General features: G+C 46.0%; 5 protein-coding genes across 13 annotated transcripts; 4 read left to right on the top strand and 1 right to left on the bottom strand.

The window, feature by feature from the left end:
* Window positions 1-16,514: 16,514 nt before the first annotated feature.
* Window positions 16,515-46,774, top strand: LOC108918117 (forkhead box protein N2-like). Of its 5 annotated transcripts, none has more exons than XM_029254457.1 (6): window positions 16,515-16,534; window positions 39,491-40,092; window positions 43,567-43,691; window positions 43,903-43,958; window positions 44,872-44,940; window positions 46,183-46,774. In XM_029254457.1, the coding sequence occupies exons 2-6, from the start codon at window positions 39,505-39,507 to the stop codon at window positions 46,635-46,637; spliced, it is 1,293 nt and encodes a 430-aa protein (XP_029110290.1). In that variant the 5' UTR covers window positions 16,515-16,534; window positions 39,491-39,504; the 3' UTR covers window positions 46,638-46,774. The 5 variants fall into 5 exon arrangements, with proteins under 5 accessions (XP_029110290.1, XP_029110291.1, XP_029110288.1 ...); XM_029254455.1 differs by lacking the exon at window positions 16,515-16,534 and adding an exon at window positions 21,838-21,975; XM_029254459.1 differs by lacking the exon at window positions 16,515-16,534 and adding an exon at window positions 29,602-29,763.
* Window positions 46,775-52,330: 5,556 nt separating this feature from the next.
* Window positions 52,331-72,415, top strand: ppp1r21 (protein phosphatase 1, regulatory subunit 21). The gene is made up of 22 exons (XM_018725156.2): window positions 52,331-53,141; window positions 55,430-55,498; window positions 55,632-55,781; window positions 55,987-56,088; window positions 56,336-56,500; window positions 59,429-59,487; window positions 59,639-59,733; window positions 61,182-61,234; window positions 61,585-61,734; window positions 61,928-62,029; window positions 62,808-62,896; window positions 63,227-63,363; window positions 64,140-64,232; window positions 65,449-65,576; window positions 65,780-65,932; window positions 66,626-66,718; window positions 67,017-67,277; window positions 67,911-67,946; window positions 68,462-68,578; window positions 69,608-69,706; window positions 69,809-69,937; window positions 70,837-72,415. The coding sequence occupies exons 1-22, from the start codon at window positions 53,088-53,090 to the stop codon at window positions 70,864-70,866; spliced, it is 2,364 nt and encodes a 787-aa protein (XP_018580672.2). The 5' UTR covers window positions 52,331-53,087; the 3' UTR covers window positions 70,867-72,415.
* A 4,852-nt stretch (window positions 72,416-77,267) lies between these two features.
* Window positions 77,268-90,620, top strand: ston1 (stonin 1). Of its 2 annotated transcripts, none has more exons than XM_029254412.1 (4): window positions 77,268-77,378; window positions 85,536-87,471; window positions 87,725-87,927; window positions 89,119-90,620. In XM_029254412.1, the coding sequence occupies exons 2-4, from the start codon at window positions 85,578-85,580 to the stop codon at window positions 89,182-89,184; spliced, it is 2,163 nt and encodes a 720-aa protein (XP_029110245.1). In that variant the 5' UTR covers window positions 77,268-77,378; window positions 85,536-85,577; the 3' UTR covers window positions 89,185-90,620. The 2 variants fall into 2 exon arrangements, with proteins under 2 accessions (XP_029110245.1, XP_029110246.1); XM_029254413.1 differs by lacking the exon at window positions 77,268-77,378 and adding an exon at window positions 77,385-77,514.
* A 66-nt stretch (window positions 90,621-90,686) lies between these two features.
* Window positions 90,687-104,472, top strand: gtf2a1l (general transcription factor IIA, 1-like). 4 transcript variants are annotated; one of them, XM_029254416.1, is made up of 9 exons: window positions 90,687-91,046; window positions 92,278-92,379; window positions 93,963-94,086; window positions 94,653-94,705; window positions 98,882-98,975; window positions 99,789-100,375; window positions 100,631-100,867; window positions 103,599-103,688; window positions 104,117-104,472. In XM_029254416.1, exons 1-9 carry the CDS (start codon window positions 91,023-91,025, stop codon window positions 104,222-104,224), a joined length of 1,419 nt encoding a protein of 472 aa, XP_029110249.1. In that variant the 5' UTR covers window positions 90,687-91,022; the 3' UTR covers window positions 104,225-104,472. The 4 variants fall into 4 exon arrangements, with proteins under 4 accessions (XP_029110249.1, XP_029110250.1, XP_029110248.1 ...); XM_029254417.1 differs by having other exon boundaries at window positions 90,687-91,070; window positions 94,047-94,086; XM_029254415.1 differs by having other exon boundaries at window positions 90,687-91,070.
* A 1,135-nt stretch (window positions 104,473-105,607) lies between these two features.
* LOC108918035 (lutropin-choriogonadotropic hormone receptor-like) lies at window positions 105,608-120,948 on the bottom strand. The gene is made up of 11 exons (XM_029254414.1): window positions 120,745-120,948; window positions 120,169-120,240; window positions 114,376-114,450; window positions 114,071-114,145; window positions 113,344-113,418; window positions 112,681-112,758; window positions 111,914-111,982; window positions 111,185-111,259; window positions 107,328-107,516; window positions 107,174-107,242; window positions 105,608-106,882 (listed from the first exon to the last, which is right to left on the bottom strand). The coding sequence occupies exons 1-11, from the start codon at window positions 120,936-120,938 to the stop codon at window positions 105,730-105,732; spliced, it is 2,124 nt and encodes a 707-aa protein (XP_029110247.1). The 5' UTR covers window positions 120,939-120,948; the 3' UTR covers window positions 105,608-105,729.
* Window positions 120,949-142,117: the final 21,169 nt, after the last annotated feature.

Here is a 142,117-nt window from a genome sequence, read left to right as displayed (position 1 = left end):
ATGATAGATAACGAATGAAAGCCGTTTCCTTTCCCGACAACCTGCAGGCACACGGGTCCTTGCGGAGTGAAAACGTTTCCTAACCCGCTCCTCTTGAATCTTCCTCGAGAACATAAGAAGTTTACAGCGCTCGCTGGTATCTATGGCAACTATTCATCCATTGCTTTGAAACAAGCTTGTTGTTCATGCAGCGATTGTTTATGTGCCCACACTGGTAAAGCCCTTCCTCACTGGTGTGTCTGAGGTCAAGCTGCTCTGGACTTGATTAATTACTGACTGAAAATAGCTTCTTGTGTAATTTCATGTAATTTCGAGACCCCGTATGAGACGCAGAAATGTAATAACAGAAAGTCGGAGTTGCCGAAGCCGGTACACGATAATCTCTTGAGTGTTTCTTAGTCATTGTAAGAGGAAGAGTGTTTTATACAGTTAGCTGGCACTTTTATCCAAAGCGACCTACAATGTTAAGGTTACAATTATTTATCCATTTATACAGCTGGGTAATTTCACTGGAGCAATTTAGGGTGAGTACCTTGCTCAAGGGTACTACAGCCGGAGGTGGGGATCAAGCCTGTGGTTATACACTTTTCGTGTTATTTAAGGGGCATACAAACAGCGAATAACAAGTGAGATAAAAAAAAACTCATGTCCCTTAACAGCATTCCGTGACAATTAATCCATAAACAGACTGGTTGATTTGTGATCATCAGCAGTGGTCAGAAAAATGTGTCGGATCTGACCGTAGTCCAACCACTACCCTATGCGGCACCCTCTTTGCCTTCACTTTGAGCCTTATTCCATCCCTTATCTTGTCTCTAAATGCTGGAACAACTGTGCGAAACGACCTGAACTGCAAAACCGTCTATAAATCGAAAAAAGAAATGAAACCTTTGGAAAGTTCCTTAGGCCCCCAATACTTTTGCTTTAGGACCTAAAGGAAGACTGTATTAGTCAACTGATGTCCTGGTTGTGAGCCTCTTTTCTTTGATTTAACAGTAATTGTAAAAAACATAAATAGTACATTTAGTTTTTTTTTCTTTTTTTTTTTTACAAGCTGTTACTGTAGAAGTGTTTTCTGAAAGGTAATCAGCAGAACAAAAAACATAGAAATCAGTTTTGAGATTTGGGGAAAAAGCTGAAGTGACTCCCTGGTGACTGAGTATTTCTCTTCGAGAAAATTGCAATTGAAGTGTATTTATTGATTGACATTGAGTGTCAATAGACTAGGGAGGCATGGGGGCACAGCAGGTTTGGTCAGGGCCTGCTCTGTGGTGGGTCTGGGGTTCAAGTCCTGCTTGGGGTGTCTTGTGGTGGTGGACTGGCATCCTACTCTGAGTGTGTATCCCACCCCCCAGCTTTGCGTCCTGCATTGCTGGGTTAGGCTCCGATTTGCCGTGACTCCACTCAGGAGAAGTGTGTGTGTTAATGGAATAAAGTCTGAGATTCTGTTGAGAAAAGATAGCAACGGCTGACTCTGTGCCCCAGGGCTGCAAGATCTGCTTGTAGGTGACAGACAACCGAAATATATTTGGAAAAGACTGAGGGCATGCATTCTGTCTCCATGTTACTGTGTACTATGGCATAAAGTGTTTTAAATCAAATAACTCCTTATCCACCTTACTGATGGTTCATTTCCTTCCACCTCGTACAGGTACACGTAAAGATAGAACTTCTCCATGTCAACGATGAGTTGCACTGGAATACTGACAAAATGATTAGGGTGGCACAGCGAGTAGCGCTGCTGTCTTACAGCACCTGGATGGTGCAAGAGGATGTGGGTTCGATCCCTGCTCAGTCTATGTGGAGTTTGCATGTTCTCCTCGTATCTGCGTGGGTTTCCGCCGGGTGCTCTGGTTTCCTCCCACAGTCCAAAGACATGCTGTTCAGGTTAATCCATAGTGTGTGAGTGACAGCGAGAGAGAGTGTGTTCCACTGATGTGTGGATGAGTGACCCAGTGTAAGTAGTGTATTTAGCAGTGTAAGTTACCCTGGTGAATAAGGTGTGTGGGCTGATAACACTGCATAGAGTTCATTGAAAGTCGCTTTGGAGAAAAGTGTCTGCTAAATATGTAAATGATGAAACAAATATCTTTTATTTTACAGAGCAGTCTGACACCCGAACTTATTATATAGTTATCTACTGAGGAGCGCAGTACTTGCCTCTGATGATTTCTTTTGTTACATATCCATTGTAACAGGTATTTTTTTGCATTCTTCTCTTATAGGTGTGCAACTGTGTCGCACCATTCTGCCACCATGTGGACAATCTATGAACTGCAGCACGAATTCTCTTCGTCAGCTACTGCCATCATTTATATTTATTCATGCTTTTCTCCGAAGTGGCTAACAATACTAAGCTACCTACAATTATTTACCCATTTATACAGCTGGGCAATTTTCACTCTGCTAAAAGGTACTACAGCTGGAGGGGGGGATTCAACACAAACCTGCAACCTTTGGGTTTAAAGGCAAAAGCTCTAACCACTACAATACCAGCTGCCCCACCTCTAGCTACGACAAGTTTCTGCTAAATGGTTATGGGTCCCTATTTGCCTTTTGCAAATAACTTTCCAAGCAACAGAAAACGGCTGTTTCCAGCTGACTATACACACACATTGACAGAAACCGCTTGTCCCAAAAGAAGGGCGTGGTGGTGCGGCGGGTTTGACCGGGCCCTGCTCTCCGGTGGGTCTGGGGTTTGAGTCCCACTTGGGGTGCCTTGTGATGGACTGGCATCCCGTCCTGGGTGTGTCCCCTCCCCCTTCAGCCTTGCGCCCTGTGCTGCCGGGTTAGGCTCCGGCTCCCTGCGACCCCGCATGGGATAGGTGGTTTCAGATGATGTGTGTGTGTGTGTGTGTGTGTGTGTGTGTGTGTGTGTGTGTGTGTGCTTGTCCCAAGTGGGGTCGTGGCAAACCAGAGCCTAACCTAGCAACACAGGGCATAAGGCTGGTGGGGACGCACCCAGGATGGAACACCAGTCCGTCACAAGGCACCCCAAGTGGGACTCAAACCCCAGACCCACCTGAGAGCAGGACCCATTCAAACCTGCTGCACCCCCACACCCCCATCTCCAGCTGACCAGTGTAACGTAAAAGAGAACTAGGAAGTCAATAGTAAAGCGATAACTTCAGAAAGCGTATAACATTGAACAGTTTGGAAATGTGTTTTAGTTTAAGTTTTCTGGGATGAGGAACAGGGTTATATAAAGGATATAATAATGTAGTTTATGGATTTTTTTTTTTTTTTTTTACCATAAACGGTTTACATTAAGCTGATGCTTTTCTCCAAAGCAACTTACAATTATTTATGTTGCTGAGTAATTTTGCTGGAACAGTTTAGGGTAAGTACCTTGCTCATCAGTATCAATCCTGGGACCTTTAGATCCAAAGAGAGGAGCTCTAACCACTACACTACCAGCTGTCCCTGACTTATGATGGTGAGTAAATAAGAAACTGATGACAAAAGGTTCTGGTTTGTTCTTAATCATTTTCTTAATTCAACTTCGAGTCTTTTGTCTCTTTTGTCTTACTGGAAAAAAAACCTGTTTTTTTTCTGATTAACTGTAAGTGGGGCTTTAATAAAAGAATAAAGGAATATTGATTGAATTAATCGAACAAATAGCAGTAATTCATTTATTCAGTGAGGATTAAATAATTAGTCTGCCTCCCTCCTAACCGACAGTCAGTACTTTTCTTTCCCTAAGGGCGTCAGTGTGATATGAAATTACGTTTTCAAGAATTCTACTACCTCGAATACATGAATAAAAGTGGAAAAAATAGCTCCGAGCACAGCGGAACAGAACGTTGGCAGGTGAGTATTTCTCTGCGAGTGTGTATTTTACATTTTCAAAGTACATCTGGAAGTACGTGTGCACTTTCAATGTAACGAATAAATGCAAATATAATGGATTTTGCACGATGTGAGGGATAAGAGTCGAGTTGGTGTTGACCATGATTGTATGCGTGTCTAAGAGGTTCTGTAGATCTTCATCCCTTAGCCTGATGGGGGTAATTTCTACTCATGCTCTCGTAGCCCTCTTCACGGTTACCCTCCACACACACCACCCTTTCTCATTCACGCTTTATAGAGAGGCTCTATTGAGCTGATCTGTTGGGGAACAAGATTCCAGGGCTTTAAACGTGCACAGCGTTGGGTAACGGGAGGAAAATTTCCGGCTCAGCTCTTTTCAAGCAGAAAAACTTGACCTGAATTTCTTAAGCAAAAATACTTTCCAGCTGCACAAATGAGGACAGTACAAAAAAAAAAAAAACACTGAATCATTGCAAGTTACGGCATAGCATGGTGGTGCAGGTGCCTCACTGTAACTGGGCTGTGCAGCTGGGCGTACCTTCAATCCCCATCCAGCCTGTGTGCAGTTTGCATGTTTTCTGTGTATCCTCATTCACTTCCTCTGGGTGCTATATAACAATACAGCAGAAATTAATGATCACTTTAACATTTTCAGTAATAGCAGTAAAAGCATTTACACTGTATGTATAAAGTAGTATAATGTAATAAATTAATCAGTTCAACAAAATTGTTTATCTGATTCCTTTCAAATAACATTAAGTAGTGGGTACTGCTGCTTAAAATAACAGCGGCTGTATTTTTGGTCGCTTTACACACTTTGAATATAATTCTCTGTTCAGCTAGGATAATTGCCAGGGTGAGCCTGCAAGATTGACGGCAGGTTCCTCTGAAATCTTTCGAAATATTCACGGACGCTGTAACTGTGGGATAATATATATATATTTTCTTCTTTTCAGGCTGAGAGAGCTCTTGCCGCTCAGTCCGCAGACTGCGGCGTGGAGAAAGGTGCCAGGACCTGCCGAAAGATCAACAGTGCCACTTCAAACGCCTGTTTGAGTGCAATTCTTTAGTGAGTAATGACTGCCAGAGTTACTAGAATTTTACTGAATATTTCCATATAATTTGCTTTTAGGCTGAAGAGCTGAACTAAACCCTTAAATCTCTGTTTTCAATGGCGGGAAATCCTTGCAACACATTTTGGCACAATTTGCACATGTTCTTTCTATTTCTTTTGACACAAGATGATTAGACCACTTTTTATCATCTTTAGTCTTAATTGTATTATTGTAAAATTTTTTGGGGGCAACTGGCAGCGTAGTGGTTAGAGCTGCTGCTTTTATCTGACGGTTGCAGGTTTGAGCCCCACCTCTGGCTGTAGTGCCTTTGACCAACATACTTACCCTGAATTGCTCTAGTAAAATTACCCAACTGTGTAAATGGGTAAATAATCGTAACCTGAACATTGTAAGTGGCTTTGGAAGAAAGTGTCAGCTAAATGAATAAATATAAATCAAACTAATAATTCAAGATCATAAGATAGGTCTATGGGCAGTTTAAAAAATTTTGAAGCCTTTACGATAGACTTGTGCCTAATGCAGAGTGTTCGCTGAGCACCCTAGCGCCCTGTAATTCCTGGATAGGCTCCGGACCACCGCGACCCTCACTTGGATAAGCAGTTAAGAAGAGTTTGAGTCGGTTTGGAAAGCTGTCATGCGCCAGTGGAGGACATTAGCGCCACCTGTCGCTAGGTGGGGCTGTTTCCCAACAAGTAGGCTGCACAACAGCCATGCACTGGACTAAGTTTGGTTTTATTGCTGTGTGATTGAACACACACACACACACACACACATTTTCAGAACCGCTTGTCCCATACGGGGTCACGGGGGAACCGGAGCCTACCCGGCAACACAGGGCGTAAGGCCAGAGGGGGAGGGGACACACCCAGGACAGGACGCCAGTCTGCCACAAGGCACCCCAAGCGGGACTCGAACCCCAGACCCACCGGAGAGCAGGACTGCGCCCCAACCCACTGCGCCACCGCGCCCCCGCGCCCCCCCGTCCCCCCGTGATTGAACACTTGATCCAAAAACAGGCTTCATGGGTCTTTACGTACCTAAAATGTGCATTTTTGTTTATAAGAGTCAAAATGTCCTGTGCTGAGACACGTCTTCGAAGTGAGGCATCAAATCAGAACGTTGTGTCATGTTACACCTTTACGCAATTGCTGCCATGGACAGTAGCTGCTCCAAAGAATGTGACACTTGTTTAAAATAGTCACAATATGGAGAAACATTTATTCATTTAGCTGATTTTTTTTTTTTCCCAAGCAGCCTACAATTATTTGTGCATTTATACTGCTGGGTAATTTCAGTGGAGCAATTTAGGGTAAATACCTTAGGCAAGGGTACTACAGCCAGAGGTGGGATTCAAACCTGTGACCTTTAGGTCTAAAGGCAGCAGTTCTAACAACTACACTACCAGCTCTCCCTAGCAATGAAAGACCCACACAAGGGGTGAGGGTTTGATGCCGCAGGTATTGCAGGGTGGGGAGGGGTATTACAGTTTACCAGCTGGGCTAGCAGCAGGTCAGGAGGGGAGGAGACCTCTGTGTGTGTGTGTGTGTGTGTGTGTGTGTGTGTGTGTGTGTGTGTGTGTGTGTGTGTGTGTGTGTGTGTGTGCTGTGGAAGGTGGTGCTGGAGAAGGATGTAGCTGAGAGGCGTTTTGCACGACAATGTCAACATCTCGACTGATGCCCCAGAAGAGCGGGAGCATGAGGGGACAAAAAAGCGTGGAGCATCACGCAAAGCGTAAGCAGGAGCTGCACCGTCTCAGCGTCCGACCAGCCGCACGTCAGTGACGGCCGGCGTTTCTCCGCGCTTCTGCCGTAAACGTATCCTTAAACACGTTACGAGATTCCCCCTGCGAGAAATGTGTTAACGAACGCGTCGCTTCGTTACGGAATTGTCCGGTGCGTCACGTTTTTGTAAAGCAGCCAAAATAGCTCTCTCAGCCGCTCTGCGGGCAACCAGCATTACTGGGCGTTATTATTCATAAAGAACAAGCAGCAAGAGCAATTTCTCAGTGTCAGCGAAAAGGCCAAGACGTAGGTTGGGAGATGTCAGTCATTTGGCTGTTAAAAGATTATTTTGCGTTTGACATGAATAGATGAGGTGGTGCTGGAACAGCCCCTAATACACACATGGCTATAGAAGTATAAACCAGGTCACGAAATGTTTTGCTTTGACTGGCCGTCGGGCAAAAATTTCGACGAACGACGATTTGCGTTCATTGTCGAGCATTTAGGAAGACGAATCCGCTGGATCGAACGCGACAAACCTTTCGAGTTCTATCATTAAGAGCTTATTTTTAAGAAACGGCATACGGTAAGATGCCGCAGGGTAGCGAGATTTTGTTAATAATGCATTCTGTTTCATTCATGTTGTTCACTGTTACGCAGACCGTGTCAGGGTTCGAGAACGGAAACATGACCTTGAACGATGTCTCCCCCCCCAACCCCACGTGCCTTTCCAGTTGTGGCCATGCTGTGCTCCTTTCGACTCCCCGTTAAACTCATGACCCTCCAAAGTCGACGTTTGGGCTGTTGTTGTTTTTGCCTCTCTGACCTGCCTCTTCCTCCCAGCGCCGATAGAGAAATGCCCCTTGAAACCCCCCCCCCCAACCCCGCACAGGCCCGATATGCAGACCCCGAGCCTTCCTCTCGCACACCGCAATCCCTGACCCGTGACTGATGCTGCTGCCATGACAACGGCATCATGCGACAGACGACGTGCGCTCTCTCGGGGCTGTGTGCGGACATACAGACAAAACATTCACACGCGCACGCAACGACAGCGAGACGCACGGATTCTGCAGCCATTTGTTCGTCTCACGTAGCCGCTGAGCTGCAGTCGCTCGTTCGAATTTGGGTGCAGACACAAGCGACGGTTTGTGGATACGAATGCAGCTTGTGCGGCTTGATGGTCGCGTGTGTACAGCGCACGTCGCTTCCCTCCCGTTCCCACGATGACCATGTCTTCATGGCTGATTCTTTGCCTTTTACCTGTAGAGACTTTTCGTTCCGGGTATTGTCTGTAGGCGTTTCAGGTTTTTTTTTTTTTGTCTCTATATTTTCTTGTCTTGTGATCAAGAAGGAGATGGAGCAGGACAGAGATCCATATTATGGATCATATTATGACCTCTATGCATGAAGACCAGAACATGAGCCAACATTTGATGTTCGCGGAGAGGGTTCCTTCTGTAAGGATGGGTGGGGGTGTCACTCTGACCCAATATCTCACGCTGTTCCTTATGAGCGTACGCCCCTCCCAGGCTTGGAACTTCTCAACTGCTCCGGTCTCCCAGGGCAACCAGGGTCTGCTGGGGACCAGTGACTGTCTGTATTTGTTGTACTGATTTTTACACTGTCAGACAGTCACTCTCATTCTTACCGGTGGGTGAAGCCTTTACGTATATACTTTTATTTATTATTTTTATCCAGCATATTCAGCTGGACATTTGGAACATATTTTATTCTATTAAACTCAGATTGACCCAAAATGGCTTTCCCTTCAGGATGCGAACCAGTAATACTCAACGGTACTGCCCTCGGACATGGTTGCGCTACCCAGGGACTCTGGTTATGTGCGTGAGAAGACGGGATGGGCATGCATGTGTATACGCAGCTGTCCCATTCTCAGTCTACAGTTTGACTTAATTCGAGACTGTCGCCTGTTTGCGATGGTCCCTAAAGATCATCGGAACCTACAACTGCGTCTTCATATTTACAAGCGACCACGTATGAAACCTGCCAGAGTTCCGAAAGTCAGGGCCACCTAAGCTTCCGCTTCGTCCAACCTTGTCCTTTTGACTTATAGATTCCCAGGCTGCCAGTGAGACCCACGCGAGCAGACTGTTCGTTCCCGGTCCCACCCGCTGCGTGAGACGACAGGTTTGGAAGCGTACCGGTGACACGCCTCTCGTTTCTCCTTGCCCGCACCCGGACCCTCGTCCTCAGAGTCATAAATCCGCAGGGAAAAAAAAAAGGAAACGGCGTACGGCACCCTTCGGTCCTTGCGCCGCCACCCCGGACCCCCGCCCTTTCGTGCGGGCGGGTGGCAGGCCTGCTCCAGATGGCTAATTACCATAAACAGGGCAGAGGGGAGAAGCGAGCCATGCAGAACTGAGCCAGGGGACCCCAGCACTGTAAGCGAGGAAGTAGAACACGGTCGCTGGGTGAAGGAGGAGTGCACTTCCAATTGGACCAGCCCCCTCTCTCACATAATACCCCTTCCTCCCCCACCCTTTTCCTAATGCCAACACCCGGCCTGGCTGATCGGGGACAGATGGCTCGCGATCCCCACAGGCCCGGCAGCTGGACCCGAAGCGGCCGACGCGGTGGGGCCTGGCAGGGTGATTTAACACTGTAGTCCCATCCCTGGGCATGGCGGGATCCCACAACCTTCTAAGAATAGAACGCCACTTGTTGCCTGTTTGTTTTTGCCTAGGCGCCCGTTGGATGGCGAGCTGACACGCAGCCCCGCGCTCAGGCACGAAGGCACACGAACACACAGTCACACAAAGAGCTTCCCCAGCGGTCAGATTATCCAGCCCGTGATGACAGTTTCCAAACACGGAAGACAACGATTAGAGGAACGTTAATGGTCACCCTGCAGGTAGCGACCCAGGTGAATTTCAGCGGATTTCACTGCGCTTGTACACAAAAATGTACATCACAGCTGCCTATGACATTTCTACTTTCTCTTAATGCTGACTTTGTAAATGAAATTTGATTCTTCCTTTTCGATCAAGAAAAACATCAATCGAGCCCACATTCCGCTGGCTTTTATTGAGCTGACTCCTTTTTTGTAATTACATTTACATTAATTATATTTACATTAGGGGGTGCGGTGGCGCAGTGGGTTGGACCGCAGTCCTACTCTCCGGTGGGTCTGGGGTTCGAGTCCCGCTTGGGGTGCCTTGTGACGGACTGGCGTCCCGTCCTGGGTGTGTCCCTGTCCCCTCCGGCCTTATGCCCTGTGTTGCCGGGTAGGCTCCGGTTCCCCGTGACCCCGTAAGGGACAAGCGGTTCTGAAAATGTGTGTGTGTGTGTGTGTATATTTACATTTAGCAGATGCTTTTTGTCCCAAACAGAGTATAAAGATTATACTTACAGCAATTTACCTGTATATACCTGGGGCTACGGGTATCATAGTAATAAGAGCTGCCTCCTTTACACCTGAAAGATGCAAATTTCATTCTCACCTGCCGCTCTAGTCCTCCTGGGCAAGGTACATACTCAAAAATGCTTCAGTAAAAATTACCCTGCTCTACAAATGGGTAAATCATTGGAAGTAACTTAACATAATAGGCTGCTTTGGAGAAACTGAATAACGGTACACAGTGGCATAATTTTTTGGAGCAATTTAGGGTGAGTACTACACTCAAGGGTACTACAGCAGGGGGCGGAATTCAGGTGCAAGTCAGCAGCTACTACACTGCACACTGATGTCCCGATAAATAAAGGGATTTCACTGAAAAATTAAGGATAAATGCATATTTTTATTATTATTATGCGTGCTCAAATCTTCTCTTCTTCATAGTATTCCTAGATCTTCGAAATGACTCTCTGACTTGTCTCTGCCTCTGTATGGGTGTCGTATTTAATGACAGCGAAACCTGTAAATCGCTTGTAATGCCAATTTTTGCCATGCTCATGCATGTTCGGCATGTTAACAAACCGACATACCGAAAATTAAGTGTGATTGGTACTAGCATAATTCTGAGCATACAGGTGGTCCCCGATTTACGATGGGGTTACGTTCCGCGAAACCCATCGTAAGTCGAAAATATCGTAAGTCGAAAATGCATTTAATACATCCGATACACACCTCTGCGTGACAGACCGGGAGATGGGGATCGCCTCCGCTGCCCGGCATCGCAAGAGAGTATCGCTCCGCATTTCATTCGGGAAAAAATTAAAATTCAAACTTCAAAATACGGTTTCTACCGAATGTGTATCCCCAGCTCACCATCGTAAAGTCGGAAAAAATCACAAGTCGAACCATCGTAAATCGGGGAACACCTGTATTGGCAGCAATTGGAAAGAGACGGCCTCGCTGCTAATCAATATTCATGAGCAGCCATCACTGCCAGAATCACTTAGGTTCAGTAACGCAATAAGCTGTGTATTTACTGATCAAGACATTTTGACGATCTTGTCTTTTATGATATGGCGTCCTTAAGGGACGTGTATTTCACAGTCTGCAGTCACATCGGCCTTTATTACCGGTGGCAATTTACATTTTAATTTGAACGGGGCTTCTGATTCAATTTCATCCAGTACCGAGAAGTTGCTTTTAATTAGTCGGAGCACTTACTGACCCTGCCGCCGCAGCTCGGACGTTGTGCAAGGTTACGGGCCCCAGAGAGTCCCTCTCAGGTTCCACCGTCAGCCAATCGGGAGTGGCAGGTTAATCTCTGCGTCCATCCCAGGAATGCGTCTGGCCATTCGGCTAACAATGGCACATCTGCTGAGGCCAGAGGTGCGGGGAACTGAGCTTCCAAGACGGGGGGGGGGGGGGGTGGAAGGAGCAGAAAGAGGAACAGATTGTCCGTAATGGCAATGCTAGGAGAACGGGACAAGGTACGGCAAGGACGGTTGTAATACGATGAAAATGGAGGGAAAAGTGGAGGAGCAAATGCAGCGTCCGCTCGAAACTCTTACCCAAGACTGGAAAAGAAAAAAAAAAAAAACATACATAATGTTGTCAAAAGAAGCTGGGAAAGACCCCCAACAGCTTCGGGAACGTGTCGTGCTGCTTGAATATCTGCTTCAGGAGGAATGTGTTGAGCTGGTAGTGTAGCGGTTAGCACTGCTGCCTTTATGTCTAAGGGTTGCAGGTTTGAATCCCACTTCTGGCTGTTGTACCTCTGAGAAATGTACCCTAGTAAAATTAGGCAGCTGTGTAAATTGTAAGTCACTTTGGGGAAAATGTCATGTAAATTTACAGGTGATTTACGATGGTTCGACTTTACGATGATGAGCTGGCAAGAGACATTCGATAGAAACTGTACTTTCAATTTAGATTTTTTCCCAGGCAAACGACATGCAGCGCGATATTCTCTCGCGACGCTGGGCAACGCCAGCGATCCGCATCTCCCAGTTTGTCAGGCAGGGGTGTGTATCGGGTGTATTAAATGCATTTTCGACTTACGATATTTTCGACCTGCGATGGGTTTCGCGGAACGTAACCCCACCGTGAATCGAGGACCACCTATACTTATGTTGCCGCCTTCGTATCTAAGAATTCGGTGTCCCAGAAATGTACCTACAGGGTCCCCCGCTGCACACAAATAACAGCTTGGAAGAAGAGGAGGGATAGAAAAAGAGCGAGGATTGAGGGGAGGACAGGTGGAAGGTGGAGAGAAAGTTGTGGGAGCGCATGGGGAGTAAGGAGAGCGCTGTAGGGGGGACCAAACGGCAGAAGGACAACGCATCCAGAAGGTACGGCGAGGTTGATGGAGGAGCTGGGGTGAGTATCGAATGCCGTGCCGAGGTTCGGCGGGCCACCAGGTCCCCAGTCACTCCCCTGTGGTTCACCACTCTGTTGGCCAGTAGTTTGGGGAGGAAGGTAAGAGCTTCCAGAGCTGCTGCAGTTCTCCCACACATCCTCGCATTGTGTCCCCCCCATACAGAGCGAAGCACTTATGTGGCCTGAGCCATCTTAACGTCTTAACTCCGAGGCTACGGAATGTGTACGTGCATTATTAATCGGCAGAACTTTTTCTCCAAAGCGAAGTGGCTCTCGGTTTCACCCTTTAACTCTTTGCGTAGTGGAATGTTTTCGCCGAAACTATTGCACACGCTACAACCTCGGTTAAGGGTTAAGGACATCAGCTGGCACTCTCGCGTCCGAAGTTCCAAGTCCGACACCACGGAGCTGTGAGCTGGGTGTTGAATCTGGACTCTGTAAACTCACATCTTTCACCGACTCTGCGGTCGCTGAATCCATGTCATTCTGCCGCTACAGGCACCACACACAGACGCCCGCTCTGTAGAGTCACAGTTTGTTCACAATCGTTGCTGTATACCCCGGGACGCCACAGCTGCTCCCTAAGAACTCTAAAGACAATGGCTCCAGTCTGCATCTCGCAGCACAACTGGTGCCGCAGATCTACAAGCCCTTGGATGAGTGAGTTGCAGAGATGCACATAGGGTCTTGGCTCATATTTACCTACCGCTGTCTCTCTAGCAACCCCCCCGACACCCCATTCCAGTTCATACATGACCCCGATATGGATGCAGGCTATTATGCTGGAACAATAGCCCAAGCCTGCATGTGCTGCTGCCTGTGACGGAGAGCCTAGTGCCAGACGACACCGGCGGGCACAACGCCCCGATTGTCGCTCGCAACAAGGGCGCACTTGTGGCCCCCGGGGGAGGGGTGCCGCACTCACAAAGTGCTCAGTGTTGATGTCGTAGAGTGTTCCGGCATTTTCCTGGCACTGTGGCCCAAGACACCTCCTGCATCCCCATGGAGATTCTTCTTATTTCCTTCTTATTTCCTTCCAAGGCGAGTTATCTACTGCCGCCGAGCAGTACTAGCGCCTACGAAAGGCTCAGGTATAATAACTCGCCGCCGGCTTTCTTCGGCTCCAAACTTCACAGCTGATCTGTCCGAGTTCCGTCACGACTTGTTGATAAAGATTTAGTTGTTTATTCATCTGAAGGGGTTTTCAAGTTAAAATGGTACATTCCCGTTGTATTCGGCTTCTAGGGCATCTTTGTATTGCCTGGCCAGTGCTAATATTCCCTTTCAGAAGCATTTCGGTGTTTCTTATTAGTTTCGTTGCCACTGCTAAACTTTATTCTTTTATATCTCGAGTCATTGACTTCCATTTGTGTTCATTTGCCTGACTTGAGGAGTCATTAGGAGACAAAACCATTCTTTTCTGGGGTAATAGATAGCAGAGGATCAATAAGATAGGTAATTGCTCCGTATGCAGTATAGTGTTTTACAGTGCTGTTTGTGGGCTATTTTATTCGACACTTTCCAACCCATTTTCTGAAAGTGATTTAAGCAGCTGGCAGGTTTAGTGCCGAAATGCAGTCTGGTGGTTTTCTCCTCTGCAACAAGTGCGAATAACTGGCCGGTTTTCTGTGATTATGCTCCTCGTCGGCTATTATGCCATAAAATTACCGAAGTTCAACTTTGCACCTGTCAGTAAAATAACTGATACTGTACAAAATGGGACTAAATACTCCATTCAAAGATTTCCTAATCCACGTTTAAACGACAAAAAATAAAGAAAAATTTTATACCGGAGCGGTGTGGCACCTTTGCAATGGTTTCATGCCGTTCCGCGAAGGAAGTACATTTTTAGATTGAAGCAGCTGGCTGACAGACATTGCTTAATTCTTAGCTTCGCTAGAGTAAATGGCACTTGGATCCACCTTATGGTTGCCTCGACCCATTTCAGAACCTTAACCATGAATCCCTGCGCACTGTCCCCCCGGGCGTTGTGTGAAGTGTGACCAAAATAGCCGTAAATCTGGACCTTCGAGGCCCCAGCGCGGACCTACTAGGCCCAGGCTTAGGAACAAAGATAAGGTCTCGCTGCTTTGTCATTGCTAGAGACAAGCCCAATGGGGCAGAGGCTGGGGGCACGGCGAGGTGCCTTGGGAGAAAACAGGAGGAACTAGGAGCGGGCAAAGCTTGGATTTAGCTGGTGGGGGGCGACGCATTTAAATACGCCACAAACAATCTGGAGGACTTCAGCTGTTGTCTCCTCTGAGTGGGATGATCAGGAAGGTCCTTTCTCACCGGCGGTGGTCTGTGCGCCACTTTTGTTGTCACCTTCTCTTGTTGGAATACCCCCCCCCGCCCATCGATGCATGTGCCCCCGTTCCTGAATAGTCCCATTGACCAGTGTCACGCCCCGTTGCCCCTTGCGATTTTTGGCTCGCTCCACGCACCCTGTCAAAGGAGGACCCCTCTGCAAACGGGCCCCTCGCCCCCCCCACCAACCCAACCCCCAGTGGCAACGCGGCCGGGACACCTTCGGATTGTTCCGCCGACCGTGGACGTACGGACCGTCGCTATGTGCCCGCCCATATCCAGCCTCCCCATTCACGGCCTCGCTATCCTCCCGCTTCCCAGCTCAAGCCTGCAGAGACCGGCGCAGAGAAAGCGAGCATTAACGGGCCCTCTTCGGCTGCGGAGGAAAGAAATTGGATTTCAGAATCCGGTGTTTCCAAGTATCATTGAAAGGATTTATTCCTCCGCCTCCCAGGAGAACGAGAAGGAAGGAGCTTCCACAGGCCATTGCTGAAAACTTGTTTTACTGAAGGCGTCAAGCCTCCGCTTTTACAGTCTGGTCATAAGAGCCTGTTAAACACTGTTGATCAAAGCCTGTTAAATCACTCCGATTAACATTTGAATGAGTCGTGGGTTCTTCTTCCCCAGGAACAAGTCAACAGCTCATAAAGACGAGTGTAGGTATATTTAACCAGGATAAATAGCTGCCGAATCAATACAGGCCGACCCCTCTAATCGCTTGGCTCCCTCTCAAGTCCCTACCCTTTTCTCTGCCGTTTGCTTATTTCAGCAGCCCCACACTGAAGGGGGCCTTTATCAGCTGACAGATAAGAGACAACTGGGGCCTGTTGACTCAATTCATAAGACCTCACCGCGCACAATGGCCTCGTCAACACAGAGCGCCCATGTGCAAATACACTCGACAAGGGTGCTTAATAACACCTTGCGGGCCGCCGAGGTGAAGGCGAGCGCTTGGCGCTTGGCGCGTGGAGCGGACCGCTTGCGCGAAATCTGCCGACGTCGCACCGCGGGAGGCTTCATTCAGACGTGGCTCAGAGCGGACTTTCGTTGCTCTTGCTGAGTTACGAAGGTGCCAAGATTTCAACTTTGACAGCTCGTGCCATTAAAGTTTATGTCTTTCTAAAGACCGGGAAGCAAAAAAAAAAAAAAAAAAAAAAATTAAGAACCCCATCTATGCTACATCCATTTGGTACATCCGAAACTTCGGGGTTAATTTTCTGTATAACCGAGTCCCTCTGGAGAGCACTTTAACAGTACTCAAAGGTTACACTGATGTTTTAAACTACGATAGTAAAGGCTAGGTCATTTCCAGGGAGTGTTTTCTTGCAATACAGTGAGGGTTGCTTGTGTTTTCTCCTCTCTTTAGTCCCTTTATACTGAGTAAACTTTGATCTTTCATAAAGGTGTCATGTAATAAATCCATAAACTGGGCCGTGGTGGCCAAGTTATTGTACTGCACACTACCCTGCTGTAAGAAAAGCACATTTTATCAGACCCTGGGGCCAATGGCTGTTGCGCAAACACAGAGCAATCACCTTAGGGCAAAAGCAAATAAGCCTTGTTTACATTGTCAGCTGGCCTTGAGCAGTTCATCAGCAGAAGTACAAGGCAGCAAAATTGGGGGAGGGCATGTTGGTTGAAGAATTGCTCTGAGCGGGCAGAAATTTGCACCGGATCTTTCGGGATAGCTGTTCGTCTCGGTCTCATGAATGATTTGGGAAAATGACTTGAAAAGTGACCATCAGTGACAAAACTGAAGCTGACTGTATTATGATTCTCGTGCAGGAGGATCTCTGTAGATCTTCGCTCAGCGAGATTCTTCCCTGCTCTGGAATCTTTGGTTTTCCAAACAAGTCCACCTGGGCAGGTGCAACCGAAAGACACAGGTACCACGGAAGCAGTTTGTTGCTGTCCTTGTAGCGTCCTACCTTTGGAGTTTGATATGATAAATATGTGTGGGGCGCACAGGTTGCAGTGGCATGGTGGTGCAGCGAGTAGTGCTGCTGCCTCATAGCACTTGGGTGGTGCAGGAGAATGTGGGTTCGATTCCTTCTCACTCTATGTGGCATTAGCATGTTCTCCCAGTCTCTTCATGGGATTCCTTGCACAGTCCAAAGGTTTAGGTGAACTGGTGTCTCTAAATTGCTCTCAGCGCGTGGCTACCATGCAATGGACTGGCGGGTACAACCGTTGTGTCCAGTGATTCTGGGATAGGCTTTGGATCACTGTGACCCTCGTTATTGAAAACGGATGGCTTGATGTTTAGGGTGAGGTTCTCGCCTTTCCGGAAGATGGATTTGAAACGCAACCTGGAAATAGAAGCTAAGAATCGAGACAACTGTAGCGTTAGGGGAGCATAATACTGGAAAAAAGCATACACATACATACTAAATGAAATACACACTTTAACTCACATACACATTTGGGTAAAAAGAAACACAGGAATGACTCTTTCGTTGTTAAACTGACTTGGAATTTTACCCATTTACACGATCACATATTTTACAGAAGTCATTAGGTTAAACTCCTTGCCCAGGAGCATCACAGCAAAGCCCTGGAACCGCAATGCAATGCCCTTAACCACCATGCCGCCTTGGCCCTTACATATTGAATCATAACCTGAATACTTTGTTGATGTGATATAGGAAGGTCGATGGGTAAGCCCCCGAAAGAGCCCAACTTGCTCCAAAGGCGCCAACTGCAAGAAACCCACCTTGACAACCATCTCTCCTCATCCGTCTTTAAGTGCCAACAACAGACACTAATGATGTCGCGAAATCACTCCTCACAATAAACAGAGATACTCGAAGAGAGAGAAAAAAACAAAGTGGTGCGCGTGCCGGCGCCTGTGTGCGTTCATGAGTGTGTGTTTGAGTGTGTGCGGATGAAATTACTAGGGCGGCATCAGCGATAATGCAATCTCGAGGCCTGCAGAGTTGCATTTACAGGCAAGACTACATTAAGAGCTGATTTAATTCAATAATTCCAGCACAAAGAGAGGTGGCAGTCAGCTTGGACTCAAATATAGAGCTGTGTGCGTCCACATGCGCCTGTGCGTCTGCACATGTATTTGCATGTGCGTGGATTTACTGACTGAAATGGACACAACATTTTGGTGGACCGAGGCAGACTGATAAAGTAAATGAAGGACTGAGAAAAGGAGAGGTGGACGGCTGAGAGGAGGGTGGGACATGGAGGACAATCGACGCCTGGTGAACAAACAAACGTGGCCGTTGATGGAGCGCTTTACAGGCCCCGAGGCCTCGACAGGGAGAGTTCCTGCGTGTGCCTATGCCCTTATCAGCCAGCGGGTGAGTCGGAGGGGCTGATACCAACAGTGTTCGCAGTCTCTCAAACAAAAACGACCTGATTCATTTTCTGCATGAGGGGTTCCCAGCGGGACGGCGTCAGCCTAGCCGGGCCACGCAGATTTATGGGCCATTAAACCGGTGGGGGGGTGGCGGCACTACCCCTTTCCTGCAACTCACCCCCTGGTTGGTCTCCCTTCCACCCTGCCCGAGTTCCTCATCCTCATGTGCTCCCATTCTTCACGTCTTATACATCAACCACGGATGTAGCATCTTCGTTCTGACTTTCAGCTGCCCCACCTCGTGTCTCTCCTCCCGGATTCAAGCGCCAGTTTGTCTCACCAAATGAGACCCAGAAGCAAAAGGAAAAGCACGCAGAAGCAGACAGGTGGGCTTCATAAACAAGCGGTCGTGCGCACAAAAAAAAAAAATGACAGGCAGCAAAAATACAAGCTTCCTGGATTTCTCACTTTTTGTACAGCCAGTAATCAATCGTTCAGTGCTCTGGCATGTTCTGTCTAATTTACAAAGGGTGTTGGTGTTCACTGCCATCACCTTGTTTATACCTGTCGTAGGCACAAGCAATGTGGGAGCCAATGGCTATGGCCTTGACAAAGGCAGATGCTCCCATCAACTTCCATTCTCCGGGCTCGTTCTCACTCATTCCCCTTCTCCCTGAATCCTGCCGGCTCAGCGACAACAGGGCACCGAGAAATGAAATTCAGGGGAAAAAATACAGCTTCATTTATGCTGGATCAAGCCTATGAATTGCTCAGAGTATGCTAAGAAGGAGCTCACCCATCTTGAATGAACATGACAGAAGCAAGTTATTGCCTTGGACTCAAGGATCCTCTGACATAGGTCGTAAATCACCTTCCTCATTCTGCCTACCTGGGGAAGCAGAATTCACTTATAGTACTGAACATATCTATCTCAGGAGTCAGTGCATCATCACAGGGATGGGCAGATGCAGCATTCATAGTTTTTTACTATTATTGCTGTGAATCTACTGAGCTAATGACTTACTGTAACCTGTTTGTACAAAAGTAGCTGAAAATTGTACATTGTTGGTTTAAATACCACACACACATCATCTGAAACCACTTGTCCCGTACGGGGTCACGGAGCCTAACCCGACAACACAGGGCGAAAGGCTGGAGGAGGAGGGGACACACCCAGGACGGGACACCAGTCCGTTGCAAGACACCCCCGGTGGGACTCGAATCCCAGACCCACCAGAGAGCAGGACCTGATCCAACCCACTGTACTACTGTGCCCCCCATGGTTTAACTACTGTGTTTACGGAAAGTTTACACAACACAGAAAGTAACCCGTTCCCAGTAACTGTGGCGATAAAGCAACCACAGGAACGAGACTGGATTTGTCTGGCACATCACATCTTTTGTCACGAATGCAGAATATTCACACCTTACATGATCTCTTAAGTTCATGCAAGGCGTGAATGTTCATGCTCTATAACTTTAAGATCATTCCGAGATAAGCCTTTAAGCAGCTACTTCTGTAATGTAACATTAATGTTTAGATATATCTCAACAAAAATAAATTTCCAAGGAAGGCGATCAGGAATCGTGTATATTCTAACAAAAGTTTTATGCAGCTACTCGTGCGATGAACATTGGTTCATATGGTGGAAAGAAACTAACTGTACTTAAGAACCACACGTCTGCAACTATTTCTCTCTTTCGTCTAATGTAATGAACACATTGTATTTTCTATGAGATGTACGTCGCTTTGGAGAAAAGCGTCTGCTAAATGAGTAAATTTAAATATGTAAATGAATGCGACTCTTAAGAAACTAGGAGTTGTACGGTTAAGCAATACTGCAGGCAGAAACATATTGCAGTCAATAATGACCCAATATGGACTCTCTGCCGTTCTCTGTGTATCAGCTGTTCTCTTGGGCCATAAGCGTGAGCTACCTGTGCAGTCTACCCGATCCTCAGTGTTTGACTAAATTAATCATTACCTTATGTGGACTAATTCACCTTCACTGCCAGATTTTAAGTTGCTGGTGGTTTACAGAGAGCTGAAAAATGTGCATGTGCAGCAATCTCACCAGGACCAGAATTAAGAACCATAGATCTAAAGTGATGTGCTGGAAGACAGACCACCATAGAAAAATAGAAAGAGAGCGGACACAGATTCTGAATTCCCCGAACAGTGTTTTTGTGAAGAACTTAATCTCTAAAATGCTGGCCGGACTAAGGCGATGACCTTTAACCTCACAACCCTAATAAACCCAGCCGATGAAGAAAGAGACCTGGAAGAACTGATGTATCAGCTCGGTGTGGTGATGCTCAGCGCTGAAAAGTCCTCCAAGCTTTACAATAGTCTCCTTTTCCTTTGAAACGGTAAACTCACAAGTATGCATTTGAAGTTGGAGGAACTGGAGTGCAAAATTCCCTCTGGGAGAATCCCTGGATGGTGTTCTGCCAGAGCGGTTTGTAGCAAATAGCTTAACTGACGCGGATGCTGTGCGGTCGCACGTTTCGCCCAATACTGCGCTGAAATGTCCTACCCCCCCCCAGATACCCAGGGAGGCAAATTCAAAAGAACAGATGAGGCTGGGGGTGCCCTATTGACTTGCCGGGCTCACATAAATATAATTCAAAACAGCGCAGAGAGTCAGAGCACCACGGACGCACCTCAAAGCCCGGGGCGCTAAGCCCCTTCGCCGCAAGGACAAAAATGTGCTTTACGTCTTCCGTGGATTCAGCGATGTAGAACAGCTGTAAAGGGCAGGCATGAATTTGGGTCATGTGGCAGAGGAAAAGGAGCAAGCGTAAAACAGCTGGTGCTATCTTGAGGGAAAGGAAGGGAGGGGGCACCATCCAACCCCCCAATTCCATAACAAGGGGGTGAAAAACGGTACGAAAACAGCACCTCCCCGGAGAGGCGGCGGTGACGCAGCGAGACGTACAGGTATCACTCTGCCTCAAGAGAGGCGGTTTGGTGTGAACGCGCAGACGCTTTGGACTGATAAGCGATGTGTCATGTGCCTGGCAGAGGGAGGGGAATGGAAGTTCTTCTTTAGTTTCTAAGAGGTCTACCAAATCCCAATAGGACTAATAGCGGTGAAGAACGCATCTGCTTACAGATTCTGGATAGCTGTGGTTTTGACTCAATTTCCAAAGGTATCGAGCATCTTTTAGAAACGTGCAGGCCCTCTAGCTTAGGACACCCCGTTTTTGACAGGGAGAAGATGTCCTGCACCGGCGAAATGTTTAAAAATAAGCGCAGTTCAAAGAACAGGGCCGGGCAGACCGAGGGGGTCACGTGAGTTCAGCAGAGCAAGAGCGCCGTCTGCGTGGTTCTGATAAACAGCTTTCTATCACCGAGCACCACGCCGGCAGGGCTCCCCCCCGCCAAAATGACGCACGAGCTCCCCGGTCCCAAAGTTTTGACTGGCTGACTTTGTGCCACGCGCGACCAGTACAAGCTCCGCACGAACCCCCTCCGAGCAAACCACGTTACCACGGTTGTAACTCAAGTTACTTCACCGCCCTGCAACATACTGAACAGTGACACGTTCCCACATAACTACACGCATATAATCTGAAACTCATCACTCTATCCGTGCTCGCGGTCCCAAAATGAAGATATAATACTGCTTATTTCTTCAGGATTTCTGCAAAGGGAGCATAAGTGGGATGAGAGGCTACTGTGTTCTTGAACTAGGCTGCCCAACTCTTATGGAAACAAGAGCATAATCGAGCCCGAATGGCGTGCAGAGGACTATCTGCTAAAAGTGCTACTGCGCTGCGGCAGTTGCCAGGGGATATCGGAGGGAGCGGAGCCTGATTGGTCGAAAGGGGGCTTGTTGCCTTGGCGACGGCAGGGGGTTTGGTAGCGTTACCGTGCGGCGTGATCTCTGCGCTGCGTGGATGGAGGAAGCAGCTGCTGATCTCTGACACAGTGCGAGAGAGACAGGCATCTATATGAGCGTACTGTACACAGAACCTCAGCCATATTGCTTAATAGGAACAGCGTGCATGACTGTAAGTACTTAACTGTGTGCATTTTAGTCTTTCTTATGAGTGGCCCGCGCTCCGGCATTTATTATCGCGTTCAGCTGGTGTGTTTTTTGTTCCGAACTGGGGGGAGAGTTGTATCACGAGGCGGTTAACGCGCATTCCCGTGTTATTTTAGGCAGCCGCACGAGGACATATATATAGTACGTACGCTGTTATTTCGAAGCTCGCCGTGGGCTTTGCTCTTACTAGCGTGCCCCGTGCCAAACGACATGCTGAGTTGTATGTTATGTTTCTTTTATTTATTTATTTTTTCTTTTCTCCACCTAGTAAGTGCTTCTCGTCAGCTTTTTTTTTTTTCCCCACAAAGAGAGACGCGTGCGAGCCAGGCGGCGTTTCTGGGAACTTGTGTGTTGTGTACAAGCGCGAAGTTGAGCTCCGGACACGTTGGCGCTGCGCTCTTCCACGAAGGACACGGGTGGTGTTTCGTTTTTTTTTTTTTTTTTTTCTCTCTCTCTCCCCCCCCCCCCGACGCGCCGCACCGCACCGCACCGTCGTGAATGTCACGCGCGCACAGCGGCGGCGCGCGGTGACGGAGTGCGGGGCGAGCCCGCTTCCCGTTTGCGTCCCACGGTACTTCACGCGGTTCTTTGTTACGTTATGCGCCTGGCGGAGCGCGCCGCGCGAGCCACCGCCGGGGGGTCACGGGGGCGCCCGCTCCGCGCGTGCGGGGACGTGGCCGCGCGCTAGCTCGAGCAGCGCTTGGACCGAGGCGGATTCACTTAGTTTCCCACGCCGCCGGTGTGAAACTGAGTTGAAATCTGACAGGAAGGCGAGGGTGTTCTACGCAAATGAGTGTGCGTCGAGCTCCTTAGTTCAGTTGAATGTCCGTCGCGAGCGTGGGGCAACTTTCGAGCGCGGGGGCTGCAGGCGTGGGGTTCCTCCCCCCCCTCCCGTTCGTTAAGCTTCCATTTCCCATCTGTGTGAGTTCCGACCGCTCCAAACGACCGGCTCTGTTCGCTCGGGGGGGCGGGGCGCCTCGCTCGCGTCCCCGTGCGCTCGCGAGCCCGTGCTGCGCGCTGCTTCCGGCGGCTCGGTGTCGCGGTGACCACGTGGTCGCGGAGGCCGAGAGCGAGAGGCTTCGGACGGGAGGGGCGCCTGCGATCAGTCAGATACCAGTCTAGTGGATCGGTGATCAGATCGGTGAACCGAGCAACCGGTCAGTGCTGTTGGCCGGGCTGCGACCCAATGCGAGCGGGTTGTAGGACAATGAATGGAGCGACACGCGCCGGGAGGAGAGCTGGCGATGCCATCGATGGCCACGGCGACGTGCTGTCCTTCACTAGTGGACGTGTCATTGAAACCAGCGGCATGGGAACCTCTTAGATGGTGGGTGGGCCAGATGTTAGCAGTACTGCTCAGTGGGGTTACAGGCAAATGTTCAGCTTTGCTTGAACTTTGAAGAGACACGCCCCCCCCCCCCCCCCCCCCCCAACACACACGCACACACACCTGTGAGTCAGAGGCTGAGGGAAACCCCATGGACATCTCACTGATGAAGCTTTTTTACCACCCATGTTGGCCCGCAAGCCGCCGATCTCCACGCGGTACCGCTCAGTCCTCGGACCCCCCGTTCGATCCCGTGACCTTTTGAAGTTACGCAGCGGCCTCTTGCGTGTGGAGGGGCGATTGGATGGGGTTAAGTGCACTGGGGTGACAGATCGCTGCCACATTCCTTCACGCTTGGCTCGCAAAGTGGTGCTAAGTGGTACCTGCAGTGGCAGATGTACCAAAAAATTGAAGGAGGTCACGAAGATAAAGCAGTAAATTAATTGTATTTTGCTACATTTTTGCTTTGTGCGATACGGCGCAAAGGTTGATACCGGATAAGAGCGCCGTGCTCGCTAAGTGCATGATGTAATAGATTATTGCGTGCCCCAGATCCGTAATGCATTCCGAATACCCATAATACACTCCTTTCTCTCTGTGTCTACATAAGGTGCTGAGTAGGGGGCTGTAGGTGTTCTAGTTGTGCGGAACAGATACGCAACGCGCGCATGACTGTTGGCAGGGAATTCGGGCTGCCCTCGTATTGCGACTTGGAAGACGAAGTTGACGTTCGGTGGCTTTCCGTGTTTTCCCGGGCTTTGTTCCTGTTCTGTGTTTTGTCGCGCAAAGCCACGCGTTGCAGAAACATCTTTGAAATGGACTGGATTGTCAAGAAACGGTTGCTTCTGCTTCCCTTCCCCCCTTGACCCGGGGGCGGGGGTGTGGCGGCGGCGGACAAGGTCCCGCTTCGTTCAGCAGATGTTGTTCGTGAGTGTGTGTGTGCTGCAGATAAACGGCGCCCGAAACAAGTTGGCGATCGGAAAAATGGAAAATCAACTTGTCTTTTTTTTTTTTTTTTTTTTTTATTTAAACGGCGGCAGGAGCGACCGCCGGCATAAGGAGTAGGCCGTACATCTGGACGGCGCACGGAAGAGGCGCGGGTCACCTGGAGCCGGCCACCTCGTTGCTCGTTGTGCACGTTGTGAAAACCGTGAAGTTCTCACGGCACGCGTGACTCCGGTGACGTAGGTGTGCACGTATGCAGGGCCTTCAGAAAGCCAGGGAGTTTGAATTGTTGCCAGAATTAGAAAGTCACGTGTCCTGCAGGCCAAATTGCCTAGCGATCGTCACTAAAAATAAGACTTGCCAGATAAATTATGCACCGGCGATTCTGCTGACGCTGGCAAGAAAGGGCTCGAGCCGGGCACATTGCGACGGCACGCTCGTCTCGCGCCGGCCGGATGCGACAGGCAAAGGGCGCCCGCTTCATGCCTTCTTGGCAAATCAAGGTTAATTAGCCTGTCAGTGGCAGATCCTAATTGGGCTTGATTATGGTGTCATTTTTATCAGTCCCTCAACTCATCTCCAAAATCATGTCCTTCGCTCCACTTTGCCTCGGAGAGAACAGAGGCGTGGAAACGAAAGCGAGGTGCGGTGCCCTGATGTTGCGCGGACCGACCGTTTCCGCTGGTTGCCGACGACGCTTTGGCAAGCCGTTCGCCTGCTGGAGGTGAGGAATATCGAGGAACCTAAGAAGCGCCCCCGCTTGAGCTTCTCGTCTGATGTTTCGCAATGCACTGGAGCGCTTCCCCGCACTTACGCCAGTCCCTTACCGGCAGGCAGGCGCTTGTAGATTACGGAAGGAAACCCAGTGGTTAAACAACTGGTTGAGCATTTCATCAACTGGTAGCGAAGGTCCTTCGCTCGTCTTTGGAATGGTCCAGCAGAACGGTGGGGCTCGGCTTGAGGACACGTTGAGGGGTTTCACCGTCATTGGATCTTAGTGGAAAACCCAAGCAGCTATTTCACATGTATTCGTTTAGCTGATGCTTTTCTCCAAAGCGACTTGCAGTGTTAAGGTTACGAGCAGCTATCCGTTTATACATCTGGGTAGTTCTACTGGAGCGAATTAGGGTAAGGACCTTGCTCAACGCTACTACAACTGGAGGTGGACATCGAACCTGTAACCTTGGGCTCCAAAGGCAATAGCTCTAACAACTACGCTTACCAGCTGTCCCCGATTTGGTGCGAGTTGTCCTGCAGACTGGGAATAGGGATCCCTCCCTCCCGATTCTCCAAGGAAGGTAGACCTTACCCTGCCACTCGGGCATTGTGGAAGCGGACCTTCTCTCGTTCATGTTGGCGAAGACAATGCCAGCGTTGGCCTGATGGAGGAGGTGCGGGGAAGTGCGAATGCTTTGGTTTTGATTTTCTAGACGCACTCTTGCGGCCTGGTGGGGAGGATGTTCGCACACCAAGACGAACGGAAGGAGAGCAAACGCTCAAGTTCTCAAGAAAAACGCGGCGGCTGATTCACGGGAGCGTTTTTGCCTCGTGCAATTTTAATATCCGCAAAGTACGTTCCGCCGTGGCGGGACGCATATGGGTCCGTCCAGCTCATGACCATCTCAGCTGCACAAAACAGACTTGCACTCAACTGCCTCTCACGTTTACATAATTGATTATTTTTAATGCATGCTTTGCACAGCCCTACTTAGCGGGAACCGACGCGCAGCCTGGGAGAGGCTGGTGGAGAGACTTGGGAAACGTGCTCTCCCGGTATTGTTGCTCTGTGTTTACCTGGAGCTCTTCTAACAGCCTTGAAACCTTTAACCGTGCTTTCCGAGGACGGGGAAAAAAAACGCTGCCTCGCACCATCGCCGTCCTTTTGGCAAGAGCCGAAATTCTATGAAGGATTTATGAATAATGCTATCTTTCCATCTTTCTGGTCCAAGGGGATGGGTGGAGATTTATGGTGCTGCGTGGCACCATATGTTGGGTGGTTTGGCTGCAAACCGTATTGTCCCGGTCATGCCAATGGTTTCATCTTTGCATCCCACCATGGCTCCCCAGACCCCATCTGCGGTGACATCTCGTCTTTGTTTAGCAGCGACTCCTTTTCGTAATGACTCCAGCTGCACACGTTGCCCCCCCCCCCCCATCTCTTGCAAGCCCCCTTTTTTTTCCGCTCTCGCCCTGAGCTATAGACCAGGAGGCGGGACATCCCCAGGAGACCGTAATGCTTTAGTTGTCTTGGTTACGTGACATCAGAGCGTGGTAATCAAATATAGGTGGCTGCTCTGAATTTGGGTTGCAAATGTGCACTCCTCTCTGGAGGGGAGGAGGCGACCCCCTTACCCCCCGTCAAAACACTGTCCCCACAAGTGTAAACCCCCCACCCCTTCCGCATCACCCGATCCCACACGCCCCCACACATTCACGCACGCCCGGGAGGCTGGGGTGTGTTGAGCGGCGGTTGGGTGTGCGTCAAACAGTTTCTGAGCGTGTGCATTTGAGCATGAAGGCAACGTGCTGCTTTTGTGAGAAAGGAAGAGTCCAGAGACCGCCTCTCTGTGCCATCAACCGTACGGTCAAGCCTCGCATCAGTTGTCGGGCAGCCGGTCTCGGAGCCCCATTATCGCCATACGCTTCTTTTTACTGTCCATTTCAAGGAGGGGGTTTTACGACGCGCGCCACTGGGACACCCCCTTCCTCTGTTGAAAGTGATGCTAATGGTACCGTTGTCCCATTTGAGCAAGTGGGTCTAGCCTGTGGCTTGTGTGTCAAGCAACAATGGCTCTTTGTGCCGGTCACTCCTGGCTGAATAAACAGGGTTTGTTTAATTGAGATGGCGGTGTGACAGAGACGCGAGCTTCGGGCTTCGCTGTCGAGAGCAGACCAGGGTCAGGTCAGCTTGTTTGGGGTTGGAGTTGGGGGGGGGGGGGGGGGCATGCCATTTGAGCTGGGACGTAGTCACCTCACAATCATGCATGGGGTTGAGGGACAGCAATAATCTGAGATGCCATGGGCAGTGGTAACCTGACCCGCTGCTTAATAGTCTGGATCAGGGATGTTTAACGTTGAGTAACTAGACCCTGACTTTCTGCTTTTACTTATACCGTTGACCCTTGAACAGCACAGGGTTGAACTGCTCGGGTCCACATATACGTGGATTTTTTTTTTTGCTTCAATAAATGTATTGGAAAAAAATTTTTTTTTTTTTTTTTTCTTTTGGAGATTTGCGACAATTTGAAAACAGTTGCGGACGAACCGCGTAGCCTAGAAATATTGGAAAAATCAAGAAAAAGTTACCTATGTTATGGATGCATAAAATATGTCTGTTTTATCATTTACTACCGTAAAATATGCACGTAATACGTATAATATCTACAGTGTTTCGCATCACGTAAGACAATAGACGATTCATCTTGTAAACAGACAACGTAAACTTCCGGTATAGATAATTACAGTACTTTAAATGTATTTTCTCTTCCTTATGATTTTCTTTAGCTTACTTTATTGTAAGAATGCAGTATATATTACATATAACATACAAAATATGTGTTAATTGACTTCATCAGTAAGGTTTCCAGTCAACAGTAGACTATTAGTAGTTAAGCTTTTGGGGGGTCAAAAGTTATACGCGGGTTTTTGACTGCGCCGGGGGTCGGCGCCCCAACCCCCCCCCCTGCGTTGTTCAAGGGTCAACTTCGCCGTGGAACGATTGGCTGTAACGAAAAGACTGAGCGTGGTGGACAAAATTGATTATCTTTATGCGGAATGCATGCGTACGACTTAAAATAATTCCACTCGAAAGAGAAATAACTTGATTGGATCCTTTTGTTACGAACATATCGATGGTGCTCAAAACCTGTTGCTATATGTACTATAAACCTAAACTATATATAAACTCTATATATGGTGCCTGTTTTGGTTCAGTTGGTGCTCAGAAATGTTTTTCTTCCAATTTCTCATGCAAATTTGCTGCTGTGGTATGTAGCACGTGTTTTACGCTCGTTTCTTTTTTTTTCTTCTCCACTGGCGCTCGGTTAGGTGCTCAAAAGTGCCGTGTGGCTTCGGAGGAAAGCATCTAAATGAATGAAAGCGGATGTATTTATGAGGGGAAGGCCTGCATCCCATGATGTGTTTGCATTCTGATTCCATGGGTTGACGTGGGGGGGGGGATTTCTCAGCCTGTTTGCTCTGTAGCAACAGCCAAACGTGAAGATACGGGATAATTATTCCAGGCAAACTGTGCTTTCAAACAGTAAATAATGTTGCGATCGACTCGGCTGTTGAGCTGAAGCTTCTCATCTACGTGTGTGATCTCCTTTTTTTTTTTTTTTTTTTTTTTTTGCCGCCATGCAGAGAATGTGGTTTGTGTAACGAATTGTTGGAGTACGTTGCCTGTGCAGATAAAAAGTAACTTTTAGAGATAAGGCTGTTGCACGTCGAAGGGTTTTCTTTCCCCGTGACGGTCCTTTCGCTTTGTTTTTGCTGCTGTGCGAGAGGTGAAGCTGGTTTTTTTTTTTTTTTTTGTCATCGCTGCTGTTGCACCGGCGAACTCAAGTGCAGAGTTTGAGAGGCGTTGAGTGATATTTATTTTCAGTTTTTCATCAGCCCAACTGGCCCCCTTTAACAGGAGCCTGGGTGTGCGTGTGTGTGTGTGTGTGTGTGTGTGTGTGTGTGTGTGAGCGAGCGAGAGAGAGAGAGAGAGAGAGAGAGAGAGAGAGAGAGAGAGAGAGCCGGTAGCGTTGTGGTTAGAGCAACTGTCTCTGGATCCTCCAGCTGTAGTCCTCTTGAGCAAGGTACTTTACCCTAAATTATAGTTGAATTAAATTCCAGAAAAAAAAAAATTACCCAACTGTATAAATGGGTAAAATAGTTGCAAGTTTCCAACTGTAACAGTAATTGTAACCTTAACACTGTAAGTTGCTTTGGAGAAAAGTGTCAGCTAAATGAATAAGTGTGTGTGTGTGTGTGTGTGTGTGTGTGTGTGTGTGTGTGTGTGAGAGAGAAAGAGAAAAGCCCAGGGGGTTTGGGAGGGGAACTCGATCGACCCTCGCTGGATCATGGCTAAGGGTTTCGTCTGCATGGGCTTATGGGTTTTAGAGACCTTCATTCATCTTCATGTTCATCGATTTCTGATTTGGTTATCTGAGGATTTTATGAAGGGAGGCACTTGCGCGCCAGCTTCTTCTCTCACCACGTGTGTGCGTGCGCGCACACAAATAACAGAAGAGAGCCTGCAGCAACAAGAGGCATGTCTGAAAGGACGCTGTGTGCTCTGGGGCGTTCGGTGAGGGCGTTGCCCGCTCTCGCTACGCGACACCTGCCTGTCTGTCGTACACCTGTCCGTCGGGCGCCCGCAGACCAGAGAATGCGTGTGGGTGGTCGCTCGGGTGCCTTTTAATGAAAAATCCTTCCTGGCCCGTGCCCCCCGAGGACACGCCGGTGGCTGCCCCGTACCCCGTCGCCGTGCGAAGGGTGAGCGACGCTCGGCCTCCCGCCCTCTCTTGTGCGTATCGGCTTTAAGCGCCGCGGCTAGAGCTGTCGTCCCGCGGTCGCTCTTTTTCGTTCCTGTTCGGAGAGCTTCCGTTCAGTTTTAGTCTAGTCTAGTCTTTTTTTTATTTTTTATTTTAACTATTAGACGCGCGCTCTGATTGGCTGAGATGCGGACTGTACGTTGGAACACCGATGTCGCAGGATGGAACCGGAGTCTTTTATTCTAACGGCGTCTTTGATTTACAAACTACTGTGGTTTCTGATGTTTTGCATCCCAGGTACAGTACGTGACAAAAGTGTGAGTACACCCAGGCAAGCCAGACAATGCAGTAACCCCCCCTTATTTGTGGGGGATATGTTCCGAGACCCCCAGCGGGTGCCTGAAACCGCGGATGGTACCGAACCATGTTACATACCGAACCAATGATACATACCATGTTTTTTCCTATACAGAAGGGAGAAGAAATAAAACTAATGACCAAGGCCCAGGTCCACATAAGTATGGATTTCTTTTTTTTATTAAATAGAGTATTTTTATTTATAAATAAAGGGGGGGGTTCTACTTGAATACAAGCACTGCAATTCCCCGACAGTCGATCTGATAACCGAGACGCTACTGAGTGACCGACGGGCAGGCAGCATGTACAACGTGGATGCGCTGGACAAAGGGATGATTCACGTCCCGAGCGGGACGGCGCGAGATTTCCACGCGCCACTCTGAGCAGCGCGCAATTTAAAATTTATGAATTGTTAATTTCTGGAATTTTCTTCCATGTAATATTTTCGGACTGCGGGTAAAGGAAACCACGGAAAGCGAAGGCGCGGATAAGGGGGACTACAGTATCGGTATGGGAAGAAACGGAAAAGAAGAGGTAAAGCAGATGAGCCTCCAAGCGCCGCACGTCCAGGAGCTGCTGTAGAAGAACCGGCGAGATGTAAACTGATCCTGATCAAACTTGTGGTCCAAATGCTTTCCAATAAAGAAAATAGTTTCCATTGGGGGTGTGGTGGCGCAGCGGGTTTGACCAGACCCTGCTCTCCAGTGGGTCTGGGGTTCGAGTCCCGCTTGGGGCGTCTTTTGACGGACCGGCGTCCCGTCCTGGGTGTGTCCCCTCCCCCTTCGGCCTTGCGTCCCGTGCTGCCGGGTTAGGCTCCGGCTCACCGCGACCCCGCTTGGGACAAGCGGCTTCAGTCTGTGTGCGTGTGTGTTTCCGTTGGGTGTACTCAAACTTTTGACCGGTGCTTTATGAGCGGCAGTGGAGAACCGCTTGCGGCGCGTACCATCTTGTACTTCTACAGGTGCGACGAGCTGCTTTCGCTTCTTCTGTCCACTTTTTGTTTCAACGCTCCAAACAGTCACGTGGGAACACTTTTCGTACGATTGCTTTCACTTTCTCAAATTCTCCCCCCATGGAGAAAACCCACTTCCTACGGAGACCCAAAGATTATTTCTAAGTCAAGTCTGATCTCCCCTAAGCGTGTTTAATAAACACTTTTGGTTATGAAACCTCATTTTAAGCGTGAACAACAAGAGCCCGCTTTGTGTGACGGGACGCGTCGCGGAACTGGGGCTGCGCTCGGGTTCGAGCGCCGCTCCGAATGTCGTGGCACTATGGCACCGTGTGCCCCTCGGTGTCTCTCGGGTTGCCTTTGCCCCGTTTCCTTTCCCTTTCAGAGCTGACATTTTCGCATGACCTGTAGGTAGCATGTTGTCAATAAAAGGAAGGTTTTAAGCCCCCCCCCCCGCAAAATATGTTTGTCCCCCGGTGTTTCATAATGATATCATGTGACCTTCCTGTCATGTCGCCAGATCAGCTTCTCCTGCAATCCCTCATCCCAAGAAACGGTCCAGTTGTCTGATCTGATCCCGACGCCCAAGAACACGAGAACTGCGGTCCTCCCGAACCCGGTTCTTCAGTGGACCCTCCGGTACATCCGAGCCCCAGCCACGTGTTTGTCAGGTGTTGTCAAAAGGGACAGAGTGGCGCTCGCGGAATGAAGTCCGGTCTGTATCCAGTATGGGTCAGCAGGCCGCTTTTCTTCGCGGGGTCACGTTCTCAGAGCCTCCTGCGGACTGCCTCTGCAAAACGGTTCGCGATCTCCTCCGGGCGATTACAACGGGCCAGTCCTGGAAGCTGAATTTCTACGAAATTTGAAGATTTTTTTTTTTTTTTTTTTTTTTTTTTTGGAAAGAAAGAAAGGACAGACAGCCTCCTCCACCAGGGCCTTGCTGAGGGCACCACAAGTCAATTGACTGAACACAATTGGCAAACACACACAGACATACGCACTGACTGAAACCACTTCTCCCAAGAGGGATTGCAGAGAACCGGAGCCTAAGCCGGCAACACGGGGCGCAGGGCTGGAGGGGGAAGGGACACCCCCAGGATGGGACACCAGTTCGTCGCAAGGCGCTCCAACTGGGACTCGAACCCCAGGCCCACCGGAGAGCAGGATTCGGCCAAACCCGCTGCACCATCGCACCCCCCGATTGGCAACAGGGGCCGTGTTTTCGCCCATAAAATACACGTCCTCTCAGTGTCCTTGCCTATTTAATCCTCCATCAATCCTTCATCAACCGCCTATTACAGTGGCGGTGTTTCCTTCCCCCCCCACACCTTTGGTAGGTCTTCCGCTGCTGTGCATTTATTTCAGTACCACTTTGACCGAGATGTATCCAGAGCTGTTCGAAAGATGTAGACGTAGAACGAGGTTTGGGACAGCCGGTGGTGTCGTGGTTAGAGCTGCTGCCTTTGGACCTAAGGGTCGTAGGTTCGAATCTCACCTCCAGCTGTAGTACCCCTGAGCAAGGTACTTACCCTGAATTGGTCCAATAAAACTACCCAGCTGTATACATGGGTAAGTAACTGTAAAGTAGCTTAACATTATAAATCGCCTTGGAGAAAAGCATCAGCATCAATGTGATGTAAATGTAAGACATCAGTCCACCCAAATGTTTACCAGTAGCGCCACTTCAGTCTTTTTTATTTCGCAGGTAGGGAAAGCTGTCAAGTCCATAAATAATGAATAAAGGAACAGCGTTGGCAAACAGAACTTAAAAAAGCTGAGGCACAAAGATTGGGTATAAATAATAAATTAGCCCCGGTCTAAAACCCCCGGAATTAAGACTGTTGAAAAGTGGAGTAGAAGGGCACAAAAGAAATCACTTAGCAGATGAACAAGAGAAAGTCATGGTAATAAAGGCGTTAAAACTGGAAGAATGGCTGCGACCCCTGAGGAGCGACGCCGGAACGGACGTCTCGCCGAGAGCTTTGCGCTCGCCGGCCCCGGGTACGAGAGCTCTTCGGGAAACGCCATCCAGGCTGATGCGGCCGAAGGCTTTCTCGCCGAGCTCTTGACGCCTGTCATGCTGCCCTCGTCGCTCTCGCCCGCTTCAGGAAACGCTCTTGGGTTAACCTTTTAACGCTGTGGGTTCTGTGCCGATGAGGTATAGCTGGATATTATGTACGTCTAATTTTAAGCACAGGTTTTTTTTCTTAAGAAGAGGGTTTCGTTAGAGAGGTGCGGTGGGTTTGGCCGGGCCCTGCTCTCCGGTGGGTCTGGGGTTCGAGCCCCGCTGGGGGTGCCTTGCGACGGACCGGCGTCCCGTCCGGGGCGCGTCCCCTCCTCCTCCAGCTCACCGCGACCCCCCGCTCAGGACAAGCGGTTTCAGTGTGTGTGTTGGGGGTGGGGGTTTCATTAGCTGATGTCTTCTCCCGAAAATGACTTACAGCATCAGGGTTGTGTATTAAGCGACTCATGATTATTTACGCATTCTTGTAGCTGGGTACATTTTTACTGTGTCAGTTCAGGGTAAGTACCTTGATCGAGGGTAGCTGTGGCATCTGACCTGAGTGCAAGGGAAAGGTTTAAACCGCTGTGCTGCGTAGTGTAATTTGATATGTAGGAAACAATGGAGCGGGGGGCACGGTGGTGCAGCGGGTTTGCTCAGCTCCTGCTCTCCAGGGGGTCGGGGGTTCGAGTCCCACTTGGGGCGCCTCACGACGGACTGGCGTCCCGTCCTGGGTGCGTCCCCTCCCCCTCCAGCCTTGTGCCCTGCGTTGCCGGGTTAGGCTCCGGCTTGCCACGACCCCATATGGGACGAACGGTTTCAGGCAACGTGCGTGTGAAACAGTGGTTTTCTAGGTTATGGATTTGCTTTTATATGAAACACGTTCTCGGTTCTCTCCCATTTCTCTCGCACTCGGCGTGATTCGTGGCCCGAATAAGAATACGCTCGAAGAAGCGAGAGGGTGACGCTGACTGCTCATTCCCTTCCCGCACCTCAGCCTAACGCCCGGTGCCGCGGGATCTTGAACCGCTCTCCGTTTGGGCGCAGACGCCGGCGTGGGCGTTTTCCCGACACGCCTCAGTGTATTTAGGACAGGTGCGCCCGACGTGCGGCCCGACCTGTTTTGTTGTCGGGTTGCTGGGAACAGGTGTGGCTCAAGGCTTTCTTCTCCGGCGAGAAGAACGGCAGCCTGCTCCGTGCGTCCTTAGATGTTCCGGGGATTTGTTTCGTTAATGGGCCGGAAATGCGGCGTCGGGATTGCCGGAGTGACATCATCCGAAGAGCAGGCGATGTGGCTCCGTAGACGACAGGTAACCTGACTCCGCGGGTCTTGGTAGTATCGTAGGGATCTGTAAAGGAATCCTCGGAGGCGTTCTCGGAATGTCCAGGGCCGTGACGTAATGTCAATCTGTCTCCATCTCGCTGTCCCCTTGGTGTTGGGGGGGTGGGGTGGGGTTGTGTAGGTCTAACTGGTGGTTTTACCTGGTTCTTCTGGCCTAAGCGGTTCCTGCGCTCGAGTATCGATCTCCCTGCGGGAGCGGCGTCGCCGCATAATAGGCGAACTCGCATCGAGAGCGCGGTCGAGGAACACGGCCTCCTGTGATCTCGTCCCCCGTGGGCAAGTCCAGGTGGAGTCCATTCGAAAGGCCCTCAGATGTGAGATCCGGGGGGGGGGGGGCGAGGCTTTGATTCGCAGACCCGTAGAGGTGTGGAAAGCTCCCTTTAGCAGTTGTCCCCCCCCCCCCGGCCTTTCAGTCCTTAACATTTCAACGGTTTAGGGTGGCTGCTTTGAAAACAGCCCCCCCGACTCACAGCATCGCTGTTCGAGAAGAAAGAAAGCGGCGTTAACCCTTCTTTCGCTCCTTTATGTCCGTCCCCACTTGTTGGCGAGGCTTCTCGGGCGTTCGCTCGACCTCTCTTGCTTGGAGCACTTTGACCTCCAGATGACTGGGCCCCTCCGCCGCCGCCCACCCCCCGCGCTCATTGCCGGTTCGCTCTCTCCCGTAAGTGGGCCATTAGGTGCGGCATCGCCCGCCCGACTCCTGCTTTGATGCCGCGGAAAGAGGGCGGGATAATGACAATAATGACACGTGAGAGTACTTCCGCATGCGAGATGGAAGCGGGGACGCTTTGTGTCCCTTCCCCGCTATAGACGTTCGGATGGCCGGGGCGGGTGACCGCTCCGTTTTCAAGGGCTCTCGTCTGCATCTCTGGGCCCCGTGATCCGAGAGGCGGCGGCGGCGGCGGCGGCGGTCCCGCCGGCGCACCGAGGTGAGCTTTGTGTTGCTAATTGGGATTAACGAGTGCCTTTTGTCTGGCCACCCGCAGCCGGTTTAGGGGTGGGTGGGTGGGCGGGCTCCGCTCGCTTTGCTCGGCCCCTCAGCTTACATACCTATAGGGCGCTTAAGGAGGGCAGGGTGCACGTACCCAAATTCTTCGCGTTCGCTTCCTGTTGTCGTGCAAACTGCCGTTAATACAGTCAGTTGTGTTACAGCCCAGTAGTTGTGTTCCTGTCAAACGTTGCAGCGTGCTACTTTGCATAATAAAAATAAGCTTCGGTAGAAAAAAATGGGGTTTTGGGGGCAAGGCGCACGATATGCAGTGATCATCGCCTGCCGAAAACTCGTAGCATACCCAAAAAAAAAACCGAGCAGATAGTGCAAAACCCTCCAAAAACACGGCAAATAAATAATAACGGACGTGAAAACGGGGACGGGATAAGCAGTTTGTCGTGCTTTTTTTTCTTTTTTTACTGTCAGGTTGGTTTGTAATCGTTTATTTTATATAGTTAAATTACGTATATGTAGTGGTATTTTTTTCATATATAATAGTTTATAATATCCAACTTCTGTTCTAGCATTAAAGCTTTCCTTTGACAATGTCCACCAGCTGACAGGATGCTTCTACACTCTGATCACTTTGGACGACTGTGTTTCAGTGTAATGCGGTACACAGTATAAACATGTCAAACAATGCATACGATGTTTGGTGCATTTCTGTATTTTCCGACCGGGCGCATCTTATTCCAAACTCACATTCTCAACATCCACATAATTGTGTTCCTCTGTTTATGAATTGCATTCTATCAAAGTCTTTGATTTAAATAAATTTTTGTAGCTGGGTGGCACAGCGAGGAGCGTTGCTGTCTCACAGCGCCTGGGTGGTGCGAGGGGACTTGGGTTCGATCCCTGCTCAGTCTGTGTGGAGTTGGCATGTTCTCCCCGCGTCTGTGTGGGTTTCTTTCAGGTGCTCTGGTTTCCTCCCACACTCCAAAGGCAGGCTGTTCACCCATAGTGTGTGAGTGACAGAGAGAGTGTGTGTTCCACTGATGTATGGATGAGTGACCCAGTGTAAGTAGTGTATCTAGCAGTGTAAGTCACTGCGGTGAATAAGGTGTGTGGGCTGATAACACTACATAGAGTTCATTAGAAGTCCCTTTGGAGAAAAGTGTCTGATAATTAAATAAACATGCATTATGGCAAAATTGTCTGTATAGCAGTAACGTTGAAAGTCTTTGGTGGAAGAAGTGGGATAAGCAGTGTTAACAGAATGTCTGGTGTCCCTGTGTTTCTGCAGTGTAGAGGAGCTGGACTTCAAGGCAGCCGTGGTCTTGCCCCTCCCCACCAGGCCAGAGGGCAAAGGGGGGGTTTTGTTTGTGCCCTTGCCCTCAAGTGGGTCTGTGCTTTAACAGGAGCGGGCAGTTCCCTTGCCCGCTGACATCTCTGATCGCTCCGATTCCACTGCCGCCATGATTCATCAGCCAGCCACAGACTATTTGTTTTATTTGTTGGCTCCTGGTTTCTCCCTTCTGCTTCCCCCTCCCCATTATATAAGGGGGTTGTGTCTGGGGTTGCTGGCATGGAGGGTCTCTTTTTTTTTTTTTTTTTCCCCCTGAAATGAGGTTTCTCTTCTGGCCCAGCCCGGTTTGTCCTGTTCAGGTCGACCCCGAGCAGCAGGAAGCCCAAAGGACTTCCTGTTCCCTTTGATCCTCGCACCGTATCCCTAGGGCCGCTGTTGTGGCTTTTAAAGTTGGAGCGATGGAAATCCAAATCCAGAGTCTCGACGTCCTCCGCCCACTGTTGCCCCCTCCTACGTCTGGGTGAGCGAAGGCGGGGCCACAAAGCACCGCCCCTGACTGGCCCCCAGATCGCCATCCCTGCTTCCCCTCCATGCACGGTGTCCTGACTCATGGACGTCTGGCCTTCTCCCGCTGTTGCTATGGCCTGGGTCTGACCCATTTTCACTAAAACCGCACCGGCGACAGCGGTATTCTGGCACACACCACCCCATGCTGGGGAGGGGCTGGGTCATGTGCTGTGGGGGGTGGCATAGATTTCCCCTCATCTTCCATGCTGTGTTTTTGAGATATTTTTTTTTATTATTTTTTTTATTAAATAAAAGTGACAGCTGGGTTGTTATGGTGACACGGGGCACTGAGTTTAATCCCTGGTGCGAGCTGTCGGTTGTGGTTGCTCGCCACACTCTCGGCCTGCGCGCGGCTCTTGCGCAACCCGGCAGATAAGTGTTATCACATCGCAGAAACATCCCAGCGTCGTTGAAACGACTGATCGCTGCGGTGGGGGCTGTGCTGTGTGATGGCTGGTTTGCAGTAGGACTGGACCTCCTTCATTAGGTCTGCGCTGATAAAGAGCTGAGCGCACAAACGTACTGTATATAGGAGTTTTAATGAGCCCGGGTGGTGCGAGAGGACGCGGGTTCGATCCCCGCTCAGTCTGTGTGGAGTTTGCACGTTCTCCCCGTGTCCGTGTGGGTTTCCACTGGGTGCTCTGGTTTCCTCCCACACTCCAAAGACATGCCATTCAGGTTCACCCATAGTGTGTGTGTGAGTGAGTGACTGAGAGTGTGTGTTCCACTGATGTGTGGATGAGTGACCCAGTGTAAGTAGCGTATCTAGCAGTGTAAGTCACCGCGGTGAGTAAGGTGCGTGGGCTGGTAACGCTACGTAGAGTTCATTGGAAGTCACTTTGGAGAAAAGTGTCTGACAACTAGGGGGCGCGGTGGCGCAGTGGGTTGGACCACAGTCCTACTCTCCAGTGAGTCTGGGGTTCGAGTCCCGCTTGGGGTGCCTTGCGACGGACTGGCGTCCCGTCCTGGGTGTGTCCCCTCCCCCTCCGGCCTTACGCCCTGTGTTGCCGGGTAGGCTCCAGTTCCCCACGACCCCGTATGGGACAAGCGGTTCTGAAAGTGTGTGTGTGTGTGTGTGTGTGTGTGTGTGTGTGTGTGTGTGTCTGACAACTAAATAATGTAAACGTAATGAAATCTTTCATTTCGTCCGCATTGAAAAGAAGAACTTTTTCGCTTTCCCGCACCCCGCCTTCCCTTTCTATCCGCCACCCAGCCAAGTCACTCAAGATTTGAGTGTTTTGCACCTTGACCGCCGTGCAAGGGATCGACCGGAAAGGTGATGCGAGGGTTGTCTGGCGTTGTTCTTTTTTCCCCAACACAGAGAGCTGGAGGGTCCACCTGATGGCATGGGACCCTCCCAGGGTCATAGGCCAGTGACCTCCAGGGTCGTCGCTAGCGCGTGCGGGCGTGTCAACGCGTTCGACTACGCGTCGGCCGTCGCAAGAGACCTGCGCGAAGACTGGCGGTTCTTTCTTCGGGTCGCCTCAAGTTTTTGTGCGTTACAGGTCAAACCGACCGCCTGTATTTCCTGACGTTTCGTCGATTTCGCCGACGCTCCTTCGTCGAGCCGACTTGAGATACCTGCAGCGCGCTTCAACAGCTGCGCACGTAGACCAGCGTTTCTTCTCCAGCTGTCGGTCCGGGGCAGGACCGTACCGACCTTCCGATCGCGGCCATATATTCGTCTGCACAGATTCATACGGTGCAGCGTGTCTGTAGTGTTTTTTTGGGCGCGCGGCGTTGTGTCAGTCGCTCCTTCCCGCGTGAAAGCGACCGATGATCGCGCACATCGCGACGTTCTCGCACCGGCTCGCCCCGGGCCAACAAGGAGCGCACGTGCTGTCGGGAGGAAGAGATGCGAGCCGTTTGACGCGCTCCTCCGCGGACCCTCACGGGAGAGCCGGGTGGAGAGGCTCTCCGGTCTGCCGCCGAGCGGGAGGTGGGAACTCCTCGGGGCAGAGATGAGCGCGTCGTTCCGGTGTCACGTTTCCGCGGCGCCCGAACTCGTTTTCCCGGTCCCGTCGGAGACGGTCCCGTTCCTCCGCCGCCCCAAAGACTTTTTCCGCCGCTCCCTTCCTCCTACGATGAATTGATATTCACGCGCGTGTTTTCGGCGCTCGTGTTACGCATCCGTGGATCATTACCCGAGTCTAGTTTGAGCGTTTCGCACATCTTTAAGCTAATGTAAAGTCAATTAACGTGCGGTGTGGTTGTGAGCGAAACTGGATGTTGTCAACGCTGATGTTCTTCCCTCCGACTTCCCTTCCGCAGATCCCCCTGGTTTAATGGGTCCGATAATCGGGATGTCGCCGGATAAGAAAGCGGAAACCCCAGGGGCACAAGAGGAGCGTGCAGGGCTGAGGGGTGCTTGTGGCGCGGGGACTTTGCCCGAGGCCGAGAGCGCCTCGAGTCCCTTGGCCACCAGCCTGGACCGTGCGGGTGGGGCCGACGGTGCGGCCGAAGACGAGGAGCTCACAAATCTCAACTGGCTACACGAAAACCTGCTACAGAACTTCACCCTGGGGGGACCAGAGGCACATCCCAGCGGTAGCCCCCTGTTTGACATTGAGGGCGATGGCCTCCCGTTTTCTTCCGTGTCATCCTCCGCGTCCCCGTCATCTTCCTCCCTCCTGGGGGGCCGAGGTGGAGAGAAGGACTCGCTGAAATCCAAGCCGCCCTTCTCCTTCTCCCTGCTCATCTACATGGCCATAGAGCAGTCGCCCGGCAAGTCCCTCCCCGTCAAAGACATCTATGGTTGGATCTTGGAGCACTTCCCTTATTTCTCCAGCGCCCCCACTGGCTGGAAGAACTCGGTGCGCCACAACCTTTCCCTCAACAAGTGCTTCCGCAAAGTGGAGAGGAACCTGGGCAAGGTGAGGGGAACACGCTCGCACGCAGACACGCTCACGGGGTGTGGGTAACCTCTCCGCCGTATGTTCGCGGAGCATCGGAGCCACTCGTTGCGCATTACCGCTTTCCGGTTCTGCCGCTTACCCGGGGACGCGTGCGGGACGGTGACCTCCGGGATTCGTTTAACGTCGCAAATTGAGATAACGCCTTTGCGATATGACGTCCCGAAGCATTGTTTAAGTGGTTTCTATTTTTACAGCGTTAACTGTAGCCTGCGTTCTCCGAGATGAACCAGGGCCGAACTGAAAGCCTTGGCCGTAAATGAGAATTACTTGCGCACGTGTGATATTGGTAACAGGTATACCGTGCTGTTGGGTTTTCTTCGTGCGTTTATTCATTCAGCAGACACCTTTCTCCAAAGCGACGTACAGCTCAGGGTTTAGAAGAGTTAAACGACAGCTCAAGAGCTTTAAATACAAAAACACTATTATTAAGCACCATTTTGATGGCACACATTGCTTTAGCAGGTGCCTGTAAAAGTGACATTTAAGTCGTGAAAATGCATTTAAATGTAACAAGTGCTACTGGGATAAATTGCAAAAATGTCATGAGACTGGGAGGAGAGAACTGGGTCCAGAAGAGATGGGTGTTGAGACCCTTCTTGAACGCTGGGAAGGATTCAGCAGTTCTGAGTGAGAGAGAGAGAGAGACTTCCTTCTACCGCATTAGGGCCAAAACCAGAAACTTATGGACTTTCAGTTTTGGAGCCCTTGTGTGTGGCACCACAAGTGACTAGAGGTGGAGGAATGTGGCTCTCTTCCTGGGGTGTGGGAAATGATCAGGTTCTCTAGATATTGTTGTGTTGATCCTTTGAGTTTTGTAGGCCATAACCAGGGTCTTGATGTGGGCGGCCACAGGGAGCCAATGAAGACGCGACGAGGAGAGACGCGTCGGAAACCTTTGGCAGGTCGAATACAACTCCCAAAGTGACATTCTGGATCAGCTGGAGAGGCTTGATGGCAGAGGCCAGAAGACCAGACAGGAGGGAGTTGCAGTAGTCTTGGAGAGGTATCGCGATAGCCTGGACCAGGAGCTGAGTATAGTGAGGTATGAGGTAGGGGCAGATTGTACAAATGTTCCAGAGAAGGCCCTTGTGATTGCGAATGGATTATTCTGTAAACCCAACTTCGTATCACAATGCTGCTGTTCAGCCATGGCCTGTTTTTCGAGGTTCAGGGTAAATGTCCATTTTCTGCATGCCATGTTTCGGTGATGCACTTCACCAAGTCTTCTGACAGTACCGTTGTAAAGGTCGCTACACTGTAGATGGGGTTTGACAGGGGGCCATTGGGTTGTGCGTAACTGTTTGGTCTCAGTAGCCCCCGAAGCTTTAGAAAGACCCCTCCGGACCTCATAATAACAGAGGAACTCATTGAAGGTCAAAGGGGCCCCTTTATGTGAAACCTGTCCATCGACCACAGATCACGTTTTTTCTTTGGATAGAACGGTGCGATTTTAACACGGCGTCCAGGGGAAGGGCTTCTAGATGGAGCAGGAGAAGAACCGATCAGTGCAGGTAGGATCATCAAACATGGGTTTCCATACAAGATGCTAAGTTGGTAAAAAGGGAAGTTGATGATGAAGTGGAGAAAGCGAGAAAGAAAAGGGGGTGAGTGAGAAAGAGAGAGAGAGAGAGAGAGCAAGAGCTTTACTTAGGTTTTGGAAGGCACAGACAGGGTTCCTTGGAGGCGCTGAAGGACCCCCATCGTACGTTCTAGCAGAAAGGTAAGAAGGAGCCGCTGCAGCTGAAGCTTGCTTCAAGTCAAGTTCGGTAGATGGGTAAGGACCATGGTGGTGCTAAACCATGGGGAGCGATGTGGCTGCCAGACTGGGCTCAGAGAATTGGGTTTGGAGCAGTTTGACACAGTGGACTGTCTGAAAGCTCCCGCTTTTTGGGCAGATGGACCCCTGGTCTGCAAAGAACGTTGAAAGCTCACGGCATTTGTTTGAACGAATTCAAATTGATTAATTTAGGTGGAATTTGCTCATGATTTGTGAGACATTTCAGAAGGGGACATTGGCGGGGTGAAAGATTACACCCTCACGTTGTGCCTTCGTAGTAGACCGCTAGTCTGGAAGCTTGCGAAAGAAGATTCACCATTGTTCGCTTCTTTAACATGGTATTCTCCCAGGTTTATGCTTCAATCATATTTTGATTGCGCTGGCAGGAGACGGATAACGTGATCTGATGAGAGAAGCAGATCGCTTCAAGCTGCCTTCAGCCCAGCCGTCACGTGCCGTGGGCTGGGAGACGGCACTTTTCGCACCCCGGACAGAGTCGGCGGCCAGCAAGCGAGCTCCGCGTGCGCCTGTGTGTCTGCCGAGAGCCCGACGCTGGTTTCAAATGACACAGCCTGGTTTCTGTTGCCATGGTGATGTTTCCTTCTTCCTGTTTATGAGCGGACTAGTAATTTGAGTCAAGGTTATATTCCTCCTTCTAGACTGGGCTAGAACAGAGAGTGAAGCAAACGGGGGAAAATGCAATACATTGCACTTACACACAATCCAACGCGCGCACACACACACACACATTGGGGCACTTGTGTATTTGTTGCGCCTCTTTTCATTCAAAAATATATGCAGTGGAGCATCCTGCAGACAGCGACAGTGGTCCACGCATCTATTAGCATACACACAAACGAAGAGATGTTGCCGTCAGAACGAGCAGCACACTCACACCCACAGCCTAAAGCATATACACACACACACACACACACACACACACACGCGCGCGCGCAAGCCCACACAGGCCCATTCTCCCAGCATGAACACAGGGAGCTGTTGCGAGGTGTTGTTTGAGGGGGTTAAATGTGCCAGGAGACGACTCATTTTGTTGAGATGTGGCGGCGGCCCGCCTTGCTGAGGATGGAGCTGGAGCACGAAGCCAGGCCAGCAGCCCCGGTTCCCGCTGGCCCCCCCCTCCCCACCGCAGGGTCTTTGACTCTGTCGCTTTGGTGAATCACATTTTATTTATACACCGAGACTGTAGATATCCAACAAGGGCTCCTAGAGTCAACGCAGGCGCCATGAATATCGTAGAAATGTATTAGCTCATTTCTGCTTATGGTATAATTGTAATGGTCAAATAAAGTGCACAGAGTGGGATTTCTTCCTCGACGCCTGGAAGCCCTGTCGATTGCTGTGGGGGGGGGGAGTACTTCAGCAGCACTTCAGCGGTACTTCATCGGTGATTCAAGAATCGTTTCCGCCGAGTTTCGAAGAATACATTTTAAGCGATAACGAGGATAAGAAGGAAGATTTTGTCTGGGAAGGGCAGTGGGTAATGTAGTAGCTGGCATCTTGTGAAGGGTGCAGGTTCAAGAATCAGGAGTGGTCCTTCTGGGCACTTACCTCGTATAAAACGTTTACACGTTTTGATAAAGGTGCGATGTGCCGTGCTGTAATGCGGCGCGAACCGCGTGTCTCTGTCTGTCCAGGCCAACGGAAAGGGATCTCTGTGGTGTGTGGACCCTGAGTACCGACCCAACCTCATCCAAGCCCTGAAAAAACAGCACTTCCCTACCGCACACGCCTTCTGCACACCACCCGCCTCCCCACCCAGGTAAGCTTTTTCCCCTCCCGCCACAGGTGACGGGAGACTGGGAAAAGGGGCGTGCTTTCAAGGAAACCCCCCATGAGATCCGTTACACATTGCAGGGCGCGCAAAGCGTTGCCGTAAGGGATGCTGTTAACATTTTTTTTGTGGTTGCGTTATCCTCCACGTTCACCGTCCACCTGCCAAAACCTCCTCGTTCTTTTGTCCTCTTTGGCAGCGCCTCCTCTCCCCCACGACACCTCGTCCTCCAAGACCAGAGCTGCTCTCTCAAAGGTGAGTGCTTTGCAGTGATTTTTTTTTTTCCCCCCCTTGTTCTTTTTTTTTTTTTTTTTTTTTTTTTAACCCCCCGCTTTCCCTCTCTTAGCCTGCGTTCCTGCGAGACCCGCCACAGAGGAGGTGTGAGGTCGCAAGGACACTGGCGCAGTTGGGCTGACCATTGCTGGCGGTAGCTTCTCTGCTGAAAGGGGGCGGCGGAGGGGGGCAGCCTTTTAACACCTTACAGCGTGGGGAGGGAAGTGCTGGGCACGGGCACCTCTAATAGTTGGGATCGTAGTAAAAAGGAAGTGTGGAGTCCATCGCGCAGGCACACCCGCACAAAGCCTGCGCAAACACACATGTTAGAACCTTTAATCAATGGCTTATTTCTTTTTTTTTCTTTTTTTTTTCCCCCCTCCATGGGATGTTCAGCTAGCGCTGTGTAGCGTGACACTGTGACTGGGCAGGATACCAGCAGCACCACTAGTCGTCATTTACGCATCCACATCATTCATGTCTCCACCTTCAGCCACCATCTATAAATCAAACTTCACATTCTAGCCATTTAAGTCGCTCTGGCGGGAGAGGGAACTTTCTAGAATTCTCCACGACCCCTACCTTCTCTTTCTTTTCCGGCTGTTGCTTTTCCTTTGTATTGCGTGCCCGTGTACGTACGCAACTCGCTCCGTCACTCCTCACTCTCTCTCCTCTCTCTGCCTTGGCTGTCTTCCGTAACCTTGACTACAGAGAACCCAGCGGCACGGTAGCACTCGCCTCCTTCTCATTTGGGGATGAATAATTCAGGTCCCACTGGCTCTGAGTATGGGACGGGGGCAGGTCTGCGCTTCCCCTACCAATTCCCTCAACCAAAATAACCAGTCTCCTCCTGATGAGAACTGACTCTTACCATGCATGTTCTCTCCTCTTCCAGAATCTGACATTGACGCTGCCACTGCCATGATGCTCTTAAACTCCGCTCCGGGGCAGCACGCTGACCGATGTAAGAAATGGCAAGCCTTACCCCCACCTCGGGTCCCTTCCCTCCTAGCTTCTCGTTCCCCGGAGCAGTCCGGTCCAGTGGCATTGCCAGATGTCCTTCAGGAATTTGCTGTTCGCTCCCACCGCCGGTGTGCCCCCAAACTAACCTTAAAGCGCTTAATTTGAGAATGTCATTGTCACCGTCACCGATTGACATGTCCATGCAGCAGGAGGTGTAGCACTACGCATAGTAGGCCTGTCTTCATTTGCATATCATAATCTCCAGTTTGTTACCATGCGCCCATCCAACCCATTTGCTGCCGCTCCGCTCGGATCGCGCGGCTCCGTCCGCATGGAAGCACGCCGGGTGTTGAGGGCCGCCGTCCAAGTGGAGGCTGTGTCGTTTGCCCCGCCGTCAGGGTTCTTGGTGGTGTGCCGGCTCACGGCACGTAGGTAGAAGAGGGGCCGAGAGGTACCCGCGGAACAGGCGGGAGCAACGGAGGGTCCGTGACGGTGATCAGAGTACTGGCACGGCGCTGGAGGGCCAACTAAATGAGAGCAGGATGTTCTGGACCAGCACTGGGTAGCAGGATGGAAACTAAACTGAGACCGTTTGTCCACATTTCAGTATCGGCGTTGGCTTACGGGCTTGTGTTGACCTGGTCAGGTCTAGATGTGACCCGGGGTTCGAGCTCCGGTTGTGCCGCGTTGCCGCTCTCCATCTCCCCGTCCAGATTGTGCTTCGGCATAACTCGAGCAGGCCGCTCGTGCACGATGTCGCTCGTCCTAATGGACGGACGTCAGAGCCGCAGAAGGTTACGAGCGGGCGCACGGCGCTTGGAGGGTCGTCAGGGAAACGCCTCGCTTCCCCCTCCGTCTAACCACGCGTCTGAAGCTAGTTCCCCCCCGCACACGGCGGCCTCTGCCAGTCTGCTGCGTGTTCTCTCTCCCCCCCCCCCCCCAACACACAGCGCCGTAATTATCCTAATTAAATTAGGCACTTAGAACTAACATCTACGGATCAATTTGCTTGTTGTTGTTGCTGCCGTTAATTGTACTTGTTACGCATCATAATTAATCCTAATTGTGGTTATTTGCATAGGCGACTCCCTAAGTCAGCCCGATTCGGTTCTGAGAGCGAGTCACCCTATGTGCGTTCGTCTGAATCCGCTGCGAAATCCCCAGTGCAGACCTTGCCGCGGCGGCGTGTCGCTTTGTTTCCTCACGAGTCCCTGCTGTCCCTGTGTGTGATGCTCTCTCCCAGGCGGTCCCGACAGCCCGATGGACCTGTCCCGGCCGGATGCGGTCCTGGTCAGCAGCGATCCGAAGCAGGACCACAATTACAGCAGCGTGCCTGTGCAGCGCTGCTCTTCCCGCTCCAGCTCATCTTCCTCCTCCTCCTTATCGTCCCTGGACGAGGGCGGGGGCGCCCCCCCGCAGGCCCGCCGTGCCGGCAGCGAGGGCTTCCACAGCGACGAGGACTCCGATCTAGGGGAGGAGAGGGGAGCCCTGGGAGGGCCCGGCCACGCCAAGCCGGCCCCCCACCGGCCGACGCTCGCCAAGGGGCCGCCTGGGAAGAAGGCGCGGTGCGAGACCAGGCCGGAGGTGGACGAGGAGCTGAAGGAGGCGGCGGGGTCACTGCTGCACCTTGCCGGAATCCGCACCTGCCTGGATGTCTCCAAAAACAGTGCCAAGAGTAAAAAACTCGGCAGGAAATGAGACACCCGCCCCCGACCCCTCAACCCCTTAATCTCTGAACCCTGACCCTTGACCGTTTCCTGGCACCTCTTTCTCTGGTGAATCATTATCTTTATTTTCCGATTTTCTAAAAAAAAAAAAAAAAAAAAAAAAAAAAACGAAAAATCATGGGAATAACCCCCCCCACCCCTCACCTCCCCCAATCACACAAACACGGCAATATAATCATCCACACAGGAGAACAAAGCCATACTAAGACTTTTGGTACCGGGGGAAAATAAAATTCACGGAAAAAAAGAAAAGGACACCTACTCAAAATAAACTGCCAACTTCAATTTGTTTGACAAATTGGTGCAATTCAGCTTTTTTTTTTCTTTTTTTCTTTTTTTTTTTTAAATCGAAAGAAACCCTGAAGGTTTTCCGAGACTATAACAGTTGCATGCTTCTTCCTCATACCAGTGTGTCCACTTCTACGTGAAAATATTTATGAAGAGAATGAGTGCATGTATGTAACATACTGACCTGACCGCCCCCCCCCCCCCCCTCCTGTAGGTCTAACTAGTTTTGGTTTCCTCTACCATACTTCAAAGGAAAAAAAAGGAAAAAAAAAAAAGAAAAAAGATCACTGTTTTTGCATAGAGGACCTTGGTCTAGAGATACCATACAAAGAGAAATGCAATAATTATTCCAAAACCTTTAATTGTTTTTCTACCCCCCCCCCCCCCCCGATTAGCTGTCTACGTGTTTCTTTGCGAGGAACGTTCTGTTGGGACGCAGGGCTGCAGGGTTGTTGACGGTCCTGCGCAGAATGGGGTGGACATTGGACAGGAGTCGTTGACCCCGACACCCCCCCCAGTTATGGAGGATAACAGGAAAATCTGCGCACGGGAAGCTGGCAGGGGGAGGACCACTTTTGCAAAGGAAGGACCCTGCAGCCCCGCACACAATGGCCCCCACCGCCGTGAGGTCGGCCGTGTTTTTCGCCAGCTCCTCCTCCTCCCCCCACTTGTGCTGTGGTTGTTGTCGTCCTTCCTGTTCATTTTCTCAATTGTTATCATGTGCAAACTGAAACCGGTATTTGCAGCCCATTTGGCTTTCAGTTTAGCTCCTGCGTGCAGAGCACGGTGTGCTTTTGTGGGAAATCGGGACCGCGGCATGCGTACTCGGTTACGACGATCCCAGAGGGCGTGCCAGTGACTAGAGGGCGCTGCCAGTTTGCATACACCGTTTTTTTTTTTTTTTGCGCTTGACTCGCCTAACAGGAAAGTGGGCAAGAGGAAAAGGAAGACTCTTCCGGCAGTAGATAGAGCGCCGGAGTTGGGCGTGACTGAATGTTGACCCTGGCACCGCCGGATATATTCGCCGTCGGTGCCAGGAGACCGCGAGCGGCGGAGCCGTTTTAATACGGGAACCCACTCTTGTGAGAACCGGAGGCAATATTAGTCAAGACGAATATGCAAATGTCCAAGAGCTCATCGGCTACTGCTTTTTATTTCTCTATTTTTTTGCCTAGGTGAATCAGACCGCGGAGATGGCAACCCGGTCCCTCCGCGCGGCCTGGCTTCGGGCCGCTCGGGCCTCCTGTGGGTACGCACGTACTCGTTACATGCAAATGCCAAAAGAGGAAGGACACGGGGGTGGGGGTGGGGGGGGGATGTGTGTGTGGCTGGGTCCAATCCAAACACGCTCCCTTAGACGGGCGCTGGGAGCCGCCTTCCGCCCTTGCGCCCGTACTCAGTCGGGCCCTCGATTGTATTAGCAGAGCGGGGAGGTTTTCCCGTGATGGAGAGGAAACGGGAGATGGGGGGGGGGGAGGACGACGACTTTGCTCGCTGAGTGTGAAGCGAGCTGGAAAGCGGCGTGCGGCAGCCGGCCCAGTAGGTTGCGTACGGGAAAATTTGCGACTCGACGCAGAGGAAGCGGCGAGGCTCACGAGGGCACAGTTCCTCTCGGCCGGCTCCTCCTCCTCCCTTCCCCCCGGCGTGGCGCGTCCGCGACGGCCCTCTCCCTCGCCTTTAGCGTGTCGGACCCCCCCCGTCGTCGTTGCGGCGTGACGCGGAGCGAGGGCTGGCGCGCCGCTCCGAGCCGAACGGTGCCACAGACCTGTAGAACGCAGGTCGTCCTTGTGCCATAAACCTGCTAGTATTCGGTGCCCCTGCAGCGTCACTTTGGGCGAAACCAGGCTTCTCTCGCCGGGGCGGTTTGTCCGACTACAGGAAATGACAACCGTTGGCAGCTGATCACTTTTGAAACCTAGAAGTAGATAATAATAAAAAAAAAAGAATGGTTTTCAGAAACTGAGAAGTGAGCAGCGCTCCGTGCGAGGTATTTCGAGGCCACGGGTGGGCCGGGGCTGGGGCGGGGTAACGGACCGCTGCTTAGATTTTCTTTCCGGCTAACAGTGGCATCGCACCTGGACCTCCAGTGGCTGCGATGCTCTGCTCCGGTAATGACCTGAATTTCGCAGCTGTCCCGTACCCCCCCGACCCCCCAGCGACGGCTCGAGGCCTGCGGCTCTGCGGCTCTGCGGGCTGCCGTCGCCTCCGTCCGCGGTATTTTAGGCTCACCTCCGCAGCGGGGCCTTCGTTCCCAGACCGCAGCGTTTGAGATCTCGCGGAGATCCAGCGAACATTCAGCCTCCTGCAGAATATAATGCGATACCTTGGGGATTTAAGTGGCTGCATTTCACTTCCGTCGCTACGTAACCGCCATAGACTGCCAACGCTGCTCGGTCGGTCAGCGATCAATGCATTTGAAAGACTTCGTTCTTATTTGTTTTATTTTGCCCGTCGCCCTTCGTTTCGGCACCTTGCGTTTCCTTACCTTGATCGCCAAGTTCCCAAGTCTTCTTGTTCTGAGCGGGGGTGAAATTGTCGATTACCGTATTGATTCGGGGGCGGAGAAATGTGAAGAGATTGTCGGCGTTCTTAATTTTCCAGGGTATTTCTTCCAATTGAAATGTGATGCTGCCTGGAGTGTATTAATTATTGATTGATTTGCCAGGCAGTTATTATTTTTTATGTTAATATTTATATAATCCATAGCTGCCCATTGGTGTTGGGGTGGTCAGCTGTGCACTGGCACCTGTGACGGTGTGTCTGTCTATGCGTGCGTGCGTGTGTGTGTGTGTGTGTGTGAGAGACGAGCAGCCAAGGGCATGTTGAACCGACTGCGATCTTTGAAAGCAAACACAAGCTGTTTGGCGACACAGTCACCGAAATTCTCGGCAAACCCAGATAGCGAGAGCAGCGTGAGTTTGCAGCAGGGAGGAACCTATTAAAAGCAGCCTTTCCAGTCACACTGCGGTATCGTATCGTTCATGCGATCATCAATCTCTGGTCAACAGTTTTTTTCTTTTTTTTTTTTTTTTTTTTTTTTTTTGTTGGGTGGGGGGGGATTAGACGACTCTACCTTTTAAAGCTGACATGTAGCAGCTCTTCTGGAGATGCCGTAAAGGTGCTGCGGACGGGCGATTGACTGAAATGAGCTCAGAAGGTTCCCATGGGCAGATGCGGGTGTGTTTGCGGGGGTGGAAACTGATAGAATAGCCACAGCGAGGGAAACTCAGCTCGCGAAGCCAGTGCCATCGACTGTCATTCACAGTTTCAACCTGGCGACGTTTTCAGGCTAGTTTAGTTAAATTTCATTATTAGATATTGATGATTGAGTTTCAAAATTATATTATTATTATTATTATTATTATTATTATTGTCACTATCTTTATAATGGCAATTTTTGTCATGTTTAACTAACTAAAGCTGCCAATCCAGTATCAGTTTGCGTAAGTTGTCTGCCATGTCTGTTAGACAGACACACCTTTGGTTTTTGTATGCTAACCTCTGTTAATAAAATGTTTATAAAGTTTATTTTCGCCAAAGATATGCAATTGCATTATATATGGTATTACTGAATAATAAAAAAAAAAAAGTTCTTGTTTTACCATGGTGGTGTGCAATTTTTCTGTATATGTTATATATATTACAGGTATACATACCTACAGTATATGTTACATTTATCCCATATGTAATTTGTATGAGATAAATAACTATTTTTAAGGGGGCCTTTGAGTCTGATTACAGTGGTTCGTCCCTGTTTCGCTGATGTATAGTCATATAGGGGCAGCCTTTAGTGTCGTGGTTAGACCTGCTGCCTTTGACCCCAAGGTCGCAGGTTCGAATTTCGCCTCCAGCTACAGTACCTTTCAGCAAGGTACTTACCCTGAATACTCCAGTGAAATTACCCAGCTGTATAAACGGGTAAATAACTATAAAAGACCTTAACATTGTTAGTCACTTTGGAGAAAAGCGTCAGGTAAATATAACTTTAACCTTCAGTCATACCCCCCCCCCCCGACCAACATCGCCACCTGTTGGCCGGAGGTCACGCTCACTAGGAATGTCCCTCGCTGCCCTCCTCCTGCCGGAGTTACCTGTCCCTGCTTGGCACGATGAGCAGCAGCAAATCCGTTGGGACGGAAAGGTGGCGCCCGTAAATTTGTTTTGTCGTGCGCTTCCTGTGTGTCTGTACTAAGTACCAGGATCCCCTGAACGGACTCATCTTCTCCCCGCTGCTTTCCTACAACTTCTGCCCTGGGCTCTACATATGATTTATAGCGCATGCGATGGAAAAAACTACACACCCGGTTCTTTTCGCTCCTCTGTTCTTCCAAAGACAGCCGCTTAATGAACGATGTTGTCCCGCCCGGCCCAGTCGAAGTATAATAAACCCTGAAACCTTTTAACATTATGATTTATTAATGCGCAGAGTCAAATTGGGAATGGGAGAATGACCGGGAAGCGTTTTGCGCGCGGGCCCTGGAGCCGAGAGCCGAGACCTGCGGGGTTTACTGATGCATTGTGCATTTCTGCAGCGTCGGAGGATTTCTGTTATGGCAGATCCATTAACGTCCCACCGATGCCTCCTCGTTTGTTAATTAATCAAGAGGACAATGCTGACACAAAGCGACACCCAGACGGGGGTTGCTTAGATACGCCCCGAATCCATTAGCGTGACCTCGATTGTTCAGTTGAGTGTCGAGTGTCTCATCCCCTGCCGGTCGGAGGCCTGTGCCCCCTTCCTCCCTGCCGAATGCCTTGGTCCTGCTGGAAATGAGAGCACCCCTCCCCCTCATCCTCCCGCTGCCCTGGAAACCGCACCAAGCCAACAGTTGCTAAGTAACCAGACGGAGCGAGAGCCCCTGGCAGCGTGGTGGGCTTTGTGTGTGTGTGTGTGTGTGTGTGTGTGTGTGTGTGTTAGGAGAGGCACAGGGAAAGAGCTTAGACAGTTTGTGTGCTTCCACATGAGAGAATGTGAGGTAGGAATGTGAGACAAATGTGTGTGTTTGCTTGTCGCGGAAAGCGGAACTCTAGGAATGAGCTTCACGGCCTGGCTTTCCGCGCGACGAAGGAACGGCGGACCTTTGAAAATTCGTTCGCGGCGCAACGCAACCGCCGGAAAGGCACATTTTGGTGTCGTGTTGTAGATTTATTATACAGGTAATATGAATTTAAAAAAAAAAAAAAAAAAGCAATCTGCATTTTAGATGAGCAGCGGTAGGATTGTGCGACATTACGCGTCACGTGATTGCCAAAGGATTTTTAGGTGAGGTGGCGTTAAGATCTCAAACAACATTCTGGTGCTTTCTCTGATTCGTACTCTTTTCAGTTTCATTTTTATGAACGTATACTTTTGAGTTCATGCAGGACTGAGTCTACGTGCTAATGCACGCACTGTGTGTAAACAACGTAAATAAAACTTGACATGAAGCAGACACGGTGCAGTTTGCTCATCCACGCCCTAGAGGGCGCTGTTGGGGTTTGAACCCATGCAGCTCGCGACGCGGCGTGCACATCCACACGCTAGGTGTCGCTGTTGCTTTAAATCCCTTCCAGGCAGTGACGCGTCTTCGTCGCCCACGCACTAGAGGCCGCTACCGGTTTAAACCATCGCAAGTTTGCGCCCAACTCTGTTGTCGAAGCGGAAGCTTCACTCTGCGGCCGAGCGACGGGGATTCGCCGCGATGCCGCTTCGTCGTGTAGTAACGTCTCGCAGTGAGTGAGCGGGGTGCGATCGGCGTCTGCTGAGCGCCCGTCGTCGGTAGCAGAGAGCCTCCCGCGCGCTGTGATGCTCCGCTGTGCCGCAGGCGGCGCGCGCCGAGCTGCTGCGCGGCTCGCGAGTTAACGCGGTGCGCCTCGCGCGTGTGGCTGCCGCTAACCCTCCGAGTCCGCGCCCGCGCGCTGCTAGCCAGGTCGCCGTCTGTGTCTGTGTCAGCGGCGTGTCCGTCCGCGCGCCCGCCCGCCCGCGGGGATTCTGTGCGGAGACTGTGTGGTGTGGCCTCGGGCTCAGACGCCCTGAGGTCCATCCGGGAACCTGTGGCTGCAGCTCGAAAGTATTTAAGGCGTGTTTCGGTTGACTGAGCGCAGTTGTTCGGAGGGGAGCAGCGGCCCGGTCGGCGGCACCGGCACCACCACCATGGCCGCGGACCTGCAGGCCAAGTACGGGAAGTTGGCGGCAGAGTACTCCAAGGTGAGCCCCGACACACACACACACGGTTACCCCAGGTGAGGTGACACTGACTGGTATTAACCGGTGCGGTGGATTAGTGGCTTGTCCCGCCTTAGTCTTACCTGGTTTCACAACACGTAATAATTTGATTCGAATCCCACCTCCTCCTCCTGCTGCAAGCAAAGGAGCTTAAGACTAAGTTAACTTGAATTAAGAATTACCTTAGCTAGGCTAGGGTAAACGAACGTAGCTGTCTCCACGGACAAACTTGATAGCTGTGTGTTAGCAACGGATAGTCGTAATAATAAAATTCAATAACGCTTGTCGACAATAATATAATATGTGTTTAAATTAAAGTACTGATATACATGTGAAATTTCAGAGGGAAGTGCCAAGTAGCAGTTTTCACTTCAACTGAAAGTTGATGTGTCTCTGTGTGTTGTTCCCTTCCTGAAAAACAACTTAGGATCATATTCTCTTAACTTCACTAAGAATCTGATCTGACACATTTCTTAACTTATTTCAGCCACGTTTTCCCGTTTTTACTTAGCAACTTATCATGTTCTTGTAAAGATTTACCCTGGTGTTACTAGGCGGCAGTGTTTCCTTACTGTCAGTTCAAGCTAAGCACATGGGCAAAGGCCACTAGAGCAGGAGTGGGATTCGAACCTGGGACTTTCCGTTGCATTGGCAAGACAGTGGCTTTACCATTGCGCTACCTGGTGCTTCAGATCATTCTGCATTATTCCATTCTGGACCCTGTTTTAAGAAGAAGCAAGAACATCCCTCAGTCACTGTGTCTTCCAGTACAGGCCTTATATCTTTCACTTATAGCTCTGTTTTCATCGATGAAAAATGTACAGAGCAATAAAGTGTCAATTTTACAGGTGCAGGCGCTGCCTGCTGCCCAGCTTCTCAGTATTTCGCTCTCCTTCTGGAGCCCATCCCCTGTGCCCGATCCAGTAACTACAGAAATGCTTTGCTTAACGACAGGGATACGTTTTGAGAAATGCGTCGTTAGGCGATTTCGTTGTTGTGTGAACGCACACCTAGATGGTATAGCTTCAATCGTAGAGCGTACTTATACACACCTAGATGGTATAGCCTCAATCGTACACCTAGATGGTATAGCCTTGATCGTAGAGCGTACCCAGATGTATAGCCTCGATGCAGTCGAGATACGGTAAACACAAGATTTGACGCTGCTGCCAGCGTAGCACGGCATACTGTTTTATAGTAAGCTTTTTTTATGAGGAGAAAGAGTACACTGTAAAATCGCAAGTACAGTATAGTAAATGCAGAATATCATTATCAAGTATTATGTATTTTACATACATACATTACATACTTTTATACGACTGGCAGCACAGTAGGTTTTACACCAGCAGCACCATGAACACGTGAGTATCATGTTGCGTTGTGTGTGGCACGGTGGCAGAGCGAGTAGCGCTGCTGTCTCACAGCGCCTGGGTGGTGCGAGAGGACGTGGGTTCGATGCCCACTCAGTCTGTGTGGAGTTTGCATGTTCTCCCCGTGTCTGCGTGGGTTTCCTCTGGGTGCTCTGGTTTCTTCCCACAGTCCAAGGAGATACAGTTCAGGTTTGCCCATAGTGTGTGAGGTACAGCGTGTGTGTGTGTGTGTGTGTGTGTGTGTGTGTGTGTGTGTGTTTTTTCCACTGATGTATGGATAAGTTACCATTGTAAGTAGTGTATCTAGCAGTGTAAGTCACCACGGTGAATGTGTGTAGACTGGTAACACTACATAGAGTTCATTTCAAGTCGCTTTGGGGAAAAGCATCTGCTAAATAAATAAATGTTACGATGTTGCTAGTCTATAGGAATTTTTCAGCTCCATTATCTTATGGGAGCACCGTCGTATATGCAGTCAGTCATTGCCCGAAACGTTGTCAAGCAGCGCATGACTGTACTTGATTCCCCACCCCCCAAGCCTTTGACCTGGCACTTAGGTCATTCATTTGTGAAGCTTGCTCACCTGCCATTGCCCTCCCCTAAAACTCTTGTAAAAGCACTGGCAAGGGCTACACTTTAGTTAATGAGAAAACAAAGTGTCTACAAGTCTGCTTAGTATTGTGTTCCCTTGCCGGATGATCATGGGACTGCAGCAGTCATCGGTTTGCTTCCTGTAGCTGCCCATCTTTGTGTTTTGCGGGAAGAGCTGTAAGTGCACTTTATTAATGCAATTAGCTGGTTAAAATGTCAGAGATTAAAAGTAACTGTCCCAGGAGACTGCACTTACTGTCAAGTCAGTGCATGTGTGTTGAGTTTCATGATATTCTGCTTTCTCTGCAGCTCCGGGCTCAGAACCAGGTGTTGAAGAAGGCTGTGGTAGACGAGCAAGCCAACTCAGCTTCTGTGAAGGTACGACTTGCAAAGCCCCCGCTTGCTACCCTGGTCTCAGTGTGTGGTTTGCTTGCCTGAAGTAACTTTTTTTTTTTTTTGCATAAGCAACTATGGCCCCTGATAATGATCGAGTGTGTCATCTTTCCCTCAGGAGCAGCTGAAGCAGAGAGAGCAGAGCCTGCGGAAGGTGGAGCAGGAGATGGACAGCCTCACATTCCGCAACCAACAGCTGGCCAAGCGCGTGGAGCTGCTGCAGGAGGAACTGGCTGCCAGCGAGGCCCAGCGAGGCCGGAAGAGCAAGGTGCTGTAGAATAATGGACGAGGGGTGTGCACAATGACCACCCAAGGAGCATGATTGCATAGGTTAAGGAGGCCAAATCAGACAGGAAGATTGTAAGAAAACATGGAAGTAGTAGCAGTCTTTTTTTTTTTTTTTGTGCACATTGTCTTTTGTGGTCTGAGTGATCCAAGGTGTTCGTTTTATGTGGCTTTTTGCACCTGTGCAGAGCAAAGGAGACTCTCCCTCTCAGCAAGGTCTTCAGACCCAGAGCGTGTTTGATGAAGACCTGCAGAAGAAGATCCAGGAGAATGAGCGGCTACATATCCAGGTGAGGTCTGGCAGTATAAAACACTACTATAATTTCTACCGCCATCATTTTTTTTCCTATATAATTATGTCCATCTTAAATTATTAGTGCTGCTTGTTAGTGTTTAGTGTATTATTTACTTGTGCAATGTTGCGCTATTTAGCGTACCACATTGAGTGTACTTGTGGGTTGAGGTATGAACTTGAGAGAAACGGTGGACGTAATGAGTGCGTCGTTCTTCTGTACTCCTCCCCACCTCCCTCCGCAGTTCTATGAGGCAGACGAACAGCACCGGCGTCAAGAAGCCCAGCTACGGGCCCGGTTGGAGGAGCTAGAGCGAGACTCGGAACAGCACCAGGCTGTGGTGGATGGTCTCACTCATAAGTACATGGAGACCATTGAGAAACTGCAGAGCGACAAAGCCAGGCTTGAGGTGCCCCCCCCCCCCGTCCTCCTCATCTTAAATAACCTAAAATTTTTATCTGCTTTAAAACATCTTTGCAGCTTCAAAGGGTCTTTCACACCTGAGTTGCTTGGTAACTACTGGGTGCTTCATTGCTTAAGCATCACTTGCTTAGTAGGTAATTAGCAATACTCTAGCTGCCATTTATGATTTTAATTTTTGTGGAATATTTCCAAATCTGTAATTTTCCTTGACATTTGATGGCTGATTTTGTAATTGCTTCAGCTTCGAATGTCTGTCTTGTTTCCTTTTTGGTTCAGTTACCATGACTTATTATGTAAATAAATATACATTTATTCATTTAGCAGATGCTTTTCTCCAAAGTAGTGTTCGGCTCACAGAAAACAAAGGTGCTTTTCACCAACAGATGGCGAGACAGAGATGCAGACACACAGTTCTTAAAGTACAGTCAATGAAGTCTAATGGCGCCGTTTAACTAACATCACACGAGCAGCTGCATATAAATGTGGGAGTGCAATTAAAATGATACAAACCGATTAATGCGGTGAAAGTTTATGCAACAGATCAGAAAAGAAATGGGTCCAAAAGAGATGTTACGACACACCTCTCGAATGTTGAGAGGGATTTAGCAGTTCTGAAAGATGGAGGGAGATCATTGCAACCCAACGTAGCCAAAAATGAGAACCTTTGGGGCTTTTCATTTTGGACTTCTTGTGTGTGGGACCCCCAACATACCAGAGGTGGAAAATTCTAGAACTCTTGTACAGCATTGTTGCGTCACACTGTTTCTTTGAGCTGCCAGCAGAGGCAATTAAATTAATGTGTTGTAACATTAGTATTAGAGCTGAGTTAATTTATTCATTTAGCTGATGATTTTCTCCAAAGTCACTTACAATGTTAAGATAATTACAATTATTTACCCATTTATACAGCTGGGTAATTTTTACTGGAGTAATTTTAGGGTAAGTACCTTGCTCAAGGGTACTGCAGCCGGAGGTGAGTCGTACCCGTGACCTTTGGGGCCAAAGGTAGCAGTTGTAACCACTACGCTACCAGCTGCCCCATATTTGAGGATGACTAGTTAGTTGGGTGACACAATATTGTTTAACATCAATGGTGACAGCAGGTCGTGAAATTCTTAGAGCTGTTGCCTTGTAATCTGAAGATTCCTGGTTTGGATCTTAAGTCCTGCTGTTAGTACCCTTGGTCAAGGTACTTGGCCTGAATGGATATATTAAGAACACCCTGCAGTAGGAGCCCTCTTAACAGTGCTGCTGGCTGTTGTAATGTTGCCCATCTACAACTTTACCATCTTGGGTAAAGGTGCAGGCAAAATAAAGCAGTAAGAATAATTACTACTGCCCTCTTGCACTTTGCATCTTAGTGTCTTGGATGGATTGGGATCAGATATTATCTCTTCAGTGTGCAACTTTTAAACCAAGCTATAGTCATTAAACAGGTGGCTTTTATCCCAGCTTTTAATGATTACTAGGAGTTTAGTGAACACAGTAATTCATACTGTGTTATTAATGGCAATACTCACTCTACTCTGTTTCTCACTCTGGAAATTGGACACAATACATTGTGTTCAGATGTTAAATGCTGTTTTCTGTGTTGGCAGACAAGTTCACTGAGCACGTTATACAACTTGATGGATTAACTCTTCCTCATTCTTAGTAATTAGACATTTTCAATCATTTCCCATGTAGTACTAATGTAAAGTATGCATTTTGGGCAAACCCTGTATAAGGTAAATTCTAGTAGCTTAAAGGTAAAATTCAATGATAGAGGTAGAGTTCAATGGTTAACCTAAGCCCTGCCCCAAAACGGACACCCCACTTGTTGTAACATTTTACCAAATATCATTGAAATGGACAATTACTTTAATGTCTAACATGCCATCGTAACACAGTATAACAAGGTGGTTTCCTTAATTACCTTGTAATGCAGTATGACTGTCTACCTGTGCTAATTTCAGCTCTTTTGTAGCTATGTACTTGCACTCATGATTTATGAGGTGAACTTGTGCTTACACAAAAATGAATAAAATGTAATATTATGAATGTTTATAAAATGTATAAATAAAAATTTTATAATATAGAAAAAAGGAAATAATTGAAAAACCAATGTGTTTAGAATTAATATACATATAATTGGCCCTTCCTGAGAATAAAACCCCCGTGCATCTCCCTGGGCTAGTGTAGATTTCCTCCCAGAGTCCAAAGATGTGTTTCAGCTGAAATCGTGACGGTAAATACTCTCTAGTGTGTGAATGAGTGTTACCTTGCTCTGCTTAATAAACGGGTAAATCGGTTTACTTTAACTTGTCAAATTCTGTAGGTTGTCTTGGATAGTTAATCACAGTCCATCACTTTGGAGAAAAGCATCTGGTGAGTGGATAAGTGTCTCACACTGCTCAACTCATGGAAGGCACTGAATTCCAAATTCGCTCTTGGGGGGCGTTGCGGTGGCGCGTGACACAGCAGGTTTGGCCGGGTCGTGCTCTCTGGCGGGTCTGGGGTTCAAGCCCAGCTTGGGGTGCCTTGTGATGGACTGACGTCCTGTCCTGGGTGTGTCCCCTTTCCCTCCAGCCTTGCGCCCTGTGTTGCCGGGTTAGGCTCCAGCTCGCCCCGACCCCCTTCGGGACAAGCGGCTTCAGTGTGTGTGTGTGTGTGTGTGTGTGTGTGCGCGCGCGCTTGCTCGCGCTTTAGGAAATGTGAGGAAAGCCTTGTAAGCTAAAGTAGGGGTGTTAAATAGAGCCACGTGTGAAACTGAATTCTCGTAACGCAAATGAGCATCTCTCAGGGTATGACTGTATACAGGATTTGATGTTTTGTGTAAGTACTTCTATTTTGAAGAGGAACGTTTGAGAGCTAGACTTGGACCATTTGTGTTATTAGATATGGTGTTGAAGTCATGCTGATCCTCTGCTTGTAGGTGAAGTCACAGGCGTTGGAGAGGGAGGCTAAAGAGTGCCGAATGCGTACTGAAGAGTGGTAAGCCCGCATTTTCTCCTCCTGGTGTGGAACGTCTTGTGCGCTGCAAGCAGAAACTGCGTGGTGTGTGTGTGAGTGTGAGTGTGTGTGAGAACACTTCTCGAGCTCGATGGTCAGTGTCCAGGTGTCTACCCTTGTCTAACGTCTACAGTCAACAGCAGCTGAGGAAGTACCAGATGGAACTCAACAGGCAGCTGGAGCACAGCAGCAATGTCATCCAAGAGAAAGTCCCTTTCAATGACACCAGTAAGTCCCTCACACACACACAAAACAGCATCATTCAGGGGATCACTGAGAGGCTGACACATCTCTTGCTGTGATATGCAAAGAGAGGAGATGTAAGCCGACATTCTCTTTCCATGACTTCCATCTTATGGAGAGATGCGTGCACACCAAACTGGAGCAATAATGGTACCCTGGTGAATTTTTGCTCACTACTCGGGTACAAAAAAATACATTCTACTACTGCAGGAAATTCTGTGATGCAGCTTTGCTCTTCACTGGTACCAGCCAGTGAATTAAGCGAATGCCACTGCATTGAACTGATATTTGGTCTCTGCTTAAAATTGTTTTTCTTTTTACTTCCATTTGATTCGTAAGATGTTACAGTTCAAACAGAAAGAAACCCATACAGTCACTAACCCTGCAGTTTCCGGTCTGTCTTGGCAGCCCTGCGTGTATGTTGGATCTAGAATTAGTCTGTGAGATGAATGAAAGACAGAATACAAGTCTGTTCTGTCAAATTTAGTTGATTTATTTTTTATTATATAGCACTTTCCCTAAGACAGCTGGCTCAGATCAAGTACAAAATGTACAAAGCAGACTGAACCACAAGTGGTTTTACTAATGGCAGCAGAAGACAGCAGGTTCCTCACCCTTCCTGGGCCTGCTGAAATCAAGAGAGTTTTATTCTTGGAATACCCATTACACTGTAAAGATATAGTAATATATATGTGATTCTGTTTTTGTTTTCCTCTGTAAGGCAAAAACACAGTATAACTACAATGAAAATGTGTACCATCACTAGTATATTTTGTGTAGTTTGTGTTAAACTTCTTGCTTACTGCTTTCAGTGTAATGTGACTTAAATCCTGTGGTTTACTCAATGAAAAGCCCAAGAAATTTGAATTCAATCCACACAGAGCTGCAAGGAAAAACCAGTATACACAGGGGTTGCTAGGACCAGGGCTTGAAACTCCTTTTTCTACCCATTCTGTGCTCTCTCTCTTCAACTGCAACATCATCCACAAACTGGGCCCAAACACATCCTCACAGACGATCCACCCCTGTCATCTTGCAACCTGCGATTCACCCTGTCTAAGGTTCATCTAACACTGAGCTGCTGAAAGGGTTCTCTTTGAGTTCTGGGAGGGGTGGTGTCAACATCAGTGACCTTGAGGGTCCACACCACAGCGTAGGAAGTGAAACCTGGGACACTTTGCAAAATTGTGCCAGAATGCTGCAATATTTTCCTGTCTTGTGCTGGTTTGAATTGAAAGTGATGCTGATTCACATGGTTCTTGGTTGTTTTTATTTGAAAGTATGATCCATCTCGCTTTACTCAAACACCTGTGTGGCTGGAATTGTCAAAGGGTTTTGGATACACCAGACTTCACTTAATAGACAGAAGAATTGAAGATGTCTCAGCTTTTTAGTATTGTCGGGTTAAAAGTTGCATACTTGTCTTTCTCTAGAACACACTGACTACAACTCTCTGAATGTTCCTCCTCACAACCGGAGACATCAGGTGAGTTTTTGGGTGGGCGCAGAGGGAGGTATTGATGTCCTTAATGGCATTATGGTCACATTATGGCACTGAGTCAGTTGTTTACTGGTGCTTTTCAGTCTGTATTCGTCCTGGTGCTGTCTTCAGTAGAGAGTGAACATGTTTATTGTTCTTGATAATGAAAATTAAAAAAAAATTAATTGTTCCTGACATGCTTTCCTCTCACGTCCTCACACTCTCCCCCTGCACCCTCACTTCCTGCTGCTGTCACTGCTTCCTTTCCACCCACTCGCCTTGATCGGATTTTTCTAACTCAACTTCCGTCGCTCCACAAATCCCCTCTCTGTACCCTCCTTCTTTCTTGCGTGCAGTTAAAGGCCCGCGATGTGGCAGCTCAGGCGCTTAGTTTTGTCCAAGACCTGGTGGCTGCGCTGCTCAACTTCCACAGCTACACAGAACAGAGGGTCCACATCTACCCCTTGGACTCCTCCATCGAGCCAATTTCTCCACTGAACCAGAGGGTAGGCAATGAAGCCCTGCATCCCATGCATGGAAATGCGTCAAACTTGCATAGATGTCTTTTCCATTTTTCTTTAGTCCCGTAGACTGTCTGCAGACACTGATTTCGGTTCTCTGTTTGTTTTTAATCCCCCCCAAGTACCTCTGTTTCTTCCTCTCGGGTACTGATCCTCCGAGCGCTCTGTTCCTCCGTAGTTCTCGCAGTACCTTCACGAGAATGCGGCCTATGTACGCCCCCTAGAGGAAGGCCTGCTGCAGCTGCACCAGAGCATTACTGAGGACACAGTCACCACCCTGGTGAGGGATGCACCCACACATGCATGCAGATGCAGACACAAACATTTATCCACATACAAGTATGCTTCTCAGGCTCATTCCCACACATACACGAGAGCAGATTGAAGGTAACGCAGCGATTAAGAACATGCATTTGTACCCTGAATATTGCTCAAGAACACCACATGAGTAGAGTGGGGCTTGAACCAGCAAAGTACTAACCCACCACGAGTTACTCCAGTAGGAGTACCCTGCTGTAAAAACAGGTGGAATGGTGACGTCGAATAAGTCCCAGCTGATCAACAAGGTGTCGTGCACCTATTTTAGCAAACGTTGAACGTTCAAAGGCAAAGTACACACATTAAGAATCGCAAGGAAAATATGTACCCTTGGATAGCAATTGTATGGCTCATTAGTGGGTATAGTTGATTTCTTTAATGCTTACTAATTTAACTTGTTTCTACAGTCTAAAAGTATGCAGTAGTAGGGTCTTCCGGTGAGTTTTTTTTTTTTTTTTTTTTTTTTTTTTTTTTTTTAGCCTTCAGGCAAAGCATTTCCCTTCTTGTACTGCTGACAGTGTCGTTTCTTATATCAGACCAATGACAGATACTAGAAATACTGTAAAACTGTATTTTGACTGCAGTTCATTGAAGGAAACCCATGGCGCTTTCATAAAAACACTACATAGAGAATTTTACTTTGTCTTTTCTGAATACTGGACCCAACAGCCTAAAAAGCACTGGTTTCCTTGCAGCTTTTTTCCTGGCTTCTAGCTTTGTGTGTTTATGCTTTTTTGAAGGAAACCGTAGGGAAGCTGAAGGACTTTTCTAGCAACTTTGCTTCCTACACTCACTATCTTGAGAAGCTTCTACCGTACCAGCTGAAAAGGTGCGCGGATGCATTATTTAAACAATTTGTCTCCTTTGTAGCACAACTCACAAGATTCAGTCTTGGAGTTCCACATGTACTGTAGTGGAGCAAATTTTAACCTACCAGCAGATTGTCTGGTCCTCCACATTGTCAAAGTGCTGAGTTTTGCTTTTTCCAGCAGACCAAAATTATTTATGATAATGGGATGGATGTTGCATGATAAAGCCTGGTGTAGCTATTTTACTAATTGTTTAAAAATGTGATGTCTTGAGAACATTATCATCCGGAATTCTTGCTAAGGGGATTTGTCTTGACTGTGTAGTATATGTTGTGCTTGGTGTGCCTTAGCCTGGAAGAGGAATGTGAGGCCCCCCTGTGCACTTCCTCTCTTGACTCCAAGAATAAGGAGATACAGTCTGACATGAGGAGGATAACAGCCCACTTTAAGAAGCTGCAAAGTTACATCTGCCTGCTGGCCCTTCCCAGTGAGTGAACCATCCTGACTGACCTCGAAGACTCTGGCCTCAAATGAGCAGATGGATGGCTTAGGACTTTCCACTAGAGGGAGCTGTGGCACCTTTTTGCTGCTTTGTCTCTGGATGTTTTTTTCCTAAAGATGGGAAAGTGTTTTTGCACACTTTTCAACCATGAAATAGTTTTTTTTTGTCTACCTTTGAATTGTTGCTGAATAGTATGCTGTACACATATATAATTTTTTTTTTTTTTTTTTTTTTTTGCTCAATGCTGAGTTGGCTTAACTGAAATCCATGCTGTCTTTGCAGTAAAATGGGATTATTTGTAAAATATCTGAAATAGTGCTATGTGCAAGAGGAAAAAGGTCAAGCTGATATTTCCAAAAAAAAAAAGTGCAGGAGAAACAATTATGCCTTTCATAAAATGAAATTTTTGAAATTAGTATGTAATATGCAGTAAATTTTTTTTCAGTGACAATTAGTGTGCACTTGAGGGGGTGTACGGGGCCAGCTGGTAGCATAGTGGTTAGAGCTGCTGCCTTTGGTCCCAAGGGTTGCAGGTTTGAATCCCCCCTTGAGCTGCAGTACCCTTGGGCAAGGTACTCATCCTAAATTGCTCCACTAAAATTGCCAGCTGTGTAAACAAGTAAATAATTGCAAGTAGGTTAACATTGTAAGTCGTTTCGGAGAAAAGCATCAGCTAAATGAATGTAAATTTGTGGTGTCATATTAGTTGACTGTTCCTGGGTGTGTGACAATGCAGATTTTTCTTCCACTCGTATGTGTAGGTGTTCGTCCGGACACCCTGCCTCAGACCAGCCTCGCCACTGTCTTCACTCACCTGACGGCCTGTCTGCATGGCCTGCATGACGCCGTAAAAGGTAGGGTGTTCAATAAGTCAATGCCACGCCGCTGCCATCAGTCACAGCTCCCACTGCATCGAGTCCCATTCTATTGCTGCATTCAGCTGCAGCTCTTAAATTAATTTTTAGGGCAAAACTACTCTGCTTCTGTTTTTACATTGATGCGATTTTGTCGGTTTACTCCAGCACAAGTGCTCTCTTGAGTGGGGGGTACTGTTGTACCTCACTATTTAAACTGTAGTAAAGACAGAATTGTGTGGGGGCTGTGAGTATTGCCAGTTGGCACAGCTGCCGTAACTGGCATGAGGTTGTTGTTTTTTTCTTCACTCTGCGCCCAGGCTGGCATTTTGTCAGTGTCTCTCTGAAGTCTGGGATTCTTCGAGCCTGAGAAGGAGTGGGGGAGGGAGCACGAGCACTATGGGGGTATTTGGCTTTTGACAAACTGTGCAAAACCTTGATCTTTGTGCCAAGGCGTTGTGCTCCTTGTTCTTGGCTTTGGAACCCTTTGATTAACATTCTCAATGTCTCTAGCCTTGAACTAAGCCAGAGGTAAACATGTCACACGTCTCTTCCCTTCATGAACGAGCTGCTCAACCAGAGGGTTCAAAAGCTGGTCTTGTAATGGAAATGATGCACATTAAAGTCCCAGATGTAGCACTGCCGCTCTGCTGTTGAGGAAGGTGCTTAACCTCATGTTGCTGTGAAAAATGGGCATAAAGTGTAGAATTTTAAGTTATGGTCTCCCTAGTGAGCTGCTGATAAATTGCTGTGGTCTCTTTAATGGGAGTCTGGTTCAAGACCTGCTGTGGCAAACAGTTTATGGTGTGAAGGCCAAAGGAACCAGGATTGTTCCCCTGAGTGGGTCACACAGCTGGGACTGTGGCCCCCTTGTTTCTCATAGTGACAGCTGTAGTCATCTGGGTACCTAGAGGGGTGTGGGTGAATCCTAGTCAGTAATGCTCTCCTCCAGGGCTCTTACATAACACCTACTGCCCGCAAAGTGAAAGAAGCAAGCGGATCATGGTATGTACATGACGTGTGTACTTGAATTCACATGGTGGCTTGCTTGGAAGAGGAGATTAAGAATTTGGCCGATCGGATGCAGATAGTTGGCTGAAAACGTGGGGTTAGACAAGACAAGAAAGGTCGCAACCTGCGTGAGCTAAACTAATGGATCTGAATGGGTTTATGAGGACTCACATTTTCTGCACTTCTCTGTGACCTCCACTCGCAGAGATGTCGAAGCACTACAGCCAGAAGGCCAGTCTGGAGCAAGAGCTGCCCACTGTGACAGAGAAGCTCTGCACCACCAACGAATGTCTGCTGTCCTCCCTCTGCTCCCTTGCCAACTGCACTGGCAAGGTAGTGCACACCGAGCGGGTGGACAGGCCAGCCAGGGCGATGGAGGGAACACTTTCAGAACTGAAACCTCGTCACATTCATTGATTCATTTGCGTTTCTTTCATATTTGTAACAGCTGATGCACAGTTTCCTTGCGGATTTACTGTCATTCGTGTTCTTCTGAGTCTAGTTTACATGTATTTGTCCTCTCTTACTGCCTGCAGATGGCCACGTTCTTCAGTAACAACTTGGATTTCTTTGTGTCATCGGCGGGCTACGGGCCCAGGGGTGGAGCAGGCGCCATCAACCCGCTGCACGCGGAGTGCATGCTGGGTAACAAAAAGCAGGCAGCAGCATACATGCTCGCCCTCAGAAGGGTCAGTGGTGTCACGTCCTTGCTGTGTTTTGTGGCTGCTACCGTCCCCAACTGACAGTGCACTGTTGACGTAGCTGTGATTGTAGTTAATTAACAATAATTAATGCCGTTCAAAGTTTCCAAAGACGATTCTAATTATTGGAGCGCTGTACTCTTCCCAGAGGACACTGGAAAGCTGTGAACTGCTGTGTAACTGAAGTGAAACACTTATTCAAAGACCTGTTTGGCACGTGGCCCATTTCCCCAGTGCTTTCCCTGCATTCAACAAAATTGTACAAATAGCAGAAAGAGACATGAAACACAGTTATTGCCTGAAAGTTTCTTTTCTAGAGTCGTCATGTAAACATTTCGAAATTTATTTTCCTCTCCGTTCTTCCACCGCTGTCTGTAACAAGGAATTATTAGATGTGTAAAATAAGGAAAGTAGTTTACATTTCATGTACACAAGTATACGTATTGACGGATGTAAAAATACTGGAATATATTGGTGGGGGTATTAATTTATCTTTGTCAAGTATAGAACACGGTGCCTTCTGAGTTATGCTGGAGTGGAACATGGAAGTGTTGAAGTAAGGTGAAGTTCCACTTCTGTACTCTTAAAACTGTTTCCCAATGCAGTGTGTGTGTGTGTGTGTGTGTGTGTGTGTGTGTGTGTGTGTGTGTGTTTCCTGTCTCCACCTCCTACCCTCTACAGTCAAGGCCGGAATCTGTGCCGTACAAAGAGGCGCTCTCAAATCGCCGTGTGCTCACCAGCTCCACAGAGAGTCGGGAGGGGCTCACCCAGCAGGTATGACCACTCTCTTTTCTCCCATACCATTTTCCCAAAAAGTTTCAGCTTGGACATTGTGTGTGTGTGTGTGTGTGTGTGTGTGTGTGTGTGTGTGAGAGATTGTTGAGTTATTTTAAAATGCCCACTGAGGAGCTTCATTTTGTAAATGTAAGTAGAACTGCTGTGCTTGCATTTCTCCTACCTCCTGCCCCTCACGCTTTGATTCTGTCCCCCTTTGCCCATAGCCTCTTTTCTGCTGCGTTCTGTTGAGATTCCTTGCAGAGACATGAATGCGGTGCCCATGTCTGCATCTCAGGTCCAGCAGAGCCAGGAGAAGATTGCGCGTCTGGAGCAAGAGAAGGAGCACTGGCTTCTGGAGGCGCAGCTGGGCCGGGTGCGTCTGGAGAAGGAGAGCCTGCGCATTGCTGACCTGGAGGCTCGTCTAGCTGCGGCCCTTGGCACCAGTCCTGCTGTTCAGCCACCCCCCCAGGATGGCAGCACGAGCCCTGCCACCCAGGAAGATGCGGAATCAGAGGAGAAGGGGGCAGGGAAGGAGCTGGCCCAATCATCTAGCCTGGTTAGTAAGCACTTTCCCATTCGCACGCATGCAGTCAGTAGTACTTTAAATTGTTATAGTGCTAATGATTTCTCTTGCTGCTTTTTGAAATGTGAAAATAGAAAAGGCAGGTAATTTTAATCATTAAAGCCTCCTGAGCTATCTGAAAATGCTCGATGAGCACATGCAATCTTCCTTATCCTCTCATTCCTTGTGTCTAAGACTAAGTTTATCAGGACTTAACACTCCCAGTGTGAGAGACATGGATTTTTTGAAAAATTTATTAAATTTTTTTAATCACTTGAGTTTTTTTTCCAAATACTCTTATATTAGAATCTGAAGGCTGTAGCGGAAGAACAGGAGTGTGGAGAAAAGGGCTGTTGAACTGTTTCCGACATCAAGATATAAACTGCTGGGCTCAAACCCCCCTGGAGCACTTTATTAGGGTGGAAACATAATGCGAAACACCAGCGAACAGGCTGAAATCCACACATTTTCCATCTACCCAATTAACTGTTAATTACCTTTTATGGATACAATTTCCCACAACTTTGATGCCTCCAGGGCACCTTTTTTCCCCTCCCCTTGTGTGTTCTGTTTCGCACAGATTCTGTAGTGTTAACTTCCATTTCTTATATCTCTCTGTGATAACAGATTGGCATGTTGACCACAACATTGAGTGGGGAAGACGTAAGTGGATCCGTTTATCATTTAATGAGTATTTTAAATACATTGTGTAATCAATTTTCCTTTCCTCTGACAAGATAAACAAGAATATTTCTCTTAACAAAAAAAAGCTGTAGGTTTTTATTGCTCTTATGTGTTATTTTATCATTTTTATAGCATTGGTGGGTTCTGCGGACTTAAGATGTAAAGCTTAGTCGTCCTTGGTGCTCCATAGCCCATGAAATCAACTGGTCTGATCTAGTGCCCGCAGAACCCGGGTTGTTGCCTGCCTCCTTCAGTAATAAGTAATTTTTCCGATCCTTGGAACCCTTGATTTTCTCCATAGTATTAGTCTGGATGGAATTCTGTGACCCTTCTCCCCAATTGTGCCCATTATTATTCCGTCTGCTTTTGTTTGATTTGGTGTAGTGGTGGTATTTCTCTTAATGCCTTCATTAGTGGAGCTAAGCAGCTAGCACGCTGTGTATAAATCTCAGCTGTGTGTTACTGCAGCTCTTACGCATAATTCCTTTGGCCAGGTGGGAGATGAGCAGTCCAGGGAGCAGTTAATAAAGGCGCACTACATGGCCAGGGTGGGGGAGCTCACGACCCAGCTGCAGATGTCCGACAGTAAGGCCGTCCATTTCTATGCCGAGGTGAGGATGCACCTCTGTCATCCATGCTTAATTTTGCACAGGAACACAAAATATGAATTCCCTTTACAAATGAGCCAGTGATGCACTCCAGTACTTTGTTTCCTTCTCATTTCTCTCCTTGTTTGTTTTAGTAATTTGCCATTTTTATCTTTATTCCATAAGTTCCTCCCCCTGCATCCTCTTCCTTTTTTGCTGTCGTTAATTTTCTGTGTCATGTATTTAATCCAATCAGACTTTTCAAGGAGAAATCATAATGTTTATGTCCATATTTCCACATGCAGTATTTATTGTATGTTTGGCAACTTTGAGATTAAAATCTTCTTACTGGTATTGCATAGTGATGCCAGTTTACCAGTACTGTTAGAGTGTAGGTGAATTAATAATAATAAAAAGCATCCTGAGCAACAGAGTCTTCTTTCTTCCATTTTATACCGCTAGCTCATCTTATACTGCTTTCTTTTTAGCTGAACACAGGGGAATATATTGAAAGGGGTCTGGGTACAAGTGAAGTAGACACGTGTGTGTGTGTGTGTGTGTGTGTGTGTGTGTGTGTGTGTGTGTGTGTGTGTGTGTTTTATATATATATATATATATATATACACACACACACACACACACAGCCTAGCTTTTCTCCTCACTGCCCATAGTACAGTAAAGGCATTTTTACACCAGGTCAGTGGTAACAGGGGTATCGGTGACAATTGTCTTTTGTTCGACAGATAATTTAGGGGAATATGGTCTAAGGCTGTTTTGTGTCAGTGAATGTCTGTGTGAGATCAGTGTGTATATTAAGCTCTCCTCCACAGTGACTGGAGGACATGCCTTTGCAGCAGCAGTGCATCATGGGTGTGATTAGCCACCTGATTCTGATTCATTGTGTATCACACACAATGAGGATGACCTTTTTTTTTTTTTTTTTTTTTGTATCTTTCCAGACACTATGATATATTATTAGTGTTTTTTTTTTCCATGTATGGGTGCTAACACTGTTCTGGTATGCCTCCTCCTCCCCCCCCCCCCGCTGCGCAGTGTCGTGCCCTGGCTAAGCGCTTGGCTCTTGCTGAAAAGTCCCGTGAGACCCTGACAGAGGGTGCAAAGCTGGCCAATCAGAACATCTCACGTTTGCAGGTACTGCTGTCCACCTCACCCTTCAGTTTCCAAGCACCCAGATGAGATTCATTCATGCATTCAGTCTTCTCCCCTCTCTGTCCCCATCTTTCCTTGTGACAGGATGAGCTGGCCACCACCAAGAGGAGCTACGAGGACCAGCTTAGCATGATGAGTGACCACCTCTGCAGCATGAATGAGACTCTGAGCAAGCAACGGGAGGAGATTGATACACTTAAACTGGGCAACAAGGTACGGAGTCCCTGACTGCACACGTGTTGGAGTCACATCGGGTGAAACTGTCATGATGCCTTACACGCTCAAATTAGGCAAGATGTCCCCAGTGAAACAACAGGGCACCGCATGACATGACCTGGCTGCTCGTGTGAACTGGGCATCAGTACATGTTTTGAATTCCCTCAAAGCGCTGACATTCAGATGACACCCAGCAAAAAACAGCCCTTTATATTAAAGTACATCAATAATGTTTTCTAGGATTAACAAAAAATGTGAGTGTAATTCTTTGGGATTGCCGTATATTCAAAGTGGAATAAAATGGTGACTTTCTGTTCCATGTAGTTTGTGTAGCTGTTTGCGTTTCAAGGCTACTTTATTTTGAAAAAGCGGTGGGGGAGCAGAAATGAGTCGGGTACCTATAAGGTAGAGGAAGAGCGGAGGGGTTTCTATGCTGGGCAAGAGCGTGTCGACAGCAGGGGATTGTATGGGAAGAGCACTTGCTAGAAACTTCTGGGAAAGTTGTTAGGAGACTGACAGAAGCAGCCAAAATGGCTTTTTTAAAAATAAAGAGGTTTGTTTGGTGAGGAGGCACTGAAGGGGGACGTACAGCTTGGGATTTGGACTCCCCCTTCAATCTTAAGAGTTTGAGCTCATTAAAACCACCTGGGGTTCTGCTTCTGGGCCCACATCCAAATAGGGTTTGTCAGAATGACCCTCACAATGGCAATTAACCACAGCCGTGTGGAACCCACACAGCCTGGGGCGTGTAAGCATCAACACGACAACTGTTTTTATCAGCGCCAAATAGAGCAGAACCCCAAAAGAATACCTCAAAATCCCAGACAGCTTTTCCCTCCATGACCTTCATTGTTTGAGAACTGAATAATAAAGAGTTCCTCATTTCCACTCCTCAGGGAAACTCGAAAAAGAACAAGGGACGTTAAGTTGGACGCAGAAGACGGCTCCCTTTCCTCACCGGAGTAGGCTGGGGGAGACCAAGTGGACCACGCGATTGCCCAGTACTGTCCTGACGCTGTTGCCGGAAAGCTGCAGCTCATGTGGCATCAGACAGTGTTTAAAGTTTGAAGCTACTGGACGGTGGCAGCGAGGTGGGGAGGGGGCATGTGTGGTGGCTGAGGCAACTCTGGCAGGAAAGCAAGCTTTTTTAATACTCTGTCTCCATGTGCATATATAAACTCTTGTTTGTGATGTGCTTCTTGTTATGGGCAGGAAGCAGCTGCTTGGCCCCAGACCAAGGGAAAGAAGAAAGGAGGTGGAAGTGTTTCTCTGAGGGGGGGGAGCATGTCCCTGGGTACTTGCTAAGGGCCAGAGTGTGATAACATGACCTCGCTGAGTACCTGTGGGTGGGAATCACAGCGGAGGAGGGTAATGAGGGGTCTTGTCTCCGTTTAAGTTGGTGAGAAATAACACAAACTCAGTAATGGGTGACAATACGTGAGTGGTGTGATGATGAAAGGCTGTAATTACGTGCACGAGTGTGAGAACGTAATCTGTGTGTGTGTGTGAGGGACCAAAGTGTTGCGCACGACAAGCCCATGTGAAACATATAATGTGATTTTTAAAACAATGAACCTCGGGATGAGAAGGGACCCCTCCAGGTGTTAGACAGAAAGGGGACCCCCCCCCCCCCCCCTCCAAGCTTGTTCCCTCCAATGACAGGACATCCTGTTCGGAGCACCTGGCCCGGAGGCAGACTAGAAATGCAGGTGGTGTCCATACCTCCTGAAGCCTTATTCTGCTGGGAGAAGGAGGGGGAGAGAGAAAAGGAGGGAATTGGAACAAATCATCTACCGTTTCTGTTGTATGTTTTCTACCAATTTCATCCACAGGAAAATAGCTTAAAATAGTGCACTAAGGAGTTGCCTCCAAACAGTGGAATAACAAGGGATCTAAAGGGTTACTGCATATATATACACACACACACACACTCCTTTCTATTCATGTGAAACACGTTGTATGTATCCCTTTTTTCATAAAATGTTGGTATCTTGTTCTTTTCTGTGAAGCAACTTTGGATCTGTATGCTCTGTAATTCGATGAGTGTCGTCTCACGCGGTCAAAATGTTCAGTGAAGCAGTCCGAGTCCATAAAGAAAGGCCACGCTTTGTACTTCAGTGTAAGTATTGATGAAGAGCTACTCTATTGCGGCCGTCGCACAAGTCTGGGGTGTGCCAGATGATTTACTGGACTGTTCATCCATTCATTGTTGAGTATCACTGCAATTAACCTAGCCTGTACTCTGAGATGGATGCATTAATGAAATATAATAAACAGACTGGGCCCACTGCTGTTGTGTATGATTCCCATCCTCATTTTACACAAAGAATTAGAGGACTTGAGGAGATGGGGCTTTTCAACTCAAAAATATTTTGGGTCCCCCCATTAAGAAATGGCTTGTGCTGTTTAGAAACGTTTTGTTTCAGTTGGCAGTTGTAAACCAGAATCAGATCAACATCATTCTGATGAACCTGATAGGAAGGAGCAAACTCAGATTTGTGGTCTTGAGGGGTTGGGGGGGGGGGGGGTGGTGTTTTGGAGGGGGACTTTTCTTTCAAATCATTTGGCTGTTACCGGCTCTTTGAAAGCAGAGCCTGGCCATGAGGGAGGGGTGGGGTGTCGTGGTTTACAAACAGTTCGTCAGCTCTCTCCCCAGCTGCGGAAAGTGTCGCCAAATCCCTTCCCCACCAGTGCGATTCAATGACACGGCTCAGTCCTCATGGTATTTCCCAGTCATTACTAATGTCTCAGCGCAAGGCACGGTGGTTGAAGAACTGCATGTCACCCAAATGCATGGCAGAAGGAATGTTCCAGAGTATAAAATGCTGACACACCTTGAAGGAAGGCGGTTTTGGTAGAGTGTCAAGACTGAACAAAGGAATAGAGTGATGATATCAAGTTTTATACATAAGCGCTCGGTAAAGTGATGGAATGGGCGTAACCAGATCCGGGAGCCCTTCCTCCTCCTGACCCCGGGAAACCTGGGGAAGGTATTGTCAACTCCCAAGTCTGGCTGCGCTCCTTAACTCCTCTTCCCTGTTCGTGAGAATTATGCCGCTGCCTCCTTTTCCTGGTAACGCTCTTGTCTCCTGTTGTGGTCGCTCTAGTTTTCTTGGCTTTTTGCATGTTTGGGAAGATCTTCAGCTTGCAGTTAGTAGTTCTGCGGCCCGTGGGCGAAACAAAGTGTTCGCTGCAGTTGTTGCGACGGCTGATCAAGATGAAGGTAAACATTTGAATGGTCAAATTGAACCAAAACCCAAGTTACTGCTCTATTTGGAAAGGAGAAGAATGGGGGGGAGAAAAGGGAGCGATTTTTCTTACTAGCTACTTAAGTTTTTTGATATAAGGGAGGGACGTTGACACTTTTTTTCTAAAGCGGCTTACAATTATTTACCTGTTTATACAGCTGCGTGAATTTACTGGAGTAATTTAGAGTAAGTACCTTGCTCGAGGATACTATACCTGGAGGTGAGATTTGAAGCTGCAACATTAGGGTGCAAAGACAGTAGCGATATCCAATATGTTATCAGCTGCTCATAATGAGCACCTGTATCAGACTTTCAAGAATAAATTATGGGTTTTTTTTTCCTCAGGCGTTTTAAGATTATAACACAGATGAAAATCGACAGGGTGGATGCTAGATTTGTGGTATAGATTTTGTTCTTGACCAGAATGGTGCCAGTTTAATATTTGTAACAAGGTGGTGCTGCTGGTATTCAAGGCCGTTTGGAGGCATAAGGAAATAGCTCTGACCAATAAAAAAAAACTAAAATTTACCACCATCTCTTCAGCCATAACACACGTGAAGGAGATTTGCCGAATACAGGTGGTCCCCAATTTACAATGGTTCGACTTGCGATTTTTTTCAACTTTACGATGGTTAGCTGGCAATAGACTCGGTAGAATCCGTACTTCGAATTTTGATTCCCCCCACCTTTTCCTGGGCAATCAATATGTGGAGTGATACTCTCTTGCGATGCTGAGCAGCGACAGCGATCCGCATCTTCCAGTCCGTCACGCAGAGGCGTGTATTAGGTTTATTAAATGCATTTTTGACTTAACGACGGGTTTCGGGGAACGTAACCCCATCGTAAATCGGAGGCCACCTGTAGTGCATTTTTAGATTTATAGCCTTTTCTGAGATCATTTTCATAATGCGATTAATTTTCTTCAGTTTTGCATACCATTTGTACTTGGGCTTTTAAAGTTTTGAAAGTGTACTTGCAGGCCTTCTGAGACGGTGAGGAAAATAAGCGTCATCGGGGGAGGGTGCGAGCGTCAGCCGAAATGAAACGGATGTTTTCCCACAGCACCGGGTACAGTAGGAGAGGGAGCTTGTTTACTGTACAGCGAGCCGAGGCGGCGGCTGACGTCTCTAGGAGCGGGCAGGCAATTAACAGGTGTGTACAGGGTCGCGATCCCCACCTTCATTCGTCCTCTCATGGGTGCCCCTTCATCGTGAGAGTAATACATCACCACCTTCCCACTTCACTTCGACAGCCACTGCCACCTTCAGGTCCGAGATCGGTGTCGCCTGCCTCTGGCTAACTGTCTCGCGGGCTGCCACAAAATACAGCCCTGAAACGGCTCTTTTTCTCCCAGCACCTCTCATCAATGCTGTAATTGATAGTTTCTGCCCTGTCTTCCTGCCCTGTGATTACTGCCATAACCTTGACTAAAAGGGGCGGGCGGAGATGGGGTTTGCGGGGGCTCTGTGACAAGAACACCCTGCATGTGCCCCGTCTTCCTACAGTAGGGGCTCATTTCCCATGAGTCACCCTGGCAGCGGAGAGAGGTTTTAAGTCGGTGGGTTTGGAGTTCAGTGCGAGAGCATCTCTGAAGTTAATAAGTAATTTCCCGAGAAGTCTAAGTTCTGACCAACCACCTGGGGCTCAGCAGAGAATATGAAAGGTGACGGGAGAAACTGCTCCTCGTGTTGGTGGAACAGAAAAAAAAAAAAAAGCGCTGAATTAAATATGTTCTTGGAAACGTGTAGATAATCTGTACATCTCGTTTAAAACTTGGCATTTGGGCATTGGCCTCATATGGTTCTACTTTCTTAAATATTTTATTAAAATGTTAGTCTTCTACAGTTGAATTAAATTGTGAAATTGATTATATTGATTAAATTGTAAAATAGTTAAATGAAAAATTGATTTTATAAGCTTACTTGTAGCTTTAATTACTAACAGTTCTCGTAATTTATGATATAGCCAGCCTTTTGCTACATTTATTCAATTAGCTGATGCTTTTCTCCAGAGTGATTTATTCATCCATTGATACAGCTGGGTCATTTTTACTGGAGCAGTTCAGGATAAGTACCTTGCTGCAGGGTACTACAGCCAGAGGTAAGATTTAGTTTTAAAGGCAGCAGCGCTAACCACTGTGCTAGTGGTTGTTCCTCTGTCCCCATGTTATGTCTTTCATCCTAGCTCAGGCCTCTGTGTCACTGTGTGAGAAAAGTGCTCTTTAAAATTGTGTATCTTATGTTCTTTTCATGCACATACTGCTGTTACAAGAACTTTTTTGCACAGGTGAATATGCTTTAAGTTATTTGTTCTGTTGACTCCTGAACCATTTACAAACCACGTGCTCAATCAGTTAAATGCAGTTGGCTTTGGCAACATTAACCACTACAATGTATTTACAGCCCTGGTACAACAGGATAAGGCAAATGTGTGATGTTGATGTTGCATTGTTTGTAAAGGACAGTAACCCTAACAATCTGTGGTACTGGGGAGTGTCATGTTTGAGTAGGAAAAGATGTTTTTTGTAAATAGCTGAGAATTGTGGGTAAAGTGTGAAATAGTTATTCAACCGCTGTGGGGACTCATGGGGATTATGAGGGGATGAGAGTATCTGTTGGGTAGTGAAGAAAAGTTTGAAAAAGACTATGCAGGGTAGGAAGGTTGGCTGGCTGGCTGTTTTGTAGAGTTTTTGTTGTTTTATCTACCGATACCTCTTGCTGTGTCCTGGTGCTCCAATAAATGTTAGTAATGAACAGTGTCTTTGCTCTGCTCGAACCTGGAGTTCAGCACTATTAGCTAGAACAGAACATATCTGAGTAAGAAAATTTATATGACATGCACTGTAGTGGTCCCTCCCCCCACTCGTCAACAAGTTCTGATGAGTGTCTAGATCCTTCCCATCCATTCTACAGGCTCATCCCAGTGTCAGTGATCAAAACTGCAACTGGATCCTTCGGCATCATTTTTATCTTTACAATTAAAGCATATTTAAATTTGGCATCAACAGCAGTTAAAAACAGGCTAATGTAAACAATGTTTGAGATGTACAGTTTTAAAAAAATCACATTTCAGAGTTTACTTGCTTTATTTCATTAATAATCCCATACTAGACTCTTATTAGCAAAGATAACCATATAGTTTGAAGCAGATTACAGCAATTTGTATTGTCATTTCCTTATATCCTGATTATGTAAAAAAATCTGACAGTTTGTCATTACAAAAATGAAGTCTATGCAACCATAGAAATGGAATCATTTCAAAACAATGACCCATAACATTTGCAGTCCCTCTAAAGAATGCATAAACAGGGAGAGTTAAAAAAAAAAAAAAAAAAAATATTCTGCTGCAAAGTTACTCAGCCTGGTTCTGGTGTTATTGTACGGCCAAAGGGCCACGTTAGGGGTCGAGAAAACCCACATTACTGCACAGACAAAATATTATGGGGGAAACAGCAGATCACTGTGGTATCTGACTCCTATACTGACAAATTACTGCACAGACATTACTATAGGACCAGATTACATAGACACAATACATTTACATTACATAAGATGCTTTTCTCCAAAGTGACTTACATCTTTAAAGTACAATTTGTGCATTAGGGGAGAGAGAGTTGCTGACATGTGCTTCTTACGTAAACCTGGAATATTCTGAGTGGAAACGCCAGATCACTGCCCAGGCACTTTACTCTGGGACCAGAATACATTTACATTACATTTATTCATTTATCAGACGCTTTTCTCCAAAAGCGATGTACATCTCAGCCAATATACAGTTTGTGCATTAGGAGAAAGAAATGGTTGCAGACATGTACTTAAGCAAAGGAAACCTGGACTATGCTGGGGGGGAAAACGACAGATAATTGTGGTATTTGACTACTGTGGGGGGGGGGGGGGGGGGGGAAATTACCGGGTTACTGTTCAGACCGATTACTGCGAGGAAAGCACCAGATCGCTTCGGCCCGTTTAGTTCAGGGAGCCCGGCGTCTCCTCGTCCTTCCGTCACCTCTGCCCGATCTTTCTCGTTAAAGCAGCTCGTCGGCGACACTGAAGCAAGGGGCGGGGGGAGAGAGAGAGAAAGGGGGGCGCGTCGCCGCGAGCTCTGCCATTTTGTCTGGTTCCTCCTGCAACGGGACCCAGAGGACGGAGCGAGCGCAGCCCCAGCCATGAGCTGATGCTGACCGCCTTGAAGTAAGTATTACACATCTCTTACACCGTTATTATACTGCTGCTCTGGAATGCGGGCCGCGCTCTCTTCCACACACGCACTTCACGGAAACTCCGAGGGAGGGAAGAGAGAGCGCGGCGCTGCGCAGTGCGATGACGGGTAAGTTTCTCCTCATCCTTTCAGTTCGTTCGCTGACGTGAAAACCCGTCTTTTTCCCGCGGCCAAGTAGCGTCTTTACTTTCTCCCACCTACGGAGGAGACTTAACGACAGACCAGCCGGGCTTTTCAGTGCAACGACGTGGATTTGCTCAGCTTCCCCGCACTTGTCTTGTAAACAAAGTTTCCCTCCGCACGCGGAGCATTTTGAAAATAAAACCGAAGTGCCGTTGACTTGAGTTGAGGCGAACGAACGGCCGCACAGCTTCCCGTCCGAGTCTCGCGACCGGACCGGCGCGCGGTGGGGCTTTTTTTTTTTTTTTTTTTTTTTTTTTAAAATAAACAGACCGTCGTCGACAAGGGGGAGAGACGCGATCGCGGAGACTTTGATTCTTCTCCTGGGGGGGGACGCATCATCATTGTATTTGTGCGCCCAAAACAAACGAAACGCCTCTAACTTAGCATTTATCCCAGTCCTTAGCCCCGTGTGCTCGTGGCACGCGCGGCGCGGCGCCGCTCGCGTGCAGCCCGGCGAGTTTCAAAGTGCCGCGAAGTTCTGCGGACGGCGGCGTCGATGGGCCTCCGCGCGGAGCGCAGGAATAACGGATGCGTCTGCAATGGAGTTTTCGTTCGAAGGTAGCACGTCTGGCCTCTGCGTTTAAACTTGTTTTTTAATTGTCTGGTTGTCTTCAGGAGCGGACCACATGATTCAATTTAAACAGCTCTTAAAACTTATACCCTGTGAATTAGTCGAATTCTTCTAGACTAATTGAAAAGCTCCCCACGTGCCATTTCCAGGTGCGACTTGTGTTGATGCCCAGTGTTGGGAAGGACTTGTGGGCAGCAGGTGCTGCAGTGTTCAGGGTCGTTACCTTCTAATCTGATGATTCCTAGTTTGAATCCCACTCCTGCTGCAGTACCCTGGATCAACAAGGTACTAACCCAACACTGATACAGAGAAAAGAAAAGAAAAAAAAAAAAAAACCCTGCTCCATAATCCTTTTAAAGCTGTTCATACCAAACATCCCAGCTACGCTCTGAATTTCCATCGACCGGTGGTGTCAGCTCAATAAAATTGAATAACAGAACCAAATGAACGGTCTTTGAAGAAGCCAACGGTGTTCGTGACTGCCGTTACGACCCTTATTGGAGCAACCCACCTATTGCCAGGCTGCCTTCTGAGTAAAGGCAGGAGATGCGAGCCCTCACTTTGTTGAGTCACTTTCCGGTGACTAGGAGTAATCGCCCCTCGAATGGCCTCGGCAGGAACTGGCTGCCGCATACGGTGCCTCTGTAAAAACACAGACGGACTTCCAGGCCGAAACAGCCGCGCTGAACGTCCCTGCCAGCTTGGGTTGGGGGGAGGCAGGCTGCCAGGGAGAGCTTGGCAGCAGCATCCCGACGGCGCTGCGATCCAGCACAGATCTGTGTCGCCTAATCGCTGGGCACAAAACGCTCTCGTCAAGCTGACCTTATAATTAGGGTGATGAATATAGCATCATGGCCGAGGAGCCGATGCAATCTGGAGGCTGTAGGTTCAGCTCTGGGGCTTCCTGTTGTTCCCTTGAGAAAAGTGCTTAGTCTAAATGCCTTGAATGAAACTTTTGACAGTGTTTACGTGAGATGTGGCGAAGCGGGTTTAGCCGGGCCCTGCTCTCGGGTGGGTCTGGGGTTCGAGTCCTGCTTGGGGTGCCTTGTGACGGACCGAGTACAAGCGAGACTGATTTTTTTTATTTTTATTTTTTAAAACTGTGACAGTTATATTAAGTACAAATTTCTGCTGTATAAACCTTAACAATTGTATCAAATACACATGCATAAGCCTTAAGATCCACAACATTTTTTCCTGATGATTCAGATCTCCTGGGTGAAGTAATAGAGTTTTGGTTTTGGAAGAATAGTCATATGTTTTTCTGACCTTAGAAGATTTGGGTTAAAATGTTTTCAGACCAGTATAATCCTGCAAGTTTAATTTCATTTCCCATCATCTCACCAGCTCTTCTCTGGATTAATCATATGATTGTAATTTGAGTCATATGAACACAGGGCTTCACTGCATCGTGACTGTATGAATATAGTTCATTTAATTAGACCAACAAAGACAAGCCACAATTTAAATTTATCCAATTCAAAGTACAGACCTCTTGAAAACTGTTTCCTTTGTGTACAGCTTCATACCTTTTAAATTTTTCCTACATTTATTCTTTTAGCTGATGCTTTTCTCCAAAGCGACTTTCAACGTGCTTACAATTATTTACCCATTTCTACGGCTGGATAATTTTACCGGGGCAGTTTTAGGGTAAATACCTTGCTGCTCAAGGGTACTGCAGCTAGAGGTGAGGCTCAAATCTGCAGCCTTTGGGTCCAAAGACAGCCACTGTGCTACCAGCTGCCCCATACATAATCCAGAAATATAGATAGATATACTGTATACAAACCAGCCCAATGATCCTTCATGCCCTATATGGGACAGTAAATGTTTATTTTATGTTTCTCATATATATATTTAGATTTGGCGAAGTATTTTTTTTCCTTCTAGGACATGTATAGCTTAAAGGTTTTCTACTGCTGGGGAAGAGCGGCTGAATGCGCTCACTCTAACAGACTGTAACGCTGTCATTAACATGCCAGCCTCCATGCAACTTGTCAGCGGTAGTTAGGCTCAGGGCAATGTGTGTATTCTGTGTATAGTGCTGTGGTGTGTATATTTCACTATGTCCGCAAAACGGTAGAGGTGGCTGGTATTTCCTGTGTGCTGGGTGATGGTGCAAGAAGAATGTGCGGAATGTCCATCAGGAAGATTCCCGAGCATTAAGTTTTGTCTGATCCTGTGGTTTGAGCTGATGGGACTGGAAGTGGGTTGGCAGTGGGGTCTCTTGGGTCTACTGGATTTTTCCTAGAGCTCTCTGTGCTTCTGTGGGCCAGACTTACTGTGTTTCGTAACCCGTTTTCAAGGGGTTGAGTTTCTATTCTCCTTGCCTCTGCAGCTCCGAATTTTTTGATAATCCTTACTTTTTAGGGCCGGTTCCCTGTCTCTCCGTAGACCTGGGTGAACCCAGAAACCCAAAGAGTTTTTGCTCCCAAGTGGACCAGATTCCCATGGAAAAGGGAGGATAAAAGTGTGACTTTATCTGGTCAGCAAAATGATCTACCCTGCAGATCAGGACTTTCCTGCCTCTCCCATTTTGGGCACAGAGCCCTAAAACACTGCTTCAAGGCTCGTTTTATTTATAGCTGAGAAGCATCGGCGGAGGTTATCCTCATGGCATTTGTGGCAGCAGAGGGAGGGTTTTGTTCTGTAACTGCGGAGGTTTTATTTGGATGTTGCTGTGACGCATCTCTACTGGGCTGTACTTCTCAGACACATCTTGGACTGAGGGTACAGCCCGTGAGGGACCATTGCTGAGGCTTGGCTGCTCGAATCCGCAGCAGTAGTGATCTCATGAGGCCGATTGTTGAGATCCGCATGGAGGTGTGTCTAACCTCTGGTTCTGCCCTGGAGCCCAACACCGCATTGCCACTGCAGCTAGTGTGTGAAGCTCATTGCTCCACATGCGTGATAGTGGCAACTGAGAAACTTGTGCTTTCAAAATATGCAATAAAGGAAGTCTGCTTATTTATTTATTTATTTATTTATTTGTTGTAATTGGTTGCAGAGCTGTTACTCATTTGTTCCTTTGCTGCGTTTTGTGGAACCAAACCACTACCAAAATTTTGCAGATGAGAGCTCTTCCAGCTGCAACCATCAATTAAGCTTAAATGTAGGATGCTGGCCTCAGTGCTGTCTTGGCATTTCTGGTTTTCTTCCCGAGGTATTACTTGTAGTTTTCTCTTCTTTGCAAACACCGAGTTCTTATAATTCTTGTGTGGTACCACAAGAAATATCAGCTCTCAAGTTTTGAACAGTCTAAATGATGGATCATGTGCTACATTTGTATAATCCTGCATAAATAACCAGAAGCAGATTTTTAGTCCACTCTTCCCCCACTTTACAGTGATAATCTGTTTTCAAAGAAACCCTTTGTAAGGGGAATTCTCATAAATCAAATGGATTGAAGCCCCGAATGGAAACCAAATTATGCTAAAATAACCAAATGGACACATTTATTTCAATACAAAAAAAAAACTTATAGTAACATGGCAGTTTCCCTATATTAATTACTCTATAATACTGCATTTCTACCTACCAGCTTCCGTTCAGCTCCTCCGTAACTCTTTCATACCTTAAACTTAAACACTCAAACACAAACATACATACATACGTATGATACTCATTGTTCACGCATTAATTCAAATTTTAACACAAAAACAGTTAAAAAAAAAAAAAAAAAAAAAAACAATAGAGATGAAGTCAAACTCGCAACAAGCTGACGTTGTTCGGATAGTCGAGATGAGATCCATGACTTCTGAAATCTGAAAGTCACCTGGTGAAAACAGGTGACTGTAGGGGGTTTAGTGCAGTGTGTCTAGCATTGTAAGTCACCTTGGGAAAAGGTGTCAGGTAGATACAATAAAAAAAAATTATCGTCAGCCGTATGCAATCCAAATTCAGTTCTCGTAAAAGTGAAGTATTGCGTCATAAGCTAGAGAAGGGATATTAATTGAGACTCCTCATAAAGTTTAGTTCTCACAACACGAATAGGTGGGTCTCGGGGTACGACTGTACACAGCCGGCACTGTGATATTTTACCAAATATTTCTTTGTACATCAGTAACAATTACTCTGCACTTCATATTCTTGTTATGCTGTACATTGGGACATATATAATCTCCCTGTCACCCCCACATGGGGTGGTGTGTCTGTGTTTTTGTCAAGCTCAGGTCCTCTACCAGAGGCTTCGGAGTTTGAGGGTGCTGCAAAGTATCTTAGCTGTTCTTAGGACTGCACTCTTCTTGACAGAGACTTCAGATGTTGTTCCTGGAATCTGCTGGAGCCACTCTCCCAGTTTCGGGGTCACAGCCCCAAGTGCTCCTGTTACCACTAGGATCACTCTGGACTTCACCTTCCACATAATTTAGACACATATATAATGTGGGTCTAAAGGCAGTAGCTCAAACCACTACGCTACCAGCTGCCCCGTTGTATATCAACATATATAATGGGGCAGCTGGTAGCATAGTGGTTGAAGCTCCTGCGTTGGGACCTGCAGATTGCAGGTTTAATCCCCACCTCTGGCTGTAGAACCCTTGAGCAAGGTACTTACCCCAAATTGCTCTAGTAAAATTACCCAGCTGTATAAGTGGGTAAATAATTGTAACCTTAACATTGTAGGTCACTTTGAAGAAAAGCATCAGCTAAATGATCGGATGTACGTTCACAGGGTGTGCATGATAGAAATACTTCCTTTGGCTAATCTGTTGTGAAACATTGCATGGTGTCGTGTCATGTTCTCCAGACACTCAGCAAACATAAATAAAAAACCTTTCTAGTTCTTCCTTTCCAAAATGGAAGACATTACTCAGCAGTGATCAGCTGATTCGGCCTTCTATTTTTAAACCGGCCCCATGCACTGTGCACCCGTCGCCTGCACACATCTGGAGGGCTTCATACATGGAATGTAGCTGCAGAAAACCGCATGGAATGCACGTCTGCCTCGGCCTTCCCCCTTTTTAATTTTATTAGTGTTCCCACAAAGAAGGGATTTGTGTCCTTCCAGATGTTTCCACTTTGGCTGTTTGGTGAGGAAAAACTGCCGTAAATAAAAAAAAAAAAAAAAAAAAAGTGAAATGGACTGTGCCGTACTGTTTAATAATTAAACCCCTCGACTCGTGATTCTGCTCAAGGAAGTCTCCTGTTAGTGACCCGTTTTGGCCAGCTGCAGGTGGGATGGAGTGATCGTGATTCTTGCTGCGGTGTGGCTGACCTCTGCTGCCCCATGATCTGTAACCCTTCCTCCCTGAACAAAAAAATTAGACATTTTAATCCTATTTAAATCACAGGATTGACTGTATCCCTGTCTGTGGATTCTCAGTCCATTTTTACTTGCAGACCCTGTTTATGCCCCTGCGTCACATGCTGTTAGGGGAGATCTTCACACTGTATTACAGTGAAATGTCACCTTTTTGGCTCCACATTTAAAAAAAAAAAAAAATTAAAAATTTGTCCAACCCCTGGATGGGACAACAGTCCATTATAGGATAATCACAGACAAGGGGCAATTGTAGAGCAACTAATTATGTTTATTGGACACTTTTCTTCCCAAAGCAACTTACAGTGTTAAGTTACTTAGAATTATTTATCCATTTATACAACTGAGTAATTTTACTGAAGCAAGTAGGGTAAGTACCTTACTCCACAGTACTAAAGCCTGAGGTGGGAATCAAACTTGCAACTTTTGGGTCTAAAGGCAGTAGCTCTAACTATTACGCTACCAGCTGCCCCTAGTTCACATGAACCATCTTTTTTGGGCACTGGGAGGAAACAAGAGCATCCAGAGGGAAAACCACATGAATACCAGCGGAATATGAAAACCCCAGACAAATCGTAATTTAAGGCCAAATCCAAACGCGTAGCCTGGGTGCAGTGAGGTTCAAGTGCTACCCTCTGCAGCATGTTGTCACCCCATAAAAAATGAGTTTTAAAAGTGATGTTGCTGACATCGAGTAACTATGTGATGCACCATTCACCATCTATATTGAACTCAACACTGGGGGGGGGGGTTTCTAGCTACATGCCACTCCACATCACCATTTCTGGCCTGTCCAATCATTAATGGGACCTGGCCTGGAACTAGTGAAGCTGAGTGGCATTGCCTTGATGAATGTGCTCATTTCGGTGTAGTCGATAATATAATCTGACAGCATGGAGATAGTGATATTGATCTCTGGTCTCAGCAGCCGAGTTAGGTTCTGTTTTTCGGGTGCTGCATTGAAAAAAGAAATGGAAAAGCTCAGGCAAGCGTTAATTGAAACTACACCCAACGAATGATATATGCAGTCAATATTTTGCATGATCATGTGCCATGAACTCCCGTCTGAAATTTAGTGCGAGCAGGTAATGAACACTATTTCACCCTGTATTTTACTGCTCCTGCAGTACTGAATGCGTGTGGTCAATACTGACAATACTGACAATGCTTTTTATACCTAAGCTACATTTAATTACACATTGTACTACTAGAATTTGACATGATGTTAGTAGCACATCAGATTTCAGCACATGTTTAAATTAATCAGATAAATGTTAAAGTAAGTAAGCATTGTTTCCTTTCACTGTCTGGGTCCAGAGGTTTATTGTTCACTACAAGCTCTTCTGTTTCCCACCCAGTCTTGTAGCAAACGTATATGTGCGTGTCGCTGTGTTAACATGGGTGTTCCTTGGGTGCTCTGGTTTCCTCCCACAGTCCAAAGACCCATTTTTTGGTCGAAACAGTAACTCTAAATTGGCCAGAGTGTGTTTGCATGAGTGAATGATTGCCCTGGAATAAACTGGCATCCTGTTCAGTGAGTAACCTGTCTTACATTTATTTATGTAGCAGATGCTTTTCTCCAAAGCGACTTCTAATGTTTGGCTACTTAAAATAATTTACCTGTTTATACAACTGGCAATTATTGCTGGAGCAGTTTAGGGTGACAAGTACGTTTCAAAAGGGTACAACAGTGGGATTTAAATCTGCAGCCACTCAGTCCAAAGGCTGCAGGTTTAGCCACTATGGACCAACCTGAATTAGACAAGTGGTTGTTTATAGTGGACGGACAGATGGATGGATGTGTGTGCCCAGCAACACACATTACAGAATATTGTCTAGCCCTGTATCATGGGAGAGACTCTGGTTTGCACCACCTCCGTCTATATAATCAGTTATTAGAAATGATGGAATTGATGCAGAGCTGTGCAAAAAAACTGACACTTTACGATATCAACCGGTAGCTATATGGAAGGAACAAGCAAGAAAGTTTGGGAGAAAAGTCCAGGAACATGCAAATTACCACAGTGTGCCAGGGCGTTTATTGACTTTTCAGTTTCTCAATAAAATGCATAAGTTAGTGAGAAATAATGCTTCTTTCTCACCCTTCTATCACAGTGGGACTGCGAGACAGGTGTTTGAGACTGGCTGACGGCAACCATGTGTTCCATGAATCATCCAAACTGGGTGACTTTTGAGGATGAGAGCAGCCCCCTCCCATCCCCTCAGAAACCTCTTCAATCTCCAGCAGCTAGCTCAGGGTCCGTGCCCAGGCCCAATGGGCTAAAACTGACCGTTCCCTCTGCGAGCGACTCCTCCTGGAGCTTTTCCAGCCCGCTGGACTCACCCCAAATGCACTTTAATTTCAACGGAAGCTCTTGTGTGCCCAGTAACACTCCCCTATGCACACCAGTGAGGGAGACCCCCAGCACTCCATCCCCCTTTTATTATGGACCCCAGGGAGGGCCGAGCCTTTTCCACAGCTTCTCCAACACATCCACTGCCTCCATGTCCTCACCAACCCCTGAACTGTCCACACCGCAGTCTGCGGGCCCCCACAGTGCCAACCCATTAGATGGATCGAGTTTTTTCTCAGACCTCTCGGGTCACTTCAGCCCCTTCTGGGGGGATGGGTGTCCCGAGTCTGGCAGCTCATCCTCGGACTCGGACTCGGGCTCTGGCATGCCCCGCTTCTTTATCAGGGCCAAGGACAGCTACGAACCATCGCGCCTCCAGAACTCCTACTCCTATATCTGCGAGAAGCTGGAGCGCCTCCGTGCTGAGGCTGAGAATGGCGGCGAGAAAGACGGGGAGGAAGGCAGACGAGGAGGAGAAGTCAGGCCATCTCCCCTTGCAGAAGGGGTGAAGGCAGATGAGCTGAAGGGACGTCCCTCCTTTGTTCCCCAGGGCCTATTCCACAGCCAGCAGCAAGACGGCTGGGCTCTAATGCTGCGCATTCCCGAGCGGAAGAACCGAATGTCCTCCCGGCAGTGGGGGCCCATCTACCTGCGCCTGCTTCCTGGTGGGGTGCTGCAGATGTACTACGAGAAAGGGCTGGAGAAGCCCTTCAAGGAGTTCCAGCTGCACCCTTACTGCCGGCTGTCTTCCCCCAAACTGGAGAGCTACCACGAGCCGCGCAAAATCCAAACCGTGAGAGTGGAGCACGTGTCGTATGGGGAGCGCAAGCGCTACCACCCGAAGCCTGAGGTGACGCACGAAGCGGAGGCCGAGCAGCTGCTGAAGTTTGGCACCACGGACCACAGGGACATGGAGGATCTGATAGCGTCCGTGGAGGAGGAGCTGATGAGGCTCCCTGTGATTTCCCAGCAGCGCAGACACTACGAGGAGCAAGAGCTCTCGCTGAGAATCATCGATCGCCTTTGGATGCGGCTAGACAAGGATGGGAACCTGCTGGAGCGGGCGGCCATCTGCCACATCTACTGCCTGGCGTTCCTCAACGGGGCTGCCGAGTGCTTCCTGGCCCTCAACGACCTGCAGCTGCTCCGCAGGGACCCCAGCTACGGCTCTGAGGAGGACAACGGAGACAGCTGGATGGAGATCGCCAACCACTTCTTCCACAGGTGCGTCAACGAGGGCGAATTCCAGAATTCTCGACTGATTAAGTTCTCCCCACCAGACGCCTGCAAGGTGGAGCTCATGCGGTACAACACAGTGTCCCCTACATCCAGCGAGCTGCCTTTCTCTGTGAAGGCAACGGTTACTGTGCAGGGAGCCTACGTGGAGCTGCAAGTCTTCCTCAACATGGCGCACTCCTTTCCCTCGTCATCGGGGGGCACCGCTGACTCGCAGCTTCCCTGTGAGAATATTCACATCCGAGTTCCCGTGCCAGAGGACTGGGTCAAGGTGTCCAGCACGGTGAGCTTGCTGAAACAGAAGACCCTGAAGGTCCGCATGAACCGGAACACCTGCCTGGGCTCGGTGAGCGCTGCTGATTCCCAGCCTGTCATGCAAGTGTCGGTCGGAACTGTCAAGTACGAGAATGTGTACAGCGCCATCGTGTGGAGGATCGACAGACTTCCAGCAAAGAACACTGGTAAGGGGGGGCCCTAGTTGGGGAGGGAAATGTACCACATATCGGACTTCCTCCGCTTCCATACACATTCCTGATTTAATATTCTTACTCTCATACTCTGTTAGTATATGTGAACAATTCCTAAGTGTAATATCCGCTTTGGGTAATCCAGGAAGAACTTTTAACAACCTTCTGCTGGACAGAATGTTTTAATACAGATTTGTTAACACGGAGCGAAATTATTTCTTAACGTGACCTTTATTTTCCATTGCAGCGATTGATCAGCCACATTCTTTGTGCTGCAAACTGGAGCTTGGTTCTGACCAGGAGATTCCCACTGACTGGTACCCCTTCATTACTATGGAGTTTGAAGTGCCAGAGGCAGTGGTGTCTCGGACCAGGGTAAAGTCTCTGGGCACCGAGAGCGACATCCAGCCACAGAAGCATGTAGGCACCAAGGCACACTATCACTGTCAGGTACGGGTGTGGTGTATTTGCGGTGACAACTTGTCAAGTATCGGTGCAATATTTTTGCATAGAGAATTTGATTTTGTTACTGAACATCGGAAAATTGTAGAGTACGTTGAAGGTACAAACTATTTTTACACGTCTTATATTTATTTGCATTTTCTTCACCCGTCTGTTGCGGAGCAAAATCCACCTCCATTACTATTTCCACCTTTTAGCTGGCAGTAAAATGCACAGAGGATAGGAGTGTAGGACCTTCTTAATTCGGCTCCTTTCTAGTGTTTACAGTGCATGTTTGGTGTTTTGCAATGAATAACAAGGTGTGGAATGTTGCACACCTTTTATGGAAAAAACTGGTCTACAGTTGTTATAAAACGGGAGTTTGTAGCAACAATGTATTTTTGTTTTAAGTCATTTTAAATTGGTTTTCATTTGAATATATGTAGTTTAAAGTTAAAAAAAATGTTTAAAAGCCAAAGTATTTTTACGTAGTGCAGCTTTGTCTGAGAATTTTCAGAACCTAATCTGTAAAAAAAATTAAAAGATATTATTAACCTTTACGTTGTGTAGACAATGAAGAAAGTTAAAAGTAGCCAGAAGCTGACAAAAATTGTACACAATTATGTAATTACCTGTTGGTATTGATAAGGAGGAAACAGAAATAAGATTTTTTTTTAATTTGTTTTATTTTCAGGTAATTAGTTTTAATGTTTTTTGAAGTTAATACAAATAATAAAATAAGGTTTACAGTGTTTTTCAAATTTATTATACCCTTATTTGAAGTTTATGCAGAACCCAACTAGTGAATAAATCCAGGAACATCTGTATTATTAAGCTTTTGTTGATAGTGGGTTAGTGTTAAAAGTGACAATGGATTAACAAAAAAAAAATCAAGTTTCTAACGCAATTCTGGTCCCAGTTGTGTTTGTAAGTTACAGAAACAATGCGCTCAATTTTAGCACTAAACTCAAAAGTCAGACATAACAGAAAACTCAATATACAGTGATGCATGTGTTTTTTTAAAAAACAAATGCTATAAAATGTATATTTAAGTAAGTGAGTGAGCACTGATCTAACATGCAGTGGTTTGAGGACTTTGGGAACAGTTTTGAAATTGATCAGTCTGTCTGTAATAATAGATGAATGTTGATATTCAATTTTTGAGCCGTAAAATCTTACCATCTTACCATTACCTTTCAGGTGGAGATCGAGAAGAAATGGATTGAGACAGAATCACGGAAGCAGTCCGACTGCACAACACACTGATGTTCAATAATGTAAAGAAGATTTTTCCCTTCTTCCAGCTTATCCTTAAGAAACACACCCTGGACACTACTGCACAACATTTATCTCCCTGCGACTGATGTCAAAATTGGACATAAGTGGACTTTATCACAGAGAAACATATTTAAAAGGGATAAGAACTGGGTATACCAATGTGTCATACAGACTTGTGTAATTCCACAGTATGTAGTGTACTATAATCGATGAGACATTTACGTTCCTTTATATTCTTTAATTTCTCATGCAGATAAGCTGTTGATTTGCCACGACACAACATTCCTTTGGAATACAACAATCTGACAACATGCAGGAAATATAAGCACAGGAGCTGAGTATTGTGTTGCAATTTCATTGCTCCCGGTCATGAGGTTATCACCAAGCACAGAAGAGTTACTCCTTCTTGTAAAACAGAACATTCTGTTCTGTTCTCTGTATATAGGGGAAATAACTAGAAATAAATTAGAATCTTAATATATTGCAGTTGCAAGAAATCCCGATAAACCTTCAAAGCCAAGCCAGGTGCACTTTTTTCCTTAAACCCTAGAAAAAATGCTTGGCCCCAACTTGTGACAGTAAGCCTGGGACGTGACTCTGTTTCCACATGTCTCAGCATATGGGAGGCAAGGAATACTTGTGAGGGAACTGCAATAAATCACACGTTTGTGGTGTATGGTACTCACCTATGCAAGATACTTCAGGTTTTGAGCATGTGATGCAATGGTCAGAGCACTGGATTCTGGAGTGAAGGTTGTAGGTGTGAATCCTGGATGGAACGTTGCTGTTGTTCCACTGAGCGAGGCACTTTATTTCGTGGACTGAAGCGAAAAATCTGAAGCATTAATGGGTTATAGAATGTGTAAAAATGCTACTATCCGTTAGCCAAGCAGGTAAATAAATAAAGAAGCAGAAATCTAGACACCGTTGGGAAGGAATTTAAGTTTGGGCTACAATGAACTCCATAAAAATCAAGTTAATATTAGGATGAATATTTAAATGCAGCATGTTGTTTTGTAACTTATGGGCATATTAATTGTGCAACTTTGTACCAGGTTAACTGTAAATGAGTGCTGTAGATAATAATAATAATAATAATAATAATAAAAACATATCAGTGTTTCACAGAGGCTGAGCTGGAGAACCAGCCCACTTAGACGACATGACATTTGGAGATCTCCACAGCGCAAGGGCCACATGTCATCACAACTAGCTGTGCTTTTTACAAGCTTATGTATGAAAGAATAATTTTCTTTCCTGTGCATTTCAGTTTTTAATAACAAGCTCACAATTGCATGTATGAGGGGGAGCTGTTTTGCACAAGAGCATCCATGTGCAAGAAATCCTGCAATTCAGAGCTATGGTTGTATAAAACGAAACACAATATGTGCTGCTGCTCAACAACAATAAAAAGTTAACCGATAGCGAAACTGTGTTGACTGACTGCTTTGGAGAAATAAAATCTTTGTGCTCTAGCTGCAGAAGAAGTCTGCTTAAGAAACCCTCCAGTTATGGCGTAAAATGACGTCATCATTTTGGAGTTGTACTGCATGTTGGACACCCAGTAATTTGAGATTAAGAAAAGAAAAAGTACGAGGTATCAAGAGTGGAAGAATTAATTTAATGTCGTGGTCTGAATATTAATAATGGAGCGAAGGAGACGGAGTACAGAATGTTGAACGCTGAAGAGAGACGCCACCAAAGACGGCACCGGCTGCTCTTTTCCCGCTCGTCACGCGCCTAATGAAGGAGCTCGCGAGCAGCGCAGTTGCGCGCAGTGCTGACGGCCACCTGCAGCTGAGGGGGGAAAAAGGCGGAACGCGGCGATGCTTTCAAATTCCAGCCCCGTTGTGAGTCGCCCAAAGTACTCCAGAGTGTGTAAAAGTGTGTTGTAGCCGACACGTTATGCTGTTAATGTCACCGTTTAAAAAAAACGCAAAGACTACATTTGAATGCTCGTCTTCAGTCCTGCTGTAACTTCTGTTGCAGTGAGTTAGCTGTGTGTGACTGTCACTGTGCACTGCGAGAGATCATTGATTGATTTAGCTACCGCTCTCCTGCTGAGTGATCGTATATGCTTATTTTTAAAATAAAAATAAAAACGAAAAGCTAACTGCTTTGCTTGGTTTAGTTGTAGAAAGTGAAACACTTTTAAAATTCAACGCTGCTAGTTTCAGTTTGTTGTTGCATTTCGTTTAGAAGTCTTAGTCAGGCGCCGCCGGTTTTATCTAATTATTTAAGACTGTCACTGAGAGTCTCCTGCTGATGCGAGTATTGATACTTTCAGTTGGGCTAAAACAGCTCAGTACTACTGTGTTAGGTACCATTTTTTTTTTTATTAACTCTTTACTCGGCTTGACCGCACCAATCCCTCGTATAGCGGGGTTAATTCATCCCAGGAACTCGGTCCTCTGCGAATTGCCATAGTATTATTTCCACCCAGAAAAAAACAAGTTCCCCAGAGAACGTCACTTAAAATTTGACATGTCAAATAGCAGGACAGCCGTCCCATGTTTAAAAATGTTATTTTCAGCGTTTTCGGGACACATTTTGAAAATGATTTTCGTATTCCGGCTCAGGGATGTTTCGTGCAAAGTTCACAAAATCACTGTTTCTCACTCATTGCGCTGCACGCGAACATGATTATGACGCTAACGACGCTGTTCGGCGGCACTAACCAAATTTTAACAATACAATATTTAACATTATCATTTTTTAAAAATAAAAGATCCTTGCATTAAGGCTTTATTTATACAAGCTGTCATTGTTTCCAGAGTAGTAGAGGTTTATGCGCTGAATTTTAACCAGAACCTATCCAGAGTGACAAAAACCTTTTAGGTTTGAGAAATAGTGTGTATTTCTTCCAGAATATTTGAAATGAGTTCCTGATACAAGCAAATGTATAGAAAATGCCTGTTTCCAAAACAAAAATGACCATGCAATTAGCGGTATGAGAAAAGGGTATGTATTTTTGTTAGTTGCTCTAGCAGTTCTGCATTGTATGGGTCCTGTTATGTAAAGGATGAACATACACATTTGCTGTTTTTTTTCCCCTCTGGGAAAATGTGGAATGTCTTCCAGCCCAAGCTCTACATCTCTGTCATTGATGATGTCATTGAGAGTATGCGGGAGGTCTTTCTGGATGAAGGTGTGGAGGAGCGTGTGCTTGAGGAGCTCAGACAGGTGAGGGCGCACCTTGCGAGTCCTAAGGAAGGTAACCTGGCTTTTATGTGGTTAGGTGCACTGATGCGAACCTTGACTGCAAGTGTTCACCCTGACCTATTCGAACATGCTGTTCAGCGTGATGTTCTTCACGTAACGTCATACTGAAATGTCCTTTACTGATTTTGAAACGGTGCCTCCTAATCTTATGAGCACAACTAGGACTGGATCTGTGTTCATTATTCATTTTGTTTTTAACTCTGTTAGCGTGGTACAAGAGATCTCAATCAGTAAATGCTCAATACAGACGTTCCTCAATACATTTACTAAATAGGTTTGTAAAAGGGTGGCACTGTGGTGGAGCGGGTAGTACTGCTGCCCCGCTGTGCCTTGAACTGTTTGGGTGTAGGTTCAGATCCAGAACTCTGTGTATAGTTTGCAGGTTCTCCATGTGTTCATGTGGGTTTCCTTCTGCAGGCCACAGTCATGCATTTCAGGTTAACTGATGACTCTAAATTACCCATACTTTGTGACTTAGTGAATGTGGGCGTGGCCACCCTCCGCTGGACTATCATCCTGTGTAAAGTGCGCCCCTCCTGGCCAAGTGCACAGTGATTCTGAGACAGATTTTGGACCGCTGTAACCCTGACACGGACAAGTGGTGAACAAGAGTGAGGTTCTGTAAACATCTCGGCTATGGTTACGATAAGTAAAAAGTATTTAAGATTGTAGTATTTATTTTGAGTTACATTACAGAAGTAATTTAAAATGACTGAAAAAACCCTAATAAATTCTGATTGACTGATTCATTCTATAAACAAGTGTAACTTTAGTCGTTGGGTTATTGATCACAGATACAGAGGAATAACAGACACAAACTCAAATATGGGTGGAAGCAAAGTGGTCTGACACACCTATTCCATAATTGTGTTTATGTAAATAGATTACTAAAATTTTTCTTGAGGAGCAAAAGCAAACTGTGAAAATGCAAGTTAAAAATAAACAGGAAACAACTGTTTGAAAATGTGTAGCTGTTGGGGGGCATGGTGGCGCAGCAGGTTTGGCTGGGTCCTGCTCTCTGGTGGGTCTGGGGTTCGAGTCCCGCTGGGGTGCCTTGCGACGGACTGGCATGCCGTCCTGGGTGTGTCCCCTCTCCATCCAGCCTTGCACCCTGTGTTGCTTGTTCGCCACGACCCCGCTTGGGATAAGCGGTTTCTGACTCTGTGTGTGTGTGTGTATAGCTGTTTGTAATATGTGACATTGTTACCAGGTAAACATTTTGTTCCCCCATATGCATCTCATTGAAATGTCTAATACTACAAACCTTGTGAAATAGTGCAATAATTTAAAGTGATTAAAGCACAATAAAATGGGAAGATTTAATTGAAACCTATTCTGACAATGTTGGTAAAGGATCTGTAGGGGCCATATATGTACCAGGTTATTTGAGCCTTCTGAATACTTCTTTCAGTCCTATAGTCTTCACTTTATACCCTCTTCAGCATCTATGCTACGTTGTACTAGTTTAAAAAACCTTGATGAATGAAGGAGGGTTACAAGTGAGCTTTAATGGCCAATAATCAAAATTGTTTGTTTTCATATAGCTGTGGGAGTCTAAGGTTATGCAGTCAAAAGCTGTTGAAGGTTTCATGAAAGACACCCTCAATCCATCCAACTTTGTTCTGCAGCTTCCTACAAACTATGCGCAGACACTTCGTAAGCCCACAGGTCAGTTTAAGAAGTTTTTGGAATGCTCCATTCGTTATACCATGTTGTGAATGATCATTAGATCTTTGTGGTGTCTGCTGTAGTGTCTTTTTGTGTCATTTCTTTTGTTTTACTTGTATTTCTCCATTAAGCACTATACATTTCATAATTCAGTGGATGATCAGATTCAAAAACAGGTTGTTGAATACTTTTTAGTTAGGCAGCTTTAGTAGCTATTTGCTTATTATTTTACATGTAAATGGCCTGACTTACTGTTGCAGTACTACTTAAATAAATCCCTGTAAACTAGAAAGTGGTTAATATTAGCTTTCATTGTAACAGAAATTACAGTATCTGGTCATCGGGCTAAAGTGACAGTGTTAAAGATTGAGTTTGGGAGCTGGAATCGCAATTGTATGCACTCGTTTGAGATAAGTTGCAGCACCTTCAAACTTGGTAAACAAAAATTGCACAGTATACATGTACTAAGTTTGAGAGTGCTGTCTCTTTTTATGGTAATCTTTCGCTGTAACAGAGATTTACTTTAGAGAAAAATCTGATTTTTGACTTATGCTTTATCCCACCAGCCTCAATCGTCATTCCTGCAGGTCAAAATCTTCATAACTTCACTGCCAAGGCGGTAAGTCCCAGTATGCATCATGCCACATAAAATCATACAAAACAGGGTTCCGAATGGCTCAACCAGTGCGTGCATATGTCCTGAGCTGTGGCACTTGTGTACCTGCTGCTGTTAGGCTGAATGGATGCTTGCCATCCAGGTGGGCAAAATTACAATTACATCCTTTCAGTTCTATTAACAATAGTCGCTGCACTGCTAATGCATTTGAGGTCAATTGTGTTGTATACTACTGTGCAGCTGCATCCTTTAAGATGACCCATCAACCTGTTAGGGTTCCATTCAGAAGTAGAAACAGCCTTTGAAAATATCCAGGCTGGTGTTGGAGCATTGGTGTTGATAGCATAGTTTGATATGTAGAATTCAAGAAAAGTAAATTTAGGTGATTTTTAATGCAGGTCTGTTAGACACCATTAGATTTTCTGAAAATCTGTAAGCTTTGTGTAATGTCACTTGGAAATGGAGGCAAGATGCTAATGTACAGTTGTGAATCTTTAGGTGTTTACAGTTGTTTAGTTGTGTGCTAGACTCATATGTAAAACGGCGATCTTTCTAGATCCTTCTGTAGGAAATATAGCCCTTGACTGTCCCATGGTCCTCTTAATTTTAGATGCTTTTGACTAAGACGTTCTGTTACCAACGCCATTATAGTAATTTTGTCTCCTAAAAAAGTTGTGTGGATTTGTTTCCTATTGACGCTTGCACCCTTTGTGTTGGGAATAGCATATGAAAATCTTTTGCGACTGGGGGCAAAAAATTAGGTCAGACTGACATAGTGATCATAGGAAAAGGCAAATCCTAAGTGTGAGATGATATTAAGGAGCCTATTTAGGAATAAATAATGTTCATTTGCGGGGGGTGCGGTGGCGCAGTGGGTTGGACCACAGTCCTGCTCTCCGGTGGGTCTGGGGTTCGAGTCCCGCTTGGGGTGCCTTGCGACGGACTGGCGTCCCGTCCTGGGTGTGTCCCGTCCTGGGTGTGTCCCGTCCTGGGTGTGTCCCCTCCCCCTCCAGCCTTGCGCCCTGAGTTGCCGGGTTAGGCTCCGGTTCCCCGTGACCCCGTATGGGACAAGCGGTTCTGAAAATGTGTGTGTGTGTGTGTGTGTAATGTTCATTTGCATTTTTAATTTTTCGGTATTACAGATGTCAGTAACGATCCTTGACTTTTCAGTAGTTCTTGTTGCATTATATGGTAGCTGCAACTTTTATGTTATATACTTCCTAAAATATGATTTTCAAAATTTCAGTGTCAGGATTGCGATGTTAGTTATATTTTTATGGTTTCTGATCTTGGAACGGTTATGACTATGAGCAGTGGGATGTACATGGGGTAACCAGTTTGCATGGTGAAGAAAGGGAATTACTGGTTTGTGTTTATGGGTGGAGGAGGGTAACGTCGATAAGAGGCCTGAAAATTTACCAGGGAAGGAAAAGGTGCCTGGATGTGGGAGGTCAGGTGGCCCTGCATTGATCACTACTTGTTGAGAAGTAGCTCAAGTGAGTCGGTTGAAGTCCAGCGGCAGGTCTCGTACCAAAGTCCGCAGGGTATCGGTACCCCTGGCACTGAGGAGGCAGGACTGGCTGCTGAGTTGCTGGTTGGTGGAAGCCAGGCAGGTGAGACTGTGCAGACAGCGGGTAGTAAACCAGGGAAGGAAAACTTTAGGGCGCAATGGTCAAAGGTTAGGTGGCTGGGGGTAGAGAAGCTGGGGTATGGGGTAGTATAAATAATGAGTTAATGGGCATTTTGAGAAAGGTGAAAGACAGCGGAAAAAGTTGGACTGATTTAAAGGAGGTTATTTATAGCTGTGGGGTGGAGAGATCTGGAGTTATGCAGGTGAGGAGTAAGGAGCAGCTGGATGTAGTAAAGTCAAGACGGCAGGTAGAGCTAGAGAGGCTTGTTCAGGAAAAATGGCAGATTAGAAGCTGGTGGAGGTGAGCTGAGGAGGGGAAAGGGAGGGTATTAGTGTATTACAGGCTGGATTAAAAAGTAGATTAAGTATATTAAGGAGGGTGGAGACTCTTAGAAGGAAGAGAACGAAGAAGGAGCAGGCCAGGGTGGCAGTTTTCAGAGATTCTTTTAAATTTGCAAAGACTTTGTTTGGTAAGGAGAGGTCTGGGACACTGAATGTGGAAAAGCAGGAGCTGGATATTATCTGTACAAGGTGTACTCTGGCAAAGAACTTGATGGTTGGCGTGAGTTACCAGTGGATATCCCCCCTGTAGGGAAGATACAATGGCAGATGGATGTGAGCCCTCCAAGGTGGGGGGAGGTACAAGATATTGTGTGGCAGGCAAGGGCCTCCTCGGCACCTGGCCCAAATGGAGTTCCATACGAGGTGTACAAATGTGCACCAGATGTGCTTAAGTTTTGGTGGAGGTTGATGGCTGTTTTGTGGAAGAAGGAGGTTATTCAGAAATTGTGGGGTAGAGCAGGAAGAATTTTTCTTCCTAAGGAGAAGGATGCTGTTTGGATAGGCCTATTAACCTTGTCAATGTTGAATTGAAAATTTTCTTTAGCATTGTGGCAGGGAGATTGGTGGCATATTTGAAAGCAAATAGCTTGATTGATACATCTGTGCAGAAGGCAAGGCTTCTGGGGTGCTCGTGGTGCTTGGAGCACTCTTTATATCTGATTTGGTACCAGATGCAGGCTGCCAAGAAGGAGAAAAGAGGTCTCTGTGTGGTGTTTTTTGACTTGACAAATGCTTTTGGGTCGGTGCTGCACAGTTTGCTATGGGAGGCATTCAGGTTTTTTAAGGTCCCTGAGAGTGTTACGAGGCTGGTGACAGCCTACTTTGGGGATATTCAGTTCTATTTCAGTACAGAAAGCTACACGACGACTTGGCATCAGCTGGAGGTTGGAATCGTGGTTGGATGTACAATTTCGCCACTGGCATTCGCAATGGAAGTTATTACAAGGGCTGGGACGCGCCTACCCCCTATTACAGCATTCATGGATGACATGATTATAGTTATAGGTATGGCTCCTTGTACCCGTCCTTTGTTGCCTAAGCTGAATGATAATTTGAAGCGGGCTAAGTTTACGGTTAAGTGCAGTCTGCTGATTATTCTTGGAAAGGTGATGCAGGGGAGATTTTGTATCAGTGAGGAGGTAATTCCTTCTATTTTGGGAAAACCAGTTAAAAGCCTGGGCAGGTGGTGGTGGTCCGTGTTGTGTGATGAGGGGGAGGTCGTGGCACTAAGGGTGTTCAGAGCATTGATGCATCCCCCTTACCAGAGAAATTGAAGCGGTGTGTTTGCACTTCACCCTATTGCCTTGCATTAAATGGCCATTTACGGTGCATGAGTTTTCTGTCAGGGATGCAGAGAAAATGAAGCAGGTAATTAGTAAGGAGGTAAGGAAGTGGTTTGAGGTTCACTGCTGTTAAGTAGTGTAGCGTTATATGGTAAGGGCATGTTGGAGCTGCCATTGACAAGTTTGGTCGAAGAGAATAAGTGTGCTAAAGTGGACTTGGAGATGACATTGGCTGAATCGATGTGATGGCGAGAAAGGTAGTGCCGTCAGTAAGGACGGGTAGGGGGTAGAACCCCAGAGACGTGGTTCGATGTGCGAAAGGGATGATGCAGCTGTTGGATGTGGCTGGTCACATGCAGAGGAGGAAGGTGAGGTTTGGCTCTGGCCAGATGCGGCAGCTGTGGAGTATTGCCCCGGAAGTGGATAAACGGTACATGGTTGTTGAGCATGTTTGAGAACAGGAAGAGGAGAGGAGGAAATTAAGCCACTTGGTCTTGAGTCATGGAGATGTGATGGCAATTTCGGATGTCTTACTCCGTGGCTTCCTGGTGAAGTCAGTTGGGTTGGGTGTTTGTTTACAGTTGTGTACACAGTCGGGGTGTAAAATCGTATCCTGTGTGCGTTGAATATTTTCAAAGGATATACTGCCTTTAAAAATATATTCTCCTCTCTTTCTGTACTCAGTGGGTTGGAGGCCTGTGAGTTTTGAACAATAAATTTGTGTCTGCAACAACAGGTGAAGTGAGATTCTGCTGAGATGAAAAAGGTGCTTTAAGAAAATTCTTTTAAAGGAAATAAGTTTAACAACTGCTGCAGGGTATGTAGATGTGAACCTTGGATTTACTGATAAGTTTTGAAAATTATTTGTGGTTATGTGACTTTCTTACACATTGTCAGACATCACTTTTTATGTATGTCCCATAGAACAGTTCTAGTACTCTGGCTACCTTTTCCCTTCCACCTGGAGTGAGCTACCCAGTTCAGATTCCCGCTGGAGTCACGCTGCAGACATCCTCGGGTGAGAAACCTTTCTGAAGCCCCTGGTGAATTCTGTTCACATTTCCCGTCCAGATATCCAATTATGCAAAATCTGGCTCAAAACTGCAGAGATTTGAGACTGCTGTTTTCTCTTGCGGTTCATATTAGTTCGAAGTGCTGCATTTCTCCTCAAGAATAATTACCTTGTGCTATATACAGGCAATTTTTTGTGGGAACTACAGATAAGAAAGTTTTAAAAGACAGACACTAATGAAACTTTATGTACTTCAAACTTGTTTTTTTTTTTTTTTTTTTTTTTTTTTCCCATGTGGCCATATCTCTCAACAATTCTAATCCAAAACGGACTGACATTCCTACTACCTGCTGTAATTTTTATTGTTTTGATTGCTTGTATGCCCCCCCGCAAACCTCCACACTAACTTGGCCTCCATTAAAATACCATTCTTAGATTTTTCCATTGATCCTCTGCATAGATTGCATGGGATCAGAGAGTTCTGTATAACTGGTTACAGGAAAAAGTTGGTGCAATGCCAGTTTTGCAGTCTGAGTCACACATGCATCCTGCATTGGCACAACCTAAAGAATACCAAAAATGTATTTTCTTTCATTTAGATGCAGAGTATTTCTTTATATGTCATGCTGCAGTTCTTTATTCTGGAGAGTTATTTCCTTATTAGCTTTATATTTTAACTCTGCTGTATAACTGGTTCAGCTTTAATGGCCTAAATACTAAGATTTTTCAAAAATGCTTTGAATAGTATTCATACAAAATTCAGAACGTGCAACTTAACTATAATTAGAGGACTACCTGCTTCTGACTTTGTCATTTTAGGTCATCTGTATAAGGTCAATGTTCCAGTGATGGTGACTCAAGCACCAGGCAGCCATCGCGTTCTCTCTCAGCCCATTCAGCATGTCCTTGAACAGAGAGAGCCTGTAGCACACCAAGAAACTACAACCAACTCCACTGTCCTGCAGACCATTGCTCCTCCAGTAAATGACCTGTATAACCACCCACCAGCCCCGACTGGCCCTGTCATTCAGCCCACTGAGCCTCAACCCGTTGCCTGTCAGCAGCTCGGTCAGGGGCAGTGCACCTCCACTGAGCTCCCTGCCGTGCAGCCTCCAGTGGTGCAGAAGCTATTGCATTCCCAGCTGCCCCCAGAGAGTCCTAGTGATAGTCCCTTTACGCTGGAAGGCATTGACTTCAGTCCCCAGCCACTAGATATGAGCCCAACTTCATCTTTTGTTGGCCAGCTTACTGGTCTCCAAGAAAAAGCAGGACAGATGCAGGTCTTGGGGTCAGAATTTGGAGGCAGAGAAGAAGAGGATATGAATAATGCAGAAATGGGTACTTTGCCTAAAGTGACTGAAAATACTGGGGCTGTAAACCTAGAACACTCAGAAGATTCTGTTAAGGTAAGAGTCTAAGCTGGCCATTGCCCATTAAGCATCTGGCGTTAGTGGCCTTTCAGTCACAATTTAACTCAACTTAGGAAAGTCACTATAAACTTTTTATCTGTGAAAACTTCTGCATATATAAATCTGAAATTGCTCCAAGTGGTACCGAGAACCTTCCTTAAAAACGGTTCTATGTTAAAAAATATTGTTGCATATAAGGGAGTTGGGGTTCCTTATAGGAAGCTAACTTAATTTCTTTCCCCTTTGCTGGAGGCGGCCCTCATGAAAGCCGTCAGCTACAATGACCTATTGGACATAGTACAGCTGGATGGAGTGTGTGACAGCAGTTCTGAGGAAGAGCAGGCTGCTGGTGGACCAGAAGATGACTTTCTGGGCATGATCAATGCAGAGGCACTGCGGGCACTGCAGGAGGGCGACGGCAGCAGTGATGGAGGAAGCTCGAACAGCAATAACAGTGATGTGGAAGATGTTATGCCAGAAGAGGAGGAGGTGAGGGCTTTATAGGAAGTGATTTCAATGGGGGTGGGGGTGTTTAGTTGACACTGGCATCTGTGGCATAGTGGGAATACGTATGACTGCTACACACCTTTAATGCAAAAGATGTCAGCAACTGCAGACATACACCTTCTTTGGTGAGCAGGGTGGTCTTTGTACAGGTAATACCACTATGAAAGGTCAAAGCAGATGTTCTTACTTTTCAAAGCCATACTCTTCCTCCTCCTGAAATATATTCCTAACTGTGACTGCAATGGAACAAGACATCTGTTGTCAAAAACTGAAAGCACTGTAGGCTACCAGCTCAACTCTGGATGCTTTTTAGATATTTATTCTCTAAGAGAATGCTGTAGATGGGGCTGTTGCATTGTTTTCAGACTAGAAAAAACTTTTATGGCCATCTTGCGTGAAAAGTCCTAGCATTTTTGCCCTGTGTAGCCAGACAAGCAGGGCACGGTGTCTGTTTGCCAACGTGTGGAATGCTTCATCAGACTGTTTGAAAGTGAAGGTTGAAGGCAGATTTAAGTATTTTGCAGTGCATAGAGCTTTGATCCCTTCAATCGAAAATTCACATTATGGAGTAGTACCCTCATCAACATGTTTTGCACTTTTCTTCTTTTGCCTCAAAGGGTTAAATAAATTTCCTTTCATCAGTATAATACGAATGGTTGTTCCCGGCTTGGCTGTCCTTGCAAGGGACATTGAAGTTAGATAGTAGCAGAGGAGGAGTACGGTTTACAGAAGTTTAAAATTCCTACCTATATCAAGGACTGGTTGCTGATCTTCGTTCAGTGTTCCCAGATTTTCGTTTTTTCTTCCTGTATTTTAATTTAACCCTTCTGAGGCCCAAAGCTCTGTACTCCATATTGAATGTGGATTTCATTTACATTGATGCATGTGGCATATACTTTTCAGAAAAGTGATGTACAACTCACTTCCAGCTAGAGGAAGCCGAGGAAGAAAGATGAGAAGATACACGAGAGAATGTTTTGGCAGGTCAGACACGGCTTGTGCCACAGCATTCTGTAACAGTTGAAGAGGCTTGATGGCGAAGGCTGGAATACTAGAAAAGAGGGAACTGCAGTCGTCTAGGCAGGATATTGCAACACTCCTGATCAGGTGGCAGGTAGCATAGTGGTTGTAGAAAAGTGGCAGCTAATGAATAAATGTAAATTCACTGGATATAGTGCGGTTATGGCTTTGGTCTTTGTAAGAACTAAAGACTAGAGTTAGTTGTTACTCCCAGCCTTTTAATTATGATGGGTGGATGAAATGAGGAAGTTCTTCAATGAGATGCAGCACTTTTGATGAGGGGAGGGCCAGCAGGAAGGTAGAATATTTCAGTCTTGGAGAGGTTGAGTTGCAGGTGGTGATTTTGTCAGCCACGTAGATACGTGAGGGTATATCTGTGATGTTTGGGGGTAGGGTGGGAAGAGCTGTGCATCATCTGCATAGCAATTATAAGAGAAGCCAAGGGAAGGAGCACAGATAAAGGGCAAAGGACTGAGCCCTGTGGAATACCTGTTGAGAGAGACTGAGGGGCCATGCCAAACTACCATCAAACCATTTCAATCGTCCTTGGATGCCAAACTGTTCCAAGCAAGCTAAGGAGGATGTGGTGGTTGATTATGTCAAATGCAGAGTAGAGGTCAGAGAGAATTGGAACAGTAGAGGGGCATACAGTTCTAGCATACTGAAGAATTTCTGAGATGGCATGTTGGGTAGGCAGATCATGAATCCAGACTGGCCAAGGAATGTGGGTTTTGTAAAGAAGGAGGGAGCCTGGTCTGTAATTTTGAACTGATTTTGAGTTCATAGATTTAATAGTGGTGTGAAGTTGGCTGTTCTGAAGGCAAATGAGAACCAACCAGAGGAAAGAGAACCAAAGATGGATTAAACGGAATTAGTTGCAGGGGAATGGTCTGCAAAAGAAGAGAGTTAATAGGATTAGGATGGCAGGTGGAGACTTTGGGTGGTAGCATGAGGTTGAAGTTTAATGTAAATGTTCCATATTTTTTAAAAATTACTAGGAAGGAATAGTCAACATTTGGATAAATTTTTATGCAGCTACTCGAGTGATGAACATTTATTCATATGGTGAAAAACTAACTATTTAAGTCACACGTCTGCATCTAAATCTCTCTCTCTGCTGATGTAATGCACATAATATTTTCTATGAGATGTACATCACTTCAGGAATATGGCCTTGATGAGTGACTTGGCACTAAGTGAAAAAGATGTGGAGAACTTGCTGGTGATGGCATTTTTGTTTTCTCCCCTCTTCTCCCTTCTCCTCCTGAAGTATAAGACAGCAGTGAGGGTGGAGGTAGGAAATGGCAGCAGAGGGGCAGTTAGGAGTGAAGAAAAAGTTGAAAAAGGTGCATTTGGATTAATGTAACCTGATCATCTCTCATGGAAAAAAAATTTCAGAAGAGACAATAGTGGAAGGAAGCAAAAGGCTTGTAAAATGTTACGTCCATGTGACTTCTACATTTCTGCTTTCTCCAATCAGTTACATAAAGTTTTGATCAGCTATATTAAGTTAATTTCATTAACTTATTGATATATCATTAGGCTTCAAGCATAAGCCATCATGTAAAATTTTTATTTTTTGCAGTCCCTTTCAAACCTATTGCTTTTTAACTTCTGTGTGGTCTTCGGGTATGCCTACTTTTTATTGCCGTAAAACTGTGCTGTTTATTGTATAAGGTTGCTTTTCTTCCAGGACCCCCTGAACTCTGGGGATGATGTGAGCGAGCAGGACATCCCGGACCTCTTTGAGACGGACAACGTTGTGGTGTGTCAGTATGATAAGGTAATGGCAGTGATCCTTACAGATGTATTATCTTTCCATCTTGTTTAGCAAGCAATAGGCATACTTATATTCAGCAGTGTTGCCTCTTGAAGACCTTAATGAAATACAGGCAGGAGAACTTATGGGGAAAGTTGTACAAGTCAAGTCAGCACCTGCTCATATTGGTGTGTCTGTAACTATGCAGTAAAAGCATGCAGAGTATAATAATGGGACTCAGAACAGTTGCTTATGGTATTCCATGCAGTGTTAAACAGTGGTTTGGTAGCCATTTCTTTAAAATGTCCCTTTTATACATGTTCGTTGAATGAATCAAACTACTTGCACAAAATGATTTTCTCTGGGACGTAACTGTGTTCCAGTAAAAGCTCAAGTTCATAAAATAAGTATCCATGGAAACCCCACTATAACATTTTATGGCTTACTTTCAGATACACCGCAGTAAGAACAGGTGGAAGTTCTATCTGAAGGATGGGGTGATGTGTTTTGGGGGGAAGGACTATGTCTTCTCCAAAGCAGTTGGTGAGGCTGAGTGGTAAAGTGTTTTTTGAGGTGATGCTGGAGGGGGGGGTTTCAGCTGACATTCCATGCAAAAGATACAGGGCATTTGATAGTTTACATAACTCCTGTATCCCCTTGATTACAGAGGCCAAATATAAGCAGTCAGTTTAAGAACTGTAAAATTTATAGGGTTATATGTTATGTTTAGTTGAGCATATAAAAGGCACATATGTGCCAGTAAATACATCTGTTGAAATTTGTCTGCACTTTATACGATTTACTTATTTCTTAATTTTTTTTCCTCAGTAAATCTGCCAGTTTATTTTATCATTAGGACAGTTAGATATCCGATCAATACTTATTGGTAGTGTTGGCAAAACCTATGATTTTGATGTAACTGTTTTCGATTGAGCAACTGTCAGTATCAAATGGATTTTTTTTTTTTTGGTTTACGTTCAGTAAAAGACAGTACTGATGCAAATTCAGCTTCTACATTTTCATCTTGTGAAGAATGTCTTTGAATAGTTGTGTCCAGGTATTGCTCCCTTTGGAAGCATATTGGTAACAGAATAACTGAACTTTCCTTCCTTCTTATGGATGCATTAAGAGCCACAGATTGCTGTCGATGTCTGAAAAGAATGCATTAACCAAGTCCAAATCTAATACGAGCAGATTTTTCTGGAATGTAATGGTTAATTTAGAGGTTTTCAGTGGAATGAAACTAAAGCATGAACCATGTACACTACCAACCAGACTGAACTAGTTGGTTTGCATTCTGAACTCTGGTAGCAAGCTCATTGCTTAAACCAGACCGCATCCTGCATCGCTAAATCAAAAACTTGCAGTACGTGAAAATCGTGATTCAGCACTGCTCTTGACAGTACGAGAACCAAATATGCGACAGGATAGGTGGGGTGCTGATGTCTGAACTCGATTCCATTGTTACCTTGATGCCTTTAACGATACAACTGCTTCCCACCTGTGTGCACCAGGAAGCTGGTCTGCAACACCTCCCTAACAAAACAACCCAGGTCAAGGTGCTCTCTTTCCACTAAGTGCTAATTGCTGCAAGCTGCTTTCTGTTATAGTGAAAATGAACTGCTGTCCTCCTCTCCCCCCACAATGCCTGCTCTGTGGGTCAGGCATTGCTTGTCTGCTGATGCAAGAACACTCCAGACCATGGCTAGACTCCACTTCTGGAAATGCACATGCATTTCGATGGCAGACTTCTTCAATAAAGTAAAAAGTCACCCTTCCTTCTTTGTTCACCTGATAAGAACAACAGTCTCGTCACTGAAAATGGAAAAGCAGAACTTTAAAAGGCAATCTAAGAAATTAATGAAATGCTAACAAGATTAAGGACACTGCCTATTATTAATGCCTTCAGTAATTAACTTGCATCCAGAACATTAGTTTCCCATCACAATACTACTATTTTATTATAAAAATGTCGATCACGAGAACGCTTCACTATGTACAATATTGAGTCAGCACCATGGGACTGAATTGTCAGCACAAGTCTACATGTTGGTATATTTCCATTTCATTCAGGACTTCTGTTGCGAAACCAGTCCTGGGCCTTGATGTGGTAAGTGTAGAAGTGCAACATGCTGGGCTTCTGGGAGGCCCTGGTCTTGGGGCCACAGGGGGGCGCCTGGCTCTTGGTGCGGTATCTCTCAGTCCAATCCTGGCACCAGCCACAGCGGTCAAGCAACTGACAAACATCCTGGTGGAAGGCCTTGGTAAAAATGGTGTACAGAAAGGGGTTGCAGAGGGAGTTGATGGGGTAGAAGAGGACCAGCAGGATCTTTGAATGGGACAAGGTGATGAGTGGCACCCGCAGTGCAGCAGAGATGGCAAAGAAGGAGATGGGTGCCATGCACAGAAAGTCAGTGAAGATGAGCACAGCCATGCGCCTGGCAATCTTGGCATCTGCACGCTGAGTGGTGAGCCGTGGATTCCGGACAGCCCAGTAGATATGCCCATAGCAACCACAAATGACTAGGAAGGCAGCTACATTGAGGAGCAGCACAGCAACAACATAGATCTGGGAGACCACGGTTTCGATGTCCATAGGCAAGCAGATGCTCACCTTGGTGTAACTGCTGACCCCCAGGAAAGGAAGCAGGGCAGCCAATAAGGAGAAGGCCCAGCCTGCTGCCATCATGGCTGCTACATGCCGTAGCTTTAGCTTCCGGTCTAGCTGCATGGCATAGGTTATGGTATGCCAGCGCTCCAGAGTGATCACAGTGAGTGTGTAAATGGACAGCTCACTGGCAAAGACGGTCAGGAATCCAGCAACACCACAACCAGCCCCAGTCTGCCAGGTAATAGCGTAGTTGTAGTATTCACGCAGGGATTGGTGGTCCATGACAGCAATGAGGAGGAGGTAGACCCCTATGCAGAGGTCAGCGAAAGCCAAATTACTCATGAGGAAGCGGCAGACAGTCAGCTTACGGTGGCTGGTTAGCAGGATCCCAAGGACCAGGAGGTTGCCCAAGATGGCCATGGTAGCAACAGGCCATGTGATGATGCGCAGGAAGGCATACCCCAAGAGGTCTTCACATGGGTTGAAGGCATCAGGCTCTGGGGTACACTTGATTGGGTTTGTACTTATACACATATCAAAGTCTGGATACTGCAGTTCTTCATCTCCAAGGTCATCGCTGTCCTCCGTCATATTTTCTGATGCATATCTGGAATTGATGATTAAAAAGGTTCAAATGAAAGACAGATTACTTATTTGGGGAAGCAGCTGTCATATTCAGCTTAACATAGTCATAACCTTCTACAGTAAACTCAAATAGTTTTTGTTGGTTATACAGCCATACAACCTGAGCTTGACTTCATGGGGAAATCCATGAATTTATTCTCAGGTTATGAATTTTTTCTTAACCCTGTGTGTATATAAATTAACCTTCAAGACACTCTAAAAGCAGGGTAAAAATTATATTAAAATGGGTTTAAAATTCAAGTTACTGGCTTACGTGACTGCATAGACGTTGTCGCTTTTACATGGCACTGTCAGATTCCCAAAAGTTTTCAGAAAGGCGATGCTTCGGGGGCAGAGAGGTGAGAAAGTGGTCAGAGGCTGTCACTTGGCCTGAGGGCATTGTGAACATTGCCTGTCGATTTTTGTACCTCTGCTTCCTGTGCCAGGTGTGGAAGGCGCAGCAGTGGCTAGAGTAGGTGAACTGTGCTTCCTGCAGGTTGAGAAGGCTCTCCAGGGGGGGCAGTGTCTTCAGGGCTGGAGCAGAATGAGCTGCCAGTACTCTCACCTCCAGCAGCCCGTGGGTGGGGAGGGAGTGGAGGGCAGTGTGAGACACGTCTCTATGTAATGCAAGAGAAAAGGGAGACCGCTGAAATCGTCCGATTTCACCGTGTTGTGGGCACGCACTTCAAACTAAGGTATAAGGTAATAGAGCTACAGCCCAAAAATGTTCAGTAAGAAACTGAAATTAAGAATATAATATTTTTTTTTCTCTCTCTGATGGACTTGAAAGTACAATGTGCCTGCAAAATGTATAATGTCTGAGCTTGACTGGACTCATGATTATTTTTCCTTATTCATATACAAACATGTTGTTACAGGCATAAATATTTTTGGAGCACCTTAAAATAACTATTAATTAGCATGAACTTTTTAGATACCCCTAACAGGCAACCCATAGAAATGGCATTTGTTTCAGAGCCATGTTGCTACTGTCTATTCCTAATGGAGTCCCAGGTTACCAGATGACTTTTGCTTTTTTTTTTTCCCCCCCCCTCCGGTTGGTGATTTTAATCAGTCTGTGTGTGAGCTCAGAGCAGAAAGCTGACTTATTGTTATGACTTCAGTTAGTAAAGCTGTTTGTTTGCTGTTGCCTTGCTGATTTGCTTAGTGTCCCATAAGATGGAGATGGGCATTTTGTTGAGCTCAATAGATGCTCATTTAAATCGATTTTCCTCCCTAATGAAGTATATGAATTTGTTTCACTTCTTGAGTTTAAGTGCTTAAGTTTAATAGCTTAAGGTTTTTTTCTTGCATTAAGCCATCACTGTCCACAGATGCTTACTGAAATGTTGAGGGGGGCTTTACCATCCGTGTGCTAGATTAACACACCCATAAGAGTACCCTCTTGAGATACTCATTTGCTTTTGCTGACAAACGAGGAAAACATAGTATATATTACAGTGTTCAGCTGAATGACACATGCAAGTGTGTAGAAGGGATAATGTGTTCGTAAAGGTCGACATCAAGTCTCAAAGACTTCTAGTTAGCTTTTATTTTTGCAAAAATTAATCCATCTGGAGCCAGAGGGCAAGGTTTATTCATTTTACATTTACCTGATCCTTTTCTCCAAAGCGACTTATAATACTCAGTTATCTGCAATTATTTACCAATTTATAAAGCTGGGTTATTTTGCTGGAACAATTTAGGATAGGTACATTGCTTAAAGGTATTACAGCAGGAGGTTGTGTCTCAGCCTGCAATCTTGGAGTACAACGGCAGCAACACTAAGCCCTGCGCTACCATGACTGCTGCCTCCGGTCATGACTATTTTATACTGATTCTCCACCAGTTCTAAGCTTTTTAGTGGCTGTGCTGCAAATTAGTATAAATGCGCGATTTGGAAAATTAAAATAACAAAAGGCAAATGTTGTAGTGTACATTACACGGAACTTGTACTATTTTGTAGCTAAGGCATGAATGTTTTTGTATTTGAAAATTGGCTGACTACATTATCTACAAATACAGTAAGATACAGTAGCAACAGTCTTATGGGCCTATTAAACTTGTTAGTCTATACCAAAGAGATGACAGAAGATAGGAATGCTCTGTCTTGCTTTTGTTCTGAGACCAGTTTTGTTCTATTTTGTTCTAGTAAATGTCTATGCAAATATGTTTTATCTTCTGCTGAAACTGATACCTTCATTGGAGGACAATCTGGAAGCTTATCTATTGGGTCAGGTAATTACTTCCCAGGTCAATAGAAAATATAGGCAGCAAAACAGTTTCCAGATCTCATTAATGGTGTTCTTGATCTCCAGGTCCAGTACACACTGAGTCCCTCGTGCACTTTGTGGAGACTCTTCTGCCAACTAACTTTGACCTTCTACCCAGAGAATAGAAAACTTTGTTTTACTTTGGAGATGTGAACAGAATTCATCACAATTTTATCTATATGTGGTCTTTATCAGTATTATAAAAAAGGTTATAGATGTAACTCTCAAAGCTGTTTCCCATACGCTATAATACCCCCAAGTCCGTGAATATGGTATTTTTATCAATTCATTATTTTCAGACCCGTTTAATAGTAATAGCTCTAGATTGATTAACCTTGCATTAATCTTGGGTAATGACATCTCTGCTGAAGTATTCTTTGGAAATATGATGGACTTGGGGAGAACATTCAACAATCACGCTAACTGAGCTGGGGTCAGATTCAAACCTGCCACCCTGTAGCTGTTACGTAACACTGCACAGTCACAATATTATCCCTCCCAAGTGAAGACTTTTCCAGTATTGATCCCTGCTTAACAGAAACAGAACCAGTGTAATAGTTTCACCTTTCACTCTTGGTATAGCATTTCCTTTAAGCATAGTTGGGAAACTGCACTAAAGCTCTTACCTGAGATGTAGGAACATGCAGTATGGAAACCAACTTCATACAGTCCTTACTTTTGCAAACATTGCTTACATAGCAAGGTTAACTGGTTCTGTAAAATCACCCTGTTTAAGTGAAATCCTATTCTGAAGAGAACAAATTACCATTGTAACCAGTTCACAGATGAAAAATGTTATGCAAAATTAATTTAAAAACCAAAACAAAGTGTTTTAATGCATGATAATGCTAATGTTTTATGGTATCTATAACAAAACTATTTCTGGGTTGTCTTTTAATGTTATATTTTCATTCATTTATAATGAATGAAAATATAACATTGTCCTATATAGGGACACAAAAGCCAAAAATCTACCCATAAAGCCTTGGGGACAAGCCAGGGTATGCTCGGCACAGGGACATTTTCACGATCAGGCTCACAGATATATATGATGTAAAGAAATAAAGCTTACAGAATCACTGCTTATGTCTTTAATTCTGCAAAGCACATGGACACTTGTGTTAGATGCACTGTATAGTGTTAAATGACAATAGATGAATTCTTGGATCTTTATGGTAGTGTACGAGTGTTCATGTTACAAAAGATGCTTATGATTTAAATAACTGTGTTATTACATATTTCTAGTTCATTTCTATAAGGACTCAAAGATCTCAAGTCTAGGTTCTGCTGATGCTGTGGTTTCCTTGATAAAGTTACTTATGCCGAATTATTCCAGTAAAAGTTATGCTGCTGTACAAATCGGTTAATCATTTTTAAACCTTAACACTAAGTGGCACTGGAGAACAGAAACAATAATATTAATACTAATGAATCCTCTATTTTAGTAGTGATTTAAATTTACCGTCATCGGTGGTTGTGATTGGTTGAGATTGTTGTGGGAAGTATACAGTTGGTTTTATGGAAGAAGTACGGCTATGGTAATAAACCGAAGGAAAAACAGACTGACTGACACCACCGAGGGACAAAAACATTATGGGTTTGAGACGCCAACTGTGTATCTCTGTTCCAAAACATCTGACACCAGCTGTCATACAGAATAAATGATAAAAAAAAGAGTATTTTAATGAGCAATTGTAATAGTTTGTCAAGGTATGGGACTGTTAAATGAGGGATGAGTGTACCTTTGTTCCTAGCTGATCCCCCTCACTATCGTGCCCCAAAGAGTGGATCTGAAAAGGTGATTACTATGTTGGCATACAGCACTTCTTGGTGTTTGCAATGCTGTCATGCTTTATTTTGTGATGCTCTGTTACGGCATGGAGGTGCCTTTGCAGGCTGTCACCTGTTTTCAGTTACGTGACATGCACAATAAACGGCACGTGTCTTTCTGTGACACAGCATTTAGCGTGACAGCATTGCAAGCCGACATCAGCGATGACGGGGTTACTTACAACATGCTTGGTCCAACTGCTCCATCGAAGGCTTCGTCGTGTATTTCGCTGAGATACCTGTTGCCTTTTAGAACCCTACAACACAACATTAGCTAGAAATGAATTATGGAAATAGAATAAAATGTAACTATCACACACTACACAGCTGTATGGCATTCAGATCTGATCACCTCTTGTATTTCATAATTCAAATGTTTATATCATAGCGTAATGTTTAATACAGAATAAAAATGAACAGCTAAATAACAGCAAGCCTTTACCTTCACAGCGGAACAGAGTATCTCCTCAACTTTGTTCCAAGAAATAATTTTTTTTTTTTTTTTTTTTTTTTTTTTTTTTTTTTTTCAAACAAACACGCTGCCAGAATCCTTGAAAGATTCAGCTCAATACTTTTGACCCATTTCAGATAAAAAACAAGAAGTCTCCCATTTTTTCTAACACCGTTGTGCATCTAACTCAAATACGATTTAAGTGCATTTGTGTTTGGATTTGCAGACCCCAGCAGAGTCCCTCCATCAATACAGCAGCAAGGATAAGAAAACAATAAATCCCCAATCACTGTTTTGACTCAAAGCCATTTATTTACTGGTACATTATGTTTCCTGTGATTACACAGGCCACTACCCCCAACTCGAAGATGCTTTTAGGAATAGCAGCGTTCGCATTTTAGTGACCACAGAGACGCTCCACAGCATAAACTAATAGATGCCAAGGTGAATTGCTACATACAGTCTGTCCAGCTTTGTTCCATTGAACGCATGATGCTTTATGTCTTTAAATCCATTTCTGATAAGGTTCCTGAGTGAAGAGAAAAAAGTGGAATCAGTAAAACCTTTAGCAGAAGTAACTAGCAAGTAGCCCTACTGTCTCAGTGCCTGGGTGGTGCAAGAGAACGTGGGTTTGATCCCCGCTCAGTCTGTGTGGAGTTTGCATGTTCTCCCCCATGTCTGCGTGGGTTTCCTCCCACACTCCGAAGACATGCTGTTCAGGTTCCCCATAGTGTGTGAGTGACAGAGAGAGTGTGTTCCACTGATTTATGGATGAGTGACCCAGTGTAAGTAGTGTATCTAGCAGTGTAAGTCTTTAGGTGCTCTGGTTTCCTCCCACACTCCAAAGACATGCTGTTCAAGTTCACCCATAGTGTGCGAGTGACAGAGAGTGTGTGTGTTCCACTGATGTATGGATGAGTTTCTAGCAGTGTAAGTCGCCTTGGTGAATAAGGTGTGTGGGCTGATATTGAAAGTCGCTTTGAAGAAAAGCGTCTGCTAAACAAATGTAAATGTAACCATCAGTGAGAACATCAAACACTTGCAGTGACACACTCAAGGGACAGATTCAAACCCAGCATCAGCCAAAATCATGCCAGGTGCTGGTAGCAGTAAACCTACATGCTCACTGATCATCGTATTTACTCGTTAGCTTGTTGAACAACCAGAAAGCGTATGGCATTGTTGAAAACAACCAATGGGTGCCTGTTCTTTCTGCCGCCTACTTACATTAATGTGTACTCCTCTGTCATGCCCAGAAAAGCATTGGACGGAATGCTGCTGATGTGCATATTGTCTCCCAGCTCTCTGCGCAAACAGCAGAACACGTGGTTATTCATCTGGATCTGTATCCGTTTATGGTGCATTCAACACTCAGCATTTGAAATTTTAATTATTAACAATATGCTTAATTGTATAAAGGAATAATAATGGTTAGAATAATTTATTCAGTTACTGTAGTCAAATTAACAGTGATTAAATAGGTGTTTAGTTGAGCTTTTAATGTTCATTAAGGATATTAACAATCCACCATGAAATCTGTCTCTGACCAGTTTGAGCTGTACCCCAAGACACAAACACAATCTGAAATCCATTTCTTTAGTCCACGAATCATCTTAATTCAAACCACTTGGTAGCATCGTAGGTCTTAGAATGCCAATGTGATTACATTTCCAGACAAAAAAACCTGAAAATCCATATATCTCATAAATGCTTAGATCTTAATTGGCCAACACTGGCAAAAGATAGCATCTAAAAATAAGCCATGCTGGAAATGAAAACTCATATAAGTAGACTGTGGACCAAATGCTGGATGCAACTGTGTTTTGGCTGAGATGGAGATGGTAAGCCTAATCTTTTTATCCTAGTTCCCCCAGCATTCTTTCTACTTACAGAATAAAGAGTGACTCTACAGAGGCAATGGTGGTAAGATCAGGGAAGTGTCTTATGCCTGTGTTACAGATGCTTCTGGAGGGAGAGAGGTTCAAGAGTCTCACAAACTAGGGTTAGGGCATATGAGTTACAAACGCTCCAATTCAGAGAAATACTAATCAGAGCCTCCTGACAGCTGATGTGGTAAGCTAAACTTTTACATACCCCTAGATAGCTTTATACTTAAAAAAGAGCAAATCGAGGACTAATGCATTATGTAAGAGCAAAATTCTCAACCTTTTCTCTACTAATGTCTGGTTTCTAGTATAATGGGACTTTAACTGAATATAGAGAAACCCTAACCCTGAAAAAGCCTTGAGCTTTACTGTACATAAAAATAATGCATTTTGTATACATTCCTTGCATGTTGGTATACATTCAAGATTGATGCTATTTCCATACGTAGAATAAAATTGTTTTAACATAATAAGTACATGTGTACAAATATGGTGGTACTACAAGGTCTCCAATGGGTATAGCTGCTCTAACACTGCAACCTTTACTATATATATATATTATATGCTTGGGTGTATATGGGTGACAGGCTCTCTCTTTTCAGCATTAACTCTTGTTGCGCCACTGGACTGTCCAAGTGGCCAGGCTTGTCTTCCAAAGCCTGATGACTGTCATTAAAACTTATTACAGAAAAGTTCCATAGAACCTGTATAAAGAACACAAGGAGACTTACAGGTATCGTAGTTTGGGCAGGTCAGTGAAAGCTCCATTCTCTATAGCCACCAGATTTTTTATATTCCGTATTAATCTGGGGTGGGGAAAAACACATCAGGTCACCAGTTTCATTCTATACTTTCAGCTGCTTAATATATTTAAGATTTTAATCAAAATCATAACTCTTTATTTCATTTCATAACTCTTTATACATTACTTTGTATAATCTTCAAGATTATGGCAACAGGCTTTCACTGAATGTTAAAGTTGTGTTTGCAGACATGATATTGCGGGTGACCGTAAAGGTGATAAACGGGTACTTACATTTCTGAAAGGCTGTGGAGAGAGATAAATGCCCTGCCTTTTATTCTTCTAATGGAGTTGCTCAGGGATATTTCACTGTTTTGGAGACAAAAATGATGATCTCACCACACGTTCAGCAGAAGTCTCTGGTTCTAGTCCGACCGGCTCAAATATCTGATATGCAAATTGATACTACTTTTGTATTTTAATTGATTGACTGCTCTTTTGATTTACGTTGTTGCCGTGTTAGTGTCCCTACTGACTAAGATTATAAATAGAATTTAATTCCGTACAGCCCTAATGTAGAAAAGGACACTGCAATTTTATTAAGTTTTCTGGATCAAATTACTGAGGGCCCAGAGCTGTTATTCTTACTGCTGAAGCTAACATGTTTTCCACCCCACACTCTCATTATGGTGAAGCATTTTCTAACCTTTTCTTTAACTGATACATGCTGTCTGTATGGTTTGCCACTTAAAAACAATATTAGCCCTTCTGGTTATTCAGAAGTGCTTGCCTATCTTTATGCATTATCAGAACATTAATTTACAATACATTTTGCTATTTGGCTTGTTATTAAATAGAACATTAAAGCAAATCTCAAAAGTTTACCAAGAGGCTTCATTCATTGCAGCTCTGGTGTGTATCATCAATGTGCAGAATACTAATTTTCTGCGTTCTATTTTCATTTCTTATCGATGAGATGGAACATGAAATAACATTCATTTTATTCCAAGGATGAGAGCTAAGGGCCATCCTGGGGGTGATTTTCAATAGGACCTTGCATGGGATCACACCAGGAGCTGGCACAAGCTCCATCTAAGACAGGCATTTCTGAGGAAGTACAATTTTAACAGCGGACACAATTACAGTATTTTTCTTGAGAATATATTCACGCATGTGTTTAGGTTGTGAAGGCTTTCTGGTGAGGTATTAACTAACCAGCACTTAAAGTGACCAACTGCTTTCAGGGAGTTGGATCGAGAGATGTAACCTAGTTGCGTTATGCTGTTGTTGAGTGGTTGGGTAGAGAGATGTGGTAGCTGCAGGTGGGCACGTAGAGACGAGACATAAAAAGGTTATACGCAACATTAGCGGTAGGGGAAGCGCTTAAGATGACTTGCGGGCATCTGTGAGCCTATCATTTGTGTAAGACGTGAATGTTGATTAAAATATTCTGCACTGGACTACCACGATACACAGAAACATCTCAAACCCCCGTTTTTGTCACAGCAAAGTTTGAATTCATCCAAAAAGAACAACAAAGTTTGTCCTGATCATGTTGTAGGTTTGAGGACCAGCCTGAGCTAATTTTTTGACAATGCTCTCAAGTAAAGCAACAAAGTGGAATCAAGGCCGTATAGGGCGCTTTACACAAATTTTAGCATATAGGATTAAGGTGACTGATTATGTTACTGGGGGCTGAGTGACCAGTGAATGTGAGCAATACTTATAGCGCATGTATCAGCATGGAAAACTTGTGTTATTGCAAACAAAATTCATCTGTTGTTGGTTACACTGTGCAAGAATTCAGTAACGTAATGTATCTAAAGTACATATACATGGAAAGTACATAAATGTATTATTTTATAATTCTCAAGCCAAAAAAAAAAAAAAAAAAAATCAGCTCATAAAAACTTGAGGTGCTCAACTTTTAAATGGTTATCGCACCATTATCCACAAAATGAGGCAAATTTAAAGTGTGAACGTCTCTGCAGGAATTAATAAAATATTATCCCGCACTTAACAAAAATTGCCAAATGTTTCCCAGAGTTCATTCCTGCTGAATTTCCGTTGGGTGACAGTTTATGAAGATTGCACAAAGTGCAGCTGGGAACGTAAAAGTACAAAGAGACGTGACCAATTAGACACTTCAAATTAGATTTGGGAAAATGCCTTGCAGACAACTCCAGTCTCAAAGAGCAAAACATTTTTGTTGTTTCCATCCTAGTCCTCGGCGGCTTCATGGAATACTAAGACAACTCGCTTTGTGGTAAACAAGGAAATAAGTTCATTGCTTTTTAGAACCGAGAGCGTGGAATTGACAATCACTGACCGAATCGCCTTAATTGGGAAACACGGTTCAGGTGCAGCTCATGACCTTGCTCTGCATTGTCATAGGTCTGTTCGGGACTGTCAGTAAAGTTGTGTTTACTTATTTAGCTGATACTTTTTTCCAAAGCATCTTCCAGAGTTCAAGTACTTAGTGATTTACCCACTGGGTACTTTTTACTGGAGCAATTCGGAGTAAGCGCCTTGATGTAGAGTACTACAGCAGCGTGTGACACTTAAATTCAGGTCCTTGGAGTGCAAGACAACCTCTCTAACCACTAAAGTACCTGCTGCTGTGGTCTAAACACAAGCTATGAATTTCTGAGTATTGAAAAATCTCTATGCTCTCATGAATCCCAGTTCCTGCTGTTTCAGGTTGATAGGAGGGCCAGGATATGTTGAAAAAACGGGGGTCCCTGGTGCCATCTTAGCAGGTATCAACAAAGTAAGCTGGAGGTGACTCTGTGGTGGTGTAGCACATACGTTCTTGGCACACATCAGGTCCTTTCATATGAGGTGAAGCAAAGCCTGTGTGTGGTATGGGATGTCGAAACACCACCAGTCAGAGGATCACTAATTAGCAGTAGGTAGTTCAGCTGCTAATGATTTCATTCAGCATAATGATGATGATAAGACCAAAAACTTGCAGGTATGGCGATGAAATCTCTTTACTGCTGTGATCTGAAAAGTCACCGGATTCCAACCCAAACTGACACCGGGAGCAGACATCAACCACACAGCACACTTGTTAAATAGAAGGAAGGAGCTGGGTGGACATGAGCCATTGTCCCTGTAGCACACTTCATTTCATGCCTTGATGACTGTTCTGATGGCAAACGTGGGAGCAACTCACTATCAGATACACCTTCACACCACAACTTGCCACACGTACAATCAATTTTCAACGCTCAATTTTTAAAGCTCCCTTCTTTTATTTATTAATTTTTGTTAAGTGTGTGAATTGCAGTTTTCTACTAGGTTGTCTGCAGAAGCTCAGGGAATTGAGGTCTGCCACTCAAAAAAGTACATAAGGAACACAGACTTCTTTACGTGTTTAGCTTTTCCATTGCCGTTTCCTTAAGTTTAAACCTAACTATCAGAAGAGATGTTTTCTAAATTAATAGCTATAGGACACAAGCTATGACTTTGTCAATTTAAAAAATGTGTTGGCAGTTAATACTTACCAGCTACAGTGCTTTGGAACAGTATGTCAGTCCCTTGAAAATGATAACTGCTTGGATTACGAATTATACTTACAAATATTTCTCTATATTTCTCCATTTTTTGTGAATTCATACGCACTAACACCAAACTGTCAGAGCCAAAATTAGCTTTCTTTGCAGATGTTTAAAAAAAAAAAAAAAGAAAGAAATATGCAGCTTGCGCAAGTTTTCAAACCCCACGTATTAATATTTGATAGAGGCACCTTTTGTTGCAATAACAGCTTTTAAGTGTTTTAGGGTTAGTATGTAGCAGGTTTGCACACCGATCAGGAGTTTTTGCCCCCCATTCATCTTGGCAAAACTGCAGCAGGTTGTTCGGGTCAGTTGGATGACCGTTAAGGATCACAATTTTCACGTAGTGCCACAGATTCTCAATGGGACTAAGGTCAGGACTTTGTTTGGACTACTGCAAGAAATTCACCTTTGTTTTTGAACAATTCTAGTGTTGCTTTGGCCTTGTGCTTGCGATCATTGTGCTGCTGATAGGCAAACTTTCTCCCAAGCTTCAGTTTCTTAGCAGACTGAAGCAGGTTCTCTCACAGTATTTCCCTGTATTTTGCGCCATCCATTCTTCCTTCAGCTTTTACAAGATGCCCCATCCCTGCTGATGAAAAGCATCCCCACAGCATGATGCTGCCACCACTATACTTCATTGTAGGGATGGCATTTCCTGAGGCATGGGCAGTGTTAGGTTTGTGCCACACATTAGCACTTGTAATTTTGGCAAAAAACCTGTCCTGTGTCTCATCTGAACAAAAACATTTTTCCACATCTCAGACGGGACATTCTCGTGCTTTCTGGCAAACTCCAGGATGTACTTTGATATGGTTCTTTCTGAGCAATGTCTTCCTTCTTGCCACCTTCTCATCTCATATAGACCAATTTTAAGATGCGCTCTTGATATTGCGTACTGGTGTGCACCTTTCCTTCACTTTCAGCCACTGACATTCATAGCCCCTTTAAAGTGGTTGTTTGCTTCTGTGGTTTCCCTCACAAGTCTACGTTTTGCTCAGACAACGAGTTTTCAAGAATGGCAACTTTGTCCAGGCAGTATCTGGGTGGTGTGATGCAGCTTCCAATTCCTGATTATTGATTCATTAGTGCTATTAAGTGTTTTTGTACCCTTTCCCTAATTTATGTATTTCTATAACTATCTGTAACTTCTGTAGTTTGTTTTAGCCTTCAATCTCACACCTTTCCCTTCAGGTTCACAGCCTCACCAATGGTCCTTAAAATAACTTGTGTGTGGAGAAAATGTGGTCGTCACTTTAATGGTTTGCAGGTAGAAACCAGTTATATTTAAATAAGAAAGAATTGTGTCCTTGTTGGGGGGGGGGGGGGGCTCCTTCATCTTTGTAAACTTGGGTGTCTCCACATCACAGGGGTTTCAATACTTAAGCAAGCCGAATATTTTGTTTTTTCTTTAAGTATCTGCAAAGAACTTCATTTGGCTATTGAGAATGTAGCGCTAGCCCACAATTAAAATTATAAATATGTGCAAGTATAATTTGTAATTCAGGCAACACTGGGGTTTGAGTACTTGCAAGGACTGCATATTGTTCCAGTTCATACCTGGCATTCCCTGCTCAGAAACTTTAGCACACCTTTTTTCTTCTGAGAAATGTCGTGAAAGATATCAGCTTGCAAAGCTTCACCGCAATAAGGGGATGGGCATTCTGTACGAATACATGGCTCACCTCTATACGACCCTCGGGTGGACTGAAAAGCTACATCTTATGATAAAAACATAATAATTAAGCCATTCTTGCTGATGAAAAGCATCCCCACAGTATGATACTGCCACCACTACACTTTGCTCAGTAGGGATGGCATTTCTCTATATATATGAAGGTAGCACAGTATTATGAATGTTCTCAACTTTCAGTGAACACTTATCGACGGCCAAAAACTATAAACAACCAATATAAAATACTCAAGTTTTTAGCAAACGTTTTAAGATGATTTTCCGAGTGAAAACATTATTTAATCGTCAATGTATGTGACAAATTTCCATGCATTTCCCGGTAATTCTACCAAAGTAATAACGAACATTTTCTTCTCGCAACCCTGACCAGGACAAGCGATTAATGAAAATGGACAAGATGTATGACTGGACTGACTGTATGTGATCGATTTAAGGATACTTCTACTGTGCCTAACATTTTGGTAACACAATGGGGGGGTGAACAACAAAAGTGTCTTCTCACTGTTGTAAAAATGTATCATACAGTAAAAGATACTAGGTAGGTACCAATAATATATAGTATTTTCTTAAAAAATCCAGTTTATGGCACAAAACAATAACGTTAATGAAAATATAAACCACAGGCTTTTCGTAGCTTTGAGTTTCGGGTTAAATCATTATGATTAACTTTTGCTTCCCTCGGTGTTATCTGTGGGTGAAAAGTGACCGAAAGGGAGACGCGGCCACCGATAAAGTCAACTTGTGGCTGTAAAAATGTTATTCAATTATTCCCACCATGAACCTCCTTTCTTTCACAAATGCCAAATATTAATCATGATCATGTGAGCAACTCACATTGTGGACACGTTAAGTAGAGCCCTGAAAGAATCGCTCTGGACTTCTGCGAAGGGCAGCAAGCTGAACCTTCTGGAAGGTAAAAAGTGCGAGAAAGAAAGCAGAGATTCATTCGCATGTCAACAAGGTTGGCTGGAGAGAACAAAAAAAAAAAAAAAAACCTGCGCAATTTCGCCGCTTGTTCGCTCGCATCCATATTATACAGTAGTTTATTCACTGTACATGTACTATATACTTGAACGGGACCCCTTTTCTTCATCCATTCTACAGGTGGAAATAAATATTAATAATTTACGGAGCAGTTCGGAGTTCAGTACCTGTTTCTCAAGGCTATTTAAACAAGTATTCGAACCAGGGGGTCCCGACCCGAGCTGAACTTCAGCCTGAAGGCAGCACGTACAACCATGGCTATACGCCAATAATAATAATAATAATAATAATAATAATAAATTCCAGTCTGTGGTTAAAATTTCAACCCGACTCGAGGAGGAGGATTTTCTCAACCCCGAGCTTTTCGTCTAAACTTTTTTCCTAGTAATCCTACCTCACCTCACCTGCGGGGACTGTACAACTTACAGACTCGTCGTGACGTCGCGCAGAGGCAGAGCCGGAGCGTCCAGCTGAGTCTCCCTGGTGCAGCGGACGCCTTCCTCGGAGCAACGGCAGATCGCCGGACACGGATACTCCCAGCAGGAAGCCGCCCGGAACAGGCTCAGGCTGCACAGCGCGAGGATGCGGCACGCCGCCCGCACGCGCGCCCGCCGCCGCATGCCGAGCGCGCTCGCGACACGCGGAGAGTGCACGGCGCGGCGCGGCGCGGCGCGAGGTCGCCCCCGGCCCGGGGCGCGGGGTTAACGCCTCCGCAGCCACGAGCCCCTACGTCACAGAGCGCCCGGGCACACGGCGCGATCGCGCGGGACCGAATGGTGTGACAACAGAGAAGAAATGAATCTGAAAACGCACCCGAGCGTCTAAGTTCAGGCAGTCAGAGACAGACAGCGCACGTGTTCATTTCGTTAATTTCGCACATTAAATTAACTACAATTATTAGTAATTAAGAACCGTTAAAAATTAATATTAATTATTATCAGTAATAATTACTACTACTTCATTTTCAACAACTTAGCCGTCACTTTCATACTAGGCTTCTTTCACACTTCACTTACTCCCTCTTAGGATGCCTGGCTTGTTGCGCAGGAGAGCAGCCCACTCGCTGTACCGCGGTGTGGTCGCGTGGAGCGGTAAAATTAAGGGCATCCAGCAGGAGTTTGCGACTCAGACCGGCGAGGTGCTGCTGTGTATCTAGCTGCTCTTATTCTCCCCAAGCCGGTCAGTACCTTCTTCTCACTGCGAAGTGCTCATTTAAATAAAAAAAAAAAAGGGAGCCATGACAACTAGATGCTTGTTTACCGTAACTTATGGTGCGTCTTAGGGAGGCGTCGTAACCGAGGCGAGTAGCAAATGGAATAATAAATGCAACTGCTTACTTAAGTAAATTTAAAGAAAATCCAGACATTTCTACAACAACCATTTCTGGCATCAGTACTTTTTTACTTCAGAGAATTTGTAAAGAACGACCCTCTTTTCATTACTTCTTCATTTTTGACATTTAAATGTTTGTTTTTTTTTTTGCTTTCTATTTTTAGAACAGTGTATATGATTAATGTTTGTGAACACTATAATGTGCTAACTGGACATGCCTTATTATACACGTGTTAGTTCTGGCCGGCAGATTCGTTTTATTTAAATTTCTTCCAGCCGAATGATGGATAGAACCTTTCAATATTGTGAACTTATTTTATAGTAAAGTTGGACAGTTTTTTTTTTTTTTTTTTTTAATGTTGGGTAGGTAACAGTTGGTTGAGTAGTTTGAGTTGTTGCCTTTGGACCCCAGTGTTGCAGGTTTGATTCCCACTTCTGGGTGTAGTACCCTTGAGCAAGGTACCTCTCCTAAAATGACTGGCGTCCCGTTCTGGATGTGTCCCCTCCCCCATCCGGCCTTACGGGACAAGCAGTTTCAGCCAGTCCGTGTGTCTGCGTAAATATGCAATATAAGTCATAGCTGCTTATAGATGATGAGGACTGCATATCTGAACTGATAAAATGCTATTTAATTTTTTCTTAATGAGCAGGTCATTACCCCTTAACGTCATAGATGCTGTCCTTTCAAGTGTGCAGAGATGGAAAAAGAGTTAAATCCAATCTGTCCGTTTTTTATAGCATAACCTGGATCAGATATGGGAAAGATACATTGCTGGGAACCTGCATGCTGGAGACAAGTTGTGGATCGAATGTAGACAAGACAACTTTTGAGTTTCTGCAACCCTTCCAGCTGAACAGCCGGAAGAACACAATAAGCTCGTAAATGGTTAGGTTCGCAGCTGAAACCGCCCAATGATAATAAAGATCAGCGCAAATGTGCCAGAACTGGTTTACTTGAATGATCAGTGAATTACCCCTATCACAGGGGTGATGTCCTGTTGTCACCCCAATGCAAGGGAACATTGACTAATTTGTGAGACTGGATGATCTGGCAGTTTCAACTCAGTTATCCATCACAAGGTCTGTTGTAATTTTAAGCAGAAAACAGCATAAAAGATTTAACTAATAAAGCAAACAACTATTTTCCTAATACAAGGCAATGGAGCCTTGAAGTTGAGTCTTGCACTTGATGGATGAGATTAGACATTACATCCTCATTTTTTATTCATGCAGCCTCTTGTTCTAAGCTCAAAGCACTTTGTTTTATCCCAGGTTCAGCGTTGCAGCATTACGAGTTCGCCATGTTCCTTAAAATAAAACTGAATGCTGATTCAGGAGCTCTTCATGCAGACAGAGACACATTGCATTAACTCCCCTTGTGCATCTCAGCACCTGGTGCAAAGGGTATTATTAAGCTGCACGGACAATGCTTTAACAAATGCGGTTTACACACAGCATACGCTTTACTTACCCACTGTTGAATGTGGGACTGCGTTAATAAGTTCACATTCCTCTATTATCAGTAACCACATGTTTAATACAAGGTTCTGGTGGGCTGGACCTGTTCCCTAAAACATGGGGTGCAAGGCAGGATACACTCTAGATTGAACTCCAGTCCGCAGTCACACACACACACACACACACACACCTTAGTTTAAACCTGCACATAATAAGGACAGTTTAGAGTCACCAGTTCACCTGAAAGATATCGTTCGACTGTGGGAGGGAAGCTATGCGAACAGAGGGGGAAGATGCCAACTGCACACAGACTGAGCGGGGGTTTTGAACCAATGTCCAACCCACACTCTACGAACTGCGAAGCATCAGCAATACCTGATGTGGCACCTTGCCGCCGGTTCAGATTCTGTTTTATATTATATTATAACACGGGCAAAAGTAATCATCAATGAAACAATGTTTCTCTCCGAGTGTTCAGAAGCTCCCCAAAATTAGGTGATGTTTTTACTATTCATTGTACATGTCTCTCTTGAAAACCCTACTGATTATGGGCAAAATAGGATGGAATGAATTTGCATGTATTAGCATATATATTTTGCTGTAATTGCTTATTTTACACAAGAAGTCATCTCATCCAGTTAAGTACTTTGCTTCCGGTAACAGTAATAACATGACACAGTGGCCCCCCCAAACCCATACTGGTTTGAAATTAAATTGTATGTGTACCATTACTACGTAAGTGTCTAATTCATGATGCTTTCGAAATATTCTCTTGCCGTACTGTATACGGTATATTTACATTACATTTATTCATTTAGCTGATGCTTTTCTCCAAAATGTTAAGGTTGCAATTATTACAGTTACAAGCTTACAATTAATTATTTACCCATTTATACAGCTGGGTAATTTTTTTTTTTTACTGGAACAATTTAGAGTAAGTACCCTGCTCAAGGGTACTACAGCCGGAGATGGGGAATTGAACCTGCAACCTTTGGATCCAAAAGCACTAACCTCTACACTACCACTTGTCCCTTCATGTATGTCGGTGTGAGTTTAGTCTATGGGGATAACATTTTAATTAAAAGCTTTAACTTATCCTTTTGAGTTTTAATATTATGCCAAGTTCTATAAGATGTGCTGAACACCAGAAAATCACTTGCTATCATTTGGTTGCTTTAAGGTTTGTGGAAGCAAAATGACCACGAACGTCAACAATGAACCTTTTGCCGTTGATTTAAAAAGCGCCATGTGAAGGGACAGAAAACTGAAAAATCAAGTTGAAAAATATTAATGGAAAAAGAACTGCCAGAAATACCCGCTTAAATAAAATCTGCTTTATAATGACCTTTGAATTTGTTGGCTGGGTGACCGACATCAGTGTACACTGCCTTATTATGGGCTCTCAAATATCCTTTTTGGTCCTGTATCGGTGTCCTGGGTCAAGGTGTTTTGCTGGGTTCTGGGAGGACTTTTCTATGTTGTGAAGTGATTACACTGATTGTTTTTTTATTTTCAGGTCTCCTAATTGCACTCCAGCTGCTCAGTATTTAATTATAGCATTCAGTAAGTCATTATGTTTTTTGTTTCTTGGAAACATAGTTTTGAAATGAAACACACAAACACAGTAAAGTGTTGAGCTCTTTTTTCCCCCCCGTAGCATTTTCTTCATCATGGCTGAAAATATTGGAGAGTCCATACACATGGTGGCACACGGGGGCAAAGTTTGCTTTTTAGGGGCAAATCAAAGTCAATTATTCTCATAACTGAAAAGTACACTGATTGGCCACTTTATTAGGTATACCTGTGTGGTACCGGGTAGGACCCACTAAGTGTTGGACATGTCCCAAAGTAATTTTGGTCTATGCTAACTTGATAGCATTACGCAGTCCTTACATATTTCTGGTGACTCATTCTTTATATTCTGTCTTAACCCAAAGATGCCCTACGGGGTTCGATCTATGGACTGTGCATTCCATTGGAGTAAATTTTTGTCACTATGGGGTTCAGTGAGTCATTTTGAGGAGTTATATACTTTGTCAGAAGGCGATTATGCTGCCGGAAATGTCCATTTCAAAAAGGACAGATGGTTTATGAGCGGATGGACCTGGTCAGCAGCAGAATTTCGGTATAATGGCTGTGTTCAGAAGTGCTCAGTTGGTACTAAGCATCCTAATGTGTGCCAAGAAAACATTCCTCACATAGTTCCACCACCGGGTTGTAACATTGACAGCAACCACGATCAAGGTGTCCAAAGGAACCTGGGTTTTTTTTGACTAGGAAATGGTTTTCCTCTCTTCTGTCATGCAGTTTTAGTGATTTCATTATTCAGCTGAGTCTCATCTTGGTCTCGGCTGCTAGGAATGGAGCCTGGTTATGTCGGTCTTTTTGCTCATGTAATCCATCCACTTCAAGGTTTGATGAGCTGTGATGATCTTCTGCTTACCACTTTTGTACTAAGCTGTTGCTTGCATACTTGTGGCCTGTCTGCAGCTTGTCTGCATCTAGTCGTTCTCTCTTGACCTCTCGGCGACGATGTCTTTTCATGGGTCGCTCCAGTTTATCGCACTATTATCTGTAAAATTTGACACTACGGGTGGTCCTCAATTTACGATGATTTGACACATGATTTTTTTCAACTTGGCCATGGTGAGCTGGTGATAGACATCCAGTAGAAACCGTACTTCGAATTTTGATTTTTGATTTTTTTTCCTCGGGCAAGCGATATGCGGTGCGATACTCTGTCGCGATGCTGGACTCCCAGTCTGTCACGCGGTTGTGTTTTGTGCATCCATTATGTCTACGAAACTCCCACCTGTGTTTCCTGCTACTGGTGGGAACAAAAAGAAGAGGGCAATTACTGTTGAGGAGAAACTCAAGATAATTGCCCGGCATGAAGGCGGCAATCCCGTAATGGTCATCGCACGTACGCTAGGTTATGACGTTCGGTAGGTTAGGTGTTTTAAATACATTTTCGACTTACGATGAGTTTCACGGAACGTAACCCCACCGTAAATCGAGGACCACCTGTATATTGAATGAATTTTCCACTATTCCGTTTTATATTGTGTGTATTTACCTAGATGCATACGCAGAGGCATGGATTTGATTTGTAGTCCCACTTGTGGGGCGTCCATGAGGATGCGACCGTTTCGCCGGTGCACAGTCATTCGCTACGCATAGTAATGCGCTTTGAGTGGCCACATTACCAAAGTGTTGGAATAGACCCAATTAAGCAGAAATTAACCGAAGCTGTGATTAACTGAACGAAGGATCAAACGGTCAAAAAGGAGACTTGCGGGCTTCTTTAATGGGAAGACTGCCGGAGCAGAGGAAAAATCAGGAGGGTAATGCTATTGTTCAGAGTCTAAACAGTTGGTAGTAAGCATCAGATGGTGGAGGCCCATTTCTCATTTGCAAGAGGGGAGGATGGATGGGGGCGGGGGGGGGGGGTGTACATGGAGGAAGCCATTAATTTGCATCTTGTCAGAAAGCATTGCTCATGTTAAGAGCCTCTCAGCCACAGGAGGTTAGAAAGTGGCTAAGGGATGGTGCCATGTCACTGGAGAGGAGGGAGAGACAACAAAAGAGGGACTGAAACAGGGACATTTGAAGGTATCTTCGTCCCTGCCGGTGATCGCTGCTATATATGTTTTCACAAGCGTTCAAATAAATAAGCGAAATGAGTGAAAGTCAAATTTAAATGCCAGCCGAGGTTATTACGGTAGAATGAAACACATGGGATCAGTCAGAATGTGCACTGTCCCTGTGTGACATGAGGTGTGGACTCTCCAGTAGCTGAATTAATGAGGGGCGCCGCGACCGCCGGCGGAGGATTGTCCCTCCCCCCCCCCTCCCCCCATCCCTGTCGTCAGATGCCATTATGACCATCTTCATTATAGCCCTGTGTGCCAGGCTGTAACAGAGCACGTGCTCTACAAATGGCTCCATGTTCCAGTCTGATAAAGGAAAGCCCGCTTGTTCACAGATGCACCGCAAGCAGGGTTATTGTGCTTCGGTGGTGGGGGTGGGGTGGAGAGGGGCACCCTAACTTGGTCGCCAGAGATGATATTTAGATGAGGCTGAATCCTGCATCCGATGGTCAATTTGGAGGAACTGGAAGCAACAGAGATCGGAGGGAGAAGGCTTCTGTATGTGTGTGTGTGTGTGTGTGTGTGTGTGTGTTGGGGGGGCTGCGAGTGGGTGAGTAGGGGAGTGGTTGTGGGGACTCATCCAGTTTTCAATTATTCAGACTGAAGGAGTCAGTGTGGAAGGGAGAGGCTGACAAAAGCACAAAAGGAAGACGGTGCCGTCCAAAGCGAGAGTCCAATTTTCACTTCGGCAGATATGGCACAAAGGCTCACCGTGTTCCGCTTTCAGTCGCATTTATTCGAACCCCTATTCATTAGTATCACTCACAGTTTAATGCAGTTCTGCCTTTAGCCTGCTTCCTCCCGCAGAAATATCAGTCTGGCTCATTTTTGTTCATCTCTACAATGTTTGTGACTGAAGAGATCAGTTGCCCCTTTAACAAGAAGCAACACCTTTCCGCGTGCCGTACGGGTTTTGTATGAGACAAGCTTTGCCCCTCGGTTAATTGCGTCTGACATTTTACTCTTACCGGGAGTGGGAATTTGGTGTGTTACGGCGAAGAGTTCCCATCCACGGTCCATGAGTAAGAGGGGCCTTGGTGAGCACAGGGTTGGATCAGTTCTACCCCAGTGCCCAAACTGGTCATTTTTTAAAACCGACAAGCATTCCGGGGTATGTGCCTCTGCCCACGTTACACATGAGAGCCACACCTTTGTTGCTATGATTGCCCATATATCTACGTTTATTCATTTAGCCATTGCTTTTCTCCAAAGCGACTTACAATGTTAAGCTGCTTACAGTTTTTTACCCATTTATACAGCTGGGTAATTTACTGGAGCAGTTTAGGGTAAGTACCTCGATCAAAGGTACTGCAGCTGGAGGTGGGACTCGAACCCGAGACCTTTGGGTCAAAAAGCAGCAATTCTAACCACAGCTGTCCCCCGTATATAAGGGGGTTATAATCACGTAGCATTCACGCCAATCCAGAGTGACTACAGGCACAGAGAGACAGTTTGATTACAGCTTGATGAGCGATGAGAAACAGCTATAGAAGTCCTGCACGCGACATAGATAGCATCAAACCTATTAGTATCTTTCTAGGCTCATAGTGCATGAGCTAAAGACCTCTTAAATGAATTCAGCCCATAGTTTATTGCCTGACTGCCTGTATTGACCAGTCTGCTGGAAGTGTAGACTCCTGCAATGTCACTATTACTTGGATTTATCAGTGTGGCTCACAAGACACAACAGTAAACCTGAACAGATGATCTCACCGTTCACCACAGATCAGGGGATAATCATTAGTATTCACTTGAACAGAAATTCGGTACGGTGGCACAGCGAGCAGCGCTGCCGTCTCACAGCGCCTGGGTGGCGAGAGAGGACATGTGTTCAATCCCCGCTCAGTCTGTGTGGAGTTTGCATGTTCTCCCCGTTTCTGTGTGGGTTCTCTCTGGGTGCTCTGGTTTCCTCCCACACTTAAAAGACATGCTGTTCAGGTTCACCCATAGTGTGTGAGTAACAGAGAGAGTGTGTTCCACTAATGTTTGGATGAGTGACCCAGTGTAAGTAGTGTATCTAGCAGTGTAAGTCACCATGGTGAATAAGGTGTGTGGGCTGATAGTAACACTACACAGAGTTCATTGGAAATCAGTCGCTTTGGAGAAAAGTGTCTGCTAAATAAATAAATGAAAATTTGTAACCGGAGCTCTGAATGATATTATTCTGGAGGTTTCCATGGAAAATGGAATGGATCTCGAATAGGTTCCTTCCCAGTGATCGCGTGTTAAAATTCCAGCCCTTGCTCCCGAACCTATCTGCTGATTTCACTGTATCAGTTACTGGCTTCTCATAAACATGTCAGACAGTGGAAAAAAATTAAACTTGTTAAAATATTATCATATTTATGGTATTGTATTCTCATATCATCGTTTCACACATGGGTGGTTTCAGACATATGGCATACAAAACAAGCAACTTTTCATCGTTCTTTAGACACTTCCTGTATGCCATCCATCAGTGCTGAGCTGCAAAAAATTAAATGATCTCTTTTTTTGCAATCAGGATTTATTGCTGGCTGAAATGTTATTTCCGCTTTCTTATGGGATGGAAAAGGAGCAGGTTCCTCTTCAAACTCATGCAAAAATTTGTTACTGGAACTGTCTAGTACAGCCTGCAATAATAATAATAATAATAATAATAATAATAATAAATCAAGTACCTAAATACAACTACAAACAACTCACAAATACTACATCACTGAATACCTGGAGCACATTTCTATTTGCATCCATAAATTGCAATAATTTATCAAATTAATTTGTCAAGGGTTTGACTAAAACAAAAATCAGACTGAGCCCTACTTCCAGTTACCGGGGGGACTTGTTTTCTCGAACGGTTGAAACCACCACTTCTGTGGCTCAGCAGGTAGTGCTGGTGCCCCATAACAGCTGGACGATGTGATTTGGTGTGTGTGTTTGTTCCCTGCTCAGTTTGTATGGTGTCATTTTCTTTTCTCCATGTTCACATGGGTTACATTTACATTTGCATGTATTCGTTTAGCAGACGCTTTTCTCCAGATTGACATACATCTAATAGAAAACACAGTGTGTTCATCACGTTAGCAGAAAGAGACACTTAGATGCAGACGTTTGATTCTTAAGTGCAGTTAGTTTGTTTCTTTCCACCATATGAACCAAAGGCCCTTGTAAAGTGAATTTTGTGTGTGTGTGTATACCTCTGTCTTTGCGACACTACTTGTAGAAAATTGATATTTAAATGCGAGACTATGTGTCTCCTCCCACAGTGTAAAAACATGCGTTTCAGGTGGTTTGGCGACAGTAACTTGGCCGTAGTGTGTGTCTGTGTGTGTATTCTGTTACTCTGCCGTGTAGATGGGTGAATGACTGTACGCAGACCAGTGTGTACTGTATCTAGGAGCGTAAGTCGCCTTGGACAAAGCTGTGGGTTCCACACTAGTTAATAATCATTATCTGCCGCTTCGGACAAAGGACTGTACTAAATGGATAAATATTAACGTTCTGTGTTACGGAGAAAAAAAAGGGTCAAACAAAGACAGCGCTGTCCCTTCGAAGAACTTTTAATGAATCACACAGGACTCCTTCACCGGCGCGGTGCAGGCAGTACAGCAGCCGAGGCAAATCGTTCAACTGCAGGCAATTACCGCCAATAGAACATACCGGAGTAACTCCGAAGAGCGGCGCCAGCAATTTTGTATGTTCGGTTAAAAACAATTTCCAGAGCATCCATGCAAAGAAGCCCATGTAAACAACACAAGCTGTCCAATTCAGACTGTTCAAACCATGCAGACAAATCACAGCTCTTCCACTACACCGATAGACGGTGTAACATCGATCAAGTCAAAATGTGTCCGAGTTATGTTTTACATCGTTCGTTCGCTTGCTTCACCGTGATATCGAAACAAATAAAACGAAACAAAAGCTGCTGGATTCCAAAGCCAGTTTTACGGTTTTAATCAGGAAAGTATTGTAGACGAACTGTATGCACGTCAAAGGAGAACTGATTTAGGCCTTTGCACACTTTTGCATCAGCGTCAGGAACCCGAACCGCCGCTTCCAATTTCTGTGTTTTGCCATTGCAACCAGCGCTACTCCATGCACTTCATACTGTATTTTACCCTCTGCGAGTATCTATAAATAAATTGAAAATGTTCTGCTGCTGAGACCGGATAGCAGTCAGACGCTCAATGTGGGTTGAGATGCTGGGACAAGGAGGGGGTGTCTTTATTGCATGCGATGCTCGAGGTCTAATGGGGCACAATAATGGAGAGAGGGACAGCATCATCAGTCAACCAGAAATAAGCCCAAAACACATGCCTACCTAGAGGGAGCACAGGAATAAATGAAACCTGGGCTGCCAGGTGGTTCGGTACCCAGGATCCTGTACGGCTAATAAAATTATCCCTACAGAATCAATACATCTGTGCAATAATGGTACAGGGGCTCCAAAGTGTGCAAAGACTTAACAAAGGGAGTCATATGTGAAAAGCAGTTTTATACACAGTGTGTGTATGGGCGGCATGGTGGCACAGCGAGTAGCGCTGTTGTCTCACAGCACCTGGGTGGTGCGGGAGGACGTGGGTTCTATTTCCCTCTTAGTCTGTGTTGAATTTGCATGTTCTCTGAGTGCTCTAGTTTCCTCCCACACTCCAAACACATGCTGTTCAGGTTCACCCATAGTGTGTGAATGACAGAGAGAGTGTGTTCCACTGATGTATGGATGAGTGACCCAGTGTAAGTAGTGTATCTAGCAGTGTAAGTCACCGTGATGAATAAGGTGTGTGGGCTCATGACACTACATAGAGTTTGTTGGAAGTTGCTTTGGAGAAAAGTGTTCGCTAAATAAATAAATGTAAATTCAGCAGTGAGAAAACTTGGTGGTGCCATACATTTAGAAATGTGCCCCTCCAGTGAATCGTAATGCACCCAGCCTGTTTTTTTCATGGCTGAAATAAACATCTGCCTGTGTCTGTTCTTTGGACTGGTGCTTCGGTGCCACTTAGAGAATACACAGAATGCTCGTGGTTGCTTTTATAAATGGTGTCATTACGCATTCCCTTTTTAATGGGGGGGGAGAGAGTAACCTTGAGGGGGTCTGACAGGCTAAAACGGGAATGTGTGGCTCAGCGGAAGTTCGAAGGAGAAGACTGGTGTCAATAACCCCCTTATCGAATCCTGGAATGCCGGAGTCCTTGGAGGTCCCTCGACCAAACTGCAAAAGCCGGGCTGCACCGATCTCTGGCAGAGAGGGAGAAAACAGTTGCTGCTGAGATCTTTGTTGCTTTCTTCGCTGCATGATGGTGACACCATGGGTGCTTTTGTAATTGAAAAAAAGCCTTTATGCTCAAATGGAGGTATCTCTTTATTGCACCTAGATACTCACATTTATTAGTTTAGCCAATGCTTTTCTCCAGAGCAACTTGCGATGTTTACACATGTGGATGACTTTATGGGATAAGTACCTTGCACAAAGGTACCCTAGCAGGAGGTGGGATTCAAACCTACAACCTACAGATCTAACAGCAGCAGCCCTAAGCACTACGCCACCAAGTGTCCTATAGAGCACTGAGCTTAAAAAGTAGACATTTTACCGGTTGAAAGCAGAGACAACGGGAAGTTTAGTTTGCAATGGAGTTAGAGAAAAAAAATGTGACCAGCTGCTTCTGGATGTGAGCGTAGTGGTAGCGCCTCAACGAGAACGCAGTTGCTTGGAACATTTTTACAGGGTTTTGCATCAAATGCGTCTTCAGATCTGGACAGCAGATGCAGAGCCAGGCACTATGAAGGTTTAATTTCCGAAACAGCTCTCTCTGGAGAACTTTGAAAAATCCATTACGCATATTGTTTATTCCTTACTTCTGCGTCCGTCCCCCTGACATGTGGAAACTGCATTTTCCAACTTTCGCCACCAGGTGTCAGGCTTTACACTGTAATGCGCACACGGTGTCTGGGGCTGGATGCCTGCGACGAGTTGCCATCTGGTCTTTGATCACTTATTCATTCTGATCCAGAACTAAAGAATAATAAATGCTTGGAAAATGGGACATGAATATTTGTTTACAGCTTCCGTGGATAGTTGTTAATTACCCAGCAATGGTCCAAAATTCAAAGTTTCACCTTTCATTTACATTACAGCCTTATATTTCGTCACGGCATCCTTCCTACCTTTTAAGCAAGGATTTCTTTTTTTTTCTTTTTTTTTTTGCTTTTGTAGTATTAAGGAATTAATTAACATAAAAAATGTACCACTGGAAAATCTGTTCTGCCAGACTAAATATATCCACTTTGATCTTTTTCATGCATGTATGTAATGATCTAGCAAAACCACACATTCAAATAGAAATACCCAGTGTGGACTAACAACATCATCTATGTGGGTCATAAATTCCGCTCCTTTTTTCCATAACTCCACATGTAAACATGAACAGATAAATTTACGCACGTACACACACTTCGTTCCTGTTGCTCTCGGTAGTATGTGTATAATTAAATGTGAAAATCACGTTGCGAAACACTATCGAATGAACTTTCTGGTCTCGGTAAACAGCGTCGCGCAAATTATTGGAAGGCCTTCGAGGTGCAGAGATAATCTTATAGGAGTCTGTGGTAAACTGTCTTGTTCTTAATGCGACCTGGCTTTTTCCACAGGACAATATTGTAGAAGTCAACGAGGTTTTGCAGAGGGGAATCGCAACCAGATTAAAAAGGCAGAGCCGGATAGGTGTGTTTCGCTTGCGATCCGCGTGGATAGAAAAGTCAGTCGGAAACCCGTAGCGGAGACGCTCGGCTGGTGCCGACACGCGCATCCCTCCTGCCAGTTCGCCTGGAATAAATCAGATTGAAATTAACACGCCGTTGTGTTTTCACGTTGCAATAATCCCCAACAAACAAGAAAGTGTAACGCTGCGCAATACCTGTCGTAGCAGCGCTGTGTAAATTACACTGCATGTGGCCTCTGTGCTCCTGTAACTGAGTAATATGTTACTCCAGCTTCCTCTGTCACATTTCTCTGTACTCCTGTTTGATCCACCAACTGGGGATCAATCAACTCCCCCATACCATCATTCTAGGTGTTCCTGGTTAGGGCTGCATAACCCCCCCTCATCCGTCCAATTTCAATAACTGCTTGTCCTGAGCAGGGTCGTGGTGATCTGGACCCTATCCAAGAAGCATTAGGCACAAGGCTGAGGTGGGGTAAATCCTGGATGGGACGCCAGTCCATTGCAGCTACTCTAACCTTTGCCTTTCAAATTTATTCATTTAACCGGTACTTTTCTGCAATGCGTATTACAATCATTTAATCTTTGAAACAGCTGGCCAGTTTTTACTGGAGCAATTAATTGTAAGCATCTTGCTCAAGGGTACAACAGCAGGAGGTGGGAATCAAACCTAGAGCCAAAAGTGGGGGCTCTGACCGCTACACTCCCTGCTGCGTCGTTATTAGTCTGCATTGTATCTCCGCGGTTTCTTAGGACCGTCACTGCTTTCGAAGCAGTGCACACGGGAACCACCCATGATGAGCTAATAAACGCGCTGGTGATGATGCATACAAATGATCCAGCTTAATAAGGAGGAAGGCAAGTCCCCTGAAGTCACGGGTTTTTCTTACATAGTTATGTGCTTCATTTAAAGCACTAGATACAGTACGTTAACCTCCCTACAACCGTTGACACATTTATACACAGCGAATGTAACAGACACACATGTACTGTACACACACATTTATGTAATAGATGCTTTGCTCCACAGAAACTTCCAGTGAACTCTATGTAGTATCATCAGCCCACACACCTTATTCACCACAGTGACTTACACTGCTAGATACACTGGGTCACTCATCCATACCTCAGTGGAACACACTCTGTGTCACTCACACCCTATGGGTGAACCTGAACAGCATGTTTTTGGAGTGTGGGAGGAAACCAGAGCACCCAGAGAGACATGCAAACTCCACACAGACTGAGTGGAGATCAATCCCACATCCTCTCGCACCACCCAGGCACTGTGAGACAGCAGCACTACTCAATGTGCCACCATGACACCCAATGTACAAGCACCACAAAGAAATTCTTTATGACACGCACACACGCACACACTTTCAGAACCACTTGTCCCTTACGGGGTCACGGGGAACCGGAGCCTACCCGGCAACACAGGGCGTAAGGCCAGAGGGGGAAGGGGACACACCCAGGACGGGACGCCAGTCCGCCGCAAGGCACCCCAAGCGGGACTTGAACCCCAGACCCACCGGAGAGCAGGACTGCGGTCCAACCCACTGCGCCACTGCGCCACCACACCCCCTTCTTTATGATAATACAAAACAAAGATTTCTGGAAAAGAAACAGAAGAATCTCAGCTGGGTGCAAAGGTCTGCTCTTGTAGCATAAAACTGATCCCGCGCACACGGACCGTTCACATTAATGCAGACTTACGCAAAGCGTTTTCGGGTGTAAACTAGGACATGAAAAGCAAACATTTGTCTGTGTCTGTCTTTTTCTCTATATTTATATTTATCTTAAGTAACTCCGTATTTTTCCCATTTATAAAAGAAGCTTAATTATGTGTGCACTGTCTCCATTACAGATTCATAAGCGCTATCAATGTAAATGCAAATTTATAGTTATATACAGTATTAAAACTGAGGCCTGTCAATTTTTAAAAAATATTTTCCTCCAACCACACATTGTCTGAACCGCTTGTCCCGTACGGGGTCGCGGGGAGCCAGAGCCGAACCCTGCAACGCAGGGCGCAAGGCTGGAGGGGGAGGGTATACACCCAGGACAGGATGCCAGTCTGTCGCAAGTACCCCAAGCGGGATTCGAACCCCAGACCTACTGGAGAGCACCACCGTGCCCCCCCTTCCTGCAATCACTTGCTTGTTCATTTTTTCCTCACGAGGGTAATAATAATCATTGACCAAGTGTGAAATAAGCAAGGTACCCCGAATTGTATACTGTATATATACCGTCATTACGTGTGACAGCCTTTTTACAGTTAGGTTGTATAAGGTTACTGCCCATAGTCCGCAGGTAAGCGTCACGGCAATGGCACCGTCCTCTTTGTAAATACCGGGTCTCGACACAGAAATCCGCTCATTTCCTCAGCCGAACGGCCACGCGGATGCTGCAGAACGAGTCCGTTTGAGCGACGCGTCGAGAAAGAGACGCTCGACGCCGAGGGCTTGAACAAAATCTGAGAGATGGACTGCGTTTCTTACACGCTCATTGTGAGGGAGGAGATTGAATTTTCAAAAGAGTGGATTTTTCCTGTTCGTGTGTCTCTGCTCGATCTGGCTTCAGTATTCATCTGTTACCATAAAGGTTTATGAAATGGAAAATGGAGAAAGAATCTTTTTGTTCCTCCCCCAATTATTTTACCCTGGAAATCCTTAAAATGCTGGTTTGGCTTTTTTCATATCCTAAACATTTGGAGATTCACGACATGCTTGTTCTGGGGTCCTCCAAAATCGATCTTTTCCCACGTGGTTATGAGTCGAAAGGCATCGATGACAATTAATAAATTTAAAATCACGTTTAAAATGTATTTTGCCAGTAATTTGCTCCATTATTTTGCAGAACACTAAGGTGGTACTATGACGGCAAGACAGTCTCTTAAGTGCCGGCGACATGGTGGCACATCGAGTAGCGCTGCTGTCTCACAACACCTGGGTGGTATGAGAGGACGTGGGTTCGATCCCTGCTCAGTCTGTGTGGAGTTTGCACTTTCTCCCCATGTCTGTGTGGGTTTCCTCCGGGTGCTCTGGTTTCCTCCCACACTCCAAAGCCATGCTGTTGTGTGTGTGTGTGTGTGTGTGTGTGTGTGTGTGTGTGTGTGTGTGTGTGTGTGTGTGTGTGTGTGTGTGTGTGTTCGTTCCACTGATGTATGGATGAGTGACTCAGTGTAAATAGTGTATCTAGCAGTGTAAGTCACTGTGGTGAATAAAGTCTGTGGTCTGATAACACTACATAGAGTTCATTGGAAGTTGCTCTGGAGAAAAGAATCTGATTAATATCTGAGTTCAAATTCATACAGGCAAAAAGGAAACCTAAAAATAAAATACTTGCAAGATTTACCATAGATGTTTGTCCTGTCTTGTCCTTCACCTGTTTCTGCAGTTGGATGCAGCTCTGGCACCCTGCCTTTCTCAAGGGTACACGAACCCCTGTCCTGCCGCCGTCCCCTCTGCTGAGATCCCGAGTAGGAAAAGTCCTTGTCGCCAATCAAATTCCGCTGCCGACGACGCTGAGAGTTTCTCCGAACAAATGTCCGACTCTCTGAGACACATGCACGCTCTCTGCCACACCTGGGTGATGCATTCATCATTTAACCTCAGATTGCTAGACAGAAACAAATGTCCTCGATTCCTCAGAAATCTAAAGGGACAAAGATATAGAGCGGGCGCAATATTACTATATTACGGCAGGTTCCCGTAGAGAAGGCCGGTTTGCTTTGGTGAAAAAGTCCAGGTTGCACAAGAGTCCACCAACTTTTCTCATAGGCTTCGAGGTATAATATCAATATCAGGTATAATATCGTTTTCTCCCGATGAGCACAGTAAAAAGCCTTTTGTCGAAACTCAACCCTTTGGGTTTTACATTGTTGCTCAATTCCTTTAACTTAGTATATATAGTGCAACGCCTATATTTCTGAATATATCCCATACAATGAAGCCTACATTACTTGCACAATAAAGAGAATGAAAAAGCTTTCCTTTTATTAAATTGATAGTACGTCGCTTTACGCAACCGTTCTTTTTCAACGAAGGTCGTTATGCAGAAACCCCCTCCCCAGTCTTTTCTGGGTCCAAGGTTGCTTCTCCGGATCTGACAACCTCCGACCGCTTTCGAGAGCGACACCGTACACAAAGAGACGTATCTCGCCTTTAACAAATGCAAGGGAGCGAATTAAAGGAAAGAAAAAAATGCAAGTAACCGTCTGCCAGACGACAGACAGAAAACTGACCCAAGACAAGGCATCTCTCACAGTTCAGCAGGTCCACCCGTACTCCCAAAGTCCACCGCTTGGGATTACATCAACGGAGAAGGTGTATTTAGCGAAATATTAAATTACGTAGAGAAAGTGAGAGAACTGACTGAAGAGATGTGCAAATTCTGGAAGAATGTCTTCTGCTGATTTCTTTGGGAAGCAAAAAAAAAAATAAAACTACAACAAAAGAGGTTCATATTCTCATACATAAACAAAAGTAATGTACAAAAGTAACTCTTTTTTGAAATCATGGGATCCACAGAGTAACCTTACCTTTTGTTGGTAACTTTACCTTTTGTTATTGTGTCATATTAGTGATATTTATTATTAGCGGAACATGCGGGCTGAAAAAGTCACTTTGCTTTATCATGGTGCGAATTACGAGTTGAAGCAACGATGTTCGTGTTCGCAGATCAAAATCCACTGCATTGAAAGGCAAAACATTGTTCTCATATTTTACTCTTTACCGTGTTTAAATACGGTATATTTCTACTTTCGCACTTTCGTGAGGAATGTTATGAACCACTGAAAGCTGTTATTTCGGTTTTCATTTTTATTGTGGCTACAAGTGGGCGCCTTATAATACTTTCTGTAGTGGTTAAGAAATCAGAAGTAAAATCTGCCAAGGTGCCACTGGCTGGTTTACCATCTCAACCCAAATTGCTCCTCTCCCAATTTCTTTGACTGGGTCTACTGAATTTTTGCATGTCCTCATCATTTTTTTTAGTTCTACCTTTTGAAACGTCGCATTAATCGGCCAGCAATCCTGTAAATGAAGCTGTCATAACGGTCAAATACAACTGATGATGAGCTGATTGTTCTGCTGGAAGAAGGGAGAGTAGTTGAGGTCATTTCTCAACAAGCATTGTATCACTCAAACAAGCAGTATATACATACTCTTAGTCACGAAGACTGACTGCCGAATTCCCTTTGAACGAAACAAATTATTCTTATTATATTTCAAATTATTCCCAACAGCATCCCAAAAAAATCTCAGAAATACGTGGAGAAACAACATCCGCATTTCACCGAGTTCCTCAAAAATGTCGCAGTGGAAGGAAGGACACGGAAACACACACACCTGCGTGTAGCCTGGCCAGGGTTCGACAGCTCCTAACAGTCCGGATGTGGAGGGTCGTGGCGTGTGAACGACTCAAGGACATCTATTATTTAGGGGCAGCTGGTAGTGTAGTGGTTAGAGTCACTGCCGTTGGACCTGCGGGTCACACATTTGATCCCCACCTCTGGCTGCGGTACCCTTGAGCAAGGTACTTACCCCAAGTTACTCCAGTAAAGTTACCCAGCTGTACAACTGGGTCAATAATTGTGATCTTAACACTGTATGTTGCTTTGGAGAAAAGCATCAGCGAAATAAATAAATGTAAATTTATCCCCATGTGGACAAACCATTCAGTCTGAGGGGTCTGCAAAGACAGGAGGAAACTTGGTTCCTGTCCAGCAGAAGGGAAGGCAAACCAGAAGCACGAGTACACAGAGAAAATATAATAATGTGAGCATTTAAAAAAATAAAAAGATAATTAAAATGCCTACGAACCGGGCTCAAAAACACATAAAAACGACAAAGTCTGATTTCGTGGCAGTATTATGAATAATGCATATGAATACCTGGATTAAAAGGAAAGTAGCTTGTATCTGTCTGGGAAAAAAAAAAAAAAAGTTTCATAAAAGAGATGAAAAGTAATGAGAGCATTTTTAAACATACTCTTCATTAATAAGGAGAGGTTGCGGCGTAGTCTCACTAATTCTCGGCCGCGCTCGTCTTTTCGCTTTATAGCAAAGCGCTGTCGAATAAATAGACCGCCGGAGAGGTTTCCGTTTTGTCATTTGCATCGGGAAACTATTAGGTGCCGTCGGGTAAAGATTTGTGAGCATTTTTTTCTTTTTTTTTTTTTTCTTTTCCTGGTATTTATAGAAGGGGAGGAGCAGGAGGAGCAGATGCAGACCAAGGTGGGGCGAAGGACAGGAAGGACAGGCAGGAGGGACGGAGGAAAGGAAGGCGAAAGCAGATGTAAAACAAGGCGGGGGTGCACGAATACTCGGGGGCTGTGAGCTTTCGCGTGCTTTTTTTGGGAAGGAGGGGCGGCGGCGGAGCCGAACCCCCTTCTTGAACCCTGTCCGCGATGAACGATGAGACAACCGTTGCCGGGGACGGGAATGTAGGGCACGCGGCAGCGGGGCCCTCAATTTCGGCGCTTCCCGTCCGCTTCTAATTGAGACGGGGAAAGGGCATATTTAGGTCGTCGGGCACGAATCCGTTCTGCGGTCGTTTCTCGTCCTCTTTCCTCTCCTCCCCTCCTACGTTTAACGGCACCTGCGAGTCACATTTTCCCTCCACCTTTCTCTGTAATTGGTGAGGATGCGAAGAAACCCGGCGCCCCCTTAGAAGGCATTACGCCGCGGCCGCACGGAAACCGTTAGGGCCCCGATTGCCCTCTTACCAAACACTTCTTTTAAATAACAGAAACCCCACAAATGAGACTTTATTGCCTGAAATGAAAAGAATATATTTGTTCCCGGAGAGGGTCGAGGGAGGAGGCGTGGCGTCGATGGCGATTACATCGAATAAAAGAATCCAATTTAGCCGGTGGTTTATCACTCCGGCGGAGGGGCCGTGTGCTTGTCAGAGATTGTGAGCGGGGGTCGTAAATCACCCCCGCTGGCAGCGTCGCCGGGAAAAGACCGCTGGGGCTCTCGGCGCCTTGCAGCCCCCGCTCAGAGGGGAAATAAAAGTAAGAGGAGACATAAAAAAAAGAATGGGGGAGAAAAAAAAAAAAGTCCTTAACATTATACTGTATCTAGAGCTCTGCGGGTAAAAGAGCTCATTTGAACCCCGGCTACTTTTTAACCGGCACTTGATCGACGCACCATTCTCTGGAAGCGAGTCCGATCGCTGCTGTCCGTCCTTTTCAAAGCACGTTGCGCATATTTAACCCGCGACACTCGCGTGGGGCGTATCACGAAAGACAGGACAAATATATGGACCAGTTTTGGGGGCAATGCATCGCTCACCGCTCAGTGGTCCCTGGTGCTGGAAGAAGTGTTGCAAAAAACAGCTTCGCTGTTACTGTACTACCGCTGTAATTATTCGGAAGATCTCAAAATCAGGCCCCATTGATGCCTCTGTGGCGTTGCGTTGAATATCAGCGCGGCGGCACGGCGAGTAGCGCTGCTATCTTACAGCACCTGGGTGGTGCGAGAGGACACGGGTTCGATCCCCGTCCAGTTTGTGTGAGTTTCCTTGGGGTGCTCTGGTTTCCTCCCACACTCCAAAGACATGCTGTTCAGATTCACCCCTAGTGTGTGAGTGACAGAGACCGTGTGTGTGCGTTCCACTGATGTATGGATGAGTGACCCAGTGTAAGTAGTGTATCTAGCAGTGTAAGTCACCATGGTGAACAAGGTGTGTGGGCTGGTAACATTGGAAGTTGTTTTGGACAAAAGCATCTGCTAAATAAATAAATGTAAATGTAGTGAAGGTCATTCCCTTAAACGATGGGATTTTCCAGAGAATCTGAGCTTTTTGGAGAGATTACTGAGAAGAGTTGAGCTGTAAATAGATTCTCCATGGGAACCCCTTCCTCCTTCTTCACAGTCAGACGCAGATTAGCTGCTGCTTAATACTTTTGCCCACCAGCAGCTCTTACCTTCTTCGGTCTTGTTCACATTCAGACCATCAGCTCCAGGCATCTTGTTTCGCTCACTCGGGAGAAGAACCTTTACCCAGAAGCGGAACCCAGAGGACCGCTACGCTGCCACTGTCTTTGTCTGTACCCCACGCTCCCATCATCTCCCAGCACTTCTTAAACTCTGCACATCCCTGCTAGAGCCCTAAGGAAAAGTGGGCCAGTAACCGACTGGCAGCAAAGAAATAGCTGTACAGACTGAACACACCTTTTAACGATAATGTTGAATTAGTGAAATTTCTGGATATGTAATATTACTAACCTCGTCCGCCTCACTGTTACTTTGATTGGCACTGATTGGCATTTTTTTTTATGTCGCAGAGGCGACGTTTTCCGTGGAATACTGCGACACGTAGTATAATTATGTTGAGTCGCTGCTGTGATTCTTTTTTTTTAAATCATTCTAACCTGCATAAAAATTGACCTAGCTGATGTAGAGTGAGCCAAAGTGAGCTCGGAAATACACCTCGAGAAAATTTCTATTTAAATTTTGCCCAGATTGTGCAAAATTCTCATCCGCTGCATTCTCCACATGTCCCCGCATGGCGGCACGTGGAATATTGGCAAACAATGAAGGATTGCCGTTAAAAAACAATTCCTCATACTATGCCATGAAACAAATGACCAAGAAAAAAAAAAGCACACACAAAGTCAATGAACTATGCTTCACCTGGCCTCCAAAGCAATAAT

This window comes from Scleropages formosus, chromosome 8 (assembly GCF_900964775.1).
Source record: "Scleropages formosus chromosome 8, fSclFor1.1, whole genome shotgun sequence".
NCBI lineage: Eukaryota > Metazoa > Chordata > Actinopteri > Osteoglossiformes > Osteoglossidae > Scleropages > Scleropages formosus.
This window is presented reverse-complemented; position numbering and strand designations above follow the sequence as displayed.

Excerpts from the sequence above, each read along its gene's own strand:
- LOC108918117 (XM_029254457.1), top strand. The coding sequence starts at position 39,505 with ATGGGTCCGATAATCGGGATGTCGCCGGATAAGAAAGCGGAAACCCCA. Across the intron at positions 40,093-43,566 it reads TGGAGAGGAACCTGGGCAAG|GCCAACGGAAAGGGATCTCT; the intron begins GTGAGGGGAACA and ends CTGTCTGTCCAG. Across the intron at positions 43,692-43,902 it reads CCACCCGCCTCCCCACCCAG|CGCCTCCTCTCCCCCACGAC; the intron begins GTAAGCTTTTTC and ends CCTCTTTGGCAG.
- ppp1r21 (XM_018725156.2), top strand. The coding sequence starts at position 53,088 with ATGGCCGCGGACCTGCAGGCCAAGTACGGGAAGTTGGCGGCAGAGTAC. Across the intron at positions 62,897-63,226 it reads CTACCGTACCAGCTGAAAAG|CCTGGAAGAGGAATGTGAGG; the intron begins GTGCGCGGATGC and ends GGTGTGCCTTAG. Across the intron at positions 65,933-66,625 it reads ACATGCTCGCCCTCAGAAGG|TCAAGGCCGGAATCTGTGCC; the intron begins GTCAGTGGTGTC and ends TACCCTCTACAG.
- ston1 (XM_029254412.1), top strand. The coding sequence starts at position 85,578 with ATGTGTTCCATGAATCATCCAAACTGGGTGACTTTTGAGGATGAGAGC. Across the intron at positions 87,472-87,724 it reads ACTTCCAGCAAAGAACACTG|CGATTGATCAGCCACATTCT; the intron begins GTAAGGGGGGGC and ends TTTCCATTGCAG. Across the intron at positions 87,928-89,118 it reads AGGCACACTATCACTGTCAG|GTGGAGATCGAGAAGAAATG; the intron begins GTACGGGTGTGG and ends ATTACCTTTCAG.
- gtf2a1l (XM_029254415.1), top strand. The coding sequence starts at position 91,023 with ATGCTTTCAAATTCCAGCCCCGTTGTGAGTCGCCCAAAGTACTCCAGA. Across the intron at positions 94,706-98,881 it reads ATAACTTCACTGCCAAGGCG|AACAGTTCTAGTACTCTGGC; the intron begins GTAAGTCCCAGT and ends TATGTCCCATAG. Across the intron at positions 103,689-104,116 it reads TGGTGTGTCAGTATGATAAG|ATACACCGCAGTAAGAACAG; the intron begins GTAATGGCAGTG and ends GCTTACTTTCAG.
- LOC108918035 (XM_029254414.1), bottom strand. The coding sequence starts at position 120,938 with ATGCGGCGGCGGGCGCGCGTGCGGGCGGCGTGCCGCATCCTCGCGCTG. Across the intron at positions 114,146-114,375 it reads CTCCACAGCCTTTCAGAAAT|ATTAATACGGAATATAAAAA; the intron begins GTAAGTACCCGT and ends TCCCCACCCCAG. Across the intron at positions 111,260-111,913 it reads GGAACAAAGCTGGACAGACT|GGTTCTAAAAGGCAACAGGT; the intron begins GTATGTAGCAAT and ends GTTGTGTTGTAG.